General features: G+C 40.7%; 6 protein-coding genes and 1 non-coding gene across 17 annotated transcripts; 3 read left to right on the top strand and 4 right to left on the bottom strand.

The window, feature by feature from the left end:
- Positions 1 to 4,720: 4,720 nt before the first annotated feature.
- Positions 4,721 to 17,229, bottom strand: LOC124875069 (solute carrier family 17 member 9-like). The gene is made up of 13 exons (XM_047376888.1): positions 17,111 to 17,229; positions 14,291 to 14,488; positions 14,019 to 14,158; positions 13,568 to 13,667; positions 13,347 to 13,471; positions 12,120 to 12,216; positions 11,930 to 12,026; positions 11,702 to 11,789; positions 11,584 to 11,618; positions 7,394 to 7,509; positions 7,164 to 7,219; positions 7,056 to 7,085; positions 4,721 to 6,962 (listed from the first exon to the last, which is right to left on the bottom strand). The coding sequence occupies exons 1-13, from the start codon at positions 17,227 to 17,229 to the stop codon at positions 6,793 to 6,795; spliced, it is 1,371 nt and encodes a 456-aa protein (XP_047232844.1). The 3' UTR covers positions 4,721 to 6,792.
- Positions 17,230 to 24,442: 7,213 nt separating this feature from the next.
- Positions 24,443 to 32,323, bottom strand: LOC124872691 (glucose-induced degradation protein 8-B homolog). Its single transcript, XM_047372958.1, has 5 exons — positions 32,133 to 32,323; positions 31,706 to 31,833; positions 26,837 to 27,033; positions 26,360 to 26,557; positions 24,443 to 25,175 (listed from the first exon to the last, which is right to left on the bottom strand). The coding sequence occupies exons 2-5, from the start codon at positions 31,824 to 31,826 to the stop codon at positions 25,002 to 25,004; spliced, it is 690 nt and encodes a 229-aa protein (XP_047228914.1). The 5' UTR covers positions 31,827 to 31,833; positions 32,133 to 32,323; the 3' UTR covers positions 24,443 to 25,001.
- Positions 32,324 to 36,361: 4,038 nt separating this feature from the next.
- Positions 36,362 to 41,560, top strand: dnajc5aa (DnaJ (Hsp40) homolog, subfamily C, member 5aa). The gene is made up of 5 exons (XM_047372966.1): positions 36,362 to 36,519; positions 37,282 to 37,404; positions 37,491 to 37,704; positions 39,148 to 39,319; positions 39,399 to 41,560. The coding sequence occupies exons 2-5, from the start codon at positions 37,295 to 37,297 to the stop codon at positions 39,500 to 39,502; spliced, it is 600 nt and encodes a 199-aa protein (XP_047228922.1). The 5' UTR covers positions 36,362 to 36,519; positions 37,282 to 37,294; the 3' UTR covers positions 39,503 to 41,560.
- A 1,968-nt stretch (positions 41,561 to 43,528) lies between these two features.
- Positions 43,529 to 48,716, top strand: LOC124876464 (tumor protein D54-like). 11 transcript variants are annotated; one of them, XM_047379276.1, is made up of 11 exons: positions 43,532 to 43,808; positions 43,942 to 44,055; positions 45,019 to 45,062; positions 45,405 to 45,520; positions 45,623 to 45,771; positions 45,921 to 45,968; positions 46,427 to 46,528; positions 47,322 to 47,348; positions 47,664 to 47,699; positions 47,778 to 47,826; positions 47,905 to 48,716. In XM_047379276.1, exons 3-11 carry the CDS (start codon positions 45,035 to 45,037, stop codon positions 47,980 to 47,982), a joined length of 633 nt encoding a protein of 210 aa, XP_047235232.1. In that variant the 5' UTR covers positions 43,532 to 43,808; positions 43,942 to 44,055; positions 45,019 to 45,034; the 3' UTR covers positions 47,983 to 48,716. The 11 variants fall into 11 exon arrangements, with proteins under 11 accessions (XP_047235283.1, XP_047235291.1, XP_047235232.1 ...); XM_047379267.1 differs by having other exon boundaries at positions 43,532 to 43,781; XM_047379294.1 differs by having other exon boundaries at positions 43,533 to 43,781; positions 45,019 to 45,047.
- A 480-nt stretch (positions 48,717 to 49,196) lies between these two features.
- On the bottom strand, positions 49,197 to 49,268 carry trnae-cuc. The gene has a single exon. It is a non-coding gene; the product is annotated as a tRNA-Glu (tRNA).
- A 305-nt stretch (positions 49,269 to 49,573) lies between these two features.
- ppdpfa (pancreatic progenitor cell differentiation and proliferation factor a) lies at positions 49,574 to 51,621 on the top strand. Its single transcript, XM_047379367.1, has 5 exons — positions 49,574 to 49,726; positions 50,639 to 50,741; positions 50,863 to 50,940; positions 51,037 to 51,130; positions 51,218 to 51,621. Exons 2-5 carry the CDS (start codon positions 50,687 to 50,689, stop codon positions 51,351 to 51,353), a joined length of 363 nt encoding a protein of 120 aa, XP_047235323.1. The 5' UTR covers positions 49,574 to 49,726; positions 50,639 to 50,686; the 3' UTR covers positions 51,354 to 51,621.
- A 13,453-nt stretch (positions 51,622 to 65,074) lies between these two features.
- On the bottom strand, positions 65,075 to 103,395 carry nol4la (nucleolar protein 4-like a). Its single transcript, XM_047372774.1, has 11 exons — positions 101,995 to 103,395; positions 87,407 to 87,562; positions 84,559 to 84,670; positions 82,265 to 82,374; positions 79,036 to 79,177; positions 77,515 to 77,807; positions 77,244 to 77,429; positions 75,965 to 76,153; positions 75,739 to 75,858; positions 74,329 to 74,518; positions 65,075 to 72,458 (listed from the first exon to the last, which is right to left on the bottom strand). The coding sequence occupies exons 1-11, from the start codon at positions 102,334 to 102,336 to the stop codon at positions 72,241 to 72,243; spliced, it is 2,058 nt and encodes a 685-aa protein (XP_047228730.1). The 5' UTR covers positions 102,337 to 103,395; the 3' UTR covers positions 65,075 to 72,240.
- Between the last annotated feature and the right edge of the window lie 40,784 nt (positions 103,396 to 144,179).

Genomic DNA, 144,179 nt, shown 5'->3' on the forward strand with positions numbered 1-144,179 from the left:
CCCAACACAGAACAGTGGACAGTGGTGAACCTTTCCAAGAGTGGCCCCTAAATTTACTCCAAACCTGAAGCGTTTAGAAGTTCACCAAAAAACCTGCAAAGCAGCGCAGGCCTTAATTGCCTCAGAAGTTGCTTTATACTCTTCGAAAGGCTAAACTTTTATCCAGTGCATTAATGAAAAAATTCTGGTTAGAGAATATAGACAAACTATATTTATTCCACCTTTAATGACAAACAAGCAGACAACAGAGATGATAAAACATTTACCAGTGGCTGTGCACTAATTTTTTGTGTTTTTCCTTTAGGTGTGAACATGGCACGTCAAAAATTTATGTTGCAGCACAAAATTCTGCAGAGATATTTTTGCATCTTCATAAGGATCAAATTGCAGTTTTTAACCAGTTTATGACCTAGTTGTTGCATCCCATTGGGTTCTAGGATGTGCCCTGGTCAGTTTACATTACACAATCCTCCGGCGCTTAATCTGTAGGAAATATAAAATACACATCTTTATTTTCTCACAAAAGCTTAATAAATTGTAGTCCTGTATCTGAGATGTAAAGGCCTGTTCGATTGGTGACATTTTTCTTTAATAAAATAAGATTTTAGTTATTAAAAATCTCAGGAATTCCTAGACCAATATTGTGCTCTGATTAAGACCAGTGGACCATAAGTACATCTGTGGCAGAAATGCTCTATGTGAAGAAGTATGCTGATTGACTCTGACTGGTTGTTCTGCTATCACTAATTAACATTTTCCATGATCAAAGATCTATCTACTGCAGATTCCCACTATGTTCTGCTTTGGAATAAGAAATAAAACTGCTTATTTTATTTCAGAAGCTGATTGTGGCCTCTAAAGGATAATAATCTGGTTATAAGAACTAGTTAAAAGAGCAGACTACTGCCTATAAACAACCAGTATGTATCTGTGGTTTTGCTGATAATAGTTAAGTGCAGTAAGACTTGTTTTTGTTCCAAAATAAGCATAAAAATATGCCAGTATAATTTAGCCCACATAATTATGAATTCAAGTTTAACACCCGTTGGGGTGGCTTTTGATGCATTTTTGACACACAGCAAGGATCGATTTGGAAACACTCTCCCACCATCTAGCGGCTAGTTGTGAATTTACATTATTAAAAACTAGCGATGGACCAGAATAATTTGTTCAGAAACCTATGCTGTAGTTCAATTTTAGGACCCTGTTAAGCAATAGCTGCATCAATAAATTGAAATAAATCCACTTACCTTAGACTGGAAAAATATATTTATTCCCTATTATGGCCATTTAAGCCTTATGTTGCTAACTTGCATCCTACCTAAATTTGTATCTATTTCAAATATTATAGTCTACTTAACAGTCTCTTCTTAATTTAGCTTGACTGCAAAAATACGATTTATTTTCTTATTTATTGTAAACATATTCATGCATGAAGAGGTTAGGGAATTACCTGAACAGATCCACTATCATCTCCTGTCCTACACATGATTTTCAGTCAAAAGCAGCAGAAGAGTTAGATTTCAGTGGAAGTTTTGAATCCTTCAAACACACCAGGTGCTCTCTGTCCGTCTCCAGGTGTTTTAAATCTCCTCGCTCCAGAACCGATGCAGCCTGCAGCGCGTGATTCCTCTCTTGGCATTCACCGCGTGCCTTAATTGTATGGCTAATAAATCAAGGTCCGCCGTGAACACGAGGAGCGGCAATCCTGTCCCCCTGGCCGCATCCGGACGGACCAGATCGTTACGCGTTAAAATGTCCCATCCAACCGGCCTGTGTTTCACATCAGGCGCGACGCTGTCGGTTCCAGCGCATCCTGCTCTTTTAACTGGCGATCTCCGACTGAAGCTGCAGTGAATGCCATGATATAGGATGGCTTGTCTCCATTCCCAAACGTGGCCCAGCGGAGCCTCTCCGGTGTCGATATCTTTGTTCCGAATATTTAAATAGATGATGGATATGAAGGAGGACAGAAAAGGGCTAAACCAGTCCAGTGTGTTGAAGCGAGCCGACAGGCCCACGGAGGAGGCCCAGTCAGCTTTCCAGTAAACAAATAAAATAAACAGCTTGTTATAGTCCGGCTTGACCATTAAATAATGGCGAGTCCATCGTTTATTTGGGATATAAGTATTTCTCAACATGAAAGACGGTGCCGGCCTGTCCTCACAGCTGAAGCGGTGACGTCATGACGTGTATCCAGTCATCTGTCTCGGAAAAAAAAAAAAACACAACGCTGCCCGCCCCACTACAGATCCTGCTGGTCGGGATGATGGGATGGACGCCTTGCTCCATCCCTGCAGAGAGAAAACCAGCGGCATTGGACCCACCTGAGCTGCGCTGACCAGCGTCCTGAAGCTAGATCCGCCGAGGACTCCAACACGGAACCAGTGAACAAGAACTTCAACCCAATCCCATGCCCGAATTAAGCTCCGTCATTTGTAAAGGTGTTATTTCTGTGGTTTTAATGGGATGCGCAATGCCAGCAGGAAGATGTTTTACATAGATGCAGAGAGTTAAGTTGTTGTTCCCGTTTTGTTGAACTGTTGACTGTCATACAGTGTGGCCAGGAAATAGGCCGCCTTAAATCGTTGAAGTTTGTCAGTTTGTGACGTAAAATTGTAAATGTTTTAAATTCATACATCCCTGTAGGACAAAGTTCAGACAGATTAAAACAGTAAAATGTGTTAGAAGTTAATTAGTCTTCTGAAGGAATGAATTTCTTTATATAAATCAAAAATCATAGAATGAAATAATAAATACCAATAAAGAAAATATATGGATAAATAGCTATTTATAAATTTTTTTTTAAAAAGCCCAAAAAATATCTAATTAAAAAGGTTGAGGGTAATATGTGAATAATATGAATATTATTAAGCATACTCATCATAGATGGACCAAGAAACATGTAAATTACTCTCCATCTTTACGTTCTTGACACTCACTTGACAATCAGTGGACAGGCGAGTGGCTGAATATAGTCTCAAACAGTATTTATCTGTATGTAGACAGTTTTATAATAAATTATAATCCAAAACAGTATTAAACTAAATGTTACATATAACCCCACCTATGTGAAAAGTTGTAACATCTCAGTGTTGCCACTGTCAGATATAAAGTACAACTGGCTGTTTAGAAAGACTTTGAGTTGAAGCAACAGAAAACTTCCAAAAATCCCAGTCAGAAAGATTACAGGTCCTTCTCAAAATATTAGCATATTGTGATAAAGTTCATTATTTTCCATAATGTAATGATGAAAATTTAACATTCATATATTTTAGATTCATTGCACACTAACTGAAATATTTCAGGTCTTTTATTGTCTTAATACGGATGATTTTGGCATACAGCTCATGAAAACCCAAAATTCCTATCTCACAAAATTAGCATATTTCATCCGACCAATAAAAGAAAAGTGTTTTTAATACAAAAAACGTCAACCTTCAAATAATCATGTACAGTTATGCACTCAATACTTGGTCGGGAATCCTTTTGCAGAAATGACTGCTTCAATGCGGCGTGGCATGGAGGCAATCAGCCTGTGGCACTGCTGAGGTCTTATGGAGGCCCAGGATGCTTCGATAGCGGCCTTTAGCTCATCCAGAGTGTTGGGTCTTGAGTCTCTCAACGTTCTCTTCACAATATCCCACAGATTCTCTATGGGGTTCAGGTCAGGAGAGTTGGCAGGCCAATTGAGCACAGTGATACCATGGTCAGTAAACCATTTACCAGTGATTTTGGCACTGTGAGCAGGTGCCAGGTCGTGCTGAAAAATTAAATCTTCATCTCCATAAAGCTTTTCAGCAGATGGAAGCATGAAGTGCTCCAAAATCTCCTGATAGCTAGCTGCATTGACCCTGCCCTTGATAAAACACAGTGGACCAACACCAGCAGCTGACACGGCACCCCAGACCATCACTGACTGTGGGTACTTGACACTGGACTTCTGGCATTTTGGCATTTCCTTCTCCCCATTTTTCCTCCAGACTCTGGCACCTTGATTTCCGGATGACATGCAGAATTTGCTTTCATCCGAAAAAGGTACTTTGGACCACTGAGCAACAGTCCAGTGCTGCTTCTCTGTAGCCCAGGTCAGGCGCTTCTGCCGCTGTTTCTGGTTCAAAAGTGGCTTGACCTGGGGAATGCGCCACCTGTAGCCCATTTCCTGCACACGCCTGTGCACGGTGGCTCTGGATGTTTCTACTCCAGACTCAGTCCACTGCTTCCGCAGGTCTCCCAAGGTCTGGAATCGGTCCTTCTCCACAATCTTCCTCAGGGTCCGGTTACCTCTTATCGTTGTGCAGCGTTTTCTGCCACACTTTTTCCTTCCCACAGACTTCCCACTGAGGTGCCTTGATACAGCACTCTGGGAACAGCCTATTCGTTCAGAAATTTCTTTCTGTGTCTTACCCTCTTGCTTGAGGGTGTCAATAGTGGCCTTCTGGACAGCAGTCAGGTTGGCAGTCTTACCCATGATTGGGGTTTTGAGTGATGAACCAGGCTGGGAGTTTTAAAGGCCTCAGGAATCTTTTGCAGGTGTTTAGAGTTAACTCGTTGATTCAGATGATTAGGTTCATAGTTCGTTTAGAGACCCTTTTAATGATATGCTAATTTTGTGAGATAGGAATTTTGGGTTTTCATGAGCTGTTTGCTAAAATCGTCCGTATTAAGACAATAAAAGACCTGAAATATTTCAGTTAGTGTGCAATGAATCTAAAATATATGAATGTTAAATTTTCATCATTACATTATGGAAAATAATGAACTTTATCACAATATGCTAATATTTTGAGAAGGACCTGTAGAGCAAATGCAGGAACGTAAAAAAAGATGATCTCTGAACGTGGTGGATTAAGTTTATTTAACCGTAAAAACATGGCGGTTAAAGAAAAACAAGAACCATGTTTAAGGCGAGGTTGTAGAACCCCTGGGGTTCATAAAATAAATGTCACTTTAACACACACGCAACATAAGAATATAACAAATCAATGTAATTAAATACAAGGTAACAAGACTTTAACACAACGTGACAGCAAAAATAGGTAGTCTGGATTTGATCAAACAGACAAAATGAAAGATTGTTGTAAAAATAAAACGTGAACATCTGAAGGTTCAAAGTGGAATCCAGACATAAATGTTGATTTTAATGAAGGTTATGGCCTTAGTAACATTTAAGACCCTAGATTCTACATTGCAAACAGTAGAGGCATCCATTTAACAGAAAAGATGGTTAGAGGAGGAAACAAAACATAAGAAATGTGATATTAATCTTTGGAAATTATTAGGGTTTTATGTATAGTTTAATAAATACTAATCATATGGTACATTCAGGCTATTACTGAATAATTACAGGTTGTTTGTTGCAGGTTGCACAGTTAGTGTAACCATGCCTGGAGGAGATTACCAGGTCAGTGTTTGGCCACTGTTTCCATCATTAGTGGTAGCAGGATTTTAAAAGTAGTATTTCATAGGTAGTATTTGATGATATTCTACACTCAAAGACAAAAACACGCAGAAGTAAGGGGTGTAATCTGGATTTAATCTGGCATGTGAGAACAGTGATGGATATGTAAATGATTCAGTTTGCAGGTGAGGGCATCATTAGTTGAGCAATACTTTACAGGCAGTTAGCGAGGCATCTAACAGTCAGCTAAGACAGTGAGTGAGGGTCAGCAGAGACACATTACACAGCATTACAAAAACGTTTCTATCTGTTTTTCTCCCTCTGGTCCTGTTGACCTTCACACGCTTAACTCCTTATGCTTAACACTTATCCCCTCTGGTGTTTGTTTTAGACATGGCAGCTCATTGTAAGTCAAATCATTTAGATTCATATTGCTGCTCTCTGTGTGTACCGAATTACATCAAAATCAGCACATTTCCCAACAGTCTGCTGTCAGTGACTGTATACTGCCTTCACCTGTCAGCTGACCCTTTAGGTTGGAGTTTTTTTTTTTTTTTTTTTTGTGATCAATTAATAGGTTTCTCAGGTGCTTTGTGAACATTTAGCAAATATATTATCTTTAATAAATACAACACATCTGTGATGTTCTAGAGGATTTGTCTTTAGCCTGATTTAAGGAAGTAAATCGGAGCCAGTAACTTAAACAAGCTAAAATAGAAGGCTTGCTCTGTTCCGCCTCTGGAGATGATTGTGCAAAGAAGAAATCTTCATAAAATGAACATCACCGACAAGCCTGACCATCCTCTTCATTGGACTGTCATGCAACAACAGAGTGTCTTCAGTCAGAGGCTTCTACAGATCCGCTGTAACATAGACTGCTACAGGAGATCCATCCTGCCCACAGCGATCAGCATCTACAACGGCTCTTTGAAGAAACCTTTATAATCAGTTACAACAACTTTCAATTTCCCTTTGGTGAAATTAAAAGCATTTGAGTTGGCAAAGTGTTACGCAGCACTGAACATATTGTTTCCAGCCAATTATAATTTAAAAGTAAAAGTTCTCATGTGCAAATAAAACTTTCTTAAATAAATCTTCATATTGTTGATATTTGTACAAAGCAGCTCCAATTTAATGTTGTTGTGCAGGATGGCTTTCCGTACTAAAAATGTTGAGAAAGTTCCTTCATTTCAGATTAACAAGATGTTTGCGGACTTGACTGATGTTCTTCTCTACATAACGACACAGAGAACTTCCAAAGCTCTGCCTCCTGATGAACACTATTCTGTGTTTTCAAACAGAATTACCTGCCTTATCAAAATTAAAAAACATAAATATAATTCATTGAATTTGTTGACTACATATGATCTAAACATGAAGCTCAGTCAGAGTCAAACCACAATAACCTGGCAGTCATCCAGCAGGTCGACACGTTGAGCATCTCCAAAGATGAGGAAGATCCCAAGGCCTGTGACATTTACTAAAGTGATTAGGGAGAAGACTGTGGCCCACGACATGGTGACCTCAATCAGGTAGCCCGAGAAGGACACCAGAACCAGACCTGCTCAACGCACAGCACACACTCGAACATCAGTTACAAAACTTAAAAATATATGCTGTCATTATTAGGAGGATTTTGGATTTGGTTACGTACCCATTAGAGCTCCCATCATATTCATAAAACCTGGTGGAGAGAAGGAAGACATTTAGTAAATACTGACCAACAGGACTAAATAAATAAATAGGAAAACGAGTGCTTTACCATAGAGTGCACCAGCACATGATGGAGTGAGATCTTGCACATTCACAGACACACCACTGAAACATAAAACAACAGTAAATAACAATAAAATTAAATGTTTGAAATTACCTCAAAATATTGACGTATTGATTGAAAAAAGTTCCTACTTTTAGGTTCGTTTTTTTAAACTTTCTTCACTGCAAGTAATGGCAGGTCGGTAAACACAGAGTGTTGTCACTCATCCAACATACCCTCCGGTGAAGGTGGTCAAACCGATGGCAGCAGAAATGAAGACCACAGCAGAAGTAAAGGAGTCTGTTCCAGACAGAGGCAAGATACACATACTGGAGAGGCCCATGGCTCCAAACTGCAGAGAGCGAGAAGGAAAGGTGTGCAGGGAATTAAAGGCAGACATCACAATAAGAAACTGTCATGGCGAGCATCTTCCTCTGTGTCACAACAGTCAAAGGTGGTTGTAACTTGTTCATGTGTTTTTGCAGACCAAGTTCCAGGACCTTTTGGATTTATGTCTCTGAACCACCGACTCTGTGAGCTAAGTGTTTACTGGTTAAACTTCGTTTTGTGGATTTCGTTCTCTACTTCGTTTTCGTCTGGATCTTCGACCAAGCTGGCAGTTTCCTGCAACCTTCATCTCCTGGACCAAGAACTAAGCGTAACCTGTTCACCCTCCACCGCAAGTATCAGCACAAGGAAACAACCTCACCTTTTCACCAAGCACAATTAAGTCACAACCAAGTGATCAACTAAGTAGACTGGACTTCAACAACCCGAAACCCGCATCCCTCTATCCCTGGCGACCTGACCACGTCCATTCAGTAAGCCGTTTATGTTTCCTTCCCGAAATTTCTTGTTTATTACCATCTATGTGTGTTCCCTGTATCTACTAATTCTCTTCCCCTCTTCCCCAACAGTTGGAGTTTTGCCTGTTTATGTTCCCTATTCATTTTGTTCGCAAATAAACAACCTTTATTACTTTTCATTCTTGCTCCGGAGGGTTCTCTGTATGTGGGTCAGAGCTATTTCGAAAATAATGACACGGAGTCTTTAAAAAAGAAACTGCTTAGTCAATCACTTAACCTGGATGGCATTAAATTGACCTCCGGTAATAAAGTAAAAAACCTTGGTGTTATTTTTGACCAGGACATTTAAATCCCATATTAAAAAGGTTTCTAGGATTTCCTTCTTTCACCTCCGGAACATTGCCAAAATTAGAAATATCCTGTCCAGGTGTGACGCTGAAAAACGAATCTATGCATTTGTTATTTTAAGGCTGGACTATTGTAATTCTTTACTATCAGGATGTCCACAAAATGCAGTTAAAAGCCTTCAGCTGATTCAAAATGCTGCAGCAAGAGTTCAGATGAAAAAAAGAGAGATCATATTTCTCCTACTTTAGCTTCCCTTCATTGGCTCCCTGTTAAATCCAGAATAGAATTTAAAATTCTCCTCCTCACATATAAAGCCCTTAATGATCTAGCTCCATCATACATCAGAGATCTGATTGTTCCATATGTTCCTAACAGAGCACTTTGTTCTCAGACTGCAGGTTTACTGGTGGTTCCTAGAGTCTCTAGAAGTAGAATGGGAGGCCGATCCTTTAGTTATCAGGCTCCTCTCCTGTGGAACCAGCTCCCAGTTTTAGTCCGTGAGGCAGACACCCTGTCTACTTTTAAGGCTAGGCTTAAAACTTTCCTTTTTGATAAAGCTTATAGTCAGAGTGGCTTAGGTTATCCTGAGCTATCTCTGTAGTTATGCTGCTATAGGCTTAGGCTGCTGGAGGACATTTACTGTAACTAATTATATGTGCTCTCTTTTAGACTCTAACCTTGAAAACTGGCTCAGAGTTTATCTGCTTTCTTTCTAGGTGAAGCGACTAAAGGAGCTACATCCATTAACATTTACTTTTCCTTCCCATAGAAAGTACTTCTGGATCAGTGCTTCTGTGTTCTTTTTGTGTCTCTGCTCTGTTCTCTCAAACCCCCAGTCGGTCGTGGCAGATGGCCGCTCACACTGAACCTGGTTCTGGTTCTGCTGGAGGTTTCTTCCTGTTAAAAGGGAGTTTTTCCTCTCCACTGTCGCTACATGCATGCTCAGTATGAGGGATTGCTGCAAAGTCAATGCCAGGACTGTCCTCTGTCTCTACAAGCTCATCCAGGAGGAGTGAATGCTACAAGTCACTGATTTCATGAAATCTGCTGGGTTTCCTTAGATAGAAAAACTTTTTAATCCAATTTGAATAAATAACTGAATCTGACTGCACATTTTAATGGTTAGGATTAATTGGAATGTATGAACCTGACTGTTGTGAAGTGCCTTGAGACGACATGTGTTGTGAATTGGCGCTATATAAATAAACTAAACTGAAATATTTCTGCAGGTGTAGAAGCGGTCTTCTAGGGTGTTAACTTGTAATCTCTTCAGTCTTCTTTCTCTCCTCTATTCTTTTCTCCTTCTCTCCCTTTTTCCCCCAACTCTCTCTCTCTTTGTCTGTTCCAAAGCAGTTGCTAATAATATATATATATATATATATATATATATATATAATGCATGCATATATATATATATATCCACCTCCTGCACATATATATATATATATACACACACACATGTACATACATACAGTACAGACCAAAAGTTTGGACACACCTTCTCATTCAAAGAGTTTTCTTTATTTTCATGACTATGAATATTGTAGCTTCACACTGAAGGCATCAAAACTATGAATTAACACATGTTAATATGAATGACCTTCAAGAGGTACTCTTGGCATTCTGTTGATGAGCTTCAAGAGGTAGTCACCTGAAATGGTTTTCCAACAGTCTTGAAGGAGTTCCCAGAGATGCTTAGAACTTGTTGGCCCTTTTGCCTTCACTCTGCGGTCCAGCTCACCCCAAATCATCTCAACTGGGTTCAGATCCGGTGACTGTGGAGGCCAGGTCATCTGGTGCAGCACCCCATCACTCTCCTTGGTCAAATAGCCCTTACACAGCCTGGAGGTGTGTTTGGGGTCATTCTGGACATACTGGAATTCTAATTTCCCCTCGGGGATCAATAAAGTATCTTTGAATTGAATTGAATTGAATTGTCCTGTTGAAAAATAAATGACGGTCCAACTAAATGCAAACCGGATGGACTAACATGCCGCTGCAAGATGCTGTGGTAGCCATGCTGGTTCAGTATGCCTTCAATTTTGAATAAATCCCCAACAGTGTCACCAGCAAAGCACCCCCACACCATCACACCTCCTCCTCCATGCTTCATGGTGGGAACCAGGCATGTAGAGTCCATCCGTTCACCTCTTCTGCGCCGCACAAAGACACGGTGGTTGGAACCAAAGATCTCAAACTTGGACTCATCAGACCAAAGCACAGATTTATACTGGTCTAATGTCCATTCCTTGTGTTCTTTAGCCCAAACAAGTCTCTTCTGCTTGTTGCTTGTCCTCAGCAGTGGTTTCCTAGCAGCTATTTTACCATGAAGGCCTGATTCACACAGTCTCCTCTTAACAGTTGTTCTAGAGATGTGTCTGCTAATAGAACTCTGTGTGGCATTGACCTGTTCTCTAATCTGAGTTGCTGTTAACCTGCAATTTCTGAGGCTGGTGACTCGGATGAACTTATCGTTTGCAGCAGAGGTGACTCTTGGTCTTCCTTTCCTGGGGCGGTCCTCATGTGAGCCAGTTTCTTTGTATCGCTTGATGGTTTTTGCGACTGCACTTGGGGACACTTTCAAAGTTTTCCCAATTGTTTGGACTGACGGACCTTCATTTCTTAAAGTAATGATGGCCACTCGTTTTTCTTTATTTAGCTGCTTTTTTCTTGCCAAATACAAATTCTGTTCAGTAGGACTATCAGCTGTGTACTGTATCCACCTCCTGCACAACACAACTGATGGTCCCAACCCCATTTATAAGGCTTGAAATCCCACTTATTAAACCTGACAGGGCACACCTGTGAAGTGAAAACCATTTCAGGTGACTACCTCTTGAAGCTCATCAACAGAATACCAAGAGAGTGCGGAGCAGTAATCAAAGCAAAAGGTGGCTACTTTGAAGAACCTAGAATATAAGACATATTTTCAGTTGTTTCACACTTTTTTGTTCAGTATATAATTCCACATGTGTTAATTCATAGTTTTGATGCCTTCAGTGTGAAGCTACAATATTCATAGTCATGAAAATAAAGACAACTCTTTGAATGAGAAGGTGTGTCCAAACTTTTGGTCTGTACTGTATATCAAGATAAAAATAAAATAAAAAAAATTAAATAAAATGTGTGATCCAATTCTCCATCTTTTACTCCATCCTGTTGTTAAAACAAATGCAAACCCCACCACCAACCCTGGTATATTTGAAACAGAAATCACCCAGTGCAGCAACACTTTAGTTTTAAAAATCTCACAGTAATGTTCATATACTTACTTGCATTATTTTTCTGACAGATGCAACACCATATCCTGCAGGAAACGAGTATAAAAGCTGTTTATTTGATTTCCCCAAATGACAGACAAATTTAAGAATCATGACACATTTTTTTTACCTTTAGTGATGAGAAAATCCGACACAAATCCTCCACCAACAGCCGATGGAATCGCTGCTGACCATGGAACTATATTATACACCCAAGGCTGCAAGAATAAATACAGAGATAGTGAAACTAAACATAGGACAGGAACTTGAAACAGTAAACCTGAGTGAGGATGTGTTAAGTAATGTTTGGGATACATTTATTGAGATTTATAAGCCTAATAGCATGTGGATGAACTACCTTTGCATTAGGAAATGACTCTTTGAAGTACATCGGCAGCCATGATAATAAAGTGTAGGACGTGCTGCAAGCGCACATATGAGTGAACACCATGGCCCTGGGAGAGAAGACGATTGACAGTCAGGTAAAAATACTCACAAAATAATTTCACTGTCAAATATTTGAAAATGAAAGATTTTAAAAGGTGTACCAAACAGGAGGTTTTTTAAAAATGTACAGCCAGCGCTTTCTGGACAAACTTGATTGAAGATTGCTCTTTTTTCCCATCTGTTTCACTGTAGCATCACCTGAACAAAACATTGAAGATTATATTTAAAAGACTGTTTCCCACAATCACATTGGCCATGAGGTGCAGCATATGAACACAAAACAGACATTTCAAAAATGACGTTTTGCAACATTTGTAAAATAAAATGCAACAGCATAAAAACCACTGTCTTTTGATATTTTTTTATATTTAGTTTTGCTTTATTGTTGCATTTTGTAAAATGCATTTTTATTTATTTAACCCATTTGTTATTTTTCTTTGCTTATTGTGTTCTGTTTTATTTGATGTACCTTTTAATACAGCATTCCCCACTTTTATACTTTTTTTATTACTTTGTAATTTTAGCTTTTTCTTATACATTTTTTGCAGCTTTTCTTATTTATTCTTTCATATTTCCTTCTTATTATATATTCTTTAATACTTGTTTTTCATTATTTATTTTTTTCATTGGTTTTCAGTTATCTATTCTTTAATTCAATTAGATTTTTTTTTTTTACTCTTTTATACTTATTTTTTTATTTCTATTTTATAGTGTTGTATTAGTTATTTATTAAATTTGGTCCTGTTATAATAATATATGTATATTTATAATCTGGTACAGTTTTTTATATTTATTGTTTTATACATATAATTAGTTTTTTTATTCTTTTTACATATTAATCTACTTTTGGCTCATCTGTTTTGTTTTTTTGTATGTGTGTTTTATTTGTCTTTTGGTTCTAGTAATAGATTTAGCATTTAAGTATTAAATGTTATAATATAGTAAATATAACAGAATTTATTTTTCCCCTTTTTGTGCCCCTGATGTTTCCAAATTAGTTAATCCAACCCCAGATTTCTCAGGCCTTCTGTCCCTTGATACTTTAAACACAGCAGCTGAATTTATAAGTCACAGTTGTTTGTATTTGTGCTTGGTATTTGTGTAATAACATGTTTTAATGTATCTGTTTTTCCCGTTGAAAAGTCCAATGTGTTTTTCTTTTTTTGCATAAAATGTTTCCTATCTCATGGCGAAGCAGCAAAATCCAAATTTCAGGAAGTACACTAAACCATTGTATTAACAGAAGCAATCTTAAAATTAAATTTGAAAATTTAGTATACCGGGGCCAAAGTATTTCAGATATAAACATGTCAAGAAGAAAGATTCACCTCTTAATAAATAATACCACACTGTAATTGCCCAGAGTCCAGCCAGGAAACCAGTACAGTAGAACATGCTTTCCCAGCCGTACCTGTCGAGCATTACGGACCCCATTCCACCTGCCAACAACGTGCTGCAAAAAACAGAGGCCAGAAAAATTATTGGTGCTATCAGTAATAAATGCATGTTTAAATGTAAAGGAATGTATAGCAATGGCTGCAGAACCTACCCAAGATGGGTGCCGCTGTGCATGGTGCTCATTAAAAACCCTCTCTCAGCTTCTACAACACGCTGTGAGCACAGGCTTGCCAAAGACGGGAAAAAAACACCTGCAAGACATCAGAAGACTGCTAGAGTCATGGGTCCTTTCTAAGAGCTTCAGCAGTCCATGTGCAACTAAGTGTAAACTCTGACAGAGTTCGTGCTGTAGGGACGGTGAGAGTCTGCAAGAATGATTTTGCCAGAATTTAAAATCCCTGCTTTCCTTTTGCAAACTCCCTCCTACATCCCTTCCTCAGTGACACTCATCAGATATTAAATTTGCACATAACTGAATGGGAATTAGACCTGTTTCGCCCGATCAAGTGCCTGCATGTGACCTTTGCTGAGATAATAACTACATACATTGAAATGCTTCTGTAAATTCTTATTTACTCACATAAACGGCTATTAGTACTAACCTTGGAGTATTCCCATCAGGATTCTGGCCGTCGTCATCAGAGCAAGGGTGTGGGAGCCCAGGTGAGCCAGCACAGGAGTCCCAGCTGTGATCAGAGCCCATGAAGCTGCGGAGATGAACAGGACACGCTCTCCCCCCACTCTGCAGAGCAGCAAATATTACCAGAAGGAAATCCTGAAACTTTAAACCTCACTTTAAAATAAACAGGCTGTGAAGTTAACTAAGTCATTGTTGAAGTGAAGCCATGCGTGACTCTCTGAATGAATTGCTTACCTGTCGCTGGCATGTCCTCCCAGGATCTGAGTGAAACAGTAGCCCCAGAAGAAACCACCCAGGATGAGGCCAGAGTCGATTTTACTCCAGTGGAAAGTGGCTGCCATTGAGACAGCACAGACTGGCGTGGTCATCCGGGCACAGTACAGGAGGCAGGTGCCCAGAAACAGCATCGCCATCCATTTTCGAGCCAGGGATCTGCAAACAACTCCAGCTTAATGACACTCATCATAATTTGCATCGGGCTGAAATAAAAGTTATTGCATGAAGCATGACTCATAAAGCTACCAGATAAATGTACATTCAGATAAGATGCCTTAACACAAACTTGAATTAAAAATCCATATATAGTGACTTATAAAAGTATTCACACCCTTAAACCTTTTCACAAATTGCTATGTTCCAACCACAACCTTCAGTGCATTTTACAGTGTAATAGTGAAACAGTTGATTATTGTGAAATAGAAGTCCATTGTTTTTACCGCCTTGCAAGCTGTGATTAAGCAAAAGGCAGGGTACACCCTGGACAGGTCTAAGACACACAACCACGACACACAAATTCAGAGAGAACCCAGTTATGTAAGGGGAGAACATGGAAACTATGTGCAGAAAGACCCCAGGACAGCATTCAAACCCAGGATCTTCTTCTAAGTCTGGCATGCATTTATGCCCAGCTCTTTTACTCTGATACCCCTAAATACAACCCAGTGCAACCAACTACCTTCAGTTAAAAGCACATATATAAAACAACATCCGAAGTTTGAACAGAGCACTACTCAGCCCATCATCTGATATTCACAGGTGAATTGCACAGCTGCAGATCTTCCAAGAATTAGTAACCTACCTAAACTGACAAGCTGGTAAGGATAGGATTAATCATAGTGGCAGCTAAGATGTCTTTGGTAACTCGGGAGGAGTTGCAGAGATTGGCAGCTCAAGTGGGAGAATCTGTGGACATGACAACTATTATTTGTGCCTTCCAAAAATCTGACCTTTATGGAAGAGTGACGGGATTGTTTAATTGTTGAAAGAAAGCCGTAAGAATGGGACGTTTGCAATTTGCTAATGGATGGCATGGATTAGAAGACAGTTTAAAATTATCCACTTGTCTATAGCTGGGTTACAAAAGCTCTTTACAGCATACACAGACCTGCATACTGGCAAGCAGTCTGAATACAAATGTTCCCCACACCTTTTACTGATTATGTAAAACAATGAGAAAAACCATGTATCATTTTTCTTCCATCTCACAATTATGCAGTGCTTTGTGTTGCTCTATCACAACAAACATCCCTGTAAAATACATAGACATACATGGTTGTAATAAGACAACAAATGAAAAAGTTGAAGGTATACTAATACTTTTCCAAGGGCCTTTATACCTTGGTAAACTAACAATAATAATGTTAATTTTCTGACAACACTAGTTAATTTATGCAGCACATTTAATGCACGAGGGCTATTTAAAATTGTTTTATAAAATGCATCATAATGTGTTAGGTACAAATATCTGTCACAAAATATTTCAACTTTACATTTGAAAAATGTACAAAAGTAACATGGTGGTGAGGGAATGATGATCTGGGCTTGATTTGCAGCCACAGGACCTTGCAGTCAGTATGTCTAAATCTTGGCCAAAACCGAGCTAAACTGGGCTAGTAAGCTTAAATTCCTCTGATATTTTGGAAAAGTTATACAGTAAATAACTACTTTAACACACCAAGCTTTTATCATTTAGTCTTAAATGTTGTTTACATGGCCCACAGAACTGTTGTCTTGCAGCAATAAGGTCCTGGGTTCAAGTCCTCAATATGCATGCATGGGTACTCCGGCTTCCTCCCACAATCCAAAACATCACCATTAGGTTAACAGGTTACTCTAAATTGCCCTAAGGCTTGAATGCGTGTGTAGAGGTTGGCTGTCCTGTGTGTCTCTGTGTTGCTCTGTAATGGACTGGTGAACTGCTAGGAATGGACACAAGTCAACCCATGACCCTGCGGGGATAAGTTACAGATGATGGATGAATGGGTCTGTTCAGTAAATGATGACAGGACCGAATTCAGTTTTTCAACTTGAGATAAATGTTTTCTTATTTTACTGATTAAAAACCAGATCGTTGTGGTGATATTCTGATGTGTAAAACCCAGGAGTCGTGCTTACTTTTTAATTTTTTTTTATATAAAAAAGAAAGTATGCACACTTTCTTTTTGTTGACCATATAAATAAGGAATGATGCAGTTTTGCTGTAGGTGTGTGAAATCCCAAAATTAATTGACGTGTTATTTAGCTTCTGCGACTGACAGCTGGGTGTTTTCGGGATATCTCTCAATTAACCCTCATTAAACAGGTTTCTTACTGTAACCTTAATGAAAGCGATAAGGGCCGTTTTCTAGTAAAGGGTTTTATTATTATTTATATTTGTTAAGGCGTTTTTAAAACTCCAAAAAAAATGTCCTTTTAGATCAGCTTCTTCCCGCACTCTTTGAGACAGGATCTTTAAGAAGATTAAACATAACCTAATTACAGTAGCGCAGGCAGAGACGTGGATGGTAAAACTGTTGCGCCACAGACGCAAAAACATACAACTTCTTCCAAATTTTGCGCATTTATTTGTGTTAATCCCTAATCAAGCGCTACAGGAACTTGGTCAGGGAGGATTAAATTATACACTCTACAACAGGTAACATCTCATAGAAATTCTCATCAGGGAATATAATAAACTTTCTTACTATGTTACCGACTATTAAACTTAATTTGGCGGCCGTTCTCAGAAGTCCTTTAGAAATTAAAGCTAAAGTTTTAACATCCCCCCCGTCTCACCTGGGCCACAGGTTCTGCTTCCCCGACTCTTCCACAGTTTCATTGGGTCTATTGATGTAAAGATCCAAAGGAGAAGCCTTCAAATCCCTGATTTGTCCTGCTGTGCGGTTTTCAGCCATTCACCTAACACCGGTATCTTCTCTGTGGTCCGTGCAGCTCTTCCGCTCTGACTGATAAACTTCCTCATAACTACCGACACAAACCGGCTGACCCGATCCGACTTGTTGATACTGGTGTCTGTCAGCATTGGAAGTGATTTCCATTCCTAACAGTGGATGTTCAGGTAGTGGTTTCACTGGAAGAGCCATTTGAATGTTGACTCCATAAACGGACAGAGGTGTGTTGTCTTTTTTATCAGAATAGTGGATCTTGTTTTGTGGGTTTCAGGCACACCCACATGTCAGAAGGAAATGATTTTAAAAAGATACAGCTCCGATCAGACATTTACAGTCATATTCAATAATTATGAGTATTACTGAAAAGTTTATTTTATTTCAAATTTTTTTTTTTACAAAGATTGATGTTTTCAAATCTTTATTTCTGTAAATTATGTTTTCCGCTTACAGCTAATGGAAACAAGACATTTAAGATTAGATAATTACATCAGATCAATAAAAAAATATTTTTATACAGAAAAATGAGATTACTCAAAAGTATGTTTAATAAATGTTTAAGGGTTGTTTTTTTTAGGTTGTTTTCTTTCAAAAGGTACTTTTAAAATAAGTCTAATCGGAATTCATATTCTAATTTATTAATTATGACTGTATATGCCCCGTTTTCAGTTTTGTTAGTAAATGTTACGTCAATTTGGGGCTTTTAATTATTTATTTGGAAAATTATTTTTTCACAGTGGAATGATCCTCTCAAGACTGCAGTTCTCCCACATTTTGCCTTCCACTCAACTTTCCATTAGTGCACTTGGAAACAAACAGCCAGCTTTTATAGCAATGGTCTTCTTTGGCTAACATTTCATACAGAGGATGTTGGTGACTGTCTGCTGGGCAACTGTTGGCCAAGTAAGCAGCCCATCCTGTGATTGTGTGAGCCATAACATCAGAATCAGAATCAGAATCAGCTTTATTGCCAAGTTCGTACATACAAACAAGGAATTTGACTCCGGTACACTTTGCTTTTTGGTTTTGTTTTTGTATTACAGAACATACATATTTACAATGTACAATATACACATATATAATAAAAAGGTGCATTTGCAACATCTGTATGCTGTTGTTCTGTACTCTATTGAATGTTCAACAGAGAAACAGCCTGGGGGAAGAAACTGTCTCTGTAGCGGCGGCCTGAAGGTAAAGCTCTGAACAGTTTATGTGCAGGGTGTGTGGGGTCTGCAGAGATTTTAGCAGCTCTTTTCCTGACCCTAGGACTGTATAAGTTGTAAGTAACATATTTCTGCATTTAAAACAATTTTGTAATATTTTCATTTACTGAGAAAGTTATTTTTGGGTTTTCATGAACTTTAAACATGACTTTTTATGTGAGAAATGGAGCTAAATTTGCTTCACTTCTTTAAATTCAGTTAAATTTAGATACTGAAAAAATTTTTTTTCTCAATGATCTGTTTTAGTTAGATTTGCTTTTAAATATTTATTAAACAATGAGGTTGGTCATTAAGCTCATGTTTTTATTGTGATCCATACTATGACTTTTTTATCTTTTAAGAGTGTGGTGTTTCTGCTTTGTTATTACATGCATTTGTAAGAACGTTTTGGAATGGGCCTCTGCTGGTGTGTGGTATGGCAGCCATTCAGGTTCAACTCCCACGTCTTTTAAAGCTTAGAAGTCATTGTATTTGTAAGAATGTGATTGATCAGATCCTTTCTATTTAAATGCAAACTTTTTTGTGATATGGTGAAGACCACAAACTGAAACTGGTCCGTTAATAAAGTTGGTTTTCCAGTACTACAATCGCTACCCGAGACCCCAAATGACCAGAATTTGTCCCTCTTTGAGCCTTCAGAATCAGCTTTATTGGTCAAGTTTGGGCACAAAAGGAAGTTTGATTTTGTTTCCGCCTTGCTCCCAATGTAAAGACATTTTAAATATAAATATACATTTGGAGGGGAGTTCCTGCCTCAAGTGGAGGAGTTTAAGTATCTCGGGGTCTTGTTCATGAGTGAGGGAAGAATGGAGCGGGAGATCGACAGACGGATCGGTGCGACTGCCGCAGTAATGGGGACGCTGTGCCGGTCCGTTGTGGTGAAGAGAGAGCTGAGCCGAAAAGCGAAGCCCTCGATTTACTGGTCGGTCTACGTTCCTACCCTCACCTATGGCCATGAACTTTGGGTCATGACCGAAAGAACGAGATCCCGGATACAAGCGGCTGAAATGAGCTTCCTCCGTAGGGTGGCCGGGCACTCCCTTAGAGATAGGGTGAGGAGCTCGGTCATCCGGGAGGGTCTTGGAGCCGCTGCTCCTCCACATCGAGAGGAGCCAGTTGAGGTGGCTCAGGCATCTATATCGGATGCCTCCTGGACGCCTTCCTCGGTTCCAGGCACGTCCCACCGGGAGGAGGCCCAGGGGACGGCCCAGGACACGCTGGAGGGACTATTTCTCTTGACTGGCCTGGGAACGCTTTGGACTCCCCCCGGAGGAGCTGGAGGAGGTGTCTGGAGAGAGGGACGTCTGGGCGTCTCTGCTGAGTCTGCTGCCCCAGCGACCCGGTCCCGGATAAAGCGGAAGACGACGAGTACGAGTATATACATTTAGTGAGAAATAAAAATGATTAAAATAAAGAAATATGTATATGTACAGTTTTATTGCAAAAGAAGAGGACAAGGTTAATTTAGCTCAAATATGCATAGTGTTGATTCAAAGCAGAGTAGCTGGGAACTCTGACTTTCAAGCATCAGAGTAACAGCCTGGGGGAAGAAACTCTCTGTGGCGCCGACCTGAAGGTAGACGTCTAAACAGTGTAGAATATAAACTATCTATAAACTATCTATGTGTGTAACCTGTGTGCAGATAGAGGAGAGGGGAGTGAAGCATAGAAAGTGCAAGGTCATAAATTGGTGAATGACAAGGGATTACCGTATGGGGGTGAAAAAGATAGGGGAGAACAAGCTTGCTAGAAGAGAATAACCAGAAACACTCCTTATTTGGACATAAGGAACTGTTATATTGTTGCTGGGAGACATCCACAGACAGAATGATTGTGTATGTGTACTGCATAGCAGCGTGGGGTATATAAAGGTATTGTGGCGCATCTCCAAAGGAGGCAACACACAGACGTTTCCAGGTACCAGTGTAAGTGTGATGTCTCCCTCTCTGAATTCAGAATGGTTTTAATAAACTTGTGGAAACGTACAACTGATCTCTGACTGAGGATTGTCCTTTGGGGTGCCAAATAAAAAGAGTCGATGAGAGGTCAGGAGTAATGTAAGAGTTAACTGACGGCCAGTAAAGTTTTCCTACCTCAACAACAGTTTGTGTTAAGATTGTGTGTGGTCTGCAGAGATGCTAGTAGCCAGTTTCCTGACCCTGGATCTGTACATCTTCTGGATGGAGGGAAGGTCAGCATCTGTAGTCCTGATTGTTGTAGTCTGGACCTGTTCTGTTCTGTGGATGAGCCAAACCACACAGTGATGGACGACATAGGACAGACTGAAAAATGGCCGTGTAGAAGATGACCAGCAGCTAATGTGGAAGGTTGCCATTCTTGAATTGCTGCAGGAAGTATAGGGTGGTTCCTAGGAACCGGAAGTGATCCACAGTAGACACAGTCTTGTTGCGGATGGTGGGCGGGGGTTGTTCTCCAGAAGTCCACTGTTATCTCTACAGTCTTGAGCAGGTTGAGCTCTAGGATGTTGTGACCGAACCAGGGAGACCATCAGATCCACCTTCTGTCTGTTTGCAGATTGCTAACTTTAGGAGTTATCCCACCACAGATGGGTGTGGTGAGGTGGTGTTGTTTGTAAAGAAGAAACTTTATGATGTTTTCCACACAGATTCAAATATATACATACATCCAGGGCCATTGTTAGATTCAGGCACAAAATCTAAATGAAAACTTTATAATGGACTCTGGAAGCACAAATCCCACAAACCCCCTGGACGAGATGTTTGGGAGATGGTTCGGCCTGAGGAAGCCGGTTGCAATGGCTCTCATCACTACCAACCATGTTTGGTCTGCTGATTCTGCGAATTTCATTTCCTGTGTTCCACGCAGGAATGCTGCATCACTGCTGCTGTGACGAAAGAAGCTTTATCCTTTCCAAAGCCAGCTTTGATGCATCTTTTAAATCATCATCAGACGAAAGACAATGTGGACCACCGAGGCTCAAGCCTGCCAAGAACTGGAAACTGCTGGAACACCAGCGTGAACTAACGCAGCAAGTTTAGCATTAACATAGACCAGGAGGTCACTGACAAAGAAAAAAACCTGCTCCATAAGCTTTGACGGAAAAGTGCATCGCCCACATGGATAAGACAAATGTCTTCAGGAGAAATGTATTTTGGCCAGCTGACACAAACATTGAGCTATCTGGCAACAATGACAAGAAGCAAGTTTGGCAGACTGAGGTTGAGGTTTTTCAAACAGAAAAAAACTATCAACTTTCAAGCATGGTGGTGGAAGCATCATGCTGAGGGTCTGTTCAGCTGCTTGTGGTACTCTTGCTTTGCACCAGGTTGGTGGAAAAATTAAAATAGGTGGGCAGGCCTTGAAATTTTTCCAACTTCACTCTTGAATCAACAGCTAAATGATCTCACCAATTATGTTAAAGTTTGAATTAGAGGCAGTCCACACTCTTCATAAAACCCAAGTCCTTTAATTTACCACCAAAATATAAGGTGTGCATCAGTCAACCTTACATGCTCATTCCCATGGAAAATACGAATTAGGAATCTCAGATATGCAACTGACATTTTGGTTTTTTGATCCATATGGCCTCCCCAAGGCTATGATGCCCTGGCCAAAAACCATACAACCATGTCACCCATAATAAAAGCCACTTGTGGAATGGGGACATGTATTTATTTGGGTGTGTATGTACATTTGGTCATAAATCTCATACACCAAACACTTCAAATTACTTTAGTTGTTTGCTGAGCAATCATTCCACCCTGAACAAGGAACCTGTTAAATTAATAAAAGCCTCAAATGAATATATTTATGCCCATGATGAGTGCATATAAATGTCTGACCACAACTGTAAGAAAAATGAAGTGATAGAAGAAATGTAATCCCACAACAGACCAAATTCATTTTTTTTTTTTTAAACGTTAAAAGAAATCAAGGACAGCAGACTAGACACAAGTTTTTTCTTTAATATAAAATCTAATAAAACAAACAAGCACAGTTACCTTTTGCGTTACTAAAAAAAGTAAACATATACATGCAGAAAAAGTGAAAAATCCAAACAGAAAAAAATTATAAAATCACATTAGGATTTAACTTTGCAGAATAAATTACGAAGTAAAAGTGCCAATAAATATAGTTATACAGGTCCTTCTTTAAATATTAGCATATTGTGATAAAGTTCATTATTTTCCATAATGTAATGATGAAAATTTAACATTCATATATTTTAGATTCATTACACACTAACTGAAATATTTCAGGTCTTTTATTGTCTTAATACGGATGATTTTGGCATACAGCTCATGAAAACCCAAAATTCCTATCTCACAAAATTAGCATATTTCATCTGACCAATAAAAGAAAAGTGTTTTTAATAAAAAAAACGTCAACCTTCAAATAATCATGTACAGTTATGCACTCAATACTTGGTCTGGAATCCTTTTGCAGAAATGACTGCTTCAATGCGGCGTGGCATGGAGGCAATCAGCCTGTGGCACTGCTGAGGTCTTATGGAGGCCCAGGATGCTTCGATAGCGGCCTTTAGCTCATCCAGAGTGTTGGGTCTTGAGTCTCTCAACGTTCTCTTCACAATATCCCACAGATTCTCTATGGGGTTCAGGTCAGGAGAGTTGGCAGGACCAATTGAGCACAGTGATACCATGGTCAGTAAACCATTTACCAGTGGTTTTGGCACTGTGAGCAGGTGCCAGGTCAGTGCTGAAAAATGAAATATTCATCTCCATAAAGCTTTTCAGCAGATGGAAGCATGAAGTGCTCCAAAATCTCCTGATAGCTAGCTGCATTGACCCTGCCCTTGATAAAACACAGTGGACCAACACCAGCAGCTGACACGGCGCCCCAGACCATCACTGACTGTGGGTACTTGACACTGGACTTCTGGCATTTTGGCATTTCCTTCTCCCCAGTCTTCCTCCAGACTCTGGCACCTGGATTTCCGAATGACATGCAGAATTTGCTTTCATCCGCAAAAAAGTACTTTGGACCACTGAGCAACAGTCCAGTGCTGCTTCTCTGTAGCCCAGGTCTGGCGCTTCTGCCGCTGTTTCTGGTTCAAAAGTGGCTTGACCTGGGGAATGCGGCACCTGTAGACCATTCCTGCACACGCCTTGTGCACGGTGGCTCTGGATGTTTCTACTCCAGACTCAGTCCACTGCTTCCGCAGGTCCTCCAAGGTCTGGAATCGGCCATTCTCCACAATCTTCCTCAGGGTCCGGTCACCTCTTCTTGTTGTGCAGCGTTTTCTGCCACACTTTTTCCTTCCCACAGACTTCCCACTGAGGTGCTTTGATACAGCACTCTGGGAACAGCCTATTCGTTCAGAAATTTATTTCTGTGTCTTACCCTCTTGCTTGAGGGTGTCAATAGTGGCCTTCTGGACAGCAGTCAGGTCGGCAGTCTTATCCATGATTGGGGTTTTGAGTGATGAACCAGGCTGGGAGTTTTAAAGGCCTCAGAAATCTTTTGCAGGTGTTTAGAGTTAACTCGTTGATTCAGATGATTAGGTTCATAGCTCGTTTAGAGACCCTTTTAATGATATGCTAATTTTGTGAGATAGGAATTTTGCGTTTTCATGAGCTGTTTGCTAAAATCATCCGTATTAAGACAATAAAAGACCTGAAATATTTCAGTTAGTGTGCAATGAATCTAAAATATATGAATGTTAAATTTTCATCATGACATTATGGAAAATAATTAACTTTATCACAATATGCTAATATTTTGAGAAGGACCTGTAGTCTGAAGAAGTTCTTGATTATACGGATTTTAACCATCCAGATTTATCAAGGCAGCACTTCCTCCGTTGCAGTGTATAAATGCTCCATCTGTCACTGGGATTTCCAAAACTTTACAGCAACTTCAAACCCCTGAAATAAAAAACCAAATGCAACTACTGAAGCACTCAAGGCCAAGCGGACTCAACTCAGTAACAAAACCTTCTCGATGTCAACCCGTCTCTGAACATGAGAAATGACAAATTTACAGGACTATTCGTCTCATGTATTTACTGTAAATGTACATTTAATTTTATGGTCTGAAAAGTGTGTGGTGCATTTATAACAAACTTCCACACATTTAGATAAATAAAACCATAAAATACAGCACTGATTAAAACTATATAACACTAATAAAGTGTTGTCATTTGTTAATTGGGAAAAATATTCACATGTTCATGAATTCTTGAAGCCATCCACCAGCTCAATCTGAACACATCTTCGGCTGATAAGATCTGTAACATCTTCACACACTGTTCATTCACACAATCAACCCTCTTCACTGCAGAATTAAGTCTTTTCTGAAAAATGGTCACTGAAATACAACAGTGAAGGGTTTGAATAGACAAAATATAAAACAGAAACTTGAAGTTCATAAAACCTAGAATCTGTATTTAAACTGAATTATTTGCAAATACAGCAATTACAGTTTGCACGATGAGTTACCCCTCATAAATGACGTGGAAACATCAAAACTGTACATATGTTTACACATACATGTTACCGGGCTGTCACGCAGTCACTGACAGGATATAAATTAAGTAGCTGTGTAGGTGACTGTTCACTTGGGGTCATCAATGGTGCCCGTGCTGAGGTCAGTCATTTTAGGATATTTCACCTTCTTCTGGTCCAACTCATTTTGAGCCCACAGCAGTAACTTCAGGAGTTTAGCAAGTTTAGGTGTTGACTCCCTGTTTTCATAGTCCAGCACAGCTTGGTTCACCTCGCTCCACACCTGAGCGACAAGGCAAAAAACTGTCAAACTGAAAGAAAGACTTTTGTTTTTTTTGTTGCTAAATTCAGTATTTATTTTCCCTTTGCTCCATAAAATGTAAAAAACAAACAACAAAAACTGTGATTTCACAATTCCAAAAACCTTTTCTTAAACAGCAAACACATGAAAATGATGTAAATTTGGCACATTCCAACCAAACTGACACAAAGTACAAGGGCTTTGCAAAAAACATCGCCTATTTTTTGAACTTTTTCACATTTTGTCATGAAACCACAGACTTCATTTTATTTCATTGGGATTTTATATGACAAACCAACACGAAGCAGTGCAAACTTGTGAAGTGGAAAGAAAATGTCCCATAGTTTCCAAGATATTTTGTATTTAGGTAATTTTAGTCTGATACCCCTAAAACAATCCAGTGGAACCAATTGTCTCAGAAGTGAAGTAATTAGTAATCAGCGTCCGCTATGTGTAATTCAATGTCAGTATAAATCCAGCTGCTCTTTGAAGGCCTGAGAGGTTTGTTAGAGAACATTAGAGAACAAGAAGCATCATGAAGATCACAGCAGACAGGTCAGGATGAAAGCTGTGAAGATGTTTAAAGCAGGGTTAGATTAAAAAAAAAAGAAATTACCCAAGCTAAACATCTCACAGAGCTCTGTTCAATCCATCATCTAGAAATAGATGGTATGGCACAACTGGAACCATCCACCTAAACAAAGAGACGTTAATATGAGAACCCCTGTGGTAACTCTGGAGGAGCGATGGAGATCCACAGCTCAGGTAGAAGGATCTGTCTAAATGAAATACACAGAAGTCTGTGGTTGTAACGTGACATGATACAGAGATTAAAACAACAGTTGAGTACGTTGAGAGTGGGAGGTTTGTTAAAAATGTGTTAAAAGTGTTGAAAGATATCCTCTACCTTCCAATATCAAAGAAACACATAGTTTAAATCAAATAAAAACAGCTAGTGAGCTATTTGGTGTCATTATTAGTTCATAAACAAACAACTCCAGGTAACAGTACGAAATCCCTCTCCTCAATCCTGATTCAGCTAAAGAAATTACCAATGTGAAAAGAGACAATTCTTTTCAGATGTTGTCAAATGTTATACAGGACCTTAAAACAATCACAGCGTACTTTAATAATAATGGTTTACAATCAGACATAGTGAAGCCAACCTTTTGCCGCTGCATCATGTTGAGCAGGTCTCCGAAGGGTGACTCCTCAGGGTTGTCAAAGGCCAGAAGGGCGAGCGTTCGCTCCATCTCTGTCAGACACTCTCGGCTCTCCTCCCCTTGTTCTGCAAGCTGTGTCTGAGCAAACTCCAGGGCTGACTCAGTCTCTCTTAGCCTGATTAACTCAATCAAATGTTGCTGCTACAAGAAGGTTAGAGAAGGTAAAGATAAAGAAGGTAAAGCTGATGTGCAAGTAATATTATGCCATGGTTTATGACATTTTATATTAATGTTTTTTTCATGAACAAAACATTAACATGAACTTTTCAGGATGGATAACGACACAGCTGTTAGGCTCATAAGACAGATTCAGGTTTACTCGTATTGAATGTTGCTTACATTAACTTTGTGGTTAGAAATTGCTGCAAATACCAAAGGCACATAGCCAAATTAAATCAACTCAGTTCCATGCAACCGTACCTGCAGATGGAAATACAAGTATCGATTGGTGTCAAGCAGTTCTGGATGTAGGCTGTTTATGAGTGCAATGGCCTCTTGTATCTGGCCCTTTAGGATCATCTCTCTAATCTTTATCCTTTCATCCAAAGAGTCCAAGTCCACACTGGGCTCGATTCCAGACTCCATCCGAAACTTTTCTGCTGCCTCTTTGAAGCCCTCTTCAGATATACACAGAAGGACACAGGCAAATAAATTAGAAATAATACGCTCCACTGGTGCATCCCAATAAATTAAAATATCATGGTAAACTTTTTTCATGTCAGTAAAATCTGAATCAGCTTTGTTGCCAAGTTTGTACAGACAAACAAGGAATCTGACTCGGGTACACTTTGCCCTCAATAACAAAGAAAATCTTTTTAAAAGTCCATATAGACACACTTGACTAGAGAGCAAAGCTCCAAGGCTGCCATCAGCGGCGCCATCTTGGATCTTCTAGTCTTTGAACAGTTAAATGAAAATATTAAAACACATAATATATAGATTCATTACACAGAACATGATATATCTCAAGTGTTTATTTTTGTTAATTTTCATGATTATAGCTTACAGCTAATAAAAAAAAAAAAAAGAAAGAACATTCTGTTCCTCAAGAAATTAGAATATTTCATAAAAAACTGTCAACATTTTTTTTATTTTGAATATCTGACCTAACAGTTGTTCAGCATATGATCACTGACAACCTCCACAAGGAGGGTGTATTGCTAAGAGTGGTTGTTCAGGGAATGCTGTAACCAAGCGTTTTAATGGAAAGTTAAGTGGAAGGAAAAAGGGAAAAATAAGCTACGAAGATTGGGGAATAGTGCATCAAGAGTCACCACACTACATCAGCCAAAACTGTCATATTCCTTGTCTTAAGCTGCTCCTGACCCAGAGACAACATCAGAAGTATGTAACCTGGGAAAAGGGCGTTGACTGTTGTACAGTGGTCTAAAATCCTCTTTTCAGATGAATTTTGCATTTCATTTGCAAATCAATGTCTCAGAGTCTGGAGGAAGAGCAATGAGGCACAGAAAGGAAAGTTGTTTGAGGTCCATTGTGAATTTTCCACAGTCAATGATAATTTATGAGTCAAGTCATCTGCTGTTGATGTTCCAGCTGTGATTTATCAAGTCCACACTCAGTGCAGTCGTTGACAGGAAATTGTACAACACTTCATGCTTTCCTTTGCTAACAAGTTTTTAAGAAGATGCTAATTTCATGTCCTAACAGGACAAGTACCTGCCCACACTGGCAAAAGTACCAACACCTGGTTTCACAACCATAGTTTCAAGAACCCCTCATGACGACTAAAAAATCGAGGCACGTGACGTCGCCCGGTACAGCGGAGCCAGGGTCCCACCCTGGAACCAGGCCTGGGGTCGGGACTGTCGGAGAGCGCCTGGTGGTCGGGTTGCTCCTCGCGGGACCCGGCCGGGCCAAGCCCGAACGACAGACGCGAGACCATCCCCCAGTGGGCCCACCACCTGCAGGGCGAACCGTGAGGGACCGGTGCAAAGAGGATGGGCGGCGGACAAAGTTGGAGACCTCGGCGGCCCGATCCCCGGATGCTTAGGCTGGCTCTAGGGACGTGGAATGTCATATCGCTGGGGGGGAAGGAGCCCGAGCTTGTGCGGGAGGTCGAGAGATATCGACTAGAAATAGTCGGGCTCGCCTCCACGCACAGCGTTTGCTCTGGGACCCATCTCCTTGAGAGGGGTTGGACTCTCTTCTAATCTGGAGTGGCCCACGGGGAGAGGCGGCGGGCTGGGGTGGGTTTGCTTGTCGCCCCCCAGCTCAGCCGTCTCGTGTTGGGGTTTACCCCAATGGATGAGAGGGTCATATCCCTGCGCCTTCGGGTTGGGAAGAGGTCTCTGTCTATCATTTCAGCCTACGGGCCGAGTGGTAGTGCGGAGTACCCGGCCTTCTTGGCGTCCCTGTCGGGGGTGCAGGATAGTGCCCCTCCCGGGGACTCCATTATTCTGCTGGGGGACTTCAACGCCCACGTGGGAAGCGACAGTGACACCTGGAGGCGTGATCAGGAGGAATGGCCTCCCCGATCTGAATCCGAGCGGTGTTTTGTTATTGGACTTCTGTGCTAGTCACGGATTGTCCATAATGAACACTATGTTCAAACATAAGGGTGTCCATCAGTGCACTTGGCACCAGGACACCCTAGGCAGGAGGTCAATGATCGACTTTGTTGTCGTATCATCAGACCTTCGGCCGCATGTTTTGGACACTCAGGTGAAGAGAGGGGCTGAGCTGTCCACTGATCACCACCTGGTGGTGAGTTGGATCCGCTGGAGGAGGAGAAAGCCAGACAGTGAGGGTCTGCTGGGAACGTCTGGCAGACCGCTTGGCCAGGGATGTATTCAACTCTCACCTCCGAGAGAGCTTTGACCAGATTCCGAGGGATGTCGCAGCGGCAATCCCCGAACCCGGCGGTGGACACCGGCAGTAAGGGACGCTGTCAAGCTGAAGAAGGAGTCCTATCGGCTGTGGTTGGCTTGTGGGACTCCTGAGGCGGCTGACCGGTACCGTGGGGCCAAGCGTGCCGCGGCCCGGGCGGTGGCAGAGGCAAAAACTCGGACCTGGGAGGAGTTCGGTGAGGCAATGGAGAAGGACTATGGGTTGGCCCCGAAGCGATTCTGGCAAACCATCCAGCGCCACAGGAGGGGGAAGCAGTGCTTCGCCAACACAGTTTACAGTGGGGGTGGGGAGCTGCTGACCTCGACTGAGGACATTATCGGGCGGTGGAAGGAGTACTTCGAGGATCTCCTCAATCCTGCCATCACGCATTCCGTGGTGGAAACAGAGGCTGGGGACTCAGGGTTGGACTCTTTCATCACCCAGGCTGAAGTCACCGAGGAGGTTAAAAAGCTCCGCGGTGGCAAGGCTTCGGGGTTGGATGAGATCCGCCCCGAGTACCTCAAATCTCTGGATGTTGTGGGGCTGTCATGGTTGACACGCCTCTTCAACATTGCGTGGCGGTCGGGGACAGTGCTTCTGGACTGGCAGACTGGGTTGGTGGTCCCCCTTCATAAGAAGGGTGACCGGAGGGTGTGTTCCAACTACAGGGGGATCACACTCCTCAGCCTCCCTGGTAAGGCATACCCCAGGGTATTGGAGAGGAGAGTCCGGCCGATAGTCGAACCTCAGCTTCAGGAGGAACAGTGTGGTTTTCGTCCCGGCCGTGGAACACTGGACCAGCTCTATACCCTCTACAGGGTGCTCGAGGGTTCATGGGAGTTTGCCCATTTGCATTTGACTGTGTCCCTCGTGATGCCCTGTGGGGGGTGCTCCAGGAGTATGGAATCGGGGGCCCTTTACTAGGGGCCATCCGGTCTCTGTACAAGTGGAGCAGGAGTTTGGTTCACATTGCCAGCACTAAGTTGGACCTGTTCCTGGTGCATGTTGGACTCCAGCAGGGCTGCCCTTTGTCACCGGTCCTGTTCATAACTTTTATGGACAGGATTTCTAGATGCAGCCAAGGGCCGGAGGGGGTCTGGTTTGGGGACCAGAGGATTTCGTCTCTTCTTTTTGCAGATGACGTGGTCCTGCTGGCCCCCTCTAGCCACGACCTACAGCATGCGCTGGGGCGGTTCGCAGCCGAGTGTGAAGCGGCTGGGATGAAGATCAGCTCCTCAACGTCCGAGGCCATGGTTCTCGACCGGAAAAGGGTGGCTTGTCCTCTTCAGGTTGGAGGGGAGTTCCTGCGTCAAGTGGAGGAGTTTAAGTATCTCAGGGTCTTGTTCACGAGTGAGGGAAGAATGGAGCGGGAGATCGACAGACGGATCGGCGCGGCTGCCACGGTAATGGGGGCGCTGTGCCGGTCCGTTGTGGTGAAGAGAGAGCTGAGCCGAAAAGCGAAGCTCTCGATTTACCGGTTGGTCTACGTTCCTACCCTCATCTATGGCCATGAACTTTGGGTCATGACCGAAAGAACGAGATCCTGGATACAAGCGGCTGAAATGAGCTTCCTCTGTAGGGTGACCGGGCACTCCCTTAGAGATAGGGTGAGGAGCTCGGTCATCCGGGAGGGTCTTGGAGCCGCTGCTCCTCCACATCGAGAGGAGCCAGTTGAGGTGGCTCGGGCATCTATACGTATGCCTCCTGGACGACTTCCTCGGGAGGTGTTCCAGGCACGTCCCACCGGGAGGAGGCCCAGGACACGCTGGAGGGACTATGCCTCTTGGCTGGCCTGGGAACGCCTTGGGCTCCCCCCGGAGGAGCTGGAGGAGGTGTCTGGGGAGAGGGACCTCTGGACGTCTCTGCTGAGTCTGCTGCCCCCGCGACCCGGTCCCGGATAAAGTGGAAGACGACGAGTACGAGTTTCAACTGTACCAGATTGGCCAGACTTAAACCTCAGAATCTATGGAGTGTCAAGACAAAGATGAGAGACAGCAGAGCCAAGAATGCAGACGCGCTGAAGCAACTTGCGCTACTGAAACACCTCAGCAGAGTCACATGCTGCTTGCATCCGTGCCACGCTGCATTACTGCTGTAATTCATCTAAAAAGAGCCCCTAGTAAGTATTAACTGGCTATACTGCACAGTATGGATATAGTTTTCTGCAGACTGATAATTTTGTATAAACATTTTTTTATGGGTCTCATGTAATAATATAACCGTGAGAAACACATTTTTGATTTTAAGTAGCTGTAGGGCATAATTATCCAAACTAACAGATATAAACGCTTGACACTGTGTAACATATCTGTATACTTTTCCATTTTTGAATTGAATTTCTAAACTAAAATCAACTTTTGATTATATCCTAAATTACTGAGATGCACTGGAAAAAGGTAAGTATTCAGGTAACAGCCCGTGTCTTCTAGATAAATGTCTTACCTGTCACCAAGTAATTCATGATTAGTCGATTCATGTCCGCCCTCTGAATGTGAACATTGTTTAATTTGTCCATCCACTCCTCTTTTGTGATGTCCTCTGGCTTTTCAGCATAACTCATCATTGGGAACCTGAAGACGAAGCGAAACATGAGCAAGACTGACACAGCTTGGTCACTCTGTGGATCTGCAAGAACAGCTACGTTTCAACAACTTATTAATTAGAAAATAAAAACAGATGATTCAGAATATGCATTCTGAAACGCCGCAGATCATCCAAACTGTATTTATGCGACCCGAATATAGGTTAAACGCCTGCATGCATTCTTAAAAACACCAGTCAAATACACCGAGGCGATCAAAACAAACCCGCTTCCTCCACAGCATTAGCCCCAGCTAGTTAGCATACCGTGTGCGTTTTCACAACTTACCGTGAAACTCAAGGTCCGCCGAGTTTCCTTTCAAGCAGGAGGAGGAAACGACTAATAAATCAACCTAGTCAAGTCTTCTTGATGCTTTTAGAGAAATAAAAAACTGTAAGCCGCCTGGACAGAGTACAGCTTCGGCCGCTAGCTAACTAACCAGGCTAATTTGATAACCTCGCGATAGCTATGTGCGAGCTGCGAGGATTGGTCAGGGCTGTGACGTCACGGTTGCTGAGGGACAGTGAGACTCGTCTCAACGTGAGTGAAATGCGAGTTTTACTGTACTACTATTTTGTAAAGTTTTTACATAATTTAATACACTTACATTACCTGCACAGTTTTCTTACCGTGTATATTTGACATTAATGCATGGTCTATTTTTATTTTTTATTTTTGTAGCTTATTTTTTATGTTTATCTGTGTCATTTATCTGTTACTTTGATGCAGTAACCCTTTAATTTTGCCACTGAAAGATAAATTGTTGTTCTTCTTTTTCATAACCTTATCTCAATTAGTTGTCATACATTTAGCATATTTAAGACAAATGTCGATTCATGGATCATGTTTCTTGCTCTTTGCCTTAATTCAGGTATTTTGCAACCCATCGTGATTGTTGCTTTAAAAAAATGTTCTTTGTGACTTTTTATGTCTTTTTGCTTTATTTTATAGTTTGAATCATTTGCAATTTAAGGTCTTTATTGTTCAGCTCTGTTACAAAATAAAAAATGTTAGGTAAAACATTGTTTCAAAAGTCAACAGCATAAATTGCACATGACATTTTAATAATAGTTCAACATCAATCCAATGATTTCAATCTGGGTTCAACATTACAAATGAATATAACACAGTTTATACCTGGGCCCACATTATAGCGTATATGTACTGTTCTTACCAGCTACTTTATTAGGTACGCCTTGCTAGTACCGAGTTAGACCCCCTGTTGCCTTCAGAACTGCATTAATTCATAATTGCATGAGACGGTTCAATATCCTGTTAACAAGTATTATCCATAACAGCAGTGAGCTTTTGCTTATAAAAAGATGTGGTTGTCATGATCTACAGAAATAGTTTTTTCATTTGAGGTCATCACATGTCATAAAGTAATCCTAAGCAATGTTTATATCCCATCCTCTCCTTATGTTAAGCTATACTTAGTAAGGGCCATCATCCCTCACAATCACTGAACAGGATGTAAGTCATGAGCTGTATCATTGTCTGGTAAAAACTGGGCTCCTTATTCCTCCATATAAATGACGGGCCTAAGAAAGAGCACTACTGCCTGTTAAAACAACAAAAACTGGAAGAGATACACCAACATAAGAAAGAACTGATTTCTACTCTTTTTGTGAATGACTAATTCTAGTTTTGACACAGCAGTGAAATCACAGATGTTAAACAGACCCGACTCTTACGTAAATGACCCAAAATTTGGTCTTTTTTCCATTATATGGTATTAAGACTAACTAGAAAGTACTTTTCTTCCTCATCACTGACCAGATGATAGAGTGTGAATTGTCTTCTGTCCAAAAACATGCAAATATTTCCAAAAACTGAATACTGATTTTTAAACTAACAAATTATTTGATTCATACAGATACTTTGATGCGCATTTATTTCATCGGGTTTCTTCTCCCACAGCATAAAGAAACTGTTTAAAGAACATTCAAATGTGTGCCTCTATTTAAAGCAGTGTGCTGTGACTTTTAGTAGTGATACATTATACGTTTTTATGAAATCTGTGAAAACAATTATCCATTAAATGGGATGTTGGTTGGATGGAGTGAGAAAACCCAGCCCTCATTGGAGCACCATATCTTTCTCATATCTTACTGTAGAGACTTTGTTTCGTGTAAATGGGTCAAGGAAAGTTGGAATCTACATGTCTCAACTGAGCTCTGCATGTTTTTTTTTTATTTTTATTAAACCTCGGACAATAGACAAACGTCTCGCTTGCAGTTCAACAGTATCTCTGATGTCACAATAGTAACCTGGTAATAGTCAGCCTTTTCTAAGTTTCATTTGTTTCATCAGGTTAGTCAGTCATGAATTAACTTTCCAGTTCTCAATGGAACCATCAAGGTGGTTTATATATGTTGGTTTTTTGGGCAGGAGGTGCACTAGTGAGACTTAAGGATCTAAAAGGAATTTTTTTCACATTATCTCCATCCAGCCCTGATCCTGGAGCATCATTTTCTACTGCAGAATGATAGGTGAAATCACTAATGGATTGTCATGCATTAGTCATTTTCTGTCTTAGTCATTGGCTGACGACTTAACTGCAGTAAGGACATACTCTGAACAGGTGTTGTATAACAAGAATGTTATGATTTGTGGGTGTTTTTGGGTTTTGTTGGTCTGTTTCACAGTTAAGGTTTTGAATCATGTTTCTGTTTATTTTTCTGGTCATGTTTTAGTCTTGTTCATGTTTTGTCAAGTTTGGTTTTTGGATCTGGTTGTGCTTTCGTTTTATGTTTTTCCAGTTCTGTTTCTATTAGTTTGTATTCTTGAATTCCTGTTTTGCTCCAGTCACGTTTGTTCTCTCCTGTCAATTAAATTTATTTGGTTCACCTGCACCTAGTTAATCTGTCTTGCTTCACCTGGTTCACTCTCTATAAATACACACCTGTTCCATCACACATTGCAAAAACATTTTTCATGCTCAAGACTTGTTTTCAACTCAAGCTCATGTCCTCCTGTTCATGTCAAGCCTGTCTTGCCAGCCTGCCCATGTCAGTTTTGCCTGTGCCTTTATTGTTTTGGTTTCTTCCTCCTAGTGAGTGAGTTTTTTGTTATTAAATCTTTTGCACTTACCGTCATGCTGCCTGTCTGCATTCTGGGGTCTTCTATCTCGCAAGCCCTAACAAAGAAAAGACAATATGGGGAGCTTGGAGGAAAGGTAGGTTGTGAATGTTAACTATTTTCCATACTGTTTTCAGCTGTTTTTACCTCTAGTCTTTATGAGCAATACAAGGGATAATATTTTTACTTTTTCCCAAGACTAGGTCTTCAAATTTAGATTCTTTCATTTAAAGGGCAGTACAAAAATGCAGAAAGACCCCCGGCAGGGAGTCAGACACAGGACCTTCTTGCTGCAAGGCAACAGTGCTACCAACTGCTCCACCTTGCAGTCTACTACACTACACCACTGTGGATTAAAATCCTGCGGCGTATGCAAGGTCCTCTTGCTTGAGCCAGCACATGTCCAGGCCCATCTGAAGTTTGCCAATCACCATCTGGGTAATCCAGAGGAGGAATGGGAGAAGGTCATGTTGTCTGGTGAGACAAAAATAGAGCTTTTTGGTCTAAACTCCACTTGTCATGTTTGTAGGAAGAAGAAAAATTAGTACAACCCCAAGAACACCATTCCTACCATGGAGCATGGAGGTGGAAACATCGTCTTTCAGCATGACAACGACCCGAAGCACACAGCCAGGGCAACTGAGGAGTGGCTCCGTAAGAAGCATCTCAAGGTCTTGGAGTGGCCTAGCCAATCTGCAGACCTGAACCCAATCGGAATTGTTTGGAGGGACCTGAAAGTCCGTATTGCCCAGCGATCTGGAGATGATCTGTATGGAGGAGCGGTCCAAAATCCCAACCTGCAGTGTGTGCAAACCTGGTCAAGAACTACAGGAAACGTCTGATATCTGTAACTGCAAACAAAGGTTTATGTACCAAATGTTAAGTTAGGTTTTTCTTATGCATCAAATACCCATGTCATGCAATAAAATGCAGATTAATTAGTTAAAAATCACACAATGTGATTTTCTGGATTTTGTTTTAGATTTTGTCTTTCACAGTTGAAGATTACCTAAAAGAAAAATGAAAGACTTCTACATGCTTTGCAAGTGGGAAAACCTGCAAAATCGGCAGTGTATTAAATACTTGTTCTCCCCACTATAGATAGATAGATAGATAGACAGATAGATAGATAGATAGACAGATAGATAGATAGATAGATGTGTATCATGTATTGATATTGACCATTATCTAAGCTGTTTTTGGTTAGCCCAAATCTTTATAAGTTTGGCAAAGGATAAGAAGGCTTTCCCAAACACTAAGTTTTTTAATTTCAATACTTTTACAAATAAGATATTACAGAAACAAAATTATGTATTTCCTTTCATTATAGAGATCATTATTTACTTCATAACATTTTCGGGAGCCTTCCTCACCGCGCGCCCACTCCGTCATCATTTCGTCAATGCACGCGCACGTCGGGTCCTCCGTGGGGTACCAGGGGGCGGAGTCAGCGAGCTGCTGCAGCCGTCCATGGTCACATAGTGAGAGACAGAGAGGGTTATGGTACGTGCGAGATGCGGCCATAGTCACGCTGCACCGTCTTACATCAGAATCCGGATCGGTATTCTTACAGATCAACAGAGACGACTAAAAGGTGAGCATCATGTTCGATTTTCTATATTTTCTGCTTTTGTTCCCCTTTGACGCTGCCTCTTGCCCTTGAAAAATCCCTCCTGACGATCCATCCCTGCATCCAGAACAGGCCAGGAAGCGAACCAACATGGATGCTGCGCGCTGTGGCAGTGCAGCTGATGACGCTTGATCAGAGATTATGCTCCCAGTATTGAACTCGTAGTTTATAATCCTTCCTATATACAATTTACGACGGGGTGGGATTCGTAGAGGGAGATTAATTATTATTAATTAGATTTCTGTGTAAATGTGAAGATAAAATGAGAGGAGCTTCAAACACACCAGTGGGTAATCATTTGTGTTGAGTTGACACCCATTTGGATGCAGCCCGGTTTTTAGGATTCAATAAATATTTTTTTTTTCTTTGCAGCATCATTTTGTATCAATGCTGCTGTGTTGTAACTGTTCACCCTGCAGTGATGTCAGCTTGTAATTTACTAAAAGCAGTGGACCTGCCAAGGTGCACACTGTCAGTGATCAGCTAGAACAGTGTGTTATCCCTAGGAAAAAAAAGATAAATACTGGTGAAAGTAATCAGTTCATCATTTGGACCCACACTAGCTTGATTTCTGTACAGATAATGCAGATCTGCATGTTAGGACGTGTGTTTATTGGACCAGCTGTTCCCAGCTGCTGTCAGGAGGTCTGAGCCTCACAGGCGTCACTCGATTGTTCTGATAATAGAGGTATATTTGCATTTCTCTGTTCTTGTTTCTGTGTTCAGCCTGTGAGGCATCATGGCTGAGCAGCAGAGGCAGCGCTCTCTGTCCACCGCTGGGGAGTCTCTCTACCACGTGCTGGGAGTCGACAAGGTGGCCACATCGGATGACATCAAGAGGTCCTACAGGTGGGACTAAGCTCTGTGATTTCCAATCAGAAAAGTTTGATCCCCTCTGCTGTCATTCAGTCATTTTCTTCCTGCCTCTACAACAGGAAACTGGCACTAAAGTTCCACCCTGACAAGAACCCAGACAATCCGGAGGCAGCGGACAAGTTCAAAGAGATAAACAATGCCCATGCCATCCTGAATGACCCCACAAAGCGTAATATTTATGATAAATACGGCTCTCTGGGACTTTATGTGGCTGAGCAGTTTGGGGAGGAGAATGTTAACACTTACTTTGTCCTTTCAAGCTGGTGGGCAAAGGTAAGACAAAAAGCATGATCTTTTTAATCATATGGGCTCATTTATATGGTCCATTTCAATAAATTAATGCCTTTACTTTAGTTATTCAATTCGAAGCGGGAAACTCATACATTATATACAGTAAATTCATTACATACAGATGGATGTGTCTTGTAGGTTTATTTAATCTAATTTTGATGATTATGCATTATAGATAATGAAAACCTCAAATTCAATGTCTCAGAAAAGTAAAATATTACATAGGACCAATAAAAACATTTTTAATATGATGTTATTTCCATAATATTATATATCATTTAGGGTAAGCAACTAAAGGTCATGGCTAAAGAAGCTAATTGTTCTGAGTGCTGTGTTCAAACATTTCAATGGAAAGCTTAGTGGAAGGAAAAAGTCAGTCATTTTCTACGGCTTCTTCCATAGTGGGTCGCGGGGAAGCTGGTGCCTATCTCCAGCTGTCTATGGGCAGGAGGAAGGAAAATGTGTGGTTAAAAAAAACAAGCAAGACTTGAGAGGATTATATAGAAAACCCCATTCAAAAGTTAGGAGAGATTCAGAAGTCAAGGCCTGAAGGAGTCTGAGCTTTCAGGGCAACCACACAGAAATATCCAGGACATGGGCTGCAACTGTCACATTCCTTGTGTTAAGCCACTTCTGAACTAGAGATAATGTCCAAACATCTTACCTGAGCTAAGGACAAAAATGACTTGTTGCTCAGTGGTCCAAACTCCTCTTTTGAGACGTAACTATATTTTGCATTTCATTTGGAAATTGGTGTCCCAGTTAGGATGAATAGTGCAGAAGGACAGAATCGAAGCTGCTTAAGGTCCAGTGGAAAGTTTCCGCAATTACTAATTTGGAGCCTCATGTCATCTGTTGGTGTTTGTTCATTGTGTTTTATAAATGTCAGGGCAGCCGTCTTGAAACAACTTGTTTAATAACTATTGCCAGCGTGATAGGCCAACAGAGTGGCCTGACCTAAAGCCCACAGATAATCTATGAGACACCAAAACCAACAAATGCAGTTGGAGGATAAGCTGAGAGCCGCTAGTAAAGCAACCTGGACATCCTAAACACCTCAGCAGAGCCACATTGCCTCCAAGCCACGCTGCATTGATGCAATTATTCATGCAAAAGAAGGCCCAACCAAATATTGAGAGGATATAATGTATAGTACACAGATTTGCTTTATAGTAGGGTCATGTTTCTGTTTTGAAAACTTATTGAAAACTTGGTCTTGTGTGATATTCTAATTTTCAGTTAAATTTAATTTTGGGTAGTTATTAGATGTAAGTCATAATCAGCAAAATGTATATAAATACTATGAATCTACACAATATTTAAAATTTTTACTTTTTAAGTTGAATTACTAAAATGTATGACCTTATTGATAATCACTTTTTCTAGATGCATCTTCAGTTTTTATCTCCATGGATCTGTTTGCAGGCTCTGTTTGTATTCTGCGGCCTGGCGACGGGATGCTACTTCTGCTGCTGCCTGTGCTGCTGCTGTAACTGCTGCTGTGGACGATGTAAACCTCGGCCTCGGGAGGGCCAGGAGCAGGACTTCTACGTATCCCCTGAGGACCTGGAGGCTCAGCTGCAGTCTGATGAGAGAGGTGAGGCCGAATAACCAGTGTTAAACACTTCGTTAGAGGTGTTAGAGCAGGTATTGAAATGCTTCTGTTTCTCAACCAGAGGCTGCTGGTGAGCCCATAGTGCTGCAGCCATCGGCAACAGAGACGACCCAGCTAACATCAGATGGGCACTACTCTTACCACACCGACACTGGCTTCAACTAACCTCTCCACTCCCGTTAGTCCCAGTTTGGGGTCCTGCCTGCTTCCCTGCTCCACCTCAGTGAGATGAAAGAAAAGGCAAATCCATCCTTCTACGTCAGAAGAACAGCCATGCAGAGGAGAGTGGATTTGTCAACATGGCCTTTCAAAGGAACTAATGAAGTCACATCCCCTCCCAATCCTTCCCTGATCGTATGTTTCCCAAGTGCAAGAAGGCAAGAGAAACAACTGTTTCCCTTTGGTTTCTTCATTTGCTCTTTAACCATGCAGGTTGCCCACCCCACTTTCCCTTTTCCCATCGTTTGCATCATAGTGTAGCATGCACTGTGTAGAAAACATTGTCCCTATAATTTCTTTACTCCCAGGCAAAAGTTTTACTTATTAACAAGACTCATAACATATGTGCAGTGATGTTAAAATGAGCACAGCTCACCAGGAGGAGGAGAAGGAGGTAAAGTTTACGAGATATTTTATGCTGAAGGAACAGAGAGCCACAGCTCATAAGCGATGTGCTGGTTGGAAACATGCATAAAGATTCAGGCAGCCAGTGCCATCATTAAACTTTAGAGGACTGATTTGTCCCCACATAAGCACTTTTCAATTCTAATTTGAGATCGATATTGTTTTCAGCACAAAAAGAGCTTTGACACTGTTGTTTGTTCGTCTCTTCTGTGTTCCCCCTGAGTGGTTTAGATCCAAGTCATGAGCTTGTTAAGGCACACCTCTTTATTTGTGGATAGGTGTTCATAAATACCTGCTGGGGAACAATTTAGGCTTTAATTATTATTTAGCATCAGCCTCACATTCCTTCACAGGCCAAAGGCATGGACTGCTTTCTGCACCTCACTGCAGCAGGTTGTTGTGATTATTTTAAAGCTAATTCCTATAATGGATTTGGTCCATCTTCTATTACAAATCTTATTTTTTGTGTTTTATTATTTATTTGTCATATCAGCAGCTTATCATTGACATTAATTCTGGATGCAAAAATTAGAAGATATCGCACAAAAAACAGAACTTTTCTTTCAAGGAACTCAAATTTATTAAGCTGCACCCCATCCAGGCGGGTTTTATGTTAGTTTATTTTGCTAAATTGAGCACAGTACATTTGTTAAGCTTCATCTCATTGACTTTTTTTAATTTCATTGCATTAAGCCAAGGAGCTCACCTTTGTGAAACTGCAACTCATCCATGCTGATTTGATTTTATTGTGCTGTGCTGCATTAAGCCAAGGAGCTCCAGTTTATCCAGCTGCACCTCATCCATGCTGGTTGGTAGTGTCACATGTTTATTCCTTTTTCTGTTTGAAGTTCAGTTGAACACCAAACACTAAATGTCCCACTCTTCCTGGGGGATTTTCAATTTAAATCTGATAAGCCTGATATTTTGTGATCGTTCATCATTGTTGACGTTTGAAGCCGCGATATGCATCTCTGAGGAAAACAAGAATTTTCTATATTTTTCTTTAATTTGCCACATGTACATCTTTGCTACTTTTGCTGCTTCATGACGACAACTGACGTGTTTAAATGGTTTACAATTGGTGAGCCCCCGTAGCCCACCCCTCTGCTATTAATAGTATTGATGTTGACCTCTGTGGCCCTCGTATGATGTTTCCTGTAACCCCTCGATGCAACATAGATGTTTCTGTCATGGCTTTTTCATTGAGATACTGAAAAATGCTAATATAATTGTTCTCAGCTGAATGCACCGTGTTGAAAAAAATTATAATGGATCAGGAAATGACTCCAAAAAATAGTATATAGTGTAACTAAATGGTTATATGATGCATTTTTGAAAATTGTATTTATTTCATATTCTGTCATGTTTTAAAGGAGGATTTCCGATCATTTTAAATGGTATGGTATGGTGTTGTAATGTAGCCATTAAATCCAGCCAGGGATGGTTTAATGGTTGAAGCTGCCTGTACATACACTTGGCTCATATAAAGTATAAACCTTGACGTTTATGTTGTAGCATGGTAACTGTGTGTCTGGAAGAAAACAAGTGGATCATTTATCTGATTTGCTGTTGTTGAATAAATGTTCCTCAACATTTTGACTCATGTCTTCATCTAATTTTGTTAAATGAGCCAATTTTAATAGTTTGTTGGCAAAGAAAGTGATTATCCTTTTTAATCTGTTAAAAGTTTTAATATGACAACTTAAAGATAATCAGTAAAAAGAAGTGGAAAGCAGTCAGAATGGTTACTGTTGTATGTTGTAAAGTTGTCTTTTTTTTCAGCATCTAAACAATTATAGCCCTTTTATGTAGGACTTTAACAATATAGGTTTATTATTATAAATAGTAGTATTCATATAGGGTGAAGGGTTCATATAGAATTTTTAAAAATTGGTTAAAGGTAAAAACAAGCATACAATGTATTAGGATTAGATGTTCAATTAAAAGTAAGCCCACTAAGATGTTTATGAATAGGTATGATTTAGTCATTCATGTTACGCTTAGTGATTTCCAGTATCTGCAAATAATGAGCCGAAATATGGCAGCATTGGTTTTCTTCATGCTGCTTCTACAGAAGCTGTGTGAACTTCATTTTTACCACCAGATGGCGACATTTAGATTATGGATGAGGATTCTAGCGATTTCATTTGCTGCTGTGGTGAATGGAGATGCTCCGTGCTTACCACTGAATGTTTTACTACAAATTGCACTGGTAGATGCTTACCATCGTTAGAATACGTTTATAAAGCCAAGCTAGAATTATTCAAGAAGAATTCAAGGAACAGCAAGCACAATCTAAGGGTCTGAAACTGAAAGGAATAAAACATAAAAAATAATTGGAACAAACTACAAGTGCATGTGGAAAAATAATATTTGAAAAATGAACATCTAATGGTTCGCAAGTGAAGCAGAGAATAAACAAATCAAAATAAAGATGAAAACAACTTTTCTTCCTGAATAAATAAATGGGTGTGTAACCCAGTATCAAAGCTACCAAATGAGCTATGCTGCATCGAACTGTGACTACTGGCTCAACATTTCTCTGTTTAACAAACTTTCCTAGACAAAGCTACTAACAAGACTGTTCACCTTATTAAAGTGCTCCAGAACTAGTTCTTCTGGTTTATTAGGTGTCTGCTCTGTCCTCTGAACCCTTAGTCACAGTAAATGGCTGCTCCGACTGAGCTGGGAGTTGTTTCTTTCTGCTGTCACCCCAAGCTTGCTCAGGATGGGACTGCAGCAAAACCAATAACCTGATGCAATTTCCTTATATGTATAACTTTTCACCAACTTTCACTATTAACTGAATTGATCTGAACTGCATTATAGCTAGCATAAAAAGGGACATATGTAATTAATTATGAATATGTCTATGTTACTGAATTGGTCTGAGCTGAATTGAATTTCTAGATATGAACTGGGCCGGTTCGTCTTTTAAAAGTCCATTTGATGAGATCACGCTTTTTGTAAAATTAAGCCATAATAGCATAAATGAAAAAATGTAATTAATAAATGAATAAAAATCGCTCTTTTGTGTTTTTCTAAAGGCAAGGTAAGGTTATTTACAAAATCTAATTCTTACACAAGGGAACTCAAAGTGTTTTACATGATATTAAAGGAATAACAGAAGGGGAATAAAGCGTAAGCATAGATGATATGCTATAAACAAAATGTTTTCAGTCCTGATTTAAAGGACTCGGTGGTTTCTGTCTCACGTTTTCAGGGAGTTTGTTCCAGAGCTGAGGAGCACAGAAATTAAATGCTGCCTCGCCTTGTTCAGGTTTGGACCTGGGATCACTGAGTAAGCAGATCTCTGAAGACCTGTGGGTGTCTATACACGCATGGTTGGCACGGTTCATACAAACACACACACACTGTGTTTTTAAGGATGTCTGTTTAAGTTTTCCAGCAAGACCCCAACTAAGGCCAGGTTCACACTGTACGATTATTGTACAGATGCCAAACTTGCCAAAAACAATAAAACAATTCACAATTAAACGGCTGGATAACAGTTTGCCCTGAGTTGCTGTTCAGTTTAGAGTATGCTAGTTGTAAATATTTCTGTGTTTTTAAAGTATTTATGTGTAGATAGGTACCTGAAGCTGGCATGAGTTTATAGTGATCTTTGTCTTCCTCTTTTTATCCTGCTGTTGCCAGTTACTGAGATTACTGAGTGTGTGAGAGAGTGAACCCAATAATAGCCTCAGTGATCAGACTGCCCCTGCTACTCTCTGAGCTCAGCTAACTGGATGGAGACACTTGGCGACAGTTAGCTTATCAAAACACCTCGACGTGAACAAAGCAGCGATGAGTCGACCAGGTAAAAGCAACTCACGTTGTTCATAAGGTATTGTGTTATTGATACAATCTGTTTTTTTTTTGTGTTTTTTTTTGGTTGGTTTTAGTGGGTTAAATCCTTACTTTTGAGTTGTTTGCTAGTTCTGATGACTTTATGCTGACGTTAGCATTGCACGCAACAGGTTAGCAGCCGGTTAGCTCGTTAGCAGACAGTGAGGGAGGAGTTCAGCACTGCGGACAGCTCCGACATGATCAACAACACAACAGAAACACGTTAACAACACTAATGGACTCGAGTTAAGTAACAACTATTTCTTACAATTATATATTTACCGTTAAACTTAAAATTACGAATCGAATATTTGTACTAAAGCCATCTTAAATGCAGTCTTTCATGTGTGGATCTGAAATTATCATTTTTGGAGCGATGTTTTTATTTAGTATCTTTTTTCTTTTCTTTTATGTCTTCAATTTAAATTCTAAATAGTAAAATACCTTCATTTTGCCTTGCAGCAATGGAACCTGTTAATTAAAAGTTAAAATAATTATACAATTACTTAAGTTGCTTAAATATGTGAGAACCACATGAAAATTGCTAATTGTAGCAGCATTTAAAATGCTAACAGACTGCAGTTTTGTGGCTTTACTTTATTAAACGTTTTTTTGCACATTATGTGAAGCACTAAGATATAAGTTTAGTTGTTTTTGTGATGATAAAAAAAAAATGGGAATGGATCGAACAACAAAACCAGAGCATGAAAGTTTTGAAACTACTTTACTTATCAATATGTAAACCAGAGAAAGATAAACTGCAGTTTTTGATGAACTATGATGTTTATTGTTCTTTCTCTATATTATGTTTTTATGCGTGTTCTATATATAAACAAGTTTGCATTTCTTACCTACCTCTTTTAAAGATATATCTAGCTAAAAGAAACACTAAGTAATTTATAAACAAAAGAAATTCAAAAATGTATTTACGAGTGTAAGTCCCGTGTTTAAATACTTAGCTAATGGTGTAAAACTATTAAAATAAGCAAATAAAGTTGATTTTTTTCAGAATTTGCTGCATTTGAAAGACAATAATTATAATCCAGATTTAGGATTACTCACTCTTGAATTTATTTGTGATGTTAAATGATGTCAACTGCTGCTAAGTAGTCTAATCTACAAGAATATATCTCAATTTTTTTGTTTATTTCATATTTATTTTATATATTTTGTATATTAAAGATCTTAATCCAAAAATATTTTTACAGAGTCCAGTGAGCGCATATGGAAGACAAAGGTACAAGTCTTCAAAGTAAATAAATAAAAAAAAAAAAAAATACAATAGTTACATTCAAAAAAGACCTATAGTATATTAGAAAGCAGCCTTTATGGACACGATTAAAAGAACAATTACATCATCATTTATTTTACTTAACTATTACTTTTCTACCAATAATTTATCCCCCAACAGATACATAGGTACAGATAGGGACTTTTTTATCACCCCAGAACTTCATACAAAATGTATTTAAGGTGTTATACTTATGCTCTAACACACTGTAATTTTTATCTGATTACAGTTGAATCCGGATTTATTTTGTTTCTTTTCCCTTCTTGGTTTGCCATTCACATTTCCTCCGTCTCTATTTCTAAGTTTTCAATGGGATGTCTTCATCGCTGAATTTACCCACAAGGATTACAGGGAATGGATGTTCACATACAAATCTTAGAGAGGATGACTTGGACAGTCTGCGTTTTGAGCTTACAAAGGTATTGCAGCTCTTTTGCCCTGTTTTCCACATTCTGATTCATAAGCAAGATGGAAAAATATATTGTTCTCTCTTGAATTTATTTTTCTTTTCTCTTGCATAGACAGAGGATGAAATTCAGACATTAAGGCAGGTCCTTATGGCAAAAGAAAAATATGCAGCAGACATCAGGAGGCAGCTGGGGATGAGTCCTCTCAGTAATGTGAAACAGAACCTGTCCAAGGGTTGGCAGGAAGTCCAGACCTCAGCTCCGTAAGTGAACTCAGACTTTCACAAACACAGATGCATTGTCTTAGTATGACATGGTTATTTAACCAAAAGAGGCAAACTGGCAATGATCAGGGCTGCCCTCTTAAGTCAGCACACTAATCTGTCAACCTATGCATGTCCTGTAATTTCAGATATCTCACAGCCTCTGCCACTCTGGAGGACATCAGCAACTCCAGCGTGTGAGTCAGTGTAATCATGATTTAATCATGTCAAGAAATATATTTACTCTTTAAAACAGCTGGATCTCTTCAACATTCCCCATGTGGATGTTTGCTAAAGAGGGATCACTTCTAAGAACCAAGTGATGGGATTTTCCAGGTCAAATAGGATTGGCACCCTGATAATAGCCCCACAGCCTGACTTAGCGGAAGAGGCAATGACTTTACAAAGTCACACCATGACGAGCCTCAAGTGTTTGTTTCAAACAGAGTAAGCAAGAGATCTGGTGCAGCCAGATGGACTGTGGCAACTGACGCACAAAAGCTTATTGTTGTTTATGTGGCATTGTGTACCTTTGTCTTCCGTATGCGCTCACTAGACTCCGTTATATAACATACGGAAACACGCAGAGCTTTGTTTTAACAGAGACCCACTCCGACTGCTTTTTGCAGTCACTAATTTAATTTCTTATCTGCAGATATGTGAGGACACGAGATGGTCTGTCTCAAGCAGGCCAGGTGACATCTGCTGCTCTGTCCAACGTGGGCGTGGCCATCACCAGAAGACTGGCACAGATGAGGTACACCCACAGTTGGTACAGTTTTGTCCTGCAAGTTTTAACATTTTATTTGGGTCACATAAACTATTCTGAATGTTAAAATTAAGTTACCAATCCAGGAAGAATTGTCTAATTTGGTTTGGTGCAGATGAAAACCCATTCATGGGTTTTAAATGATTACAAGGAGATAACCTGTTTAGATTGGGCATTAGTGATGAGATCATCAGCAGCTTCATACAGACCTGACAGTTAGTCAAACCAGTGTGTTTTTCAGGGGTTGCATTTTGGATTTGATCAGCATGAGAGGTTGCATTGTGCAAATGTTTGACATACGGTGCATACAGATGTCGCAGTGGCCCGATGTTGCAGTTATTAACTACATCATGGCATCCAAACACACTATTTTGTTTCTAGCTTCATGTGCAAAAGTAAGCCCCATACACCAGTGTAGCGACATCAGGTTATACGGAGGTAACTGATTTTTGCAGATATTAAATCAAATCTTATCTTTAATAGTTGTATTTATTTTAGCTTTATTTTCTTATGCTGGCCAGAGGCTACTGAGCAGCAAACTAATGGATTGTTGGTTTTGTTGTGCATCCACAGTAATAATTTGTCCAGTTTGAACACTACAAACGTAACCTCATTATGACATTTTAGCTGGGGCATCACCTTATCTTTTTAAAAGCATGTTCAAACAATAATTCAGTAACAGCATTGTTTTTGCGCAATAGCGGTTGTGGCTAAGGAAACGTTACCTGGTGTTACGTTATATCTGCATTTTTCTTTTTGATTCATGCTGCAAATTCAACAGAGCCCTGCCTCTCCCGAGCTCATCACGGTGAGATCCAATATAATTAATAATAATATTAATATCAATATTAGGAAGTAGATAAAGAAGATGTTAATTTGTTTGCAACTGCCCATTGTAAGCTCTCTTTGGATCTGTTTGTCCTTCTTAGATAGTCGAAGATCTATGGTTAATATTTCTTACATCCTGCTTAGTCAAAACTCAGATGTGTGATAATTTAAAGCATTTAGCAGAAGACAAGCATTTTCCCCCATTGACAAATACAGTTTACTCTCAAATCATTAAAATCATAATTAAAAGGCATTTCTCAGCTTTTATTTACCAACTCTTCTTTGTTTCACTCAGCAGCTTGAGCCACACTATAAGTGTGCCATCTATGAGGTAAAACAGCACAATATATTTAAAGACAAGTTGGTATTCAAGTGTTTAATTTTAAATTGGCCTCATATTTATTCTTAGGCATTCCTCCACATTCAAGTCTATTGAAGAAATCGTTGGCAGTGTGAAGGTGAGTGTATTAAGAAAACAAACAAAACAAAACAGTTTATTTTGTGTGAGTTCTGACCAGTTGTTTCTGAATCCAAAGGATAAAGTGACAGGAGGTGTATCAAACAATGAAGAGACCTCTGGATTTGAAAGAAGTTTCTCACGCAACCAAACCTGAGATGAACCGGTCTTCTGCAACTAACTGGGATGACAGATTTTCACTCCTCAAAAAGTTTGAAGAATGTTGCTTCTCTCCCTCATTAATATGACGTTTTGTGCTGCTTTCTGCAGTTTTTTTGTTGATACCGATTAAGAAATAGAAAAGAATTTTAATTATTTAGGTAAAATTATTTGGATATAAATTATAAGATTATCTGAAGTATTTAATACTTTGAATATTTCATATTATGATGAAAGTTGTTAATTTTAACATGCTCATTGTCTTCGACATGCTTGTATCACCGTCTTCTGAAATCAGATATATTACAAAGGTATTTTTGTAATGTCAGATTTTTCAAGTAAAAGCATTAGAATACAGTCAGTCCAATGTCTTTGTAGGTAAGTGCGTAGCATTACGGAAGTAGGAAAAAAAAAGGAAGAAATGTAATTAAAGTAACCAGCTGCTTCAGAAATACAGCTCACTGGACACAATTAGCTCCAGTTTCCTCTATTTTACATAAAACTCCACAGGAATGAGGTGGATCAATTTCTTTTTATAACTTGTAAATATATAGTTTCATAGGTTATTATTTTTGTTATTATTATGATTATAAATATAATTATTTTTAATAATGGAAGGGAAAAAGCTAATGTCATAGGTGACCTATTTCATATGTTGTTTTGATAACAGTGTAGTTCTGTTTCCTTTAACTTTTAACTTTAAAAGAATTAGACAAATAAATCCATTCACGGTAATAGTAACAATGATCTGTTATTAATATTATTATTTAAAAAATGTATTATAAAATTAATATGTAAGCATTCTAATGTACGTTTGTATTTTATAGTAATAAAAATACATGTATGGAAATGGGAAATAACATAAGTGACATATTTCAACTGTGCCTTTGGGTGGCGCTAGAGAATTTGTTTTTATTTCATATATTTTGTTCATATTTAGGACAACTAACAAGTGCCCTTTCTAAAGTCCCTATTGCTTAAATAAAGAAGTAAGATGCAAACCGTACATAAGAAATTACTGACACGTTCCAAGTCCTCTGGACGAACTTATTGTAGTTTATTAAAAAGCAAAACAAAAACAAATTAGAATTGTAGTTATTTGAGTTTATTGTGCTTATCTGTGCAGCAATCTTGTGATGGGTCAACAACAAAATAAGAGAAAAAAAAATGGAGACAGCTGGGATTTTTTGCATAGAAAGTACAAAACTAATATTCCCTGACCGGGAATCGAACCCGGGCCGCGGCGGTGAGAGCGCCGAATCCTAACCACTAGACCACCAGGGAACTGTACGAGAGGCAGGAGAGGCCTAATAGGTACTCAGAAAATACGTATAATGGCCTGTAGAATACGTCAAAAGAAGAAGAAGAAAAAACAAATACAGCACAGGGACGGGATAAGTCCAGAGCTCGTTGCCATCTGGTAAGCTTCCGTAAGCTGCCTTAAGTGTTCACCTCAGCAGATGTCCCCGTGGCCACCTCATACGTGTCATGGACCACAGGTCTTCACAGAGCAGCGGCACGTTTTCCGGGCCTCAAGCTTCCCACACAGGCCCCGCCCACAACCAGAAGACGAACGCGCTTGCTGCTATAAAACCCGTTCGTGGGCGAGCTTGAGTGACCACAGCAGTGCAGTGATCCAAAGCGGTCCAGACAGGTTGTTCGTCCACAAATGGGCCATAGTTAGCCTACATCTACTGCAAGCCAACCAATCCTGGTGCAATCATCATCTGCCCGCTCTAAAGGTAAGTCAAAATAATTCAACGTTCAGATTTACAGCTTTTGCAGTGTCAACATTTGTTTTACATTTAAGAGAATATTTTTGTTAATTATAGTTAATGATTGTATTGTTTTATTTAGTTTATCGTCACAATTATTGAACTTCTTAAACAGTTTTGAATGGGAAAAGGTTCAGAATTCATAATCATTGATCTCATTCTCTTTCTGACCACACATTTTCCTTGGCAGTCGGCAACTTTTATCCTCAATAAATGAATTCTATAAATGTAGCTCAACATATGTCATATTCTCTCAAGTAGTGTTTTTGTGCGTCATTTATTGTGCTTATAGGCCATGAAGAGTTGGTATAGGTTTGTCTCCTTAGTGAAATCCCCAAAGCCATCTGCTGTTCAGCGTTAAGCTGAACAGGCTTCAACTGGTTCTGCAGAGCATGTTCTCTAAGTTTCAGAGAGCTCAAAAATGTGCATTTCTGGATTAATAATACCAATAGTAACAATACCTATATTAATAAATAATAATAATGCCACCGATAAATTTACATTTCTCTAATGGCTTTGGAAGTTGAGTCCGAGCTCATATCCTCTATAATTACAACAGCGACACAGTTTTCTGCCAGTGTGTCAGGCAGCCTGTGCATACACACCAGTGGACACATGTGGACACGTTCACCCACATATTCCTGTCATTTGAGTTGGGAGAAACCTGACACTCACAGGCAGCTGTTACTGTTTTGTCACTCTAGCAGCCCAGAGAACATAACTGAGTTTTATTTTTGTTCTGGACTATTTGGCAAGCAATAGAGTTATGCAAAGTTAAGAGTATGAACTTGAGCCTGAATAGGCTTCTAGTGGGAATTAGAAATTAGATTTTTGTTTGTCATGTGCCATCTGGCCTAACATGTCTGTGTTCCTCTTTAGGTAACTATTTTCCATCTCTGAGCAGTTTTCTACTTAAGGCCGGAGAAAATGGCAGCAATTCCATCAAGTGGCTCTCTCATCGCCACACATGACTACTACAGAAGCAAGTCATGCATGACCTATAGGGCATATATATAGTGCTTTTTTGCTGAACTAAATCTTTTTTTTTTTTTTGTCTTTGGATAAGTCTACAAAAATTAAATGTCACCATTTCTTTTGTATAGGACGTCTCGGGTCCAACTCCAGTAACAGCTCTTGCGGGAGCGCCGAATACACTGGGGAGGTTATTCCACACCATCCAGGTATGAAAAAGAGCAAAGAGTATTATTGAAACTTGTACCTAATGACATCCTTCTGCTTCTCAAATGAGGTTAAAAATAAAAATGTGTTCCCTGTAGCACTTCCAAGGCAAGACTCTGGTCACTGGTGGACCTCCTTCTTCTTTGCAAAGCAGAACCAGCTTTTTCTGCAAAATGGATCTGAAAATCAGAAGTGAGTGACTTAACATGCAAACATTACCACCCTAGGAGCATTTTTGTTGTCTGACAGAGGCTAAACTAAAGCTTGATTTTGTTGCAGGAATGGATCCTACATTGTGACCAATGGGCAGGTGACCTGCGTCGCCAAGGAAATGGTTAGGACCAGACAACTCAGCGAAAGCAGCGAAAATGGAAAACATGAACCTATATCCCCTCCACCAACTTCTTCCTCCTAGTCCTCAGTCCCTTACCATCGAAAACCCCCGGCACCTTCTCACCATCCACTTGCCACCCCTCACATAGTCCAGCAATGGAGATGTAATGATGGTGGTAGTGGTGATGGTGTTTTATTACTTTTAGTAAAAATGTTCTTTGTCCTTTTTACCTGTATATAGTATGTTCAGATTACGACCAAATATTATAAAAAACTCGCATATGTGAAAAAATGTTTTATGTATTTGTTGTAATAAACTACAACTGATAATTAAATGCCTCTAGTCACCACTTTTGTGTCATATTTCTCTTCACCTGTTAACCTTCACATACTGAGAATGTTTTTAGTAAACATCAGGTTCACCTCGGCTCATTGAAAGCACGCAGATGAGCAGCGGTTTTATATAACCTAGAGAGGGAATGCAGCCGACTTAATCTGTTTATAATGTTGATATAATTAGAAACAATTAACTCAAGTGGTAATACAGTTTGTCATGTCTCAGTTTAACTGTGATGTGGGTCAGCAGCTTGTGAAAGACGTCATGGAAAGGAAAGGTCAGGGAGATTAACTTAAACTAAATAAGGTGTTTACCAGCCCCAGCTGTCTTAAAATCCCTCATTGTTTTGAATTATACAAAGTGTTTAATAAGTGTACAGTGGGGGTCAGAGGTTTATATTCACTCATTGTGGACATTAATGTTCAATTAATTTTAGGCTATTAATAATATATTTTTATATGGTTCCAAAGGTAAATGATTACACAAGAAATTATTTCAAATTGTTCTTTAAAAGTAATTGATTAGTTTGAATTTTCCTTAATTCACACAGAGGTAGGCCCAGATGCTGGATTTTGATGTCACCTTCCTGTTCCAACATGACTGCCAGGTCCATATACATATGGATGAAGGGGTTTAGTGTGGAAGATCATGACTAACTGCATCATCTTTGGGATAAATTACAGCAAAAACTGAGTTAGACCTTCTTGTCCAACATCAGGGTCTGACCTCACAGATGCACTAGCGAAAGGATGGTCAAAACTCACCATAAACACACTTCTAAACCTTGTGGAAAGCCTTTCCAGAACAGTAGATATTGTAACTGCTAACAGTTGGACATCATATTAAACCCTATGAATTAGGAATAGGATGACATTAAAGCTTATCTTTGCATGAAGGAGGATGAGTGAGTACTGGTGGCAATATAGTGTATTGTACATACACCCACTTAGATTTGGTTAATAAGGTTTAGGTCTAAAAGTGAAATTCTACCCAGGTGTATATGTTTAAAAACAGTATTAGGAAGTGTACAATTTTCAGACCCCCGATCTTAAAAAGAAAGGAAATCAAATTAAGGAAAATTGTTTGGTATGTTCAAGGGCACCAAGACCCACAATGGACTGAAAATAACTGAAATGCCACTGTATGGCCCTTGTGAAAACATTTATACATTTTGATAAAAGAAGCCCCTGCTCCCAAATAGATGCCTTCAAGCTCGAAGGAAATTCCCAGCTTCCCACATGAAGAAGACAAATGTTATCTAGAGAAAAATTTTTTGGTTATTTGGTCATAACACTATGTTTTGAGGACTCAAGGTGAGGCCTAACTATGCGTCATGGTGTGTGGAGCAGGACCAAAGTGAATACAGGAGGGGAGCATGACAGTGAGTGGATGAATGATTTAATAATGAAAACAAATAAACTTACAGGATGAACTTAGGCAGGTATGCAGACTGGAACACAGAGACAAGTAATGGGAAATCAGCAATATGATCCAGTGGTGAGAACAGAAAACTGGAGAGTCTAAATATTGAAGAGGGGAGGACAACGGACCAATGAACCAAGGGAGCTAACCAGAAGGGAATGAGATGCAGCTGGTGGATGAGAGTCTGCAGGTAACTGAGGTAGAGTGACTAATTAACACAGATGAGCAGGATGGTAGCAGGAAACATCTAAACAAGTTAACAACGAGACTACCAAAAATAACATGAACAGCGAGAAAACAGATCTGTAAGAAAATACAAACTAAAACATCTAACCAGGGAAGTTGCAAACACCTAAACAACATCATGAATCGAATAAACCTGAATGAACTGAAATAAAGCTAGTAAGGAACATGGCAGTAAAGATACTGTAAACAGAACTTAAACACAGGTAGATTATGACGCTTTGATTTGCTTTCTGTTTCTTTTGACACTATTGGCACCATAATATTCAATAATGTATTTCCAGCATTTCCAGCAGTAAAATACATTAATTAAACATTTATTTGCATTAAAAGCAGCACGTTTTGAGTGATGAAGTGAGGGAGTAGCAGTTGGACTGTGTCTTTTAATGTGGTTATACAATATAAGGTTGTGCAATGTTAAAAACTCAATCATTAAAACTAAAATCAATGAAAAACATCGGTTCTCAGAATGTACTATTCTGAGAAATACAACAAACAGTGAACATTTTACTTAAATGAAAACTGATAACTAAGAATAGACCGAAGTCCTGTTGGAAGATAACCTGTCTGGTCAAACATGAAAAGCAAACAGATCTGGTTGGAGAGCTTGTACAGCCACACGCAGGGATAAGGGCATAGAGGAAAATGCCTGCAATATTTCTTTATGAATTAAAAACGTTGAAGTATAACATTCATTTTTATTAAACCCTCTATACTCTGACAGCCCTATATAAAATACAACAGAACCAATTGCCTTCAGAAGTTAGCTAATTAATAGTCCATCTGTGTGTCAGTATAAATATGATGAAGATGAAGATCACGAAACACAACAGACAGGTCCGAGATAAAGTTGTGGAGGAGTTTTATGGGTTCAGGTTATAAAACAGTATCTCACAGAGTTCTGTTCAGTCCATCATCTGTCAGTAGGAGTCACAACTGCTAACTAGGGTTGAACATTATAGCGCAAATATATCGTCAATGCAGCATCAGTGTGTGCAACATTCATATCGCAAAAGACTGTTTGGAGCAGTGTTGTTTCTGTCAACGATGACTAAATTTCACTGACACCCTTTTTTTCCTGATGATAACGAGATGATGACGAGCCAAACACGGATCCTTCATGACTAAAACGTGACGAGACGAGACTAGATGAAAACGGTCTTTCAGACGTTCAACGCATAACATTTGTCCAACCTGTCATTGAAATGCTAAAAAGTATCAGAAATTCAGCTCCATCCTATCCTTGTTTGGTCAGGCCGAACACCACCATGAGTTTAGTAAGTCATTGATGGACCATGGCGGTTCTCATCAGGTATGGGCTTGCTAGTCAAAAACCGAATGTATTCTAGAGAGAGAGCACTACCTGTGGCCACAAACTAGGTGGGGAAATACTACATATCTTAAGCAGTTGTAAATTGTAATAGATGCAGAAGAGCACAACTTACACTTATTTGTAGATGTGTGTTAATTCTATCACCTGGAAATATAATATCAGTCTATTTATTTATATTTTCGGTTCCTAGTTTTAAATCATCTTTTGATTCTATCTGTCCTGCTGCAACAAGCATAGCCAGGTTGTCACTGCACAGACAGCTCAAATAGAAACCAGGAATCTGGGGCAAAGGTAACTGGCTCAGCCGATCAATCCAACATCCAGCACTCACCAAACACAAACTTAATTCTGCCCAGATAAGATAGGATGAGAGGAAAGGGGCATCCAGTACCCAGCATTACCAGACAGATTGACTCATTGTATATTTTAAGCTCAGGTAAAGGGGTTCATTCTGTTTTCGGAGTTTAAAGTGTCATCCTCCTTTGGGTTTTATTTCATCAGCAACACGAGCCATGCATATGGACCCCTGGACCTGACTAAGACCACGTGTCATTCAGGGACTTTCTGGATAAACAGGAAAAGCTGCAGTCTGGTATAGTCCCTTCGTGACCATTTATCTTCCCAAACCACTGCAGTATGTTTGTGTTTTGTGTTTGTGTTCCCTTCCATGAGCCAAGTTAGGAGGTCTAAAATACACCGAAAACACATTTCAACACCATCTGACCTCAAAGTCTGCAGCATTGCAGAGAATTTAGCTGAGGGTAAATTCTCAAAAATGTGTTTACACCGAGCCACCTGAAATATAAATTTCAACCTTAACAAACTGTTTATTATAATTTGCTAAATGTTCTGTGGAAATTCTGGAAGAGATTATATGGTAGTAAAAAAAACTGGTTTGAATAAAAATAATATCCACAAACCGATGATCTGAGCCTGTTTTTCAGCACCAAAGTCTTAAATTAATAGTAAGCTCTGCTGAATCTAAAGAGAAAGCTTTGGTTATACAGCAAGAGAACAAGAAGCAGAAGCATTACAATCATTCAGCTAAACAAGGGTTAAAGATGAATAAAGTTAATGCACTGGAATCACCAAGTCATTTGTCCAGTTTACATTTTTCAAAAAATATTACTAATTATTCAAAAATCAGTACTTTAAATCTGCTTTTCTCCCAAACGAAGTTCACAAAGCGGTATCTGAAACTGTACTTCTGTAATGGAGTTTATACATTTGTATCATATGAGAAAATACTATAATAGTATCTATAGGTTTGCTAAATTATTCACATCCCTTGAACCACATTTTGTTCTGCTGCAACCTAAAAATCCAGTGTATTGTATTGGGATTTTATGTGAATTTTGAAGAAAATATAAATGGCTTTCATGTTTGTTTGTTTTTTAAGAATAAGAATCTAAAATGTGTGGCATCCATTTTTAAACCCCTTTTACTCTGACACCCCTTAATATCAATCCATTTCAACCAATTGGTAATTTGTAAGTAGGGTGTCTAACTTACTGTTTACTGTATAAACGCAGCTGTTCTGGGAAAAGCCTAGAGGTCTGAGAACATTAGTGAATAAACCTGAAGACCAAGAAGTCAGAAAGTTATAGCAGGGTTATGTTATAAAACAATATCCCAAGCTCTGAACATCTCAAAATGTAAAGAGTATGATACAACTGGAAACCTATACCAAGACATGGCTGCCCATCAAAACCAACAGACATGGAGAGCATTAACCAGAAAAGCAGATAAGAGGCAGATAACTCTGGGGAGCTGTATGGATCCACAGCTCAGGTAGGATAATCTGTCAACTAGACAACTGGAGTCCTGCTCTTCACAAATCTGGGACTTAAGGAGAAATGACAAGAATCCCGTTGTTAAAAGAAAGCCATAAGAAGTCTTGTTTGAAGTTTGCTAAAGCCATGTAGAGGACACAGAAAACACAAGGAACAAGGTGCTCTGGTCAGATGAGACCAAAGGTAAGGTGTTTTTTGGCCTACATGCAAAACAGGATGTGTGGTGTAAATCTAACCTTCAACATTACTCAGAACTTACCATCCTCGCAATAAAACATGGAGGTGGTAGCATCATGCTGTGGGGATGCTTTTCATCAGCATGGGACAGGGAAGCAGGTCAGAGTTGATCAGAAGATAGATGAAGTTACATGCAGAGCAGAGAAAAACCTGTAGCTGCAGAAGACCTGAGACTGGACTGAGGCCACAGAAGATCCTGTGGTGAATATGTGGACTTGAAAATGTACACAGACTCTAACTCTGTAACTCTGAGTCTTTCTGACTGCGTTTGAACTACTTTCCAAAAAAGATTGAGAAAAATTGATAACGTGATAGTAAAGACCCCAATAGAACCAAAGCTGTAATTTAAGTGACAGTAATTCTATACGAAGTATTGAACAGATTTTTATTTCTAAAATAAAATCTTAACCTTCTACTTTGCAATTATGCAGAACTTTGTTTTGGTCTATTGTATAAAATCCCAATAAATTACATTTAAATTTGTGCTTGTTAATCAAATGTGAAAGAGTTTAAGGTATTTAAGGTAAGTGTAATTATGATAATAATACATTTCTTCATATAACGCTTTCAGTCAAAGTGCTGTACAAAGAATAAAATCAATGTTAATAGTACACATGTAATTAAAAAGCAAAGCAAATTTTAGGGTATTTAGGGTATATGTACAGCATCTTTTGCAATTCCCTGCACATATAATATTGAAGCATTGCCTTTTAGTTTCAAATTCACATGTTGCAGGGACAATAATGTTTTTTCAAGATTTTAAAAGGATTTTTGTCTGCTAATAATAAAAAAGTGAGAATCCACCTGGCATATAATACCTGGTGTACAAAGAACTAGCTGCAAAAACAAAATAAAGTAAGTAGACACTGTAAATGTGCATGGTACAGTAATGAGGTCACTGTTGGTTTGTTTTCAATCCTGCTGTGGGAATTACTGACTTCAGTTTGAGGAAACACGATGTCCAGTTTCACATGAAGCTCTGTTTGCAGAACCACCTGTGAATCCTGGCAGACTTAAACAAGCCCAGCCAAAAGGACTGAGACAAATATTCCTGTCAGAAGTCTGAAACCGGCTACATTAAGGCTTGAAGGCACACTGTTCCAGAAGAAAGAAAGGAGACAACTAAAATTAGAGGCCCTGCAATTCATGTTCCCTACTTTTTTCAGAACCTATTTATGAAAATATATCTGAAAATAATTCCCCTTATTGTTACAAGTTGATTTTGCAGGAGTGTTTGTTTTCTAAAATGTAGAAGCATTATGTTTTTTGATTGATCAACATGATAACCAAGCAATATCAATCATTCTTCTTTCTAACAATGTAATTAACTTAAAAGTCATGGACTCCACATTTTCCAGCTGTATGCAGCTGAACTACGTAGCTCATTGCTTAAGCATTCATCATCTATACCTGCCTAATCCAGGTAGCGGGAAGTTGGGCAAGAGGCAAGGTACAGCCTGGACAGGTTGCCACTCAAGTCACAGAACAGTATTCATACCCCTTAAACTTTACAACCAAACCCTTCATCGTGTCTTGCTGGAATTTGGTATGACAGACCAACACAAAGAAACGCATACATGTGAAGAAGAAAGGAAAATGATACATGGTTTTCATACTTTCGTTTCCGGGCTTTGTTAACCAGGCTGGTGGCAGATGGGAAAAAACTGTTCTTGTGGCGTGAGGTTTTGGTCCGGATGGACCGCAGCCTCCTGCCAGAGGGGAGAGTCTCAAAGAGTCTGTGACCGGGGTGGGAGGGATCAGCCAGAATCTTCCCTGCCCGCTTCAGGGTCCTGGAGGTGTACAGTTCCTGGAGCGACAGTAGACTGCAATCACCTTCTCAGCAGGCCGAATGACACGCTGCAGCCTGCCCTTATCCTTGGCTGTAGCAGCAGCGTACCAGATGGTGATGGAGGAGGTGAGGATGGACTCAATGATGGCTGTGTAGAAGTGCACCATCATAGTCTTTGGCAGGTTGAATTTCTTCAGCTGCCGCAGGAAGAACATCCTCTGCTGGGCTTTCTTGATGAGGGAGCTGATGTTTGGCTCCCACTTGAGATCCTGGGAGATGATGGTTCCCAGGAAGCGGAAATATTCCACAGTGTCAATTGTGGAGTCACAGAGGGTGATGGGGGAAGGTGGGGCTGGGTTCTGCCTGAAGTCCACAACCATCTCCACTGTCTTTAGAGCGTTGAGCTCAAGGTTGTTCCGGCTGCACCAGTCCAACAGATGGTCCACCTCCCATCTGTACGCGGACTCGTCACCATCAGAGATGAGTCCGATCAGGGTGGTGTCGTCCGCAAACTTCAGAAGCTTGACAGACTGGTGACTGGAGGTGCAGCTGTTGGTGTACAGGGAGAAGAGCAGAGGAGAGAGAACACAGCCTTGGGGGGAACCGGTGCTGATGGTCAGGGAGTCAGAGACGTGCTTCCCCAGCCTCACGCGCTGCTTCCTGTCAGACAGGAAGTCAGCGATCCACCTGCAGGTGGAGTCGGGCACACTCAGCTGAGAGAGCTTCTCCTGTAGCAGAACTGGGACGATGGTGTTGAAGGCAGAGCTGAAATCCACAAACAGGATCCTGGCATAGGTTCCTGTGGAGTCCAGGTGCCGGAGGATGAAGTGAAGGGCTAGGTTGACTGCATCATCTACAGACCTGTTGGCTCTGTAGGCAAACTGCAGGGGGTCCAGGAGGGGGTCGGTGATGTCTTTTAGGTGTGAGAGCACAAGGCGCTCAAAGGACTTCATCACCACAGAGGTCAGGGCGACGGGTCTGAAGTCATTAAGCCCTGTGGTCCTTGGCTTCTTGGGGACAGGGACGATGGTGGAGGACTTGAAGCAGGCTGGCACATGACATGTCTCCAGTGAGGTGTTAAAAATGTCTGTGAAGACTGGAGACAGCTGATCAGCACAGTGCTTCAGGCTGGCTGGTGAGACAGAATCCGGACCAGCAGCTTTCCGGGGGTTCTGTCTCCTGAAGAGTTTGTTTACGTCCCTCTCCTGGATGGAAAGAGCCGTCCTCGGCGTGGGTAGGGGGCTGGTGGGGGGGAACTTCAGGGTGGGGGTTGGAGGTGCCAAGGCCCCTCTTGAGGTTGGAGAGATGGGGGTGGTGGATTGTGGCTGCAGCTGTTGGGGGGCGTCGTGGGGGATGGTTGCAGGACTGTCCCTTTGTCTTTCTAAGCGGCAGTAGAACTCGTTCAGGTCGTTGGCGAGGCGTCGGTCGTTGATGGAGTGGGGGGCTTTCGGCTTGTAGTTGGTGATTTGCTTGAGCCCTTTCCAGACAGACGCAGAGTCGTTGGCTGAGAACTGGTTTTGGAGCTTCTCAGAGTACAGTCGTTTGGCCTCTTTCACTGCCTTGCCAAACTTGTACTTTGCCTCTCTGTATATGTCTTTGTCCCCACTCCTGAAGGCCTCTTCCTTATCCAGTCTTAACCTTCTGAGTTTAGCTGTGAACCAGGGTTTGTCGTTGTTGTAACTCACCCTGGTGCATGATGGTACACAGCTGTCCTCACAGAAGCTGATGTAGGAAGTCACAGCCTCTGTGAACTCGTCCAGACTGTTGGTAGTAGTCCTGAACACATCCCAGTCTGTACAGCCTAAACACACCTGGAGATTCTCCACAGCCTCACTGCTCCACTTCCTTGTCGTCCTCACAACAGGTTTGCAGAGCTTTAGTTTCTGCCTGTATGCAGGAATCAGGTGGACCATGATGTGGTCGGATTGGCCCAGTGCAGCACGTGGGACGGCGTGATAAGCGTCTCTGATGGTGGTGTAACAGTGATCCAGAATGTTGTCCTCTCTGGTCGGACATTTTATAAACTGTCTACATTTGGGGAGTTCGTGGGTCAGATTACCTTTGTTAAAGTCACCAACGACGATTACTAAGGAGTCCGGGTTGGTCCGCTCCACACTCAGTATCTGGTCGACGAGCATGCGCTGTGCGACCTGCACGTTAGCTTGCGGCGGGATGTAAACACCGACCAGGATGAACGAAGCGAACTCACGGGGGGAATAGAAAGGCTTACAGTTTATGATGAAGGATTCCAGGTCTGGAGAACAGTGCTGCTGAATCACTGTCACGTCGTTGCACCAACCACTGTTGAGGTAGAAACAGATTCCTCCACCTTTCGCTTTGCCGGAGAGTTCCGTGTCTCTGTCCGCTCAGTAGAGCTGGAATCCTGCCAGCTGCAGCGCAGAGTCCGGTATTAATCCACACAGCCACGTCTCCGTGAAGCACAAAACTGCCGATGAATAAAAGTCCCTGTTTTTCCCCAACAGCAGTTGTAGTTCGTCAATTTTGTTGGGAAGTGAGCGCACGTTAGAGAGAAATATTCTAGGTAACGGTGTTCGTAGTCCACGCTGGCGAAGTCGTACCAGCAACACAGCCCGTTTCCCTCTCTTCCGGCGTTTCACCGCGTGAACAAAGGTGAGCGCACCTTTGACCAGAATGTCCAAATATTCCAGAGCAGTAGGCAGAAAAGTTGGAAATAATTCCTCTGGTGTAGTAGCCCTGATGTTCATGAGTTCTTCTCTGGTGAGAGAGCTCCGGGTACCATCACAGAAGACCGTTTTAAAGCAAAAAACAAAACAAAACAATGCGCACCAACACGCTGAGGCGACCATCTGCGGCGCCATCTTGGTTGCTACAAATCAAGGATTACCTTGAAGAATCTGGAAGTGAAGTGAAGTTAGTCTTGGAACCAACACAAGCAATAATTGGTATACCTTTAGACAACCATTCACAATAGAAGATCAGACAAAATATTATTTTAATCAAATAATATTTTAAAGAATTATTTGCTGCATAAAACCAACCTTCTGGATGACTAATTCTCAATGGTGTCTTAGCTGCCTTTATTTATTGAAATAATATTTAAGGAAATATTTTGTTTAAGAACCAGATGTTTGAGAAATGGGCTTAATTGTGTTACTTAGTTATCAAGTTTAGTAAAATAATATTTAGAGAAATATTGTTTTACTAGATTGAAAACTAACAACCCTTTTGGGTAAATGATCTTTAGTAGGCAAACACGTGTTCTTAGCTGTTAGCGGTTGAAGCTAACAAAGGAAGCTTATAGCTTATTATCAGAATCAAACACATACCTTTAAAATACCACTAATAAAAGGGTTAAAATGCATAAGCGTTATGGCCGATCTTCTGTGTTTATAACCACTCTTTAAATAAAGTTTTAACTAAAAAAATTAAAAAAACAGAACACATAAACTGAGCACATGGTGCTGAGCAGATAATTTGCTAGCACTAAGATTGCTGAGTTTTCAATACAAACAAAACCAGACTTCATAAAACGAAAAAATTTTTAGATTATTTCATTCTAAACTACTTCTCTTTCTGCCCAAAACACAACCTCTTACGAGAACTGTGCTGAGGAAAAGTTGTCCGGGGCGACGAAGTTGAATAAGCATTCACAGTGAACAAAAGGTTAACTGCAGCTAACCTCCGTAGCTGTGGAGGGGGGCGGCTCGCTCTGCTGGCCGGCCAAACTGCACGTTACTGCTGTAGCCATGGTGATGCGGTCCCGTTGTCCTTCCTTTAGACCGGGAAAACTGCTCCACTCGGCATCGTAGAGACAGGGTCTCTGTTGGGAACTCTCTGGAACACAGTTTGCTTCTGTAGACCTCAGAAAGAAAGTCAAGCAACGCTTGTACTTTAATTACCCCGTTCATTAATGAATACCGGATACACAAACAGCCATTCATTCCTGCTTAACTTAATGCATATGATCGCGTGATTGTATGACACTCTTGGATCCAGTTTGAAGAGTTGTGTCTGTTTGCCAGCAATGAGACATTAGCGTGCTGTGTCCCTCTGTCCAGTTCCTCTGGGGACCTGCGTGGAAGAGGTCAGTTTGTTGCAAAAGCGGGGTTTTTATTTGGACAGTTACGTCACGGGAAGTCCGCTGTGCTGGAAGTAGGTTCATGCGATTTTGAAATTTCCAGAAAAGTTCGCACTGGCCTTTCATTTTGTACCCATGGCTGTGGTCCCAAAAAACTCTTACAAACTTGTCCCTGCTTAGGTCTCCCCACAGCATGATGCTGCCACCACCATGTTTCATTGTGGGGAGTGTTTGTGGTAGATGCGCAGTGCTTTTTTGCGTAAGCTCCCCATGTTTGGTCTGTCAGTTTAGGTGGATGCATGTCTTGGTAGGTTTGTAGCTGTGTTGTACTCAAATGTAACCCTGCCATAAACATCTCCACAATTGTATCTCTAAACCAGTCTGTTGTGTTCCTTGATCTATCTTGTTGGGATTATGAATCTGAGATTATTTAATATTAATATTTTTATCAAATAATATTTCAGTCTGTTAAGGGTTGTCCTGTGAATACCAGCCCAATAAGGCGATGGTATTAGGACAAAATGGAAAGGTGTGACGAGCTCTGACATTATTGAACAGCATAAACTCTGCACACACATGGAATAAATTCACACAATTTCTTAAAATACAAGAATTGATTAACAAAAATAAGTCAACTCAAAGTCAAGCATATTTCAATCAACAAACTCTTTACTATATTAAAACAATCCAACTAAACTACCAAGCAGAATTAAGGAATAACGAAGACTAATGGGCTATGTACAATATAAACAAGTTGATTAAAGATGATTGAAAATCATAACCAAAAAGAGTGATGCAACATTAGCATGCAATGTTTATGTTTGAGGACCAAGGATTATCTTGAAGAATCTGGAAGTGAAGTTAAGTTATTCTTAGAACCAACTTAGGGAATAATCAGCAACATTTAGACAACCAATCACAATGCAAGATCAGATAAAATATTATTTTAATAAAATAATGTTTTAAATAATGATCTGCTGAATAAAACCAACCTTCTGGATGACTAATTCTCAACAGTGTCTCATTAACTGCCTTTATTAAAATAATATTTGAAGAAATATTATTAAGGGAATAATTTGGAAAGAGCCAAACCTTTCTGGAGAAATGGGGCCTAACAAAGGAAGCTGCTAGCTTAGCACCAGAATCAATCAAACACACACCTTTAAAAATACCATCAATAAAAGGGTTAAAATGCATAAGCGCGGACGGCGCGTTATGATCAATCTTCTGTTTAAAATCACCTTTTAATAAAGTTTGTCTTAACTTTAAAAACACACAAAGAACACAACCTGAACACGTGTGCTACAGATAGTCTGCTAGCACCAAGATAGCTGAGTTCAACACAAACAAAACCAAACTTCATAAAATGAAAAATGTTTAGATCATTTCAACCTAAATCACTTCTGTTTTTCTGCCCAAACACTTAACCTCATGAACTGTGGTGAGGAACGTTGTCCAAGCGACGATTAAGTTTGAAGAGAGCTCTGTGAACTAAGGGTTAGCTTCCAGCTAACCTCTGTAGCTCTGGCTGGAAGACGGCTCGTTGTCCGCTGACCACAAACTGCACGTTAACTGCCGTAATGCGGCTACCCGTTTGTCCTCCTCTCAGGCAAGGAAAACCGCTTCACTCTGCTTCATAGAGACCACGTCTCTGCAGGAACTTCTCTGGGACAGTTTGCTTCTGCAGGCCTCAGAGAGAAAGTCAAGCCAGGCGTGTACCTTAATTCCCGTTTTTATGAATGAATACTGGGTACACAAACAGTTATTCACTCATATTTATGTTGTGCATATGATCACGTGATCTTATGACATCCTTGGATCCAGTTGAAGAGTTTATGTCTGTTTGCCAGCAAAGAGACAGCGCGCTTGTCTCCCCTTTCCGGTCCCTTTCGAAGGCCGAGTGGAAGAGGACGGATGTAGCAACAGCTGTGCTTTTATTTGGGCAGTGGCGTCACAGGAAGTCTGCATTTATCCCGTTTCCTGGCTTTGCCGGAAGAAGGTTAATGCACTTTATTTTGAAAAGTTCCAGAAGAGTTCGTACCGGAGTTTAATGTTGAAATCCATGGCTGTGGGTCCCAACATGATGATGCTGTTTGTTCACTAATGTTCTCTAAAAAACCTCTGAGGTCTTCACAGAACAGCTGGATTTATGCACAAACAAAGGGTTTTAATAAATAATTACTGGAGGCATTTGGTTGCATTGGATTTTAAATAAAAGATAATTCCTGAAAATGAAGGCTAAACAATTACATTTGCAGACTATAATTTTATAAATACAGTAATACCTTCACAATGATACTGTAAGAGTTCATGTATCATAAGGCTTTAGTTATCATCACCTACCAATTAAACATGAAAAGGTTACTTGTGCAGGAAAATATAGGTGAATGCTACAGGTTACTTTCCTGCAGCTTGCAACCATAGGAACTGTTGATGTTGCTTACTGTGTCTCTGCTGCCCTCTTGTGTTTGAAGCATAGAATTAATTACACAGTTGATAAGTGTTGAATCAGCTTAGTGTGTGTTTCCTTCTCAGAGGCAGAGATATTTGCAGACATAACAAGAAAAAATAAAAACCAGGACACTAATCTCAGTTTGATAGCTCATCGCACTGTTTTATTCAATTACTGACATCTCAGGAAAAGAGGAGAGCATTGCAACTCTGCAGTTGGTAAACCACTGTTTTGCTTTCAGTTTTTTTCTGGTTGTTTTTGTTTTTATCCTTTTTTTTTTTGTTTGTTTTTAGTTTTTCATAGCGTTGATGCAACACTGAAAAAAGCGCTATTTCCAAACGAACACAGGTCCCTCATTAGTGATATGTAAGAGGCAGAGAGAATCTCACCTGGACAGTTTTGCATGAAACATACCAATGAAAAAAGGTTCAACCTTTTCTTTTGTCTTTTTTTTGTGTAGTTTCACATATATTAATAAATATCAATACCAATAAACACTCGAAAAGAAAAATCAAAATATTAAGTCACAGGTACCGGAAAAAGCTCCACCTTTAAATCACAATGATAAATGTACAAAACAATAGACATCTCATATAAATGTTAATGTTTTTTTTTCCTTTTTTTAAGTTAAGAGACTTAAATCTCACTTCAGAAGAAAGTATTGGCTAAAACTAAAGTCGGAGAATCAGTATTTCCTGAGGTTTATGGGTTCCCCTTTAAAGGCCAGAAGAGGGGAATGGCTTTTATGTTACCAGGAGATATTACAACAGGTCAAAGTGTACCTTTCAGGGCACCAGTCGGATTAAGGACGAGGAGTTTTCCCTGACAACTCGCCTGGATACTAAGTCATTATGAACACTTTGTTATCTGCTCAGTCTGTTTAGGCCACAACAGGGTTTAAAACCGTTAAAGTCATCTTAATCCTTAATAAATCTTTGCTGGTGCACTTTGAGAAGTTGTGAAGCTCCCCCTTGTTTTTTTTTTTCTAAAATATTACCATTTTAAATGCTGGAAGCCACCACAACGCCGAGCCGACCGCAGCCGACCGTCACGGCACACTCTGACCGTGTGACCAAGTCGTCAAAGAGGTCACCTCTGCAACCGATGCAGTGAAACAACAGAACGCAAAAATCTCTAAGCGAATGAACACAGATCGAGGAGGGGGGGAGGGATTGATGAGAGAAGGGAGAAAGAATAAGATGCAAAACACAAACAAAAAACGCAAAATATTCTGAAAAACTGTACATGTAAACATCACACTTTCACTGAGTCCAAAACCAGAAAGGGAAAATACAAAGCTTCACACAGGTTTACAGTACGAACCCCTGCACAGAGCTACAGTCTCTTATCAGTGCAGGAGAGGCAACAACTCAAATAATATAAATAACAATAGAAGTTATACAGACCATCACAAAATGATAAGTTAAAACAGGCAAGGGCTAAAACCACTTTGATTTTTTTAACAGTGCTGTACCCACAGAAAAAGAAAGGTTCAAAACATCTTTTATCACTCTTTGTACAGCTATACAGTACATTTATCTGACCACTTTAGCAATCCACAAGCTACCAGGGCATTTTAGTCAACACCAATAAATTACATTGTCAAGTCAATACAAAGAGCAAAGTCATTGGGAGTCATTGGAAAAATAACAAAACAACAACATGACAACAAGATTTTTTGTTGTTGATCACAGTAACTTCAGCACACAGCTAAACATGTTTGCTCAGCGGGGACAGAGAACCGATCTGCAAGCAGGTGTTTGGTTTCAAAAACGGGCCTCAGTCTGGTGTCGCTGAGCTAGACGAGAGGTGAAGTGAAGAGGGTCTGCTACGGTAACAAACAAGGAGGGAGACGTGGAAGACGTGTGAGTACTCGACTGTGGTTACGTCAGTGTGAGTCCTGAGGGGTGTCGCAAAAATACAAGAAGAGGCAAGTTATCTTTGCCTGTGTAAGGAGGCAAACACAGCCATGGGGGAAAGAAGGTTTCAGTTCTAGGGTAGGAGGCATTAATGCATGATCTGATCTTTACCAGATTGTAAAATTAATTAATCCTACACTCAAATGTACAAAAAAACACGCGAAAGATGCCACACTGTCAGTGATTAAATGTGTGTGTAAAACCTAAGTAAACTATTTATGCTATCATAGGATTCAATGAAGGGGACAGCCAGGTGTTTCTAATCAAGTGCACGTAACGAATCATCAGTGTGATCGCCTCTATAAAAACAAGCGTTTTGGTTGTTTCCAAACTCTGTGAGTGGAAAACCTATGAGACAGACCTGACAAGTGGACTTTTCAGCAGATAAACCCCAAGAGCTCCATCTCTGTTTCTACAGGCCTCGGTTAGCATGTTAAAAGTTAAAGATCAGGACAGAGCAATTAGAAACAAACTGAACAAGTACAGCTTATCTGGAAGATTTGTCAGGAAAACGCTTTCTCTCCCTAAAAAAATATATGGGAGCATGACCTAGGTTTGCAAAGTTGCATCTAAATAAATAAAGTATTTTTGAATTAATGAACCACTACACAATGTCCTTCAGATGGATGAGACCAAGATAGAGATGTTTGGCCATAAGGCACAGCACTATGTTTGCTGACAACTAAACACAGCATATCAACACAAACACATCATACCATCTGTTAAGTATGGAGGTGGAGGGGTGATGGTGTGGGCTTTTTTTGCAGCCACAGGACCTGGACAGCTTGTAGTCAGTGAGTCGACCATGACCTCCTCTGCAAAGAATAAAATATGAAGCCATCTGTCCAACAGATGAAGCTTGACCCAAACTGGGTCATTAAAGAAATGAAGCAACATTGTATAAAGAAGAGTCGACCCAACTTTCTTCACATCAAGCTACTGCTGCCAAAGGTAGTTCTACAAGCTGTTAAATTATAGGGTGTACTTAGTTTCTCCACACAAGGCTCCTCTTCACTCTTTGTTTAGTCAGTGATGTCACAAATAACATGGAATCTGTTGTGTTTTTTTGTGTAAATAAAGTTAGGTTTAAATTGTCTCAGAACCTGTGAAGATCAGCTCGTTTTTATTATGTCCTAAAACCCTGGAACTGAAAGGTGCTGTTTTTGTTTTTGTTATTTTTACCATGACTGCATTACGCTTATCAACTTGCTTCAGAAATTTATCACAGTACTCTAAGAAAGATTTTTGCTGCAGCAGGAATTGTGAAATCAATTTGTAGTGATATTGTTGAGCAGTCTATGTTGAGGATGGCAAATTTTGTGCATGCAGAAAAAGCTCTATAACTCCAGGAAGAAGAAGAATAATAAATAATAAATGTGACCTGATTCACCCTGTTTGGGATCCACATATTGTTCTCGAAGTATATTTATATTTTCCAGTTTAGTTGTTATGTTGGTTTAACAAACCATTAAATGCATTTGTATGGGGCAAATTTACTGCCATAAATCAAGAGCATATGTTTTCAGTTTGAGAGCAGGATTTCATTCTGCTTGCACTCAAACTTAGTAATGCTTGCACTCAAAACTTCTGCTTTCTATCAGATATACTCTGTTCTCTCTCCAATCTTTGTTTCTGCGCTCTGATCTAATGCTTCTTGCATAGATAATTTCTCCTCCTGCTTGCTTCATCCTCCTTCAAGCCTGTGACCTGGCAGTTGCACACTGTCATTCTATTGGCTGCTATGGTTGCTAGGAGATGATACGACTTTAATCTGAGAGAGAGCAAAAAGAATCTGCGAAGAAACTTGAGAGTGCAATTTTGATCCGAGCAGAGAGCAAGTTTGTGCGCAAACATTACTAAGTTTGAGTACAAGCAGGATGGAATCCTGCTCTCAAATTGAAAATATATGCTCTTGATTTTTGACAGTAAATTTCCCCCATACATTTGCAAACAACGTAGAGTGGCAGACAGAGCTAATGCGTGTTTCTTCTTCGTGCAGTGGTTAAGAATGTTCTGCAAAAACGTTTAGGTTTTGTTATGTAAACAAATAAGACCAAGATAAAACTTTCTTCATCTTGAATGTGACCTATAACCTGTACAACTTTATGGTGATACATTATCACTCAGTGTTTTTTGGTAGGAGGAACATCTTGAGTCGGCAATGAATCTGTCAGATTGTGAGGTCACTTCCTGTTCACAGCCCCCTTTAGATCACCCCAGATCAGACTCAGGTCTCGGCTGTGCTGTTTCAAATATTTATTCCTCTCCTGGTGAATCTAGTCTTTTCTTGATTTGGATGTATGCTTTGGGATGTTGCCGTGCAGAAACATCAGGTTACTCTGCAGGTTTCTAGTAGAAGACTGAAGGTCTAACTGGTATTTTGAATTGTCCACTATTACCTCCATGTTGCTCTTGATAATGTCACTGTAGGTCAATATTATCTCCATTTGATGATGACTGTCTTCACTGTGTTACACTGTATATATACTTCCTTGGAAATTCTTTTGTACTCTCCTCCTGACTGATACCTTTGGACAATGAACTTCCTCTGATGCTTTGGATTCTCTCTGTGGACTTCGGAAAAAGTTCTGAAATAATTCTCATTGTCTCATTTTACATCACAGAAACCTGCCGTTTTAACCTGCCATTATGTTTGTAGACTTTTCACATCCACTGCATCTTAAACAAGTCTTGCAGACATTTTTGCCCGTACACTTTAGATCTGAGTCTTTGTTTTGAAACACCCCTCAGACAGGACATGCACAAAGAAGGTCTTGTTTGCTATATTCAAGACGTGTGTGTGAACTGAAGCGTAGATTTCAAATGAGGTATAGACACACTGAAATCACCATATTATGTCACCATAATCCTGAGCTATAAAGTGCTTCCGAACTTGCAATAGATGATAGAAAGTAAATGGAAATGTTACTCGGCCTGGTCATGAGAAGGCAAATAAATAAACCTTTAGGTCATGCATGAACAACTTGGAAACTAAACGGATGACAAGCGTGTGTGAAAAATTTTAAAGATACAAAAAAATATCTCTTAACCTCTGACAAATCGATAAGGTGCAAGCCACTTTTTGGCCGCACAAAGAGTCATTGTCATCGTTAGGAATGTTTCAGCCTACTGAATTAAATCTTCACAGATTGACATCGTACTAACTGGGTCACTCCACTTCCACTCCACAGACACAAAATTGGCACACGGCAAACATTAAGACGGCTGGAAAAACAACTGCACACACACACACACACACACACACTGTTTTTTGTGCCGAGTGACTCACTAGTAAGAGATGTTCAACCGTGCTCCAGAAAAGCTCTGACACATAAACGTGCACACTGTACAAACACACACCGTAGCAGAAAGCTGGGAGAGTAAACTGTGATGCTATTACATCTTTTTCAGAGATTGTCTCTTGCTTCTTCTCAAACAGAGTGTGTCAGGACACCATGAAGAACGTGGGGACGTGATTCAGAGCCTGACGCCTGCTGAGATCATCAGGACAGATGGGTAGACAGGGAGGAGAGGAGTGTGTGCTGACTGTGTGCTCTGCATTCACTCATCTGTCAGTAACAGATGGATCTAAGCTTCTCTCTCTGGGCCTTTTAAAAAAAAATCTGAAGTAAATGCGTCTTTCACAAAACAAAACACGCTAAAGTGAAACAAGGCGTGCAACATCAAGTCACGTCTGCCAGGTCCTTTCTGTCACAACAATGATGACTGATAGCGCCTCAGTCATGAGGTTAGCATTGACAACGAACAATAACATTGAAATCGGCTACAATGCTGCATTAGATATCTTTTCTTTTTACAAACTTGACTAGAGCAAGAGAGGGCTGAGGTGAAGTAAAATCCTCCTAAAACTCCTTCATTTTATTAACAACTGATTAATTCAATATTGCACCTTTTTCTTTAATTTTTCAAGAGTCTGAATATTATATTAATCTTATTGGTTTTTTCCCTGACAAGCACAGGTGCATCTGAGTAAATAATAACATTATTGAAAAGTGTATTTATTTCACTAGTTGAATTTTTAAATGTGAAACTCACAGAAATTTATTACACACAGATACATATTTTAAGCATTTATCTTACTGAAGTTTGATGATTATGGTTTACAGCTGCAGAAAATCCAATATTCTCGTCTCAAGGTTGCACTTGTACTTTTTCATTCCACCAAACTTTCCATTAATAGACATCACTCTGTGAACTGCCGGCTTCTTTAGCAGTGGCATATTTTTGTGGAAAGCAGCTGTCTTTGTTAGTGATGTTGTGGCCATAACATAATTTATTTGCATCAAACCCTGTTTTAACTGGTCTGGTGTATTGTTACAGCTAACAGAAATTCTGCTGATTATATGTTCGACAGAGTACTGTCTCCAAGCACATTAAAGGAGAGTTGAGAGGAATGGGAAAGTCTTTTAGAAGGAGCATAAGAAGCATAGATTACTACAGCTTTGAGCGCACTATGTTTTTTATAGCTTTAAGTCAAAATTAACAGAACAAAATGTAGCACTCTTTTTGTATTAATTAACATGAGTTTCACTTTGAATTGAAGTACTGAAATAAATTAACATTTCAATTGCATTCTAATTCATTAGGATCTATTTCTGTCATCATTTTGTATACCCACATTTCCTAAAATTTCTCCTCCTTTTAATTATTGACAACTGCCTGCCATAGAGTGTTACGCAACAATTCACTGAAAATAAAGTCCACCTAGCTAAAGACATTCTTGCAAATGTGTCTGATTTTTTGTCCCTGTCTTTGTTATTTTCTTCTTTCTTTAACATTTTTTTGGAATACATGTAAATCAGCAGCTGTTGAGGTTAACAGGGTGCCACTTCTTATAGCAGCAATTCCTTCATGGATGTAGAAATGACTCGATTCAGACAACCCAAGTACACCACGCCACTGCACACATATTCTATATTGGGTTAATACCAGAAAGAAATAATGGTGTTTATTCAATAATTTGTTATTGGGGTTAAACTAATCCAACACCTTGGCTTGTGTATCAATACACGTCATTGTTTTGCTTTTTTGTGACTGATCATCGCTTCCTGAGACAAATGGAGGTTCCACTGGTGTGATGAAGTTGATGAGATGAATGGCTACACAAAGCAGGGCACTAAGGTCAACCAAATGCATAAATCATCATGTTTCAGCCCGTGATATGTTTCGACCTGTCCGACATAACATAACCTTGTGGGAACAAGTGAAGGTACCATACCTACATGACCCACTATGCACTGCAGTATCACTCGTGTAGGATCGTGTCTTTGTGTGTGAAAGTCTGCCAGAATGTGTGAGACACGCAGCGACAGAGAAGGACAGGCTGAAGGGGGGAAAGGGCATTGGCACGGTTTGGTTTGGACTCAGTTCTGCTGCAGGATCAAGTTTTCCAGCTCGTCCGCAGAGCGGAGCAGGAAGGCCGCAGACTCCCGGTACCCGGCGATGAGCTGCTTCACCGCCGTCACCTCCGGAGGGCTGAGCTGAGCGGAGGCCCCGCCACCACCGCCTCCCTGACCGTGACTGTTGGAGGTGGAGGAGGAGGAGTTTGGGCCGACGGACTTCATGCTCAGATCTGTGGGACCTGTGGACATAACAGGGACGATTATTGAACATTCAGTTTACTCGATACCTAACCTGGACTTCATTTATGCCCTCACATAATGCCACACTGAACTATTAAGAACATTCTTAACTTTAGTTGGAGTACATTTACTCAGATAAGATGAAATATTTTGAAACGGAATATTTAAGTCCTTCATGTTTCATCTCATAACTCTGTACTTTTACAGACCCAGACTTCACAAATTCAAACATCCCTTTTAGCCCATTTATAAAGTATGGATGGATGGATGGATGGTTGGATGGATGGATGCAGACACCCTGTCTACTTTTAAGGCTAGGCTTAAAACTTTCCTTTTTGATAAAGCTAATAGAGTGGCTTAGGTTATCAGGGAGGGAGCCTTCCTCCCTCCCTGTTGGATGGAGTAAGGGGGAGTCAGGTTTAGCCTAAACCGGCTCAGTTATGGTTGAGGTGCAAACACACCCTCCATTTCTGCTACCTGTAAGACCCCTTCTCTTTTCCAATGGTTATAATCAGTCTGACAGAGAGAGGTATCCCAATCCTTGTGGTTTTTAGTATAACAATGACCATCAGTGGGACCCTTTGACATTGTTGTAAATAAGCCCCGTTTAACTAAATAATCTGAACTGAAACTATCTGTGTAGTTATGCTGCTATAGGCTTAGGCTGCTGGAGGACATAATGACCACTTTCACCCTCTTCGCTACATTCTCACACTACTCTCCAATTTTGCATTATTTGCTGTTATTTCAGCTTTTAACTTTGTTCTCTCTTTTCTCTTCCTAGAAGCTACACACTGTATGTTTATCTCCATAGGACAGGAAAAGACAGAAAGAAAATAGCTACTCACTTAAACTTGCTCACATCCACAGTCAGACCAATGATTACAAAGTTTACAACAACCAGAGATGTGACAAACAAGGCTGGACAAACACCAACATTTATCTTGCCTCCCTGCAGGGTGAGCAGGATGGTAGAGGAAGTAAAAATCTCTCTAAAGCTGACTTTTAAGAGTACTGCAACAATTTCTTCAGTTGAAGATTATGCTTCTTTAGTATATGAATAAAAACTCTGGCTTTTTGCACATGTTTACTAAGGATGCCCATAAATGTGTATAGTGTATAATAATTTATTCCATACATCCTAAATAAATTCTAAACACGTCATTGGCACGTGAAAATAATAACATCGTTACAATGGGACATTCTTTTGGGAAGCTTCTGACATTTATCTGCATGCTTCATGACATATTCCATGTTTTTTAAATAGCTTTATGAAAAATCCTCATGTTGGAACACTTAAAAGGGATTAAATATTGAAACTGCGAATGCTTGAAATGTGGTTGAAGTGAGAGCCGTGAAAACAGCAGAAGGTGGACAACGAAAAGCTGTAAAACTTGAATAAATGTACATGTGTGGCCACCAGACGTTTCTACAACTCATGATTCAGTACGTTTTCCAAAACAACTATAATTTTCTTCCAGCGCCTGTTTGTTGGAGGCTTAAGTTCTTGTTTGCCTGTCCTACTAAAAGACTGATGCTGAGGACTCGTCCCCTTGAGCTCCAGAAAAGTCAGGAATCACCATGACAACTAGTGACTCAGCATTTCCGCTCTCTGATTGTTACATTACTCAGACTGACGTAGGTTTGTCTTTCTCATATAGTTCTAACATCAAGACCGTTTCACATTCATATTACAACTAACAAAATGAAGCTGATAACATTTGATTTTAGGGCAGTGGCAGCAATGGGCAAGTTTTCTAGTATGTTCTTGCAATTTAGATGAACCAGCCATTAAAATGTATTACCTTCACAACTTACCTTATCAGCTGCCTCTCCTGGGCAATGTTTTTTGTATTGATCTGAACTCACCGTTGGTTTGTGCAGCACCAGAGCTCTGCTGGGTACTGGCAACAGTCCCATATCCCCGCAGGTTGTAGTTGAGGCCTCCGTTGGTGTAAAGTTGGTCTTGGGCAAAAGCTGCGCTGGCAATAGTGAACCCTGATGGCGCCACAGGAGCTGGATCCCTTGTGGTGGGTTTGTCAACAGAGGCAGGCTCATCCTAGGAGAAATAGTTTGTTTCAGTTTTGGTAGAACAATATAGACAGATTATGCATTACATTATGTCTCTCCTGAGCCATGTTTTTCATTGAAATTACATTAAAGTTTAAAAATAGGCTTTTATTGTGAGGCTAAGTTAACACCTTAAACTCATTGTTCTCCTGAAATCATGTATGAACCATTTTTGCTTTGTGACATAAGATTATGTGATAATTTCTTATAAAAAAATATAAAATGAGATAACTTCAATGAAAGGTTGTGAATGGGCTGTTACAACAATGCTCAAGGCGGGGTTATGTGTCAAAGTAACATTGCTGTGTATGTCAGGAACCAGTTTCCCAGCAGAACATGGCACAATGCATCAAACTGCCTCCTCTGGCTTGCCTTCTTCCCTTAGTGCATCCTGGTGGCCTGTGCATTGCAATTAAACAATACAAAGGAAACTAGCCATTGATATAATGGTGAACAAAATGGGATTATTTAGAGCAGGCCAGCTTCTTCCATTACCTTGTGGTCCGGTTCTAATGCTTACATCTGTATTGTTGGTGCTTTTTGGCACCTTGGGCATCTTGATGGGCCTGCACCTTGTTGCCGCATTCACAACAAACTGTGATGTGGCAGATGGCCGCTCACACTGAGCCTAGTTCTGCTGGAGGTTTCTTCCTGTTAAAAGGGAGTTTTTCCTCTCCACTGTCGCTACATGCATACTTAGTATGAGGGATTGCTACAAAGTCAACGCCAATGACTGTCCACTGTCTCTACATGCTCATCCAGGAGGAGGGAATGCTGCAAGTCACTGACTGGATGCAATCTGCTGGGTTTCCTTAAAAGAAAAACTTTTTATCCAATTTGAATAAATAACTAACTCTGACTGCACTGTTCAATAGTTAGGATTAATTGGAATATTTGTACCTGACTGTTGTTAAGTGCCTTGAGACAACATGTGTTGTGAATGGCGCTATATAAATAAAACTGAATTGAATTGAATTGATGGACCGTGTTTTTGTCACCTTTCTGTCAGAACAAGCATTAACATCTTCAGCAATCAGTACATATTCTTTTAGTCTGACCCACAAGGACCAGCCTTCATTCCCCACGAGCATCAAGGAACCATGACACTGTTTTCAGTTTGCCTCTGTTCTTTCCTTAGAACCTTTTTTTGTGCATTCTCGTAAATCCCTCCTGGGTGGATTCAGACGAACAGCCTGCCAAAACATTTACCGTCGGTTGGTAGACATCGAGCCGCATCCTCTTGGCAGCATTTCGGGTTTCACTCTCGCAGGCGGCAGCAAGGATGTTCTCAGCCATGGCAGAGGTGAGGTGAGGGGGCGTTGGCCGGATCTGCCAACAGGGTCAGTTGGCATTATGAATATATATTTTGAGGAATAATGTGTAAATATCAGATGGAAAAAAGTTCAACTGGGCGTGTAAACTTTTTTTTTTTTACCTCGAAACCACCTTTTTTCATGCGGCGGCAGGATTTGAGGTAGGTGCGGATGCGCTTGCGGGAGCGCTCCTGGAACTCCGGGAACTGGCGGCTACAGGACTCGATGATGGCCTGGATTTTCTCCTTGGGCTGCTTGGAGATGGGCACCATGCGGTCCAGATTCTCATCCACAAACAGACGCACAAACATCTGACAGACAACATAAGCGAGGGGGAGGGGAGAGAGAGGATGTAGAGCAGAAAGAATGGAGAGTGGGGGAGCAGGGTTGAATGATGGGTGAGAGTTGAAACAAAAGAGCCAAAAGAGGAGGCGGGATGATGGGGGAGAGAAAGAGGAGAGTTGGAGGAGGCAGGGGGTTGAGGAATAGGAATAAATCCAGTGAATAAAATTTCTGTTGTTTGCTTATTCCTTCGCATTTGCATTTTTGCAACTGCTGTTATATTGGTTTTTCTGAGGCTTGTGCATGCTCAGACAGTAATTCAGACAAAGCAAGCAGGACTGTTTGGGATGTATTTTTCTCATCTTTGTATTAGCAAGTTTAATATCAGTCCAAGGTAAAAATACATTTTATTATAGGGTACATGAACACTAAGGGGCTGCACGGTGGTGCAGTTGGTAGCACTGTTGCCTTGCAGCCAGAGGGTCATGGGTTCAAATTCCAGCCTGGGGTCGTGTGCATGGATTTTGCATGTTCTCCCTGTGCATGCATGGGTTCTCTCTGGGTACTTCGGCTTCCTCCCACGCTCAAAAAATGTGCTCAGAAAAAAGGTTCTGTCTAAATGCCTTCAATATACATGAAAGTGCATAAAACCTTGTTTAAATTGTCTTGTTTTGATGATTTAGAAATTCAGAAAAGCTTCACAATAATCCATAAATAGTTGGATCTTTAAATTATAATTATTGTGCTAAGGCTTGAATCTGAAAACAGTTCTGAGTTCTAAGACTCCGAAAGAGAAACACAAAGAACCAGAACCCACAAGACTCCTTATCTCCTAGTTCCAAATCCAAGAACTGAACCAGAACCAGCACTCTTTAGTGAGTGACCTTTGGGCTAGAACCACAGCTGTTTTGCTAAGATTTCCCCATCTGCCAAGCTGAGAAACAGGACTGTGCAAGCAGAACTTCTGGAGGGATCCAGTTGGTTCTATAAGTGAGCCAACAGTCCAATTTTGTTCTGTTTTTGTTTTGTTCATGAATGAGACGAATTTCGGAGCAAAATGGTTAACTGCTTTCTTAAAGGGGGTCATATTTGGCCGCAACAGTTTGACTGGATACTCACATTGAAGGCTTTGAGTCTCTCAGGGTCCATCCCCTCAGCATCATTGATCTTATCATTGTCATCGTGGTCATCATGATCGTCGTCGTCATCGTCAATTATCTGTGCCCGACCGGAGGTCAGGTCCTCAACGCTCATGCTCAGTTCTGTTTTCACCAAGTCATAGCTCCCTGAGCTGTAAGGAGGCGACTAAAGACAAACACAAATTGCTCTTAACATGGATTACAAGCAAACAAATGAGATCAGTCAGTGAGAACTTTGTTTTTCTCCTGACCTTGTTGGAGAACTCCATTTTTATGGGGTACTTCTTGTTGGGGTCCACGGTGAAGCTGTTTGGAGGCGAGCTCCCGGCTGGAAGCAGTCTGTCGCTCAGATTCACTGGCTGCTGATCCTCCGAGGAAGATGAGGACGAGGTGGTGCTGAAGTCCAGAGGAGCGCTCAGCCCATTCTCTGCCACCTCCCCATAGGAACCCCCACCATCTGGGGGGTTCACACCCACAGCCAGCACCTCTGGGGAGGTCAGGGCTGGCAGCCCATTGGCGCTGCTGCTCTCTGAGGAGTCATCATCTGTCAGAGAGGGCAAAGATGCACCGATGAGTTGTGTGAATGCTTTGTCATCCTTTAGCATTAATTCAGCTTTTTTTTAAAACAAAAAGCATGGGGGGGTTTACTACGGGTAAGGGACTTCCTGCTCTGTCCTCTGAATTTGTAAAAGAAGTGTGCATTAGGGTCAGCTGTCAGGATGAATATAAGTTGAGGTCGAAGGAGGGAAAGCTTGGAGGTTTTCACAGCAAAGAGGGGAATGAGGATAACCAGAAATTGGGGGAAGGGAGCCTTGCTTTCCTTCAGTGTAGGAATTACAGCTTTTAAATGAGCTAAAGGAGCTTGTTTCACTGACATGGTTTCTGCACGTTGCACATGTATGACCATTGAAACACATTCATCATCCTGCGAAACAATTTCCCCCCATTCTGAATCTTTTCTAATCTGGCCTGTGACCCACTTCCTAAAACTCTGGACCATGAAAGCAAGAGGTGCACAGAGGATGCAGCCTGCACCCACTGTACGAGCGGATTTATTTAGATTAGTCCACTAAGAAACAGACAAGCTGTTTCCTGTACAACACGTTTTTTTCTATATCAGAGAGACCTAAACAAAGATGAACAAAAAGAAACATAAATCCAAACAGTAAAAGATCCGGACACTTTCTTAAATTTCTAGACTTTAGACCTGTTTTCTGGGGGATAAAAATGTATTTATTGTTGGCTATAAATGTGGGGTCAGAAATAAAATCAAAATCTTTATCTATGATAAGAATTAGTGAAAATCTACTAACAGGTGCTGGCAGGAAACATTTGTCTGTGCAGGTGTATTGATTTACAAAAGCATTTGACAGATTTCATCCATTTCTGATCTTCAAAAAAGTGAACATTAATATAAAATGAGGCGTGTTACAATTAATTGGCTAACGTGGTTTAGAAGTCTTAGCTACATAAAAAAACTAATTATATCAATAACTTAATGATACAGAATCTGCTAAAAAATGGTGGTGTTCCACAGGATTTATATTAGGCAGAAATCATCAAATCTGTTGAAGACTGGTGCAGCGTCAAAAAAATTGGGCTAAAATGTTTGTACTGCTTTCTTTTAAGGCATGTAAGGTGAAAGTTGGTAAACCTCATACATCCAGTTCTTTAACTTAAAAAAAACACCTACTAGAATAAAACCCCTAAAATTAATCTTAAAATATTTTTTAAAACATCATTAATCTACGAATATCCCTCCGTAGACTTACCATCCTCCTCTTTCACAATGGCGGCCGGGTTGCTGACCCGCTCTCCATTGGGTGAACTCGGTTCAGGCACTGCTGGCTGCTCTGCTGCGACCCAAGTGGGCTCAGCGTTGTTCATGTCCTCGCTGCTCACCGAACTGTCATCCTGAGGAGTAAATATGTAACAGTAAATAATTAAGACTCGTAAATAAAAGTGAATGAGCAAAGCGAGTTTACTGGTGAAGTGCCTTGCAAAACTGTTGCTATCTTTTGAATTTCTTTCCCAGTTTGTCATAATTCTTATGCTTAGTTAGACTGAATGGAGAGCGTCTGTCAGCATCAATTTTTAAGTTACCCCAAACTCTCAGGTGTGGACTTTGATTAGGACTTAAGGTCAGACCTGGATATTATCAAAAACATTATGTTGTAGCTCCACTCTAACAGGTTTTCTTGCAGGGTTGCCCTGAATTCAGATCAAACAATCTTCTCATCATATCTAACTAGCTTTACTGTCATTGAAAATACCAGCATGATTAACTGTGGGGCGTTTGGCATGTAGGCCAAAAAGTTCAATATTGGTCTTTTCTGCCAAGAGCACCTTCTCCAGGAAGGAAAAACATTGGGGCCATCTGCCAGGGGATGTTTAAACCGACAGTCCATCAATTGACATGCTAATTGCACTGTAATTAGCATGACTACAAACATTTTTGTGGATAGGGCACCAAAACCACCTCTAGACCAGGGGTCCACATCCTTCTAGCTCTGGCCCTGTTCTTGTCACTCTTGCGTGGAGTCCAGATTTGTGGAATGTATGACTAATTTTCTTGTAGAACAGATTCCTCCATCTGAGCTGTGGATCTCTGCAGCTCCTCTGGAGATATCATGGGCATCTTGGCTGTTTTTTTGATTAATGCTCTCCTTGGGTGGATGGTCATATCTTGGTAGCTTTCCAGCTGTGCTCCTTTTATTTTCATATGATAAACTGAACAGAGCTCTGTGAAATATTCAAGGTTCAGGATATTGTTTTATATCCCAACTCTACTATAAACTTCTCCACAACTTTCTCCCTGATCTGTCTGCTGTGTTCCTTGATCTTCGTGATGCTGTTTGTTCATTTATGTTTTCTAACAAACCCCTGAGGCCTTCACAGAACAGCTGCATTTATACTGAGATGAATTTACACGCAGGTGGACTCTGCTTACTAAGTAACTTCTGAAGGCCATTGGTTGAATTGAATAAAAATGTATGACAAACTTTACAGATTCTTATTTGTAAAATACATCAAAAACATTGTACTTCCTTTTCCGATTTTGGACTACTTTGTGTGGGTCTATCACATAAAGTCAAAATAAAATACACGGAAGGTTGTGGTTCTAAGATGGCAAAATGCGGAGAAGTTAAATTAATGTCCATATTTTTGCAAGGCACTGCAAATATGGGTAGAAATCAAGTTTTATCTGAGCAGATCAGAGGGTTTTTATGTGAAGAGTTCATTTGCATAAAAATGCCTTGATTGGTCTTAGTGGTCTGAAAGCCTTTATGCCTATAGTTGATCTGATATAAAAGCCTCTTATTTGCCTCATGTTCCCCTTTTTTACTAAATAATTTTTCTAGAAACCCTCTTCAATTTAAACACTGGTAATTACAGTAAAAGAAAATATTTCAACCCATTTAATTCATGACCAGAAAAGAGAAACGTACTATTTCTGCAGAGCATGAGATTAAAAGAGGAGTCTCTGTTAACTATGTTTCTTGGAGGACTGCTATTTTTAACTCTGTTACGCAGGGACCCTGAAGATGCTTGTTGTAGCGTAACAAAAAACATGAGTACATCATTGGGATAAGGATTAGAACATTTTAGCTAAATACTCCTGCATTCAACTCAAAGCCTGACCTGACCTTTAGACCTACAAAACAGACAAAACAAAATGCTTCCACACAGAGAAACAGGCTAGTTTGCTTACAAATGACCCGTATTTAGTCCGTTATGTGTCAGCTGGCGTCTCACTCAGAGGGAGTGCAGCTACCACTGTGTGTGACTGGAAGGGAGCAGAAATACGTGTTGTCTCATTCCCCTCACACGAACAGACAACTAGGCCCAAACCCCTGGGAATACGAGTCCGTCTCGTTGTAAGAGGGTTTGTGGAGGACTGGAATGCTCACTGACAGCTCTATTAGGCACCAAGTGAGCCATGCAGGATTAAGGAGACTCTCTAATCACATCGATTCCACATAACATAAACATCTAGGATTTAGAAGAATATACAACTTATGCAGTAGGAAGGGTTAAGATAACAGTAGCCTATGAACATATATCACAGAGGTTTCAAGTAAAGAGGATGATAATCAGTCTTAAATGAATATATTTGTGTTTATTTTAAGTTATGCAATCATAATTTCACTCTTCTTTGCTTTAGACTTCTCTTTCTTTAGTGTGGGCAGCATTAAAATATTTTTCTGGGTTTTTAAAAATGAAAACTTAAATAATGATTTGCTTTTAGACCAATTTATAACCGCTTCTTTTTATTTTACTAATCATGCATTCCACAAACATTACATCTGAGCTGAGAAACAGTCTGGAGAAACAACATGCACACAGTCAACATGTGAAATCCTACACGCTACATACGTATACGTGTCACGTGACTTTTTCAGCAAAAAGCAGCAGCATCCTGAACCAGCTGCTGCTTTAAAATGGAAACTGAAGCTGCACAGAGAGTGAATCTCTTCCTCCAAGTCTCCTGCAATGCTCATATACCACCTTGTAAGGTTCATTATTATAAACTGTCCTAATAAAACTCAGTTGGTGATGGGAATTTGTTGCTCTGTACTCACCCACAGATCACAGTCTGGCTCGTCCTGGCTGTATAATCCAAATTGTTTGAGACTGAGGCCTAAACCATCATGACCAAGTGCTGCTACCTTGCACTTCAGTGGGAACAGTTCTTGAGTGTTTCTGTCACAGCGGCGACATGTGGGAGGGGTCTTAAACACGTGACGTCACTCTCATAAAAGCTGTCCTAAATCCTCTACTCACACATCGCTCCTCCTCCCAGCAGGAGCACTACTCTCCTTGTTTAATGTTGAATCCAAAGTTGGAGAGAGAGAAGGCTCTGATTCACCTGCACAGAGCATCTTTTCTTCCCACAGCTTTAAAGGAAAATAACTGGTACTGATAGAAATTTTGCTACAGATGTTGTCTAATGAGAATAACTTGGATTACAAACATCCTGTCACAGAGAGATGCACTCACCCTCTCGGTGGCTGTCATGCACTGCAGTTTCATCTGCTTCAGGTAGGTGGCAGTTAGAGGCATGTTGTAGTCAATGAGGTCGGGGACCAGGGAGGTGGGTCGGTCATTTTCTAACAAAGAAAAGCACCAAAAACACGCATGATTGCATCTTTCATGAACCATATACACTAACAAAAACATAACATTGACACACAAACAGTTTTGCTGTGTTATGATACTTTATATGATGAATAACTTCCCCTGCAGGGTCTTCAGTCAGTTATTTTACTTTGTAGCAAAGACGAAAATCAGATATTTGAAGCAAAACTATTTTCTTTAGCAGCTGAACATCCAGAGTCCATTACACATACAGTAAATGTACATATGTTCTTTATATTTTTTATCTCCTCTAAAGTATATATATTTATTACAGTTATAAGGCTGTGATCGTGTGAAACAAAGTCAAATTCCTTGTATAGACAAACTCAGCTAATGAAGCTGATTCTAGGTTTGTGAAAAAAAAACATCAAAAAAGGTAAGAAAGTTGTAACTCTTTTAGATCGAATGTTGGAAAAACTTCACTCATCGAAAATACCAGTTCGTACATGATGGCACCTCCTGCACTTTGTTTTTTTATGCAAGGACTTCACTGAGAAAAACTTAAATTTCTTCATCAATCAGGTTCCAAAACTCTCAGATAACAGCTGTCCGATCAGCTTTGAAGGAGAGGGCGCCATTACTTTTTCCTTATCCAGCGTTAATTTCCAGTTTAACCGAGACTTGTTTTAAAAATGCAAACTACACAGGAATTCTATAATCATTTTAATACTTCATCCTGAAAAGGATGTAAACTTAATGTTAACAATGTCAAGGCAAGCCTAATGTTCTGATGTTAAATAAAATACTGTTAAGTCATACTGATGTAGGCATTAGGACCTGGACAACTTTAACAACTGACTGAACCCTGAATTCAGCTCTTTAGCAGAAAACCCTTAATGTCCAGTTTATATCCTTAAGATGAAGCTCACTTGGTCAGTAATCCGAAGCCCCCACGAGGTCCACCTTTGGAATTCTCACAAAAAAATGAAGATTTTTGGCCTAGTCAAAGTATGGACTTTGACTAGGCCATCCAAAGTGACTAAATCATAGCAATTCTGCAAAGTGTGGGACAAACAAGGGTGGCAAAACTAGCTTTTAGGTTAAATATGCATTATAGATGCTTAGTTTTACTTGTAAATGCTCTAAACTCTCTAACGTTTGTTGCTAAGGAACAAAACAGAGTGCCAGTAACCGATGGCTGTAATCATTCTGACCTTACTTCAAATAACATTAAAATGACTGCCCAGGAAGACAGCAGAATAATCGTGGCACTTGTTTTTCCTCAATAAATGTAAAAAAGAAAGAGTGAAATAACAAGAACCAGAAGGCAATTTTTTGGTCAAAGCTATTTAAAAAAAGACTCAAACTTTTGCTGTCTTCATGCACACAAACACAAAACTACGCTCCACACATGAAACATTCAGCATCGCGACTCCAAAATTTAAAAAAAAAGTCTGGCCTGCCTGCAGTCTAGACCTGCTTACCCCTGAAATTGTCTAAATATTTCAGAAAAGAACAAAGAATGCAACCACAGAGGCACCAAGCTGCTGAGTATCTAAAACCTCACTTCAGCAAAAAGTAGAGAAACACTTTGCCTTGATGGCTGCTTCAGCTGGTTTTCTTAGAGCTGTTTAAAGAGGCACTCAGCACAGCAGCAAACATAATGGAGGCAAAATCTCTGTTTACTACAGTTCAGGTGGCATTTTAAAGGTGAGGCTGAATTGTGTCAACATCAGGCAGAAATGTAACCCTCTGTTACCAGCCTGTAACACCTGGAAGGTAACAATGGCATGGTAGCTGTCTGCAGTCCCCACTCCCTCCACTAGAGGGACTCTGTGATCATGTTTGGGGGTATCAACAATCCCTGCGATCCAATCCTCTTGAGTCTTTGTTACATCATGCCAGTGATGGATATACACATGTTTTATTTAATGGGAGCTCCATTCAGAAACTATTGTAACAACTTAGACCGTTTCAGCACATTTTAATGCCTGACAAGATGATAAAGAGCTCATGTTTTATGGTGTTAAGGCATCCTAATAGAGTAAACATATAATCATTACAAGTTGGAGAGGTCTGGTTATATGATTTATTGCAACATAATTAAGTAATATCCGTGTCATTATGTAGTTGGAACTTTAACAAACTGCTATGGTTGGTCCTAAAAACAGAGCAGTGTTTAATGATGTCTCTGCAGGTCATGTGTGTGCTTTTACCTTTGAACTCTGCGGTGCTGGGGTTAATGTGCATCCTCTTCTGACACTCTCCGCAGCTCATTAGGAACCGAGTCACCGCCTCTCTGGGCAGGAAGGCATAGGTCTCCGCTATCTGTGCCGGGAGAGTAGGCACAGAGAAGTCAGGGTTATTATGGCTGTGGATGAACTGAAACTGGTGAAGGAGGGTTTTATGTTATGTTCAGTGCATGTATGAAAGTTGGGGTTCAGATTTAGGTGTTATCTCAACATGACACGAGGAGGAATCCACCCTTCAGGCGAGAGCTGGAGACCTCGGATGGCCCAATTCCAGCTCCTGTCCTCTACATATTCCTGGTGTTTTCTCCTGCTTCCTCAGGTTCACTTCCTTCTCCTGTGTTTGTCTACCCTGCTTTGCCACCCTCCCCACGTCACCCCCTCTGGCGTTTCCCTGAAAAATGCGACCTTCACGTGACCATGGAGAAGGCAGTGGGGGTGCCCACCATTGCGTTCAGCCCGCCTCTTCCATTCCCACCCCCTGTTCACAGCCCCTTGAGGCAGCTGAAAGGGAAAGGCCACCCAGAGGAGCGTGCACCTCCCAGAAGGCCACAGTGACAGTTCCATATTATGCCCTGCCCCAGTGATGCTGCATCCTCAAAAGGGTACACTCTATGAGACGTGACAGGACCTCTCTACAGGGCAGGGTTGTTTTTTTCTCGTTTTCATTCCTGGTAGAGTGGAAGGAGAGGAGGGGTACCCTAAACCTCAACACTGCATCTGCACCTCTAAGGCTGGAAACAAAGATCTGCTGCTGCACTGTCAGGACAACACATGCAGCCATAAGAACACAACTCAGTTTTTCATTATTATAGACTGCCTTTGTTCCAGAAATCCTATGTGGCACAAAAAAAGCATCACAGGTACTTTGTTTTCCAGGCAATGTTGGCTGGTTGTTACCCTGGTAACTCCTGATGTTATAAATGAAACATTATGCTCCCAGAGCTGGTCTTAAATAAATATATAGTTCACAGCCGATCCCACGGTGGATTAAAAATGGCCCCGTCACGACTGGTAAGTTTTGCAACTTCATAATATTTTGACTGGTGATCTTTCTGGAAAGTTTTTAACCTTCATCTATCATCAAGGATAATTAGATTTGCAGGAGGACAGTAACTCCACATGGAGAAAAAGATTGCTGCAACAACTTAAGACAAAAAGGTGATGTTGGCCATGTTTCAGTGGTGGTTCGTGATGTGGGCAACAAGGCTCACCACCCAGAGGGGCACAGCCAGGGGGCAGCATGAGCTCTGTAAGAAAATATAGCTGTGAGCTGTGACTGGCTAATGATGCTGAAGTTGGTATCTAATTCGTAGCTTCCAGAATGTTTTTAAGAGGCCTGGACAGCATTTGATCTCTAGAGGTCAAAATCTGAAATACTTTGACTAAACAATGTTTACCTGGGTTATTCTTCACTTAACTGAACTTCTTTAAAACATATATATATATAAATATATATATGATAAATAGTAACCTTTTGTTTTTTGTAATATAAAACACATTTTTTAGTTACTTAATATTTCTGAATAGTGACAGTGTCTATGAAATGTTTACCTACACTCCTCAGGGGCATTAATGTCAAAATAATTTTAACCATATAATTCTGGCCTGATATATTTGACCACCGTACTTGTCAGAAACACCAGTCCATTTAAATTGGTTGTTTTCCTGACACGGACCCAACTTTTAAGCATATTTCCACAAGCGATTCCTGAAGTTTATTGTTAGCTTGGTTGATCCTTCCCAAAACCAGTTTTGATGTGTTTTGGGGATCATTGTCCTGTTCAAACAATCAATTATGTCCAGGTTTTAATCATCTAGTTGTTGATTTTATGTTAAGTGTTTGGAAAATTTGGAGATAGTTCTCCTTAGACATTATTCTGCTCACTTTGTGTTCTTCTGTCAGTACCTGGTGATGTCAAACTAATATAATTGTGGACATACAGTACAAATTGGTCTTCCAGCATCTTCCAGTTCATGATAGGCTTTGTGGTTCCTGGGTTGTTCCTGAACAACCAAACCATTTTCTTTTGAGCTGAGGGTGACAGTTTGGGTCAGATGACTGACACTTGTAAACAACATGGTGTTTTATCAGGAATAGATAAAGCATGCTAAACATAAGCTTGAGGAAGGTCATCAACCTCAGTCCCATTGAAGATTTATGAAATAGGATTTTAAAACTCAGCTCTGAAAACCAACCACTTTAAATTAACTCCATCAACAAAGGGTGGTCAAATATCCAACTGGGATTAAACCAGAATCTTGTTGATGGCTACAAAAAAGGTGTTGTTTCTCTGCAACATGCTAAAGTACAAGTAACCAAATATTAATGGGGATGTATGTATTATATATATATATATATATATATAGATATATATATAGATATATTTCTGGCCCTGTTTGTTGGTAAAATTTAGTTGCTTGTTGTGTGATCGGTCCACCCTGGAAAAAGGAAGTGAGCGTATTTGAGTTTGAATATGTGGGGGTCAGTGGAGTAGTTGTAGTTGTAGTTAGAGCAAGTTGGCAGCTGTTTCTGAGTAAATCTCATAAGTCAGGCAAAGAGATGGAGCAGGGAGCTTGTATATTTTTTGTGTATGGACAATCTTATTTTCTTCTGAATGTGGTTTTGAATTCTGCACCTGCAGGCAACTAGGGCAGGATGTGCTTACTGTCCTGTTTTTCCATCTGCAGCAACCGCACCGCTCATACTAAGGAACATGGACGGGACAAAAGGAACCAGAACATAAGTGTACAGTTGATTTCAGGTTGGTTTTTTAAAAAGGATTATGCTTACCAGGCTGGTGTTTTTACTCACCGCTTTGTAGGTTTTTTTCTGCCCCGCATGTTTGGGTGCTCGGCCTGGGTCGGCACCCATCTCCACGTGCATGGCATAGATGATATCAAAGAAGTCCTCGACAACGGCAACGCGCTTCAGGGAGGAGTTGTCCTGGGCCGAATTCCCATCTGAACACTGAAAATGTGAATAAAAACAAGAGTTCAGTTCATAGTCAGCCCTCAGGCCAGTGTAAATCATCCTCTAGCATGTTTAATATGAAGCTACAGATGGAGAATCTTAAAGGCACATGAGTCATAGGTCATGTGGCTGCAGACAGAAGAAAGTCTCCAACCTCCTGCACAATCTTTCTTCTTTCCATCCACTGGAAGAGTCTCTTCCTCGGCCGGGTCTGCAAATATCCCCTTATCTCTGCCATGTTTAAAAATAACACCACGACTGCTCAAGACCAGCAGTCCCTCCTACCACCACCTCTGGCAGCCATCCTGCCTCCCATACTGCTGACCCTGTCGTCATAGAAACTGCCACTGATTTCTCCCGGGCAGGTGTGCTGTGCAGAAGGTCATGTGACACACCGCCAGGACAACAGGCTCCATCCACAGCACCACATGGGGCTCTCAGCACTTTCGTTCCTGCATGTTTTCCTTCAAAACAGGTCTTTGGTCCCATCATCATCTCCGTACACACAGACAACTCTTTTTTCCACTTATATTCTACACATGTTGATATGTTAGCCATGGGGTGTCCCAGCAAGTGTTTACATTGGTAAACAGTTTTTTTCACCAAAGAACAAGGATTCCACAGCAAGTCTCATGAAACTGAAATTTCCTGGTGACTGGATTAAAGTTGGAAGTCAGAGAACAGTTTTGATTTTAAAAACTTCTCCCTGTGCATCAAACAGTAACACTTCCTCCCTTTCCTCTCTAAACATTTCCATGTTTTCTCCAAACTGCGATCGTCCGAGTCTTCATCCCATTCCTCCTATCCCGTCTTTTTTCCCTTCTTCCTCCACCAACACCCCCTCCTCCTGTTCTCTCCTCCCTCCTTGCTCCTGCACTCCCAAGTGCGAGGTAATGATCGTTACCATGGCAACTAAAACCAGCTCACAGAGCGGGTTTGTTTTAATCCGGCCCTCACTCTCCCTGCCTCTCCACGAGATACCCCCCCCCCCCCAAACTCGCCCCACCCCTCCGTCCTGTCAGCACAGGCCTCCATGTAATGATAATAAATGAAATAACAGTGACCCTCCACCTCTTCATCACAGCTGTAATCTATCGCTCTTGGAGGTATCATCATCTCTTTCCCCTGTGACATCACCACCACCACCGCTGCTGCTGCTGCTGCTGCTGCTGCTTGGGACAATGGTGTCAGGTCCATTCACGCTGGATTTGGATAATCTCATGTGACTGTGGGGTGTGTGGTGCACCCACATCCCCACTGTCTGCTGCTGCAGCATCCCTCCACCAAATATCCCACATACACACAGGATATTCAGCTGGGAGCGTTTTCTCTGACCTCAATTGATACACAACACACCAACCCTGGTGGTGAAGTCAGAGCCTGAGACCAGCATCTTCAACGCTTTTGCAACTTTAGAAACCTAATTCAATTCGATTCAGTTTATTTATATAGCGCCTATTCACAACACATGTCGTCTCAAAGCACTTCACAAAAGTCAGGTACATGCATTCCAATTAATCCTAACCATTGAACAGTGCAGTCAGATTCAGTTATTTATTCAAATTGGAAAAAAGTTTTTCTTTCTAAGGAAACCCAGCAGATTGCATCGAGTCAGAGATTTGTAGCATTCACTCCTCCTGGATGAGCATGTAGAGACAGTGGACAGTCACTGGCGTTGACTTTGCAGCAATCCCTCATACTGAGCATGCATGTAGCGACAGTGGAGAGGAAAACAGGAAGAAACATCCAGCAGAACCTGGCTCAGTGTGAGTGGCCTACAGAAACATCATTATTAGAATTTCTCAGAATCTCTTGCTTTTGTCTGGTAAAGAGTATGAGATACTACATTCAGCTTACTGTGAGAAAAACTAAAACCCAAAGATGAATTAGTGCATGAAACCAAAAATCTGCCTTACGCCATAAATGACAGTTGGCATAATGCCAAGGTCTTGACAATGATCAAAGGCAACTCTAGAGATTTATTTAAAAATGTCTAAAACATTTTTATTTTACAGACCAGTGGGGACAAAACCAAGATCAACCAAAGTGTTTTGACCAAACCTGATTTTCTTTATGGTCACTGATTGCTTTTGTGTTCACTCCTGTGTAATACTGTTAAGCTGATTGACAGAGCAAGTCATCAGCATAAGGAAGTACCTTTGTCTTTAAACAGGAATGACATTGTCACATTAGCAAATAAAACAAACGTACTACAAAATTAATAAAAATGAAACAAATCCAAGGCAAATAAATTAGAATAAATAAAACTAAATAAAATAAGTTCAGAAATAAAAAAAAATAACAAAACAAAACTAAGAACCATTTTTAAAACAGCTCAGAAAAACTTTGGAAGTTATAAAATAAAAATAAAAAAACAAAATTCACATAATAAAAACACTATAAGAACTGTAGAAATTAGACCAGACCTGGGATCCATTATGAAAAAAAAAAGACAAAATTAAGAAATTGTACAAAAGTATGAAAAGAAAAGAAAGCAGAATTAAAACTATGTAATTAGACAAAACTAAAAATTGAGGAAAGATGAGACTAAATTTAAAAAATGGAGAAAAAAAAGCAGAGAAAATTAGGAAATAAAACAGAAATTTAGGAACAAATTACTTACAAAATTAGGGGAAAGAAAAAAAAGAAATTAGAAAAGAAACCCCAATCAGGAATGAGTAATTAGAAAAAAATGAAGAATTTTTAAAATTTGATGAAAAAATTAAGAAAATTAAGAGAGGACAAAGTTACGACAATATTTTAAAATCATGTAGTTAAAATTTAAAGAAATTGGAGAAATTTTAGAAGAATGTAAGTTACTAAAATGGAAAAAAAAAAGAATAAAACAAAATAATTTATATTAACCCGAAATAAAACAAACATGTTTACGGTTAAAACTCTCCTGCCCTTCTGTGTCAGTGAGCCTCTTGTTTCCAAACATATATCAACAGCAAAGGGTACAGTGTGGCGAGGACCAGGAGGAGCCTGTGGCTGACACATCTTGAGCAGCATAACAGATATGTAGTCTCCTCAGCAGCACGCCACTTTATGGAGCAAACGATACATGGTAGCATCCCTAATCACCAACAGCACAGCAAAACTCGGTCCCTCCTTCTTCCTCTTCTCCCCTCCTTCTCTCCAGCTTTCTAATCCTGCAGGACTTTGCTCTCCCCAGCCACTGTATAACCAGCCCCCATTCCCTGCGCCTCCCCCCTGTCCCGCAACAAACCGCTCTGTTGCTAGGAGACTGGAGGGGTTGAGTCTGCTGCCCCCACCTCCGCTGGCACTGCACACACACACATATTGAAGCTCCGAGGGGAGAGAGGAGCAGTCCTGCACACAGGCAGGTCAGGAAGAGGAGGAAGAGGAGGTGGTGGTGAGAAAAGGAAGGGGGGAAGCTTCACGGGAAGCAGCTGGGTCACAAAGGCACACCGCCGTGGAGCGACAAGATGCACAAGAAATTGTGAGTGTGACGAGCAGAAGATCAGAAATGCCGGAATGAAGCTTTGAACCTAACTTTTTCAAAGCTGAGCAGCAGATAGATGGAGACTTTATTCTCCTGAGGTGGCTGCACAATAAGTAGCTTAACAGGAGGTAGCTGAGTGTGTGTGTTCAGGTGCTTCCTGTGTGTGTGTGTTCAGAGGGGGGGGGGGGGGGGGGGGGGGCGCAAAGATGGCTGTGTCAACAACACTCATGACTCAGATTATCTCACTGCAGATGTGACAACAGGTCACCTCTTAAAGTCCCGTCTTCCTCTAGTAAATCTGTCAACTAGCTAATGAACACATAAATGGGACAAGCCTTGTTTCTCCTGTGTGTGTGTGCAGTGGTGGTGCTTGCATGAATGCTATCCTGGGCGAGTCGCTGCTTCTGCCCCAACAGCCATCATTCTCCGCCTGCAACTGTGATTTAAAATTTTTTTTTTTTATCTGTGAAGAATACATATGGTCCAGGTTTGACAAGTCCATGCAGTGTAGTTCTGATGCTTTTCTCAGTCTAAGGTGGCCCTAAATTCAAAAAATAATTAAAACACTTTTTTTTGTTTGCTTTTACAAATACAATAAAGACTTCATAAATCTCAAAATACGTTATTCTAAATGTATTTATCCAGTTCAGGTTTGTGTTTCACATTTTAAACTAGAGATAATGAAATGTGGCTCGGATTTCCTATAAAATAGTGAATAGCCCCTAAACTTAGCACCAAATAAGGCTGCAAATAGGAAATCTGTGAATCAGATGCCAATTTCATCATCAGAATCCACCTGCTGTCAATAGCAGGGGTGTCCAAACTGCAGCCCAGGGGCCATTTGGCATTTGGGAGGGTAATATTTTTGTGTGGCCGCTTTTTTAAAAGAGTCCAAATTAGGCCCTGCTGCATACTGACAGTGGCACTGTAAGGTGGCGTCAAAGGGGGCGTGTGCCCCCCCTAGATGTTGTAAGTTGTTGTTTTAACAACTGAAGGGTTGTGCTGCCCTTTGGCCATGCCACCCTGGGCAGTGAGCCATATCGATCATATGTGTTTGTGTGTGTGTGTGTGTGTGTGTGTGTGTGTGTGTGCCTTGGGGAGTACAGCACAAAATAAAGATTTTTATGACTGAAAGCAGGGATGAAAGAGACCATCACCTCCACAGTGTGCACAGATTCATGTACATATAAAGCCAGTCCCTCTTCTTTTCCTTACTTTACACCATCATGCTCCGCACTCTGCTTCAGTTCATAAAGCCCCATCATTAAATCCACATTAGGTGCACTGAGCTCGACCTCTCTGTCCCATGTAAGTGTGTGCATGCGTGTGTGTGTGTGTGTGTGTGTGTGCTTCTCTTTCTACAGCTTCTACGGTGAGGAATATATGATGGAGTGTGTGACATCCCCAGTATCCCACTGGTCTCTGCAGATTACCACTGTTTATGTTCCAGTCCATGACTTTAAAAAAAGAAAAGCACGTAAATGACTCTCCTCATACATCATCACATCCCAGAGTCCACCTCGGCATTATCAGGCCATCATTACTCTGTCCCAGTTCGTTAAATGTTGGCCTCGCAGAGGTATTAAATATGACAGTGGGGAGATTATTGTCGTCTTAAAGGCTGCAAGTGTGTGAGCGCGCGTGCACGTGGCAGCACAACTCAAGACTATCTCCCACACAGGGGGGGAGGCCCCAGGGCCAGTTAAAAATGGTGTTAATTTCTCCTCCTATGGGAAAGCAAAGAATGGTCTCTCCATGGCAACAGAGAGAGCGCTGAAGGGAGGAAACTCAGAGCAAGCGATCAGCGACCCCCCTTCTCTGCGCAAGCACACACACATACAGTATAGATTTCAGAGTTTACATTCAGCATGACTAAATGAAACTTTCCTGTTCAATCTGAACAGAGTCTCTGCTCTCAAACTGATGCATCTCCACCTTTAAGTGCTCCAGCAAGAGCTCGACTCATCCACCCCTGCACGGAAAGTCTCAGAGCAAGTCTAGACTACACCCCTGTTAAAAAGCCAGGAATTATAAACTTAAGCTATTAAGATCATAAAAAAATTATTTTAAAACTTTTTCCACCTTTAATGTGACATTTACGTTCCATACAATTCAGCTGTAAACAAACAAATTAGTTAGGGGAAAAATATCCATCCATCCGTTGTCTATACTCGCCTATCCTTACAGGGTCGTGGGGGCTGGTCATTGGGTAAGAGGTTGAGAATAATATAAAAAATAAAAAATATACAATAGCATGGTTCCCTAAATGTTCACATCTTTAAACCACTACTTTGTTGAAGGACCTTTTGATTCTGTTTCAGCATTCAGTCTTCTCGAACTTATACCTTCGATCAGGTAAAATGAAGCTCATCAACTGAAAAAATTCCACTGTTCTAGTAGGATTTTACACACATTTGCATCCTTTAGCTTAAGGCATAGTTTACAGGGAGATCATAGAAGAATCAAATAATCTTACTGTACAAAGGTGTCAGTCCAGACAAGGGTACAAAAAAACCTACTGACAAAAACTGGTTGTTTTTCCAAACGTCATGAAAACACAAGAAAGGAAATTTTCCAGGAGCCTCCTATGAAACCAACATAACACCGAAAGAGTTGAGTTTTCAACAAGCACTTATAATGCTCTATGTTGACAAAACTTAGCTGCACCTGAAACATCCAGGTTCAGCTAAAGTCTCCCCAAAACTTGTGGGCAAAGGTGTTATGATCTGAAAGAATCAGTTTTAGGCCACATTTCTCAAAGATATGTTTGGCACATAAGTAACAGAACGGCATATCCACTGTGAAACACAGTGTTGCTAGCATGAGGTGAATAAAATCACGAAAGGCTCCAAATGCTAGAAAGCTGAAGCATGTGTAGGTTTTCTCCAGGTTCTTCAACTTCTTCCTATATTCCAAAGACATGCTTGTAAGATGAACTGTCCACTCTAAATTGCTCTTACGTCTGAGTATGTGCTTGCATTGTTTTTTATCTCACTTGTCTCTGCGTTGCCCTGCGATGAACTAGTGACACAAAATAGTACACCGCCTCTCACCTGATGACTGCTGAATAGATAACCACCAAAGAGGACTATGGACAAGAGACATCCTCATGACCTGAAAGATTTAGAGAGATCTTTTGCAAGGTAGTATGAGCAAATATTATAGGACTATCAGAGTCTACGTTTTTTAAGTCTCATTTTAACAAGGTGTGAACCTTTTGGACAGACACAGTATGGACCTGTGAAAGTGGAACCCATGTGTTGCTCCTAATCAGCCCCGCCAGACCAAAAAATGCAGGACAAAAGAGCTGGAGAACCACTATGCAAAAACAGTATTAATGCAAATGCTGCTGAATAATAGGGCCAGTATTCTTTTGACTCGGCGGCCTTTCCACAAAAGATGGGTTCTCAAGGGAAATTTGGACTAATTAATCAGATAATAATGACGATGTTCCTCATCCCATCTGACGTGAGGCACCAATATTTAGGTGCCTAATTTCCAGGACAAAGATTGGAAACCACCTCGTTTAGAAAATGTGATTTCTAAACGAAGAGGAGACGTCCCAGGACAAACCTTTGTTTTTGTATGCCATTTTGAATCAGGCACGTGGAAAACCTCTTTTTGTGGCACTGCTGATAGAATTTTATTTTTCAATTGTTAATTCTTAATAATAAGACTATTTTTGACCATGTTTTCAATAAAATATCAGTAGAAGAGTCAGCTAAACAAAAAGATGATAAATTAACTGCAGATAGGATATTTTCACATTTCACAGCAAATAACTAGAGAATTAGCCACTAAGTTAGCTTGCTAACCTAGCTATTAGATGCTTTAGTTAGTTAGCTATTTCAAATCCATGACATGAATTTCTGCCATTTTACTGTTTAAATAAGAACATACAACAAAAAGAGACAGTGTTTCTCTGGGATCTTCAACAGATTAGAATTATAGGAAGGTTACGGGTATCAAAATATACCAACATTTTAAACATTGTGGTTTTATAGCTGCTAAAATGTTCCATCATACATTTTATTTGGTATACGTTCATTTTAACAAGATACTAGGTTAAGAGCTGGAGTTACCAGACATTTTTCTGGCTGGATGGACCATAGAGTATTATACTACTGCTGTGCTAAAATTCAAAGTAATAATATTGTAATTTGTTCATTTTCTATTGGATTCAGTCCTAAAAATGCCATCAAAGAATCTGCAACCGTTTATTTAAATGTTATGAGTTATAGTCCTTAAAAATCTGTAATTGGTCAATAGTTGAATTGGCAGCTCAGACCTAAAAGAAAACCTGAACTGAATCTGTATTGGCCAGGAAAAGCCTGATTGGTGTATCCATATCGCCACACATCACTCTCAGTAAGGTGACTGTTTTAAAGCTACAAGCAGCATGTCTGTTAAACTGCTTACTACAGGCTGGCTACCGGAGACGATTGCCTGACTAATTAACCAGCTGATATAAGCTTATTATATGCACTGGAAAACTACTATCAAATTTAGTGAGTGTTTAAAAGTTTTTTTTACGCAAAATCAGAAAGAATAAATAATACTTGCTTTGTTCTGAATAAGAGCAACTTAAAGCACAATGTTGTCTTCAATTTTTGTGTAAATGCTACAAAACTGAAGTAATGTATGTAGATTATTGTGAAAAAACATATGAAAGCAAACATCGAACAAATGTTCAAATATATATATATATATATATATATATATATTATTGAAGTGATATTTAGTGCTTAATTGTGGTTCTGCATTTGATGTTGTGATATCGTTTGTCTGATCAAAGTTTAAACAGAGGTTGTAAAGAGTCTGACAAAGTTCAGGGCCCTGTTCCTGCAGGGCCTTTGGGAAGGTTCTGGACAGAGAGTAAGGACACTCAAATCACTCTTTCAGATCCCCTCACTATTCGTTGCAGGGCACATCTGCCTGCCATACTGGGATTGAGAGCAGGGTTCCTTCACATTTTTCATGACAAAAGTCCACACTTTTGTGATTAAAAGCTCTAGATTTTGTTTTACTTTTAAATTTAAAATTCCAGAAATTTGATTACAAAATATCACCTTTGAAGCTGCTTGAAAAGAAATAGAGTCTTCATAACTGTAGGTGCCAGAAATAATGAAACAACACAATACTGAAAGTGACTTTTGTTAAGTCCAAAATGGCTGATGTTTTCTGTAGTTGGGTCAAATCAACACCTGTACGTATTCACACCAGAAGTGAACCGCATCAGAGTCCTTTTGGAAGGGCACTGAGACCACCTGAAAGAGTGAGTCTCAGTCCGATGGTTTGGACAACGGGGGAAAACAAACTATGGTCAATTTAAAGCGGACAAAAACATGGCCGGTGTAAATACAACCCTAGACTACATGCAGATTCTTTAAAGTAGGGGTTCCCAAAGTGGGGGTAGGGAGCCCCGGGGGGTCACGAGACAAAAGCGATCACATCACAATGCTTTTCAGAATCGTGATGTGACCGCTGAGGTGTATGGAGGGCCAAAATGGACAAAATTAAATAGATAAATACAAAAAATAAATGTGAACGTCCTGTGAAATAAATAAATCTACCATGAGATGTCCCATTAAATTTATTTAATAATATATGATGACAATAAATAATCAAATGTCATTTGAAAAAATGCATCTATATAAAAATACATATAATTATTTCACTCTCTGTTTTATAAATAAATATGTAAAATAATTATATGTATTTTTAGGGGTTTGCTTGTTTTAAGGCACAGTTTTTGAACTTTGGTAAATTGGTTTTGTTTATACAACAAAACTAATGGCATTTAGACCCGGTTTAAGAACAGTCCAACCTGAAACTAAAATTGTCCGAAGACCAAACGGTCTTGAAATAGTGCAATAGACCTTTTTCTTTTTTATTGAATGAGTGCACATTTAGTTAGTAAGTTAAAAACCAAAATGCTGATGGGTAAAATGTCTGATGTGGCTATTTCAACATAAGGCATGTCAGTTTAACATCAATCAATGTAAAACTAAAAAAAACAACAACAAAAAAAGAGAAACATTGAATCAATATAAGCGCTCCCAGCTTAATAGTTAACTGATCAGCACATCTATCTGCCACTATCAGCTTGGGGCTGTTTGTTTAACAAACACATCTGTAAAGATGACCAAAGATTTTTCTGTACGTCAGCTGAGCAGCTGTCAGTTATCCCAGCTTCAGGCCTAACAGCTTAGGATTTGTGTCTTTATGTGAAGAAATGAAAAACATTTTATAGATTTCAGTTGGCATGGCAACAGAAAATGCACATGGCGTTTAAGTGTTTCCTTTGAAATTGGCTGCACTTGGTGAAAGGCTTGTGTGCGCGTTCTGTGCACAATTCTGTAGTGCTTCTCTGTGTCTGTCTCTGGTCCCCTCCTCCTTTAAGTAGCATCCTCTAATCAGGACATAATGAGAGCTAAACGAGGTTGCATCTCCACACCGAGGGCCGCGTGGATGCTCTGAGCACCGGAGGACAGAGACGGACTAAAAACACGAGAGAAAAAGGAAATATTTCTGTGTACCGCTTGATCCGAGGCCGCAAGCACTAAGATTGTGCTGCTGCGCCCTGCCCTTCTGTCCCGCCACACACTGAAGTCGCCCTTGTGTGCTTCAGCAACGCACAGAAGAGACCCTCTCTGTCTTCCCATCACCCAGGATCCATCCCTACCCCCACCCGGCCTCCTGTCATTTAGCCCCGTGCCTGCCCCCATACAGAAACTTGGCACACCCTGGAAGCAGCTGCAGCGGGGCTTCCAGTGCTCGAGCAGAGCAGAGAGACGCCCCCGGCCCTGCAGCCCTGCGAGCAGCCACCGACCGCTGCGTCTGTGTGTGTGCGTCTGTCTGCACGTGTATGTCACTTTTCCACTGGCCCAGGACAGCCTATTTATAAAAGCCACAAACAGAAGCTGCAGCAGGAATCATGTTTTCTGATGCGAACATGCAAGTAAATTGGTTGATTTGTGGCTTCTGAGTCATCATTAGGAGCAGCTTGTGTTGGCAGATATTTTGTTTGTTGTTTAAATTTCCCAAGTTGAGCTGAGTCAGGGGGAGGCTCCCCCCCCCCAATGCCTTATAATATTAGCTGCTAAACATGTGTGCTCCTCTCAGTAAGCACCGGAATACATATTGGGAAGACTGAGCCTTTCTGAGCCTGCTTTTGTTTGACCCTAGAACCATTTTCTTTACTATTGTTTAGATTATTGTTTCACAAATTAACTTGTATGCCCTGTATTTAAGTTATAAAAAGATTTTGAATTAATTTTATTTTTAAATCTTTCTCTTTATTAATTATAATCACAATTTCAATACTCCTATCAGGACTATAACCCCTGAGCTCATTAGAGATTAACCGATCCGGCTTTTCAAGTTCGATAGCAATTTCTGACTCTGGCTCTGGAGGTGTAACCAGTGCCTGTTCCAGTTGTGAATTTTATTTCTGAGGAAAACAGATTACAAAATTTACCCAGTCTATGCATCAATGCACGTTCCTGGTGAAAACATTCATATCTGATATTAACAGATCTTCAATGCAAGAAAAAAGGAAACGTATGTAAAGTTATGATTTAGGACAGCTGTCATAAAGCATTATCCTTGTTCTAGATAAAGTACCTTCCAATGGTGTTTATACTACTTTCTCACATTTTGTCTTGTTGCAATCACAATTCTAAATGCAGTTTTGGGAAAATGTATCACGTGCCATTTAGAGAACACAGCAAATATTTTAAGGAAAGTAATCTGGGCGGATAAAGTCAAAAATTAGCACACCATCTCCACAGTGGTGGCAGAATTATGCTGTGGAGATGCTTTTCTTCACCAAGGACAGTGAAGCTGGAATTGATGCAAAGACCGATGGAGCTAAGTACAGGGCAATGTTGAAAAAAATGCTAAGCGTTGAAAAGACTGGGGTGGAGGTGGTCTAAATTATAAGACAATGACCCTAAACATACAGCCAGAGCTACACAAATTAGTGCAGAATCATGGAGTGTGAAGTGCAAGTGTAGCTTGCATTGTATTAAACTTCCTTTGCTCCGATTCCTATAAATAAAATCCAGTGCTATTGGCTTCAGAGCAAATGGGTCAGGAGTACATTGGGATGTTTAAAGCAGGGTTAGGTTATAAAAACAACATCCTAACGTTGACCATCTCACAGAGAACTCTCAGTCCATAACCCAACATTAGAAAGAATATGCCACAACTGCAAACCTACCAAGACATGGCCATCGACTTAAACTCTTAGGCCAGGCATAAAGAACATTAATCAGAGAAGCAGCCAAGAGGCCCATGGTAACGCAGGAGGAGCTGCAGAGAACCACAACTCAGGTGGGAGAATCTCTCAACAGGACAACTATTAGTCCTACATTCTACAAATCTGGGCTCTCTGGTAGAGCACCATTATTCCCAAACTCTACAGAGCTCAACATAGGAATGGGCAACACCAGCTGAAAGGTTCATCACTATATTCCGTGGTATTTATTGTGTTAAAAGTGATAAAAAAAAGTATTTTAAAATCCATTGCAGTGTTTCTGTTGGTGGATTATACACACTCAAAGGTCTCCAATCATAAATTCTGCTCCTAAAAGCAAAACAAAAAATTTAAACAATTTACTTGTTGTTAAAGAGGCTACTTCAGGGCCCCAGCTACAAATGGGAATGCAATTATATTGATAAGCAGCAAACAATAACTCAATTTTATCATATTTATAGAAGTATTGATATCTATTGTTCCTCTCATGGAACCAACAATGGAAAAAAAATTAATGTAACAATCCCAACACTACTTTTTAGTTTTTAACATGCTGACGATAAACGGTACGATTATTTCCCATCCCTAGATGAAACCAAAACTGAACCTTTTTGGACTAGACGCCAAACACTGTGTTTAGTGAAAAACTAACACAGCATCACCCTGAACACACCATCCCTATGGTGGCACATGGTGGTGGCAGCATCATGCTGTGAGAGTGCTTTTCTTCAGCAGGGACATGGAAGCTGGTCAGAGTTGAAGATGGATAAAGATAAATACAATGGGCAAAAATGTTAAGTCTAGATGTGCAGAGCTGGTAGAGACATGATATCAACAAGTCTTTTAGTACATATCTAACAGCATGTCACATTTTGTTTTTTTTAAACCTGAATCCTTTTTATTTCAATTTACAATTACAGTCATTTGTACTGGTCTGCTACTGAAAATCCCAATAAAATCCATTGCAGTTTGTGGTTTTAATGTAACAAAATGTTGAAAAGGTGCAATACTTTTGAAAGCCACTGCAAAGCACCTTGTGTTGCCTTTACTGTGCATAAAATGTGTTTTATACATACAATCAGTGTGGCTGATCTTAAAGATGTTGTACTAATATATATATATCGAGATTTTGTATCAAAAAGAAAAAGAAAAGCTAATCAACAGCACGTTTTAAGCACCATCTGCACCTGCACACCTGCCCACAGGGAAACATAATATCCTGCAGAGATTAGAGGAGTTTTGAGAAGGCAGTTGGCCCAAATCTCAATCGTCCATTCACACAGGTAGAACACCTGTGGAGGGATCAGCGCCACTGAGCTCAAATCAAACGGCTCAGTCTCTAATCCGGGCCAATATCTGGTCCAGTTTGTTAACACAAAACGCGCTGCAGCGCTCTGAGGTCTACAGAGCCTCGGTCTCAGCAGAGCGGGTGGTGGTGGAGGAGGATGGATGGATGGATGGGTGGACGGATGGGTGCGGAGGGAATTATTCCCCAAGGCGCCTATTTAAAATGGTGGTTGTCTGTTGGATGCCCCCCCCCCCCCCAAACAGACATAGCTGCTGGGGCACTGGATGACAGTTCATCAAGAACATGTTTATCTTTCTTGTGATTTAAGCCGTAACGCTCCACGCAGCCGCACGGCGGGACGGATGTGACCCGACAGAAACATCACCACCTATAACGAAGTCTGAGCACTAACTATGGGCGTGGGTCGCCCTCAGTTCCGAGCAGAACCTTTTGTCCCCCCTTCACGTGGTCACCAATTTACGCACAGCCCAAAAACCTTTAATTAGAGCAGGGATCCATTTCATGGCGCTCCCTTCGTCAGAACAGTCTCATTCCGGCTGGCTATGATGTCGGTATGTAACCCAGATAATAAAATGCGGCAGAGGCAGGCTATCCTGGGCTGCACACAGGTGTTGCCAGAGCAACGAGTTGCCAGCGAGCCGAGCCGCATCCTGCCCAGGACAATGAGGAGCGGGGTGACAACACAGCCCGCCTTGCTACAGCAACATATTCTCTAAAAACGTCTGATGCATGACAGTTTTAAATCACATCCTCGCTTCTAAAGGTAAAAACGAATGGTGGCACCAAAACACGGACTCCGGGTTTTGACGGGACAGTGGGGGCCGCGCGTCGTCTGATGAATCCCAGACATTTAAACCCGCTGAGCTCCGCAGCAGAGACCATGTTATCACTCTATAAAGTGGTGTTAACAGCCTATAGACACACCGAGTATACCCTGACAGACTAAACCCGACCCGACCCACCGACATGCCTCTGCATCCACGTGCGCGCGCACCACACGGGCTGCACGAGACAATAAAAACAAAAATGTTTTTGTTTTTCTTAATTAAATAATCAATTATTTCCCTCTCTGCAGCCTGCAGCCTGATGCTGACAGGACTTCAACCTCTCTGGCGCTGATGATGGCCTACCTTTTTTTTTTTTTTTTTTTTTTTTGCAATTGCCATCGCCAGGAGGCACCGGCGTTGCTATGGCAGCAAGGGATGAGAGTGGAGAGTGTGCGGGGCTGTTCTGGTTGGGATATGGACAAAGTGGCGATTCATCGGGACCACAAAAGCATCACAAGTTGTCATTTTATTCTCCTGTGGGGTGCGTGGGTGCAGCCCGGATCATGGCAACTACTTAGAGCGGGACAGTTCGTGACACACACGCATGCAAACACGCACACAGTTTACCGTTGACTTGACCGGGACGTATAGGACGGGCTTCCCTGGCGCTCCCTTCTTGTTGTGCTCTCCCAGAACGTTGGTCCCGACCTGAAAGCCCTTGGACTTCACCCAAAATTTGAATTTGGCGTTGATGTGGCTGTTGTCCACGTACACCCCGTCCGGCTCGTCGTTCTGCAACAGTGTCTGCATGATTTTGTTGTATTTTCGCCGGGTGACGGTCTTTGTCTTGCCGGAGTCCCCGTAAGTTCGGAGACACCAGTCCTGAAATTCTCGGAACATCTCAGCCTCCAGCACGACCGGACTCCGGCTCTTCTTGGGTGCATCCACGCACGCCTTTTTCGTTGCCATCGCTCCCCTCTCTCCTCTCTCTCTCTCCTCTCTCTGTCTGAGCCCGTTCAGGCAGCCCGGGCTAATAAAGAGCTGACTTCTGCTGCCTTTTATTCCTCTTCCTTCCCCGCCTGTCCCGAGTCCAGGAGCCTCCCTTCAGGTTCTGGGACGCTTCGCCTCCCCTCCTGTTGGCTTCCTGGTGAAAAGTGACCCGGAGAGCGGAACACCTGTTTGCAGAGGAGCTGAGCTGTCCCGAACCGCAGCGGTGAAAAATGTCACTTCCTCATATCATCCGCTGAGGAGCATGGAGAGAAGGGGGGCTGTCCTACACGCCGAGCGGGTATCTCCCACCTGTGCGTAAAAAGGCTCCACACACACAAGGGTGGGCTGTAAAGGAAAATAAGACCACAGTCCTCGCTAAACAACAAAGAACAGAGACAAAAGCGCGGAAACAACCGTCGTTCTCAGTTCCTTTCGACCTACTTTCTAACTGCCAACACTATTTTCGGATGTGGCTTGCTCAGCCCTCAGAAAGGCACCAACGCCACTCACACCGTTGCTCCTGTGGGCTCCGGGCTGCAGCCACGTATCAGACCACCATGAGCCACCTGGAACCTACTCTGCTCCTCACACCTGTTTGAATGGGATCTGCGCTGCGCTGCTGGCTGGTCCCCACCACACGCAGGAAAGCATACGCAGACCTCCACTATTGGCTAATTTGCAGGAAAGGCTGCGTTATGTAGGCGCGGAGCAAAATGTCCGATTTAGAGACGGGCAGGTGGGAGAAAGGGGGTGCTGCAGAATTTATCCGGCGAAAAGCATTCATTTCTGATGGTAAAACATGAAAGTGTGCGATAAGCATTCACACCACTTTTTCACGTTTTGACATATTCTAACCTCAGACATAGGGTTTTATGGGGTAGACCTGATGATACATGTTTTTGTAATGTTTTAATTTAGCCCACTCCCTCGCCCCCGAACCAATATGTTTATAAAAGCACCTGTTGCTGCAGCTGAAAGTCTTATGGGATATACAGTACAGACCAAAAGTTTGGACACACCTTCTCATTCAAAGAGTTTTCTTTATTTTCATGACTATGAATATTGTAGCTTCACACTGAAGGCATCAAAACTATGAATTAACACATGTGGAATTATATACTGAACAAAAAAGTGTGAAACAACTGAAAATATGTCTTATATTCTAGGTTCTTCAAAGTAGCCACCTTTTTCTTTGATTACTGCTACACATACTCTTGGCATTCTATTGATGAGCTTCAAGAGGTAGTCACCTGAAATGGTTTTCACTTCACAGGTGTGCCCTGTCAGGTTTTGTGGGATTTCAAGCCTTATAAATGGGGTTGGGACCATCAGTTGTGTTGTGCAGGAGGTGGATACAGTACACAGCTGATAGTCCTACTGAATAGACTGTTAGAATTTGTATTATGGCAAGAAAAATGCAGCTAAGTAAAGGGCTGCACGGTGGCACAGTTGGTAGCACTGTTGCCTTGCAGCAAGAAGGTCCTGGGTTCAATTCCCGGCCTGGGGTCTTTCTGCATGGAGTTTGCATGTTCTCCCTGTGCATGCGTGGGTTCTCACCGGGTACTCTGGTTTCCTCCCACAGTCCAAAGACATGCCTGTTAGGCTAATTGGTAACTCTAAATTGCCCTTAGGTGTATGAATGTGTGTTGCCCTGCGATGGACTGGCGACCTGTCCAGGGTGTACCCTGCCTCTTGCCCATAGACTGCTGGAGATAGGCACCAGCTCCCCTGTGACCCACTATGGAATAAGTGGTAGAAAATTACTGACTGACTTTGACAGAGCCATTCAAACCCAAAACAAAATTTCCCCTAAATATTTCAGTGTAACACTCATGGGAGGTTTAGAGATGTCCTATTGGAAGGTGAACCTTTACCCCAGTCTCAAGTCTTTGCAGCCTCTGATAGGTTTTATTGCTGTTTTATTTCAGCTTTACAGATGTTCCATCTTCCTATCAACTGACCAGCTTCCTTGTCCCTAAAAGGGAGGAAAATCATCCCACAGTATGAGTCTGCCACCAACACATCTAATTTTGAGAAAGATTTTGCAAAACATGCATCGTTTTCCATCCATTCCTCACTTATACATATCTATGTGTTGGTCTGTCACATACAATCACAATAAATGACATTGACATTGTTGGTTGTTGTCGTCGTCTTATTCCGCTTAACCGAAACCGGGTTGTGGGAGCAGTAGTCTCAGCCGAGACGCCCAGACTTCAGTCTTCCCAGACACCTCCTCCAGCTCCTCTGGGTGAAGCCTGATGCATTCCCAGGCCAACTGAGAGACATAGTCCCTCTAACTTGTCCTGGGATGTAATCGTAAATCAACAATCTCGCCTTTTGGCTCAGTTCTCTCTTCACCACAACAGACCAGCGCAGTGTCTGCATTACTGAGGCAGCCACACTGATTCGTCTGCCGATCATCCGCATTCTCCCCTTGCTCATGAACAAGTTCCCAATATACATAAAGTCCTCCACTTGAGGCTAGCACTCCCCTCCAACCTGAAGAGCCACCTTTTTCCAGGTCGAGAACCAATGCCCCTGACTTGGAGGAGCTGATACTCATATCTGATGCTTTGCACTTGGCTGCAAACTACCCCAGCTCATGCTGTTGGTCCCAGCCAGAGGGAGCCAGCAGAACCACGTCATCTGCATAAAGCAGAGACAAAATCTACAGCTCTTTGTCTGGTCCACAAGAGCTCGTTTGCCATGGCAAACCTGGGGCATTTTTGCCCCAGACAACATAGCCTCTAGTATCATCCAAGCACTAAAACCCCTCCACCACGTTAAGGTGGTGGTTCATGGAGGGGCAATTGTGATTGTACTGTGATAAAATGTGAACAATTTAAAGAGTTATGAATACTTCTGCAAGGTACTGTATGGGACCGTTGTCATTAAGCGGTATCCTTACTCACACCTCGATGAACAAACTATAAAAAATAAAAGCCAAACTAAAAACATTGATGTGTCACAAATTATCACCTGTGGAGCATGTGTCCCAGTAAGAAAGAAGAACTATATTTAAAAACACAGAGCACTGTGTATTTTCTGTTACTTTCACATGTTAAAGGCTTCAACGGCCCACTTAGATTCTTTGCCTTTATTTCAGTGTGTGCAGATGTTTGAGGAAAAAGCAGCACGATTAGAATATCTCATTTTGCTCCCAGTGTTTGTGTATGTGTGCATTATGGGCCCATGCTGGTGGTGGTGACTGCTGCTGTTTCCATGACAGCAGAGCAGCAGTGTCTCCGGCCGTGCAGAGGGTGAGTGGGATGCCCCATCCTCATTGCTCCATCCTGACTCAGACGGCCATACACTAGGCCAAAAAGCCCCACCTCGACTGTATGACAAGCATTGACGAGACAAACTGAGCTCAAACATCTCTTTGTGAATGTCCGAAAGAGAGATTATAAGGGGGGGTATGCTATTTCATTTGATTTCATCATTTGGTATCATGTTGTGTCTTCACTCAGGACTGGACGGCATGCAAGCTCAACTACAACATCCATATACTACATTTCTGCACTTGCTTTAATCTCAAAAGAGTTGCTTTAAGATCCACATATTCAAAATTCTTCAGCTAAAGCATTGCTTCACATGCAAGTAGGCAGCAGACTCTTCTTCTTAAAGGACCACTTCCCCAAAACGTGTTGCAAGAAGTTCCTTGTTGCAACATTTTGAGGAATTTCAAGGTCAGGACATCTGCACATTACGTAACATGGGTGCCCACAACTGTAAAGCTTTAGAATTTAACTTTGGTTTTATATCAAAGAGAGAATTTGTGTGAGATTGGAAATACTGTAGGTTAGTAAGTAGACAAGTAAGTAAGCAGTGGTCTTTTGAAAACAATCTCCACTGACAATTTAGTTAAATCTGATCATTTTGTGTTCTAAAAAAGCTGATAGTGATACATTTCCAAGTGAGTTGTTCTGTTTTGGAAAGCAACACAAACACTTCAGCATAAATTCATCTTATTGTGTATGTCTTAGTGAATCATAATCAATCAATTACTTTTTAAAGAGAGGTTTAACACTCAATATCACTCCAGTGTATTTATCTTATGGTTGTGACTAACTTTACAGATGTAAACATTTATTTCCCCCTGTCTAATGTGAAATATGTTCACAGATTTGGGATCTGTGAGACTCTTCTATGTCTCAGCTGTGGTTCCTGTTTTTTCTTTGTAATATTGTTACCCACAAACATGCAGCTAACTTTGGATTAACTTTATCTGGAATGCATGAAGCAAAATGCTGCACAAAGCAAGTAAAATTGATGTGTCAAAGTTTATTGCACAACTGTTTCTTACTGATGAAATGAACCTATAAATTAGGTTATTTTGGGACAAATTAACTGCTGATCTACCCAACTTTACTAGTGGTTAATAGAGTTTCTGACGGTAGAATGGTATGCAGATCATTTAGTTACTAGGCTCCTCTCCATGCTTCACGTCTATTTTGGTGATTCAGCTTTCTTTATTAAAGATGGTTGATTTCTGTTTGGTTCTTAACAGATAAACACGGGTAAAATAAAGAAATATATCAGTTCACTGTGACTCAGTAAGCACTAAACAAAGCAATAACATCGCAAATATGAATAGCTTGTAGTAGTGTAAATGGCTGGTCCATTAGCATATTAGCAATTGGCGTATAAAAAATTATGCCAATTGCTAATATGTATGTGACGCACGCTGACACAACCACAATATCTGCAACACACCTCTAAAACTCATGCAGAAACGGTCTACTCTCAACCTTCAGCAGTCCGGATTCTCCCATCATGTTCAGGAAGAACTTTAATAACACAACCAGTAGACCACAATGCTCTCTGAAGGTCCATCACCATGACAGTGCTTCTGAGTAGCAGCTGTGCTGCATCCACATACACGAACCAGGGCAAGGATGGGTCAAGCCCCACCATGAGGAGCAGATTAGGGGTAACCGGATCAGGGTCTGCCACATCCGTAGACACTTAACCCAGTGGTTTGGAATTTAAAATCACTTCCACTTTTATCAGAACAGTCCGCAAGATTTCTTCTGGGACAGATTGGGGCTGGATTGTGGCATTAAGTGCAGCCTTGACCGTTCTTATCTATTCGACACACCATCGACATGCGGTGCATTTGGTGGATTTGGTGAAATCTGAACTGGATCTGGGACTTAGCCAAGTAAAGGGTGGAGAGTATTAAAGGCCTCTCTTAGCTCCAGATCCCATCCTCGAAAGTTTGTTCCCCGATCAGACAGAAGCTCCATTGGCTTTCCTCTTCATGCAGTAAATTGCCTTAATACCACCAAGAATGAGTCACTGTCCAAACTGGATTTAGCATCTAAGTGCAAGCCGCAGGTCATCAAACACTTGAATATAATGCCCCATCTTTTTTCCAGATGACGTCCCATTTTGATTGTGAAGGGTGGTTTCAACAAACGCAACCTTACCTCCGGCAGATCTGCTATCTTAGGCATGGTTGGTGTGGCTCTCCATCTTTGGCAGTTCGGACAGGAGTGCTGATGTCTTTTGACTGCTTCTCACCCTCTGATTATCCAGTATGCATGCTGTAACTCTGCTAATAGGCACTCTAAAGGACAGAATATAGTCGGGCGTACTATGAGCAGCACAGACTCCAAGCAGATTGCATGCGAACTCTGCGCACACTGTCCATGACTTCATAGTCGAACGTACCAATTTCCCACATTTCTGGTGACAAATTCCTACATTTCCCACACTTTCTGCCATGGAATCGTCGGATGGGGAGGCATAACTAAGTCACTGTGTAGTGCTGGACAAACAATAAGAAAAAAGGGGGTTGTTAAAGGCATGTAAATCAGACAAGGAACGAGGAAGAGGAATAGACTTGTCTCTGCGAGGTAGAGTGGTCGTGATGCTGCACTTACTCGCTATCAGCTGCTCGGAGCAGTGTGTCATATATAAAACAGTTTGACGTGGAGATTTTTCCCGCCGGGCAGTTTATTTTGCGGCACCGCGTACGTAAAACTTGAGCTTTGCGCGGACATTTCTGCCGGATCTACACGTCCGCGGAGTCAAGTACATGCAACTGTTTTGTCCTTTAGCTAAGATGATGTAGGGCCTTGTCTGTGTCCCAGATGATTTGCTGGGTCACTTTATGATAGGGATCCATGACCACAGGGTGAATGACATCTGGCTGTAGTTCACCACTGAGGCTAAGCCTTCCATCAACTTTATTAAGTCCTCCATACTCTGGGGCCCTTGTCAACAGACAACTTGTTGTGGAAACTGGCTTGCTGGCGGCTCTCAGCAGGGTGTATTTCTCTGGAAAACAGTCATATTGGGCTTGCTGTTGGATCTCCCTCTCTACTTCTTGATAGCCTGCAGCAGACTGCATCGCTGTATCAGCTGCCGCTATTTTGCTGGACTGAAAAAAAGCCTTCATCAGCTCAGAATAGGAGCAGGATTGGTCAGCTTGCAGTTGTTGTGTGGTCTTGGCAATTGTAGCAGTAAGGCAGAAGATGGCAGGCTTATGTAATTCAGCATCATTTTTAGTTCCTCTCTAACAGGCTGAGAGTACCAGAGATCAGGTGCTTGCTGCAGAATGTCTGGACTGTGTTTCCACCTGCCATTGTTGGACAGCTCCAGCAATGTCTTGCCCCCGTGGAATGTCATCACCAGGATTATGTGCCAAATTCACATATCTCCAGACCCTCAGATCCATCAGTTCCTGAATCTCAGCCACCTGTGTTCCTATAAACACCTTATATCGACATGAGTCTGACCATAGCCAGGTGAGGACAGTAGTGGAAACTGTACAGAGCGTAATATGGGCTGTTGCTAGGGCTGCACACAGTTCAAGCTGGGGCATAGACTGTTGCTTCTATGGGGCCACTCTCGGTCTTGCTGGGAGAAAGGCCACCTCCACATGTCCATCAGAGTCCTCTGTGCGCAAGTATGGCCTCAGAGCCGTAGGCTTTGTCTGATGCATAGGCAAACACATGAATGTCTCTGAAGCATTTTGAAGTGTCTTTGGCAAGACTGACATAACAACATGGTAATGTGACCTAAGACAGATGCTGTAATTCTTCTTCCCACTCCGACCAGGACTGTAGGATCTCTTGATGTATGAATGGGTCACCCCAAGCTCATCGTTTGTCCCACAAGCACTGCACTAATACCATGGTCAAATTGTAAAGGGAGCAATGAACCCCAAGGGATCATACAGACACTCTGTATACATATCTCCTGGTAGGTGTGAGGTGATCCAGCTGGTGGTACTTCTACCTCAAGGTGTCTGAGGTACAAAGCCATCATAACCTAAGAGCAAGTTCTTGTGGAGACACAGCTCACTTCTGGTTTGTTTTGTTTAGCTGTGTCTGTTTCCCGGAAAGAGCCATTGTTGGCGTTATTAACTTTGTGTACTCTTTAGTTTTATTTCCCATAGAAAGTACCCCTGGTCCAGTGCTGCTTTATTTAGTTGTATTTAGCTCGTGTCCCATTGTAACTGTTATTGACTCAGTCCTGCATTTGTGGACCAAGCTAATAACATAGTTACTGCTGCCGTTAACTATCTCTGTTTTTTTTTCACATGTAAAATACTCCTGGCACACTGTCTTTGTTTTGCTTTCCCATAGAAAGTACACTTCCCTTGGCAGACCTTTATGTAGCCGTGTCTCCCCCACGGATTGAGATATTGAAATAATTTTTCTCTAAAAACAATAAAGTATTCCTCCCTCAGTGCTTGTTTTCTCCTTTCTAGATGGAGGAGTTTCAAGCGCTCTTGCTACCACTTTGTATTCTCTCTTTGTTTTTCTTTTACACAGGAAGTACTCAACATTCAGTACTTCTCTCTTTAGCTGTGTCTTTTCCCCGGACTAAGCAAATGAAGAGACTGATGATTCCATTAAATATCATACCATGTTTTTGGGAGGTGGGTTTGTGTCTTCTTTCTGCCATCTCAGCTCCCTGGCCGATTACTGCTGATCTCTGTTCATACATCACCAGATTGTGCTGGAGGCTTCTTTTTGTTAAGAGAGAATGGTTCCTTTCCACATCTGCTGTGTGCTTGCTCTGGGTGAGGAATTGCTGGAAAATAAATGACTCTATGCTCCAGCTGATCTTCTTCAGATAGATAAACCTTCTATCAATTTGTATTAAATGATTGACTGAATCTGACTGTATTGTATAACAATTTTGATAAAATTGGACTTAATTTAATTGGATCTACAGGGGTTGGACAATGAAACTGAAATACCTGTCATTTTAGTGTGGGAGATTTCATGGCTAAATTGGACCATCCTGGTAGCCAGTCTTCATTGATTGCACATTGCACCAGTAAGAGCAGAGTGTGAAGGTTCAATTAGCAGGGTAAGAGCACAGTTTTGCTCAAAATATTGAAATGCACACAACATTATGGGTGACATACCAGAGTTCAAAAAAGGACAAAAAACATAAAACCACGGCTGCCCAAATCACGACAGAATTAAATGTGCACCTCAACTCTCTTGTTTCCACCAGAACTGTCCGTCGGGAGCTCCACAGGGTCAATATACACGGCCGGGCTGCTATAACCAAACCTTTGGTCACTCATGCCAATGCCAAACTTCGGTTTCAATGGTGCGAGGAGCGCAAATCTTGGGCTGTGGACAATGTGAAACATGTATTGTTCTCTGATGAGTCCACCTTTACTGTTTTCCCTACATCCGGGAGAGTTACGGTGTGGAGAAGCCCCAAAGAAGCGTACCACCCAGACTGTTACATGCCCAGAGTGAAGCATGGGGGTGGATCAGTGATGGTTTGGGTCTGCCATATCATGGCATTCCCTTGGCCCAATACTTGTGCTAGATGGGCGCGTCACTGCCAAGGACTACCGAACCATTCTTGAGGACCATGTGCATCCAATGGTTCAAACATTGTATCCTGAAGGTGGTGACGTGTATCAGGATGACAATGCACCAATACACACAGCGAGACTGGTGAAAGATTGGTTTGATGAACATGAAAGTGAAGTTGAACATCTCCCATGGCCTGCACAGTCACCAGATCTAAATATTATTGAGCCACTTTGGGGTGTTTTGGAGGAGCGAGTCAGGAAACGTTTTCTTCCACCAGTATCACGTAGTGACTTGGCCACTATTCTGCAAGAAGAATGGCTTAAAATCCCTCTGACCACTGTGCAGGACTTGTATATGTCATTCCCAAGACGAATTGATGCTGTATTGGCCGCAAAAGGAGGCCCTACACCATACTAATAAATTATTGTGGTCTAAAACCAGGTGTTTCAGTTTCATTGTCCAACCCCTGTATATTCACTGCTCAAAAAATAAAGGGAAAACTCAAATAACACATCCTAGATCTGAATGAATGAAATATTCTCATTGAATACTTTGTTCTGTACAAAGTTGAATGTGCTGACAACAAAATCACACAAAAATCATCAATGGAAATCAAATTTATTAACCAATGGAGGCCTGGATTTGGAGTCACACACAAAATTAAAGTGGAAAAACACACTACAGGCTGATCCAACTTTGATGTAATGTCCTTAAAACAAGTCAAAATGAGGCTCAGTATTGTGTGTGGCCTCCATGTGCCTCCATGTGCCTGTATAACTGTATAACCTGTATAACTGTGTGGTTTCTAACCGTTTGTGCAGACACATGCCCATTTGTGGCCTGCTGGAGGTCATTTTGCAGGGCTCTGGCAGTGCTCCTCCTGGTCCTCCTTGCACAAAGGCGGAGGTAGCGGCCCTGCTGCTGGGTTGTTGCTCTCCTACGGCCTCCTCCACGTCCCCTGGTGTACTGGCCTGTCTCCTGGTAGCACCTCCAGGCTCTGGACACTACGCTGACAGACAGCAAACCTTCTTGCCACAGCTCGCAGTGATGTGCCATCCTGCATGAGCTGCACTACCTGAGCCACTTGTGTGGGTTGTAGAGTCCGTCTCATGCTACGAGTGTGAAAGCACCACCAACATTTAAAAGTGACCAAAACATCAGCCAGAAAGCATAGGTACTGAGAAGTGGTCTGTGGTCCCCACCTGCAGAACCACTCATTTATTGAGTGTCTTGCTAATCGCCAAAGATTTCCCCTTTTGTCTGTTCCATTTCCACAACATGTGAAATTGATTGCCAATCAGTGTTGCTTCCTAAGTGGTCAGTTTGATTTCACAGAAGTTTGATTTACTTGGAGTTATATTGTTTATTGTTTATTTTTTTGAGCAGTGTATGACTATGTGATCATACTGATGGGCGTTGGATCATCGTCTGGCTGTTTTTCTGCTTGAGGTCAGACTTGAATCAATTACTACAAGTTATCCAGGTCCTGATGCACCAAAGCAGCCCCAGAACATCACTTCACAATGTCCAATTTCTGAATTGCTGTGTCACACACCTTCCACTGTCTCATCAGTCCACAAAACCTTTCAGAAAGTCTTGAGAATCATCAAGAATAACTATGGTAATTGTCAGAAGGAAATTTGTGTAACTTTTTCTCAGCAGTAGTTTTAGCATGAAACGCTCGCATGGATGTGATTTTTGTTTAGTTTATTTTCTATTTTTATATCATATCATCTTAAAAGGCAAGTGAGCCCTGCAGTGCTTTAGATGTTGCTCTGGGCTCTCTTCCTGGATCAGCTGTCAATTCATTCTAGTAAATTTTTTCAGCCAGCCACTCCTGGGAAGGTTCACCACTGTTCTATGGTTTTATACTTTGAGGATAACGTCTCCCAGACTGTCAGATGTCAACGACTTTGTTTCTGACCTGTTCTTCTATTTCTTTAGATCAGGGCCTAATGTGTCGCTTTTTGAGATCTTTTAGCCTACTTCATGTTGTCAAGGAGGTTTTAATAAAGTGATGTCTTGAGATCTGGTGGTACCCAGGCCTTGGTGTGGCTTATGCAATACAACTCAGTTTGTGTGGTTAATCTCTGTTGATTCTACTTTTCTCATAGCTCCAGGTTGGTTTGTATAATTTGTTTCCCTTAAGAAATGAAATCATCCTTTAAAAACTTTGTTAATTTTTGAAGTAAAAACTTGAAAGAGTTTTTTATTGGAGGTAGAATACTAACTAGTCAGTAATGGTATTTTTGCATGCCACATTTTGAATGCACAGCCTGTGCTTGTGACTGCTTTGTATTTAATTGAAACACAGCTTTTAAAGTTAGTTTCTGATATAAAGGGGTCTACAAATGTCCAACACGCAGAACTATGATTACCTTCACAGAGATTCCCCCAAAGCAGAGTTCATCTCTCAGCACCACCATCCATGCTCCTCATCTGTCAGTCTTCTGGCCAGAAAGGGTCATGCCTCCTCAATCCTAATGAGCCAAAGATCTTGTAATAATGTCCACAATCTCCCGCTGAGCGCTCTCTCTACCCCATGAGGTGAACTACTTCTGTCTTGCAGGGTCACAGTAAGAATTATATCACACTGTGAGACTTTACATGAAAAAATAAAATCCTGTGCTGGAAACGAACAGGCAGACATGTGTGTTTACACTCATCTGGATCAATTGGATCATTCAGAATTGCCTTCAAAAAGTAAGGCTGTTTTGAAAAACCCTGAACATGTTACAGCCTGGACAGGTTAACAATCTATCACAAAGGCAACACAGATACTTAGGACAAAACAACCTAAGGGCAATTTATTGTTGCCACCTAACCCAACATGCACATGCGGAAAACACAGGTGGGGACCCCCACCCCCCAAATCTGAAAAATTAATAGATTTATTCCCCACAATAGATCATTAGAGGAACCTATATTTTTAAAGAATCTAAAAATTAAAATACAAAAAAGGAAATCTGCTATTCATCTAGTCAAAATGGTGCATTTATGCCTTTCCCTCCACCAATGTTGGTACCATGGTTTGGTCCATGGTACCAACAGCTAAACCCACAAACAAACACAACAGTATCAAAGGAGGAGCCAAGAAACTGTGTCTATAAAGCACAAATAACTGACAGTAAGTAGCTACTTAAAACAAATAACATGTCACACATTTTATTTACTTTCACTTCTCAACAGAATGAAATACATTAACAATCAAACCGCATTTTGTTCACTCTCATTACTTCGCTTGAATCTTGTGACAGACTGCCGTGTAATGCCAGGGAAATCTAAACTAGAAAAGCTAGCTTTCTTGACAGATTCAAGCTTTTATTTCTATAATATTTAACCCTATAAGTGGCGGCTGTGGCTCAGGTGGTAGGAGATCATCCATAACTGGTGGGTTGCTGGTTCGAACCCCCACTCTGTCCATCTCAGTCATTGTGTCCTTGAGCAAGACACTTGCCTGTTGATGGTGGTCAGGGGGTTTGGTGGCGCCTGTGAATGTTAACCTCACTTCTGTCAGGCCACATTGTAGCTCACCACTGTCAGTGTGTGAATGTCTACATGAACGGGTGAATGACTGATTGTAGCGTAAAGTGCTTTGGGATCTCTGGGGACTTGATAAAGAGCTATACAAGTTCAGGCCATTTAACATAAACTATATGTTTTTAAAACTCTTTGGTTTTTGAGGTAAGGTAAGGTAAGTTTATTTATATAGCGCTTTTCAGTGACGAGACACTCAAAGTGCTGTACATACAATTACAATACAGTCACAAAGAAAATAAACACAGATACAGACACAGAAAAACAAATCAAATGATACTACAATCCTTCTAAGAAATCTATGAATCCTTCTGAGAAATCTAAAAATCTCTGGCCAACATTACAATGATACAGATAACATTAATAATCCTTTTGGTTTTACTGGTAAGAGCTGGTTCTAAACCAATCTTTCTAAAGAGGTACTTATATCATTAAGTCCTCTATGTAGGGGAAAGCATCTTGTGCTAAGAGAGAAAGATCCTTGGGTTCGCTGGTATAAATGCAGTTGTAGTCCAATAATAACAGTCATTTGCATCCATTGAAATTTAACTAAGCAATCACTGAGTTCTAACTAAGGAAGCTGGTGTAAAAACAGCTTTTGTTCAAATTTTTAAGAAACTAGTATTATTTTCCTTTCACTGGTAAATCTAAAAATCTATGAAAAGGAGAAGAAATTAAGAAATTAAATCCACATTTAGGTAAAAAAATTGTCCTTGAAAATGGCACTAAAATGTTCACTAAAACCAGCCGCCACAGAGACAGTTTCTTCCCCCAGGCTGTTTCTCTGTTGAACATTCAATAGAGTACCAAATAACAGCATACAGATGTTGCAAAGGCACCTTTTTATTTATATATGTGTATATTGTATATATGTATATTCTGTAATGCAAAAACAAAAATCAGAGAGCAAAGTGTACCGGAGTCAAATTCCTTGTTTGTATGTACGAACTTGGCAATAAAGCTGATTCTGATTCTGAAAAAGAGGTGGAAGTTTTATCAAACAGCCATACAGTTCAGTTCACAGATGAGGGGGGTGGCTAGGGCAGAGCGTCATATTTACAGAACATCTAGGAGACATGTTTTGATAAGAAGCCTGTGAAGGCCATATCGGGGCGCCTGAATTAGACAAACAATAAATGTTTTGGTTCAGGCTGGCTGTGATTTTCTGCCTCCCTCAAAGTCTTACTGGCATTCTCAATTTCAAATCCAAACAGCCAAATATCTGGTACTTTCAGTAGATCCTGAGCAAACAACTTTCTCCATGATTAAATCATATCACCTTTGAGTCCGGGAAACGCAGCCAGCCTGCGATTCTGTTCAAGGATCGCGTACAGCTTGCGATTCTGCTCTCTTAACATATCAGTCTGAGTGCTGAGAGCTCTAAAGATCCCTTCAAACATCCCAGGCAGCTTTGGAGTGCTTTGAACAGCTGGTGATGTTTTACAGATCTTTTGATAAGCCAGGTAACCACCAACTCCAAAAAGCAGAAATCCTGTTATCAGAAATCCAATTATGTACAAATCTTCCAGGTCGTCAACTGGCATTTTTGTCAGGCACACAATCTTCCACTGCTGCCAGGAATCCATTGCATATCCGGAGAAGAACATCCCGTCTGGACAAGAGGGTTCCCCTTTACCCTGTCTTCCCTTCGAGAAAATTTTATCGATTGCGTTGAGAGACCAGCTGACCAAACCCATAATGAACAAATTAGGGGGATATGCGAACAGAAGCTCTAAGAAAAACATAGACATAAAGCTGACCTCACTGAGAGCAGAAGAGAAAAAGTTTGAGAAGAGTTTGAAACGGGAGCATTAGTGTGTGAGAAAGCTGAGACTCAGAAGAGAGAAAGGGAGAGCAGAGCAAGTGACAGCAGATAGAGAAATAAAGAGGGCCAAAACAGAAAAAGGACAAAATGTCCAAACAATTTTTTGACCATGGCTGAATGACGTGATTGAATGTTTGCCAATTCTGATTCAGCTGGTAATAATTACCTTCTGGTGATTCTAAGAATTATTTTACTATTAATATGACTATTATATTTAGCCATTCCATTTCAACCAAGTGAATTACTGAATTAAAAGAAATCAAGCTAAATTGTATTCTTTTTTGAATTTCATTGAAGAAAAAAGAATAATCCATGACAAACTATATAAACCAATGTGCAGAAATGAATATTGCATGAAAAACTATGTATACAAATGCACAAAAAATAATTAACAATTAAAAATTGTTCCCTGACAAATACACTGAACACCTCACAGCCAGGGTCAGCTACTCTGTTTGGAAACAAACAAACATATTGCACTATCACAAACTGCCTTTCCTTTTCTTACACATATACAGGGGTTGGACAATGAAAGCGAAACACCTGTCATTTTAGTGTGGGAGGTTTCATGGCTAAATTGGACCAGCCTGGTAGCCAGTCTTCATTGATTGCACATTGCACCAGTAAGAGCAGAGTGTGAAGGTTCAATTAGCAGGGTAAGAGCACAGTTTTGCTCAAAATATTGAAATGCACACAACATTATGGGTGACATACCAGAGTTAAAAAAAGGACAAATTGTTGGTGCACGTCTTGCTGGTGCATCTGTTACCAAGACAGCAAGTCTTTGTGATGTATCAAGAGCCACGGTATCCAGGGTAATGTCAGCATACCACCAAGAAGGACGAACCACATCCAACAGGATTAACTGTGGACGCAAGAGGAAGCTGTCTGAAAGGGATGTTCGGGTGCTAACCTGGATTGTATCCAAAAAACATAAAACCACGGCTGCCCAAATCACGACAGAATTAAATGTGCACCTCAGCTCTCCTGTTTCCACCAGAACTGTCCGTCGGGATCTCCACAGGGTCAATATACACGGCCGGGCTGCTATAACCAAACCTTTGGTCACTCATGCCAATGCCAAACGTCGGTTTCAATGGTGCAAGGAGCGCAAATCTTGGGCTGTGGACAATGTGAAACATGTATTGTTCTCTGATGAGTCCACCTTTACTGTTTTCCCCACATCCGGAAGAGTTACGGTGTGGAGAAGCCCCAAAGAAGCGTACCACCCAGACTGTTACATGCCCAGAGTGAAGCATGGGGGTGGATCAGTGATGGTTTGGGCTGCCATATCATGGCATTCCCTTGGCCCAATACTTGTGCTAGATGGGCGCGTCACTGCCAAGGACTACCGAACCATTCTTGAGGACCATGTGCATCCAATGGTTCAAACATTGTATCCTGAAGGTGGTGCCGTGTATCAGGATGACAATGCACCAATACACACAGCAAGACTGGTGAAAGATTGGTTTGATGAACATGAAAGTGAAGTTGAACATCTCCCATGGCCTGCACAGTCACCAGATCTAAATATTATTGAGCCACTTTGGGGTGTTTTGGAGGAGCGAGTCAGGAAACGTTTTCCTCCACCAGTATCACGTAGTGACCTGGCCACTATCCTGCAAGAAGAATGGCTTAAAATCCCTCTGACCACTGTGCAGGACTTGTATGTCATTCCCAAGACAAATTGACGCTGTATTGGCCGCAAAAGGAGGTCCTACACCATACTAATAAATTATTGTGGTCTAAAACCAGGTGTTTCACTTTCATTGTCCAACCCCTATATATGTACACACTTGTACATACTGCTCATTGTTGTTATTTGTATCCCCCTAGAATGTTTTTACATTTTCAGGTTGTGGAACCAAAGTCAAATTCATTGTTTGTGCACACAAACCTGGCCAATGAATACGATAGTAACTCTAATTCTGAATCAAACTCAAAACAAACACAAAAAGCCTTGCGGCCTCTTTGCTCTGGAGAAGTGGTGGATGATTGTTGTTTACAGATGTCTTAAAACTCCTGACGTTTGTAGATGACACCACTGTTATTGGACTGATCCAGGACAGTGATGAGTCTGCATACAGACAGGAGGTGGATTGCCTGGTATGTTGGTGTGGTTGAAGACTATGGAGATGATGGTGGACTTTTGGAGAAGACCACCCTCACACACCCCGCTCACCATCTTCAACAACACTGTATGTACTGTAAACCACCTCCGGTTCCAAGGAAACACCATTTCTCGAAACCTGAGATGGTCCTCACACATAGACAATGTTCGGAAGAAGGCCCAGCAGAGACTGTACTTCCTGAGGCAGCCCAAGAAGTCCAACCTTTCACAAGAGCTGCTGGGCATCTTCTGCGCTGCTATAATTCAGTCTGTCACGTGTTTGTCCATCTCACTGTGGTTTGGCTCATCAACAAAACAGGACAGATCCAGACTGCAACAAGCAATCAGGGCTGTAGAGAGAATCATCAAGGCTGACCTTCCCTCCATCCAGGACTTATACAGGTCTAGGGTCAGAAAAAGATCAGCTAAAATCTCTGCAGACCCCACACACCCTGCACAGAAACTGTAGACTATTACCTTTAGGTAGGCGCTACAGAGCGCTGTCTGTTAAAACCAGCCGCCACAGAATTTCTTCCCCCAGGCTGTCAAAAAACATTTGACAGTCAAAGTTCCAAAAAAAAAACCACCATGCATACTTGGACGGATCTCACATTACATTCCATTGTAAAGGCAATTGTGTATATATGTACATTTAAAAATATATTCTTTATTATTGAGAGCAAAGTGTACCGGAGTCAAGTTCTTTGTTTGTCTGTACAAACTTGACAATGAAGCTGATTCTGATTGATTAGCAAGGTATAAGTAATTTTTAGATGTTGTTTTCATTAAAATGCAAATTAAAACAAATAAATATTTTCCTTCGAAAACAGATGCTCTTTTTACAATTTTCAAAGTTTCAGAACAACACCATGCATACCTGGACTGATCTCACATTATATTCTCTTGTAAAGTCATTTGTGTATATATGTACATTTAAAAGATATTTTCTATTTCCATTATTATATATATATATAAAAACACATTTTCATCATCCTCTTGGTGTTGGGCTGTAAAGGTTATAAATCACACACTTTCAGTTTAATAATTCAGTCAACTGAATTCTGTGAAAAAACAATATTTTCTTCCTGATTTGAATTGAAAGAACAGGAGTTCTGCAGATAATTGGTGCATGGAAACAAAACATTTCTCAGCCTTTTAATGCAAACTCAAGTGACAGAAAGCAAACATATTCTGAATTTTACACTTTTAAAAAATCAAATCACTGTCCAACAGGACCCCAGCAGTGTGGAGAGCTCAGAAGTGATGAGACCCACTTTTCAGATTTTAGTGAATACTCAAGCAGCATCGTTCTGAATACTGTGCTGCTGCTGTCCAATCAATATTTTATGCAGACCATTAAATCCACAGTTACAGACATAAAGTCCACTGAAGATATCTGCATTAAACAGCTTTGCTAAATCACTGTCAGACATTAGCTCTTTAATCCTTGAAATATTCCTGAGGTGATTGAATACATACTTTGCAACTAGCTCAAACTCACATCAGCTGTTGAAATTCAGGAGTGAAATCCTCTGAGTATGAAAGTTTACATAACTTGTGGGATTTAACTCAGTTGTTTCAAAAAAGAGCAGCGTACTTTCTTCCAGTGAACTACACTGCACATCCCACAGTCTTTGCCATAATCAAGACCACAAACTAAAGCACACTGGTTTAATGAAGTGGTTGTGCATATTATGATGTGTAGGTGGTTGAGTTTTGATTTTCTTTTGTGGGTATTTTGGCCATTTATGAACTGTTTACTGTTCTTTTCCTAATGCTTGTTGCTGTTGGGTGTTTTTCTTATCAGTTTTTTCTTTTGTGTTTTAGTGTTCTGATCCATCTAGAGTTAATTTCCACCCCTGGACTTATTAGTTCTTAGCCTCCCTCCTTTAGTTGCTCTGCATTCTCCCTGCCACAGCTGCTCCACATCATCTGATTAGCTCTTCTAGTTCATTGGTCTTTTCTCCACCCCGTCTCTGTATTTAAACTCTCTGATTTTCATTGCTCACGACTGGATTCTACTATTGCCTGCCTATTACGGCCAAGTTTCAGTTTGCACTTCGGTTCTGCAAACACTCTAAGCAACATGACACTATGAGCTGGAGAAGTCTTGCTGCAGTTTTGACCTCCTCTGGCTTCTGTTCCATAGCAACAGGGCTGCAGGCTTGTGAGATGTGTAATATTTATAGACCGCCTTTGTGATAAAACAATACTAATAAATAATAATAAACTAAATTTTTACAGAGAAATTAAATTATTTAAGTCAAATAAGTGGGTTATATTGAGTTCATCACACTTCAGTTTGTTTATCCTGTACCAAATCACAACAAAAATCAACTTACTCCACTTTATGTTAAGACAAGGTGCTCCAATTTAAATCATCCTATATTCAGTCCATTTATTACAATCACAACATTCATAATAACTTCTGCATTAAAGTATATTAATGTTGAAGGATCAGTTTTCTAACAACCAATCTTAAGGGTAAATTCTTGACACACTCCAACTAAGATCACAAAAAACTAACGAGAGTTAGTAATGAACAATCACGCTTATTATTAATCAAACTGAGATCTAGTTAATTACATCAAACAAACAAATAAAAGAAACAAAACTTGACTTACACAATCTAATTAGTGTAAAAAACTAGTGACTTTAGGGGAACATACTGTGATGGGGGATTGGATGACTTACATGGTACCTGACTTGGGATTCAGAACTTGGTTGGATATGAAGGAAAGCTAACTTAAATACATTTACTCAGTGATGCTGAGCATGCTTCTACCAAATTAGTGGGAAAAACTGGAATCTTGCATAACTTTACATACAGATGGACATAGAATGCAAACAAAAAGGTTAGGACAAGTCAGTCAGTCATTTTCTACCGCTTATTCCATAGTGGGTCACGGGGGAGCTGGTGCCTATCTCCAGCAGTCTATTGGCGAGAGGCAGGGTACACCCTGGACAGGTCGCCAGTCCATCGCAGGGCAACAACAGTTAGGACAATTAAAACTTAAAACTTAAAAGTTTGGCCAGTGCTCTCTGACCTGGTCAGGCAGGTCTTCTTAATAATTTTTATTACTTGGTCAGGAGTCCAAACTCAGCTCAGCAGCTTGCATGTACAGGGGAGGAGTCATCGCGAGGGACTGCTTAACCAATAGGAAACATACTTTAAGTAACATGAGAGCTATGTCATGTTAGACAGCCAAAAAAGAAAAAGGATATTATCACTTTTCGAGACACTTTCTTTGGACTCAGAGACATTTGTCTAAGTTCTATAAAACTGTCGATGACTGAGGCTGTGTAACAGGACGGCCTTTTGTGGTTGGATTTACAGTGGAGATGAAGGCAGAGGCAGAGTATGGTGGAAGCAGCATGTGTTTAATCATCCACATATTGCACAACAATGTCAACAATTAATGGCATTTCAAGCCTTCCAACAGCAACAAAAAAATAATTTCTCTAATGATAAATGGCAGCCTTCAATAGTCATATCTGTTTAAAAGAGGTTTAAACCATTACTTTCTATCATCAGTTTACCAAATTCCATCATGCATCTATATACACAACATTGACTTCAATAACTACAAATATATACATTTACTGATAATATTTAAAATATATATATATTAACCTTGCACCTTAGCACCATTATGAAAAGACCAGAAAAACCCCATCTATGGAAATTCCCCTCTCTTATCCCTTGGCCTATCCTGGAACCTTTAAATTGTGTTTGAAGCCCCGGGGAAGCATTTGTCCAAACACCCTGCGGGAGGACAAACAAAAGACAGGTTAGTAATCACATCATAACAAGCAACTTCTTTACACCCACGTTTTTAAATCTAGACATTACACATAAACATTTACCTACGTTTTACTCAACAGACCTTATTTGGTCGAGGTAACATTTATTTTCTCCTTACAGGCAACCGCCACATGTTTAATGAGGAGTAGCTGTGCAGGTCCTGAAACGAAAGGCTAAATGCTAATTATAAAAATTAGCAAATAAATATTCAATAAATAATGAAAATGTATTGTGTGCAAACTGTCACTGATGTGCAAATCTATGCTTAAGGTGCAGTGCTAAATAAAGTGCTAGTGAAAGTGTTTTTATATAAAGTGCAAATTGGCTCATAACGTGCTGTACAAGTTACTGCAGTAACAATAGTACCAGTAACAAAGACCTCTTCATCACTGGCTGTTTAGACATCTCTGTTTCAAACATGTAATCATTTCACTGAATAAGTGGAATACTATATTAGAAATTAACTTTAAATCTCTAAAGTTATGTTTACCTGTGGATCCTTTCAAAGTGTTTTGAATCTCTGGAATAAATGATAATCGTGTAGGAATTTTTGACAGGTAGTGACGGGTAAACTTTTTGAGCACAACTAACCATGTAACGTTCTTGTATTTTGAGGCCTTGGGACGCCATCAGCATGAAATAAATATGAAGAGCATTTTCTTTTCTTGGTGGTGTAAAATTTGTACGTTGCAAGCAGTGAAGTCAGTGTAAATACAAGCAGCTGTACACATGTCCCTCTGTGTATTGTAGATATTTATTAGATTCTTTATGTGATATTGTCTTCCTTATGTGGTTTCTGGTCTAGAGTCTGTGTAATTTTGTACTGTTTATTTGGGATTTGGGGATGCGGAGTTGTTTTCATCCGTTTGATGGAACTCCTTGTTTGTAACACCTTCAGGTTACTGTTCATGTTATTATGTAGGTAGGGCAAGTTTTCACTTTGATAAACACTTTTCTTGAATTATGCTGCTGATCATTACTTTAACACTGAAACAGTTTACCAGCCAACTGCTTAAAGCTTTCAAAAGAAACTGCTTAGTTGTATGCAAATGTATGCACCATTTACAAAATGTGTTTATTAATACATCAATACAGAGCTAACCCAATACTATCATATATGATATATATTACAATGCTTAATGCTAAATATTGAAAATAATATTTGCAGCACCATTTGTCAATTTGTTCATTTTTTAGGTTGACTATTTCAGGTTCTTCATTTAGTTAGAGGGATTCAGAGGGCATCTCAGGATTTGATGCTGGAGGTAAGGACACAAAAGCTCTTTCTGCTTCTAAGACACATGTCTGACCTGAACCTCATGATGTTTATCATTTAACTCAGCCTAACTGAAACTACTTCCCTGCCAGTAAAACACAAATGGATTACATGGAATATTTATTTTTGCTGCACTGGAAAAAATCTGTTTACTGGAACTGGACAATTTTTAGCTTGACTGGCCCTGATTGTTCATAAACTTTAAAGTCTGTATTGTTTCCAATTGATTGCACTGAAGACAACACTTTTGAGTGTACACTATGTTTCTGGGGTAAAAGTTGTGTCTTCAGTATCAGTGAGGTGCTTAAAATGAGTGGAGAAGAGGCCCAGGGCTAAATCAGATCAGACTGGGGAATGCTGGAAGCCTTTTATAAATCTGAGTTAAGGCAAATACAGAGACTGAGAGTAAAACTAGCTATGGAATATAAAGTGCTAAAGACAACTTAAAATATATTTTTGTCTTCGCCTAAAAAGAATTGTACAAACCCTATTTAACGGCACTTGCTCTCACACAGCAATATGACTGTTCAGAACAGGAAATCTATATAAAATATATTCCTATAGTCCGTCAAGAGAAATCGCAACTGAAGAGTATATCTTCAGGTCAGCGCTTTACAAAAACCTGGAGATCAAGGCATTTCTAAACATTTACAAATTCTGTTTAGATGTCATTAACTCAGGTTTCCTCTGGATCGGCCTCCCCTGTCCCTGGGTAAAAATGTCCAGATTACACCAATGTTAATGGTGTAAAAACATCATTATTTAATGAGAATCATATGTGTCGAGACACCAAGAGAACAGCAATAGGCTTGTACAAGTCTAGAAAAAAACATCTATTTAAACTACTTCTGTTGTCAGAATAATACCCCAAGGACTCAAACAAATAATATACTTACATACTTATTTTACTGTTTAGGGATGTCCTTATGATATATTTACACCAATGTAATTTCCAAAGGGGGATACAAATAAACCACCTGTAGCCACCTACTACAGTTAGAGAGAGGTCACAGAGGGGGATGCCTCACAGTAAACAGAGACTGAGAAAATAAACGGAGATGTGACTGTTACTCTGAATGAGAGGATGAGAGGCAGACACTCTGAGGGGGAGTGATGGCGAATCAGCCTCGGTTAAGTTCACTCTGCTCAGCCTGGTGTTCATCCGTCAGCGAGATGAAGTCTGAGTGAACTATTTGATTTGTACTGCCCCCTGATGGAGAATCTGGAAAATGCAGCTCTTTTGTGCCAGGACCTCCTGTTAAATACAGATCCACAGAAGGCAGTGATTTTGCACCTTGCCACAAAGGTTAATACTTTTCGCTTCAAGTCAGTTTAATGTTAAAAAACATCATTTTCAAAAATCATATTTTGATGCAAATAATTTTCCAGTATATAGTTTGTTTAGTAATTGCTTTGAAAAAATGTATATTCTTATTCTTAGACTGCATAAGTATGGCAATTTAAAATTAATGTATACAAAAAAATAGGATGAAGCTGCAATTACATGACCAATAAAATCAATTAAATGTTAATAAAAGAATGTATTCAAAGATAAAATAAAGCTAGCTTCAAATTTAAGAAACTGCACAATGAAATGAATTGTGTGAAATACATGACTGTGTGTGTGCTTTAGTTTTTTTTTTATTCTTGGAAGCATCAGGTTTTAGTTTTCACTTGCATTCAACTGTGAAATATGACGTAATAACAAAAAACACATTAATTTCCTTGTGACACCTAAATAAGACCATCTTATCAACCCTCTTTTTGCAGCTCCTTTTGACAACGATGAGGTCTGAGAATGTGAAGATTGTAGCTAACAACCCAAATAAAATTAAAAATGTTTTCTAGCTGTTTTTCCTCCACATAGACCCACATCTCAGTTTAACATGGCCTCTTTTGCATATGCTGACTGCATATTTAGTGGCTGTGACTTCCTGTCCTGTCAGCCGCCACAGGCAGCAGCCAGAAGTTTGTGTTTGGGCGGTCTGGCATGATGAGGGGCTGCAGCGGGATGTGAACAAGCAGTGACAGCCATGAGGGTCCGTGAGGCAGGGACCGAGCTGCAAGTCAAGACCCGGGGTGGCTGCAGGCCATCGGGACCACGCTGCTGAGAGGTAGCCAGGAGACACAGAATGGGCACGGTCGCCATGGAAACAGATGCGGCCCAGGATAATGATAGCAACTGGTAACTAAGTAACAGGAAGCGGAGGAATATGGAGGGAGATCATAGATTTTTACGCCTGTATGTGTCTCTGGAGGGTGATCCGTGGTTAATTATGAAGGACAGGACACAATAAGAGAGGGGGCACAGAAGACCAATCACTTCCTCGTCTTCAGGCGTGTCAGATTGGCATGAAAACTGATGCTAGCTGGAGATCCGGGCCCCACCCTTACATTCCCATCACTTTCTTAGTGAATCCATGAGGGGGTGGATAAGCTCACGATGCAAAGCACAGGGAGGATAATGTAACCGAGGCCACGATCAATATTTTTGTGATAACTCCAAATTAAATGTCTATTTGATGAAGGACACAAGTTTCAGCTTATTGTTGAACCAATCTCACCACCACCAACTTTAAAGCCCACTTTCAACATCATTTCATGCAGAATTTGCTGCAAGACAGCCAAAAAACATGTGTCTTTGCTGACTACAACTTGTTGCCATGTGTGGAGGGAAAAAAACTATAAACAGGGCGGCAAATTTCAATCACAGCGTGCTAGATAACAACATATGGTGCTCAGTAAGGGATCCCTGGATATTGTTTTGTCAATTTGCCATTAAAACTGATTATTGTCTTTGTCATTGTTTTTGGCCAGATGAGACTTAAAAGCAGAATAACAGCAGCAGCAGGTATTTGGCCACATAAAATACAGTTAAAAAAGCATTTGCCCCCTTACATATTTCTTTTCTTGTTGGCTTTTTTGTCACATAAATGTTTAAGATCATCCAAAAAAGTTTATATCAGACAAAGATAACCTGAGCTCACTGCAGTGGAGATTGAGTGCGGTACAGGCAGGCCAGGAACAGACTAACAAAAGAGATCAAAGCAGCTAAGAGAAGCTACAGTGAGAAGCTTAAGAACAGCCTTTCTACTGGTGACACTTCAGCTGTATGGACTGGTCTGAGAAACCTGACAGCCTACAAGAGCCCCTCCACCCATCCTGAACAGAGTCGTCTCCTGGCCAACCGTCTGAATGGCTTCTACTGCAGACATGACAAGAAACCATCCACACCTCAAATCATCCCCTCTACATCCCATTCAGGAACAAATTCCTCCCATAAAGCAACCAACCCCCCACCATCAGATCCTCTGCCAGAGAATTTAAGTGCACCCTTTCATCAAACATTTTGACAGGTGGGCGGGACTTCCGGTGAGAGCGGGACCTCCGGTGGGGGCCATGTGGGCGCCATGTGGTTGCCATGTGGGCAGGAGGTCACGTGGTCAAGCAGGGGGGTGTGTCCAAGGGGCGTAACAGTGGATGTTGATTGGTTGTCGTCATTAGGGGCGATACCTTAAATGAGTCAATTAAAACACAGGGGTGTGTTTAAGGGTGTTATTAATAATCTGTATGTTTTTTCAGGCGTTAATACATCTAAAAAACAAAAACAAAAAAAGACATGCATCCTTTTATATTTTAAAGGTATAATCAACTTAATGTTGACCTATCACATGAAATCCTAATAAAGGAACTGTGTAACCTGACAGAATTGTAAGTTAATTTTGCTTTACAGCAGGACCTATTTGTTGAATATATGAGCCAGTCTAAATCCGTTCAAAATAGAAAAGACCTCAAAAAGTAAATAAAAAAAATTGTGCTTCACTACATCGATGGAACGAGAAAAACCTTCAGCTTCTGCGTCAACATACTGGAAAAGCAGCTGAAAGAGGTAAGACGAATATCAGATTAACAGAAAAAAAAAAAGAACATCAGTATACTGTTTCCAAGTTACAAATTGACTAGCAATGATGTGTTTGTTTTTGAATCATGAGAGACTCCATTTTAGGAAAAAGGAATGATAATTTTAGTTACCTGTAGCTTTTCTAAAAACATTTTACTTTTTCATCTTAGAGTTACAGGGTTACAGTTATTCTATATCCAACTGTTAGGGGCGATGTCAGGAAGGGGCAGTTACGTCTGTTTCTTAGATAACATATCACCTTTGAACTCAAGAAGGGTTTTGGTCTTAAAAACATAGTCTTTGCAGTTGAGATAACACTGTCATGTTCTGGTATAAATACTGTGTGTAAATGTTGGGGGCTCTGTTTCATTGGTTAACCTCAGTGTCAGGGTCTTCAAATGCTGAATGTCTTTGAACCATAACACTTGTTACATTGAAAATACCAGTACTGACAAGAAAAAATGTCGGTAAATATTTCAGGAAACCCGGAAATTGTGGCTTCTACTTCTGATAATTCACAAAAGCACAATGACATCTTTAAACGTAAGTAAGTAAGTAAGTATTCATTTTTAAGAAATCATTAAATGCATGTGAATGTTCTCAAATTTTGTTTATATATATTGTTTATATATATATATATATATTTGTTTCTTTGTCATAGAACCCACCGCTGATGACCTTGATGATTTCATCTTGACACAATCAGATTATGGTAAGTAAATGTTAAATGCAATAAAATATATATATATATATATATATATATATATATATTATAGTTAACCCTTGACAATGTTTCAATTTATAGATTTGATGAGAGAGGTAAACCTGAATGATCAAGTTGGAGGGTTCAGTGGCTGGAATCGACAGTCAAAATTGAGAAGGCGAATTATTTCCAAACAAGAAAAACCCGCAACAACAACTGAACTTTCTTTTAACACAGAAATTAAAACTGATTCTTTGAATACCCCCCCCGTCAATTATCATCATTTCCCCTGAAGACACACCGGATAAGTTACCAGCACCACCAGAAAGTAAGTCCTAAGAACTATCTATTTTTTCTTTGAGAGTGAATGTATTTTAAACCTCAGATAAAAAACTGCTTACAGATTCGACTGAGAGCTCTGTGGAAGACATAGTTGTCGAGCAGGAGCAAGGTAAGGAAATAAAAATTAAATAAAAACAATATATATATATATATATATATATATATATATATGTATTTTAAGCATAGTTCAATAAAATGTCATATAAACTTGTTTACAGATACGTCCAAAGATGCCACATTGAATCCGCCCACCAGAAGGTCGCTTTTCAAAGATCAAGACAGCTTTCAGCAGAAAGGCACCGTTTCAGTCCAACAAGAAGTGAAATCTGGAGGTTTTACCGCAAAGAATCGGAGTAAGATAAAAATAAAAGAAAACTTGTGTATTTTAAAAACAATTTTTCGTTTTATTTATGAACGCTGTGCTGCGCAGCGTAAGATAACTTTTATTGTCTTCTGTTTTTACAGAATATTTAACCCCGGCCAAAAGACAGCGACTCTCTGCGCTACAAAGCAGAGCAACGTTAGTGCGTGGATTAATGAACGGTACGTTTTAATTCATACATACATACTGAATTAATTTGAATTCCTTTATTTTTTTTCCAGCTTTAATGTGATTATTTCAATATATATATATATATTTATTATCTATTTATTAATTTTTTGTTCATTCTCCTTACAGAGGTAACGTTGATGGTAGGACAGATTGGTCACAGAAACGGACAGCGCAGGAAGACAGTCTCTACAGCCTCACGGGATCTTCGTAATAAGGCCTCATCGTTAACGCTTCTGGCAGCATGTCAGATTCTGTTAAAGAAGCATTTTGGTGACATCAAGGTGATTTTAAACTGAACTGATCACTGTGTTTTGTTTTTTGTTTTTTTGTTTTTTCTGTAGGTTAGTTTTATTTTTATTTTGTTTCTTATGTTCATAGAAATGGATAACCGAATCAGACTTGCCCTGGATGAAATAAGAAATTTAGTTAATGAACTTAACGAAATTCCCGTTAATGCAGAAGTAAATAGCGCACCGTCTCCACACAGCATTGAGCAAAATTATCATAATCCCTCTACGACACACTCCGCAGATCGGCACGGGGGTCATTTCAATACGGACGTAGCAGTTAGTTCTGATCAAATAATCAGACTTGCCCTGGATGAAATAAGAAATTTAGTTAATGAACTTAACGAAATCCCCGTTAATGCAGAAGTAGCAGATAACATCGTTTTAAATGCATCTCCTGCTAACAGTGAAAATGTAATAAATGAACATCAGCACGGTGACGTTTTAAACGTAATCAATCAGGCTCTTTCCGATTTAAATAGCGCACCATCTCCACACAGCATTGAGCAAAATTATCCGCCTGACACTCATCAGAATCCTTCTACGTCACACGCCGCAGATCAGCACGGGGGTCATTTCAATACGGACGTAGCAGTTAGTTCTGATCAAATAGAGCAAGATCCTCCAGCTGTGGTTGAACGTGAACATTTTAATAACCATGAAATAAGGAGACCTTTTACCATACCGCCGCCCTGTCCAAGTAACGTTCCAGATTTAGCAGCATTCTATACAGACATCATGCGTATTATAATTGAATTAGCCGACGCTGCGAGATCGTTAACCAGACGTAACGACGTTGTGCAGCTGGAATTAGTGGGTGAAAATCTCAATCGTCACATCACATTTACTGTTACAGATGATGGAAATATGATCCTGCCTGCTTTCGAAAACTTCCTCGACGATTTAGTACAATCGAATGCAAATATACCTGTAGATAATAACATGGAATTTGTTCTTCAGGTTGTTAATGACCCAGCAGGAGGTTCTAAGCGTAAAGCTGCAGGAACGTTAGACTGTGAACTGTTTAATAAGAAAATGCGTCATTTGTATATTATAAACAATACCGGTAATCAGTTATGTTTTGCAATCAGCCTCGCACACGTCTCTGACCCTGAGCTCACGGATCACCGTGCTGTAGAACTGGGGAGGAGATGGCAGCATCAGGCAGGCCTCGACGAGCAAACAGCAGTTACTTTTAGTGATATTGGTAAATTTGAAACCATTCTGAAGAGAAAAATTGTAGTGTTTCACAGAACCACGGGCTCTACTGCTCTGTGTAAATTTGAGACCAGTTTCCCTGATCGTTCAAACCCTCTGTTTTTGCTGTTATTTCAAGGTCATTACTATGGGATAAAAAATCTCAAAGGTTTTATGGGGTGCAAATATATTTGTAATTACTGTTACGCCAGCTATCAGAATGCCAATACACACCATTGTGAAGGTTATTGGCCAGTGTGTCGAACATATACATGTATGCAAGAGATTAGCAATCCTGTAAGCTGTGCAGGCTGTCAAAGAATCTGTCGTAATTCTTCATGTTTCAGCAGACACAGGGAACCGCGCATCAGAAATAGTGCTGAAAGGCCTATGAGTGACTGTGAGTTGGTAAAACTGTGTAAAGTATGCAAACGGATATACGTTATTCCAATCAGTAAACCGCATAAACCACACGTGTGTAATGTAAAATGCAGTATTTGCGGTGAAAATGTACTCCCCAGCCTAGACATTACATGCGATGATCATAAGTGTTACATTCTGCCTTGCAGTGCAATTAATCAGCTTGATGATAAACTGATTTTTTATTATTTCGAATGCCTCGTCAATGAGAGCGGCATGCATACCCCCTTTCTGGTCTGTGCTAAAACGTTGAAAGGTGATGAATGGTACGCTTATGGACTGAATTGCACCCAAAAATTTCTCCTGCATTTCAGGAGGCCAATGTACAAAGGTTACACCTTAATAGCGCACAATGCGCGGGGGTATGATGGCTACCTGATTCTCACAGCAATGCTGCAGTTAGGGATTAAACCTCATATCGTCATGGTAGGGAGTAAACCTCTCTGTTTAACCGACCCTGATTACAGGTTAAAATACATTGATAGCCTGTCCTTCATGTGCATGAAGCTTAGTGCCATGCCGAAAGCGTTAGGCTTTACCGATCAAAGCAAGGGTTTTTTTCCCCACCTATTTTCCTCTGAACAACATCTCCAGTATGTGGGGGCTTTTCCTCCTCCATCCTGCTACGCTGTAGAACACATGAGTCTTCAAGAACAACAGGTGTTTAGCAGCTGGTACAGAGAAGCGAGCAAAGAGGTCTTTGACTTTAAGAAAGAAGCTATTCGTTATTGTAAAAATGACGTTGAAATTCTTTTTCAAGGATGCTTAAAATTCAGAAACGAGTTCTTTAAGGAGACAAGTGTGGATCCGTTTAAAAGTATCACAATAGCATCAGCCTGCATGAAGGTTTTTGTAACCAATTTCCTTCCTCCTCAAACCTTAGCCATTCCATCACCTCTGGACTACAGACGTAGCAGTAAAATGTTCTCCAGCGCGTCCATTCAATGGCTCGGCTGGATTGCAGACAGCAGAGCCATATTTATCGAGCATGCATTAAATAGGGGTGAAAAGAAAATCGGGCCATATTCAGTGGATGGGTATGCAGAGATTAACGGTGTCAAAGTTGCGTTTGAATTTTATGGCTGTTTTTTCCACGGCTGTAAAAAGTGTTACATGCCTCATGACAAGTGTCCGTTGAGAGGGGTCGCATTTGAACAGTTTTACGCAGCCACTGTTGAGAGAAGCAAGGTGTTACAAACTGTGTACGGCCTTCGTCTCGAAGTCATATGGGAGCATGAGTGGATTGAAATGAAAAAATCAGACCCAGGGGTGATCAGCTTTCTTGAGAAAGTTAATGCACCCGAACCGCTATCCCCCCGGGATGCGCTGTATGGTGGACACACCTGTCCTATGAAGTTGAGGTACACAGTGGAACCGGATGAAACTGTACACTATGTGGATTACACATCTCTGTACCCTTATGTAAACGCCAACTGCGTTTTTCCCCTCGGACACACCACCATCATTTACAAAGATTTTGATGACCCCAGCAGCTACTTCGGTATAATCAAAGCTGTGGTCTACCCACCACGTAACCTGTTGTTCCCTGTTTTACCTTACAGAACATCCCAAGGTAAACTTGTGTTCACTCTCTGCCGCACATGCGCTGAATTAAATTACCAGTCAGGTGCTTGCACGCATAATGATCAAGAAAGAGCTTTGATGGGAGTTTGGACGAGTGTAGAATTCTGTAAAGCGTTGGAGTGTAGTTATCGTCTTGCTAAAATCACAGAGGTGTGGCATTTTGAAAAGAGAAGTGATACAATCTTTAAAGGTTACATTCATTGCTTTTTAAAGGGTAAGCAGGAGGCTTCAGGCTATCCGTCTGAAGCAGTGGATCAGGAGAGTAAGTCAAAGTATATAAGCGACTACAAACTGCATCAGGGCATCCAATTAGACCCTGAGAAAATCGAGATGAATCCTGCCAAAAGGCAGGTTGCAAAATTGTGTTTAAACAATTTTTGGGGGACATTTGCGCAAAGAAGTGATCTGTCTCAGACCACAGTCATCACTAACCCTGAAGACTTTTTCAGCTTCATGTTCTCGAGTAAATACAGGGTTAACTATTTTCATTTTTTCAACCCTGAAATGTGTGTAGTGCAGTGGAACTACAGCAAACGTGTCATATATCCACCAAGTAAGACAAATAATGTGTTTATAGCAGCATTCACCACCGCTTATGCACGTTTAAAACTTCTCAGCAGCATGGAGAAGTTACAGGACAGATTGATTTATATTGACACGGACAGTTTGATTTATGTGACAAAAAGTGGTGAAACTCCTCTGGAATTGGGGAATTATCTGGGTGATCTTACTGACGAGTTAGATGGTGACAGCATTTCGGAGTTTGCATCGACAGGACCCAAGAGTTATGCATACCAAACTAAAAACCGTAAAAAAGTAGTGATACGTGCTAAAGGCATCACTCAGACGCATGAATGCAGCGAGAGGGTCAATTTTGACAGCATCAAAGGGCTGGTCGAGGGCTACTTACAGGGGTCAAGTGAGGGTGTCATTGAAATCCCTCAGCACACAATCAGGTGGGATAAAAAGAGATTCCGTTTGACAAACGCAACATTTCTTAAAAAGTTTCGACTGGTGTATGATAAGAGACGTCTTTTTTCTGACGGGACAACTCTGCCTTTCGGTTATTAGAGTTGAAGAAGAAATAAAATAAAAAGTCACATGGATTTACAGGAGATTGATTTTGATCCTAGATTTAGAGCACCTTTCTCATGTATGATAGTTGGACCCAGCGGCTGCGGGAAAACTTTCTTTGTAAAAAGTATTTTACAAAACTGTAATCATGTCATGGATATTGTTCCAGAAAATATTGTATGGATTTACACATCTTTTCAACCCATGTATGCTGAATTGCAGAAGATGAATAAAAATATTACCTTTGTGGAAGGATTGCCTCATTCTTTTGAAGATGAAAACCTGTTTCCTCCTGATCAGAATCATCTGATTATTCTAGACGATGTTATCGCTCAAGCCTCAGATGATGAAAACGTGATGAAGGTCTTTACCCAGTTTCGTCACCATCGTAATATGAGTGTTATGATGTTGACTCAGAATGTTTTTCATCAGGGAAAGTTCAGTCGCACTATTAGTTTGAACTGTAATTATATGGTGTTGTTTAAGAACCCGAGAGATAAGCTGCAGCTGAATATACTGGCCCGTCAAATGTTTCCATCTCAAAAGGGTCTCTTCTTGGAGAGTTTTGAAGACGCAACGAGAGAAGCTCATGGATATTTAATCATCGATTTTACGCCTACCTGCCCAGAACATTTCAGACTGAGAACGGGGATACTTCCTCAGCAGTGGCCTGCTGTGTACGTACCCAGAACAAAGTAAGTCATCATGTCAGCGCGTATAAAAAGGAATTTACCATTATTCAGAGCTTTGTACCAGGCCTGTCCACAGAAACGTAAAGATATTCTCGCACACTGCTCTCCCGACTTTATTCAGGCTCTGTGCGAGATTGCACTGAATATCCTAAAAGGTAACATTAAACTATCACCCTCTCAACACAGACAATTGAAGACACAAAGAAATATCATCAGATTGTTGGGTGATAAAAGAACCGGGATAAAAACTAAACAGTTGGCTCTCAAAAAGCAACGAGGTGGTTTTATTCTGCCCATCTTAACGGCTCTTGCACCCTTGATCGGTGATCTAGTGGGTGGAATCATCAGGAGATAATGTCTCTCAGAACATCGCAGAAGATGTTTCTCATTTCACCTCATCAATTCAAGCGTCTGACCCAGTCAGACACGTCCATCAGACAGACGGCGGAGGAGAATTTGGATGCTGAAATGAGAGCGATATTAAACGAGCCGGGTTTGACTTCTTATGAAAAAATCAAGAGATACGATGCTCTTCTCCAGAGGTATCTGACTTTACTTAAGCAAGGTGTCAAAGAAGAAAAACAGCGAGTCAGTTTAACGCTGCAGCGTGACACAGAGGTTCCTGAACATGAGCGGTCCCAAGAAAAACAAGGCCCAGGGCAGGACGAGGCCCCTAAGGATCAGGTTCTTACGGAAGTACTGAAAAGCCTTCCTAAACACAATCGTAAAAATGCCGAGTACATTTTGAAGAAATTATCCGAAAGGAGTGAGAGTTGGACTTCGCGAGGTGAATTTGTATTTAACGGAAATGTTATAAAGGGGTCCCACATGATTGATTTGTTGAAAAATCTCATGCTTCCGTTTAAAAAATCTGGAGCATCACAAACCCGAGGATGGTCTGATTTTCTACACTCCATGTCAGAAGTAAACATACCTATATCTTCAGTCATTAACCCTTATGCTCGTGAAGAATATAGACGTTTCAAAACAGAGGGTACATCGATTGAAAATGGGGGTACACCCCCCAGCGTTAAGCAGAGAAGAAAAAGAAGAAGAAGGCAGATAACTCGTTCTCCCTACTGGTCGAGATCTGAGCTGGAAGATCCAAAAAATGCTGATGGGAGATCAAAAAGGTCTCTTCGTAAGACGACACTACCACCCCGATGGATTACATTTTCACCATAAACCGTTATAAGAAAAATGAAACATGTAGTCTATTTCTTTTATTCAATAAAATATTTATTGATTATATTTTTCAAGTCTAACTTCGTTCTCTACTTCACACACTAACATATGATATCATTACACAAATAGTAAATCATAAGAAGAAAAAAAAAAACAAACAATGAAAAAAAAAAATAAGACATTTTAAATTCCATAACAATCCAGAAACATCTCCAAAGAGCATGTTCCGTGAGTATAAAATGTACAACTTTGATTAATGACACATTTCTGATATTTTTTCACAAAGTTAGATACCATTAAATCATTCTTAATCACATCTCCGGTGTATTTCGACAACACTTGCTGCATTGATAATCCGCACGCTCTATGACATAGATAAAAAATGCAATGGTGACCGCACACAGTGGACAGAGTGTTTTGAAGCTGATTATAATGATACAATATTTTTGAGGATCTGTCTTCTAAAAATGTTACGATGCTCGACGGGTAGAACTCAAAATCCGGAGAGAATCCATAAGAGTCAAAAAAGCTGGATTGACCATTCTCATCCAATGTCAGAGCTAGCCAGTGTTCCCCCGGCATGTGTGAAGGATGTATGTTCACAATAAAGTAGCCCGGCCCTGGGAATTTGTCAGCTAGCAGCGGCAGCTGGTCGCACGGCCATACACCGCAAAACAAATCTCCCAGCAGATGACGCATCAGGCTCTCAATTTCATGATTATTCATGCCTGATTAGATTAATAATAATCCACCAGCACACGCCTCTTTGAATCAATCTCTAAAATAGAATCATAACAAGCGTAGATGATCAGCGTGGTGGTATATGGCAACGGGTTTCTGAAGCGCATTTCCAATCTTAAATTCCCACTGGAAACTGGAGATAGAGCATCTGTGTCCTCGCCCGGGTTAAGATTAAATGTGAATAGAGAGTATCCTTGATTAAATTCCTGACGTGTTATACTCAGTGGAAGATCTTTTAGATGTCGTCCTGTAGCTGTAAACAAGTTGTAATACTCTCTCACTGAATGACCTTGGTTAAAATTTGGCTGGAAGGCTTTAGCAGGAATTTGTCTGCCATCCTTACACAAAGCTAAATATTCCATATCAAAATGATTAAAGTCAAACGGATTGAGATTGCGTGTTCCTGTAAAAGCGTCATGATCCAGTAACGCAATCACCACATACTTGGGAAAGACGCCTAAGAAAAGATTCTCTTGGTTGCATACCCTTGAATTTTCAGGGATGGAATATGTTTTTACATTCACACGTGAAAGTGGATACAGAGCATTTGCTTTCATTAAAGCTGAAGCGTGCCCCAGTCGTACAGCTGGAGAGACAGTAACTTTTTTGATAAAAAGAGATGCTCCTAATATCCTGAGTTTGTAAGTGGAGTCTCTTGCGGCCATGAGACAAAAGGCATCGTTGGCTCTTGTAAGTTTAATTTTAAGGTCAACAGAGTTTAAAAAAAGTCTCTCGCAGAAAAATATGTCTGCATGCAGGGGGCCTAGGAGATGTACCTCCCTGGAATTTGCCGTAAAGCCTGCTCTACTGTTAAGACCTTGGTTAGGGCCGTTAGTTGTAACAATAGAGTTCAGAGCACCTGCAGTGTCTTTATAAAAAAGACCAGAGCTAAACTGGGTTTTTAAAGAATCCTCAGAAAAGTTTAACAATGTCTCAATCATGGCTCTATATGGATGTGTAGCGCTGGATTGTGAAATCATTCGATCTCCGAGAGTGACGTCACACTGACTGAAGATGGTGTTTAACGGGTAGTTGATGAGCCCTACAGGTGCATCATCCGGCAGGTTTGTTCCATCCTCGTTAGTAATTTTCACTCTGAGATGCAACAGCGTATCGTTGAGATCCAGATACTTTTCTCCGTCTCCCGGAATGAAAAACTCGATCGGCCCTCCATCAGTGATTGCTGATAAAGGCTGGATCTCGGTGTAAATTTTATCTTCGATCGATAGCTGCGTCATCGGGCCAGAAAATAAGTCCAACTCTGCCAGCGTGCACTCTGATGATTTGTTATGTAAAAGAGCCATTATTTAAATATATCAAAACTTGCGGATGACTTCCTTCCTCTTCGTTTGTCAGCTGCGACTGATCTCCTTTTTCGCGTTTGTCGTTGTTTTTTAACCGTCCTTAAACAATCACCAGGGGGTCTTGTTCTGGGTCTTTTGGATAAAACCATAATTCCTGAACCTTCTTGACCGTCGGTGTGTGTAGAACCACTCATTTTACTCACGGCTCTACCGATGACATCCGAAGCGATATTTGATGCAGCCGTTTTAAGATGGGGTTTTGCAATTGCAAATCCTTTTTTAACCAGAGGGGATACGAAGCGGAATAATTTTGAAAATAATTATCCAATTCCACGTCCGTACATGACCGGGGCCCCATAAAACCCTGGCAGATTACCGCCTGATTGACTTACATAGTAATTTACAAAGCGATTTGGATCACGTCTCAGACTTAGCTGTGCCATGTTCTCTCTTGCCTGCTTGATGCAGTGTTGAATGACCAGCGTAATATGAATGATAACCAATCAATCTTAGAGGTTATATACATATCTCTGGAATAGTTTATACAAATAAAATTTATCTCAGGCTACGTTGTGATATCACCGGTCTGAAGTGTAGTCTTATGACGGTCTTTCCATAGACGAAATTTACAGGAACGTTTTGGTCCGATTTAATTTCTATATTGATATTTTCAATATGTCTTCTGGAGACTGGAAGGTAGTGGGCGGGGTTAAACGTCTGAGTAATCATATCACTGAATGTGCCTTGTACTTTGACGGTCCGCAGTAAAGGTGCAAAAGTGTCGCCTACTATTTGAGGGCCGACCACGTCGCTGTAACAGTATAGGTGATAGAAACCAGCCTTTATATCCGCCGGAAAAGGAGCCAGTTTTGGTTCAGAAACATGAATCCATTCCCCTGGTTTCACGCCCATCATATAAGCTAGAGTGCTGAAGAAGCGTATTTCATACGGACTGTTTGCTTGAAATGCAAATCTCTTTTGAACTTTGCTGAATTTAATGCGTAAACCCGATTTCAATTTTTTGAAAAACATTTCCATCTCTGTCTCGAGTTGAATAACGCTGTTATAGTAGCCACTTCTGATCCTTTGCGTATTGATCTCCACATCACCAACCTTCCTCCATTCAAAGTAGGCATCATAATCCGGTAAATTATGCCATGTATGAGGATATGAAATCTCGGCTAATGCAACCATCCATTGGCCTTCTAAATCAATATGTTGAGCTAAATTTACACGGAAACTTGAACTGGTATTATTTTTAAACACTTCCATGCTAGCATTAGATGGAAGAGTAACGTAAAAGCCATCATCCTCTACCTGACGGTTCATGATGCTGTGTCAACTGTGAGGTTTAGTGCAAACCTTTTTTATACGTTTCGAAGTTCATCAAACTTGATCCAACTGTTGAATTTCTCAGGCCAGTTTTTCCAGCTTACAAAAACCTGTTTGACTCCCTTGACCGTACGTCGTTTTAATATTTTTTCCACTTGATACATCTTGTCGTTAAATATTTTTACTTTTTGAAGTTCCTCAGCGTAAAAGGAACCCTCGATAGGTTCTCCATCCAAATCTTTGAGTTTGTATACAGGAGGAGAACGGGGTATCCGGTCATACACTGTAATCACTTCATCCGTAAAACTCTGTTCGTATTTTTTGTCAAACACTCCACGGACCTTGGATATTCTGACAAGATCCCCTTGTTTAAACGTTGTCACTGAGTCCTTGCAATATCTGTTGGACTTGACATCATACAGATTCTGAAACACTTGAAAGGCATTTTCTGGGGTCACTTCCATAGGGCTCATTTTAATGCTGGAGTGGTAGGAATGGTTATAGCTTCTAGCTAGGTTTTGCAGTACATCGACGTACCGCCGGGTATTGTTAGCTGTAAAATATCTCCACATCCTTGTTTTTAATGTGCGGTTAAATCTCTCGACCACTGAAGCTTTTGCTTCACTCGCTGTGGCAAAATGTTCAATACCGTGTTTCTCCATTAAAACCTTAAATTTCTTGTTAAAAAATTCTTTACCGGCATCAGTCTGAAGTTTTTTGGGGATCTGACTTTCTGTAAAAACTGATTCAAATGCCTTTCCCACCTCAGCGGCTGTTTTCCTCTTCAAAACTCGTACATACGCCCTTTTTGAAAAGATGTCAATGACTGTTAATAAATAATTATAACCATCATTTTCCATGGCCAGAGCTTGCATGTCACAGAGATCAGCCTGGAACTGCCTCAATGGTCTGGTGACAAAAACTCTGTTTCTCGGGAACTTTATTCTTGCAGGTTTATGTAGAGTATAGGTATCTTCTCCTGATAAAAAATCTTTAACTTTTTCAACCGCAACCTTCTTTCCCGTTTCATCTTGCATAACCCTCCTCAGCCTATCTACACCCCCAAAACTTCCCGGATTTGAAGGGCTATAATATACTTTCTTCATCAGCCGTCTTCCTGCCATCTCTGCCTTATGCTCACTCTGCCGATTACTTGTTAAATAATGAGAAAAAACACACAGGAGGGTAGATTTATCCTTATTTTTTTTATTTTATTTTTGTATTTAATATAAACAAAAAACAACCAGAAAACAAAATCAGATAAAATGCAGACGAATTCAAACACTACTAGCTTTTTAAACAACACTTTTGGGAAAGGTTACTATGTTCCTACTTTAATTGTATTTAATAGTAAAAAAAAAAAAGAAGAAAAATCATATAATGCAGATTAACTAAAGTACTGGAATACTAAAAAAAAAATAAAAAAATGATACAACAAGTCATCAAACATGTGAGATCAGTTTGTCAGTCCATAGCACTCTGAAACGGAGTTAAGTTGTTTGAGATGTTTCTCATCGACCATGCGATCATAAACGTGCGCTATTGCACTGTGGATGCCTTGTACCGATTTCAGTTCATATAAAACCGTCTTGGCAATCGTCTTCACTCTGAAGTCATCCGCTTGTATGCTTCGAAGTACCAGAAGATTCTGAATAGCAGGAATGAGTTTGGGGGTTACGAGTCGTCGTACGATGCGTTGAAAGTTGACTTGGTAATAATCCTCCCCCAGTACCTCCAGGCAATGGTGTTGACGCTGGCTTGGGTGGTTCGTTATACATCCATAGCAGGTTTCTCTGAGATAGTTCAAAGAGGTTATGTTGAATAAATGAAGTATCGCTGTTTTCACCGTATTGATGAGGGTGGTTGAGAACCAACCATCAATTTCGTCCTCCTGGTTACTCTCATCCTCTGCTGAAGGCTGAGGGTCCTCCATCGGTCCCATGGTTTGTGTAGGGGCTTCGGTAGAGGGTGAGTAGCCGGTGGCTACCTCCTCCTCCACGACCACCTTCATGTCTTCAGGCAGGACATTCGCGTCTACAGACTCAGCCATGAATAGCGGTGATGGTGAGCAGAGATCTGGAGAAAGCGGTAGATATTTCATGTTGTATCCTGTAGGTGATGCAGGACTGTAGTGGTTCTCTGAGAATGAGGATGTTGAGGTGGATGGTGAGAAGAGGTCAGGGGAAGGCGGATGATATGGTCCAATGTTGAAGCTTTCATCGTGCTCAGGAGAGAAGTGGATCTCTGCTCGGTGGTTGTAGAGATCCCTGTATGGTGTCGGTCCACTCATTCTCATGATACGATTCTCAGTGTCTGTGAGCTGGCAGTTATCCCCCCGTATATATATCATATACCCTCAGAAGAGGGTTCGTTCTAAACGTAAAACAGGAAACGTCAGCGTTTTTTTCACTGACATGACACCGATCCAACTTCGTGACTTTTGGAAAAGGTCGGAAAGACGATGTCCAATTTCACTCATCTTCTCTGCCCAAGCTTCAAACGGCAGAGCCAGCATTGTCTTGAATACGCCGCAGTCTTGATTTAAAGCCTCCAACACAAACAGATCTGAGGGACTCGTCCGGTTGTTCCTGCGTCTGCTTGCCCGAAAAGACCAGCGGCCATTTGCTGTGGTTTTTGACCCCCACACTGCGCTAAAGAGAGGTTCTCTCTCAGCTATTTCAACATCGGATGGTATATGAAACATTCTCGCCCGTTTTACAGGTCGAGGAGACAGTTCATTTTCTTCTTCTTCTTCTTCCTCCCTCTCCTGCCTTGAGACTGTTTCAGGGCTATCATTAAGGTGCGGGATTGCAAGCTTTAACACAGCCCAGTCGCTGTGGGTGAGTGTACACAGAGCCAGTGATCCATTAAATACCTCATCTTGATCCAATTGATACAGGCAAAGCTCTCCTATTTCATACATGAAAATATAACCCCAGCTGCCAACCAGGCCATATGGCTCCAAAGACCATTCTTCCTGCAGAGTGTTGAACGGGGGTCTTTGTACCCTGCAGATGTAGTATGTTGATTTCTTAGGAGCATTCAATTCACGGGATGAATACTGGTAGACGGTCACTGGGGTTTCGCACAGAACTGACATACCTCTTGGCCGAACCGAGGTCTGATTTTCAACCATGGTTGTTGAAGTTGATGTTGGATCCTCATCATCGGTAGAGTATGTCACGACGGGAATTCCGATAGGTATCTCCGTTGAGGAAGTATATGATGCAGTTGCTTGTTCATCATCATCATCTTGGCACGCGTTGCGTTTCTCCTCCGCTTGACGATAAACTCTCTTAACTCTAGCCATTGTTGAACGGGTGTTCTTTTTTTCCAACGAATGCTGCATGTAAAGTGCAGAGTTTTATCTCTGTATTTAAAGTAAACACTAAGGCACGCCCTATTGTTTTCATTGGGTTATTCAAGGTTTAACGATGCTTACAAACACACCCCCTCTATTTTTAATTGGTGCTGATGCCAAACAGTTTCCGATAATACCATATTTGTCTTGTTCTATTTATAACAAACACACCCCTGTGTTTTAATTGACTCATTTAAGGTATTGCCCCTAATGACGACAACCAATCAGCATCCACTGTTACGCCCCCCTTGGACACACCACCTGCTTGACCACGTGACCTCCTGCCCACATGGCAACCACATGGCGCCCATATGGCGCCCACCGGAAATCCCGCCCTCACCGGAAGTCCCACCCACCTGTCAAAAAGTTTGATGAAAGGGTGTACTTAAATTCTCTTCTGCCTGCACTAAAGATCTCCGAGGAAGAGGTAAACAGGCTCTTTCAGCGCATGAAAACAAAGAAAGCTGGAGGACCTGATAACGTCTCCCCATCATGTCTGAAAGCCTGCGCACATCAACTTGCTCCAATCTTCACAAGGATCTTCAACAAGTCACTGGAGAAATGTGAGGTCCCCTTCTGCCTCAAACGATCCACCATCATCCCGGTTCCTAAGAAACCCACCATCCTAGGATTAAATGACTACAGGCCTGTAGCCCTGACGTCTGTGGTCATGAAATCCTTTGAGCGGCTGGTGTTGAAGCACCTGAAAGACATCACAGGCCCCCTGCTGGACCCCCTGCAATTTGCTTACCGAGCAAACAGGTCAGCAGACGATGCTGTTAACTTAGGTCTACACTTCATCCTGCAACACCTCGACCACCCAGGGACGTACGCCAGGATCCTGTTTGTAGACTTCAGCTTGGCCTTCAACACTATCATACCAGACATCCTCCACCAGAAGCTCACACAGCTCAACGTCCCAGCCTCCACCTGTCAGTGGAGATGCTGGTCATCTTCTACACTGCCATCATTCAGTCTGTCCTGTCTTCATCCATCTCAGTGTGGTTTGGCTCATCCACAAAACAGGACAGGTCCAGACTGCAATGAATAATCAGGTCTGCAGAGAGAATAATAAGTGCTGACCTTCCCTCCATCCAGAACTTATACAGGTCTAGGGTCAGGAAAAGAGCTGCTAAAATCTCTGCAGACCCCACACACCCTGCACATAAACTGTTTAGAGTTTTACCATCAGGCCGCCGCTACAGAGCACTGTTCACTAAAACCAGCCACCACAAAGACAGTTTCTTCCCCCAGTCTGTTTCTTTGCTGAACATTTGAGTACCAAACAACAGCATACAGATGTTGCAAATGCACCTTTTTATTTATATATGTGTATATTGTACATTGGAAATATGTATATTCTGTAATGCAAAACCAAAGAGCAAAGTGTACCGGAGTCAAATTCCTTGTTTGTATGTACGAACTTGGCAATAAAGCTGATTCTGATTCTGAGTTAATACAAAGTCCAGTTTTTCAAAATAGGTATTTATTCATTAAAGGAAAAATGAGCCATCAAAACCAACCTGGCCACCATTTGAGAAAGTAATTACCCCCTAAACCTGGTAACTGGTTGTGCCATCTGAAGAAGGTAACAACTACCATTAAATGTTTGTGATAAAAGACAGTATGTTTTTCACACTGATGTAGGAGAGTTAGGGCATGTTCCTCTTTGCGTAACTGTTTTATTTTAGTCACACTGAATAGTTTTTGTGCATGACCCCAAAATCTTTGAGTCATTGTCCTGCTGCACATTTGACTTTTAACTCACAATCTGCAGGCCTTCAGGATCAAT

Source organism: Girardinichthys multiradiatus, chromosome 1, assembly GCF_021462225.1.
Source record: "Girardinichthys multiradiatus isolate DD_20200921_A chromosome 1, DD_fGirMul_XY1, whole genome shotgun sequence".
NCBI classification, from domain to species: domain Eukaryota; kingdom Metazoa; phylum Chordata; class Actinopteri; order Cyprinodontiformes; family Goodeidae; genus Girardinichthys; species Girardinichthys multiradiatus.

Excerpts from the sequence above, each read along its gene's own strand:
- LOC124875069 (XM_047376888.1), bottom strand. The coding sequence starts at position 17,229 with ATGGCTGAAAACCGCACAGCAGGACAAATCAGGGATTTGAAGGCTTCT. Across the intron at positions 14,159-14,290 it reads GGAGGACATGCCAGCGACAG|AGTGGGGGGAGAGCGTGTCC; the intron begins GTAAGCAATTCA and ends GCTGCTCTGCAG. Across the intron at positions 6,963-7,055 it reads TATGATGGGAGCTCTAATGG|GTCTGGTTCTGGTGTCCTTC; the intron begins GTACGTAACCAA and ends TGCGTTGAGCAG.
- LOC124872691 (XM_047372958.1), bottom strand. The coding sequence starts at position 31,826 with ATGATGAGTTATGCTGAAAAGCCAGAGGACATCACAAAAGAGGAGTGG. Across the intron at positions 27,034-31,705 it reads CATGAATTACTTGGTGACAG|AGGGCTTCAAAGAGGCAGCA; the intron begins GTAAGACATTTA and ends GTATATCTGAAG. Across the intron at positions 26,558-26,836 it reads ACTTGTATTTCCATCTGCAG|CAGCAACATTTGATTGAGTT; the intron begins GTACGGTTGCAT and ends ACCTTCTTGTAG.
- dnajc5aa (XM_047372966.1), top strand. The coding sequence starts at position 37,295 with ATGGCTGAGCAGCAGAGGCAGCGCTCTCTGTCCACCGCTGGGGAGTCT. Across the intron at positions 37,405-37,490 it reads GACATCAAGAGGTCCTACAG|GAAACTGGCACTAAAGTTCC; the intron begins GTGGGACTAAGC and ends CCTCTACAACAG. Across the intron at positions 37,705-39,147 it reads TTTCAAGCTGGTGGGCAAAG|GCTCTGTTTGTATTCTGCGG; the intron begins GTAAGACAAAAA and ends ATCTGTTTGCAG.
- LOC124876464 (XM_047379276.1), top strand. The coding sequence starts at position 45,035 with ATGGAAGACAAAGGTACAAGTCTTCAAA. Across the intron at positions 45,772-45,920 it reads GAAGTCCAGACCTCAGCTCC|ATATCTCACAGCCTCTGCCA; the intron begins GTAAGTGAACTC and ends CTGTAATTTCAG. Across the intron at positions 47,700-47,777 it reads ATAAGTGTGCCATCTATGAG|GCATTCCTCCACATTCAAGT; the intron begins GTAAAACAGCAC and ends ATTTATTCTTAG.
- ppdpfa (XM_047379367.1), top strand. The coding sequence starts at position 50,687 with ATGGCAGCAATTCCATCAAGTGGCTCTCTCATCGCCACACATGACTAC. Across the intron at positions 50,742-50,862 it reads CACACATGACTACTACAGAA|GACGTCTCGGGTCCAACTCC; the intron begins GCAAGTCATGCA and ends TCTTTTGTATAG. Across the intron at positions 50,941-51,036 it reads GGTTATTCCACACCATCCAG|CACTTCCAAGGCAAGACTCT; the intron begins GTATGAAAAAGA and ends TGTTCCCTGTAG.
- nol4la (XM_047372774.1), bottom strand. The coding sequence starts at position 102,336 with ATGGCAACGAAAAAGGCGTGCGTGGATGCACCCAAGAAGAGCCGGAGT. Across the intron at positions 87,563-101,994 it reads ACGTCCCGGTCAAGTCAACG|TGTTCAGATGGGAATTCGGC; the intron begins GTAAACTGTGTG and ends TCACATTTTCAG. Across the intron at positions 82,375-84,558 it reads CAGCACCGCAGAGTTCAAAG|AAAATGACCGACCCACCTCC; the intron begins GTAAAAGCACAC and ends TTTCTTTGTTAG.